The sequence below is a fragment of the Physcomitrium patens genome, chromosome 7 (genome assembly GCF_059467195.1).
Source record: "Physcomitrium patens ecotype Gransden chromosome 7, ASM5946719v1, whole genome shotgun sequence".
Taxonomy (NCBI): domain Eukaryota; kingdom Viridiplantae; phylum Streptophyta; class Bryopsida; order Funariales; family Funariaceae; genus Physcomitrium; species Physcomitrium patens.
In genome coordinates, this window is record NC_143416.1 from 5,403,832 (window position 1) to 5,546,118 (window position 142,287).

Sequence of the window (142,287 nt, forward strand, 5' to 3'; positions counted from 1 at the left end):
TCTTATTGTGGCTGGGCATCCTCGTTCTCTTGAACAAACGTGCCCCTAGTCCTAACAATATGTCGATTTTGCTTCTTGGGGTAGTGTCACGGCCATAATCATGTAAGCTAATAATTACTTATAGAAATACGTAGAAGTAAGTAAAAATAGATAAAAGTAAGTTAATTTTATAGTATTTAATATGAAAGCTTCCTAAAAACTTCCTAGACACTGTCGTATTACGTGCTTTCCTGCTCGAGAACGTGCCGGGTGTCTGGCTGTAGAAGGTAGTATGGAGATTCGCCAATAGTCAAGCAGTCTATCAGTTTTTGACTGCTGGTATATAAACGACTACAAGAATACATTGTAAATCTATACAGATGCCCTTCGACTGCTTGTCGAAGTCCTTTTTGCCCTAGCCGGTAGGTCTCTAGACGTTACAGAGAACCCCGAACAACCCAATCTGCTAATCTCCGATACCGCTTTGTACTTATGATCTTGTATCCACTGACTGTCTTGTTAGATTAACTCAATAAATTTCATTCACTCTGCATACTCAATCCTATAGACACCCTTTTAATTCTTCAATCATAGACGTAACTCGATTTCACAAAACAGTCAAGAGTTATCAAACCCGGTTCATTAAAAAATCCCGATTCACCATTACAACACTGACTTTAGTAACGATTGCCTCAGTCTTCTCAAAACTCTATGAAGAAGAAAAACCCAATTCTCCGTCTTTTCTTCTCCGACCCGAAGCATGAAGCTCCTCTCCAATCCCCTTGATCTTCAAAAACTTCCAATGAAACCGAACTAATAACCTTGAAAAGAGCTTGAAGCTAGCTCTTTGATCCAAAACCCCCCACCCCCCCCCCCCCGATCTGAAAAAAAAAAAAAAAAAAAACCCCTCAAAACTTATTCTCCCCCTAACCTTATCCTCTGAATTTCTTCAATCTTCCGTCTTGGATCCGGAATTGGTTCCCATCGTCAGAGCTTAGATCCAAAATTGGCTCCCGCCGTTAATGCTTTCTCCTCCGTTTTTACCTTTAAGAGATCCATTTACCGAAAACAACCTTCTTTGAAACGGCACAGAGAATAGGACAGCTTGAAACAGAATCGAAACCCCGTATTCGGGTCCACATTGAGTCGCTCGACCAATTCAGGTCTCATATTGGGTAAGATGCCCCTGGTAACCTAGATGTTCCCGTAATTGGATCAAATTGCTCCTTCGCGTCAGAATGGCTAAGGTCCGTAGTAAGACCTGGATGTTCCCGTAATTAGACTGTATTGAGTTGCCCGACCAATGCAGGTCTCATATTGGTTAAGATGCCCGTAGTAACCTGGATGTTCCCGTAATTAGACTGCATTGGGTTGCCGGACCAATGCAGGTCTCATATTGGGTAAGATGCCTATAATAACCTGGATGTTCCCGTAACTAGACTACATTGAGTTGCCCGACCAATGCATGTCTCATATTGAGTAAGATGCCCGTAATAACCTAGATGTTTTCGTAATCAGATGTCATGGACATACATTGGAAGATTCTTCGAATATTCTTTTAGAATATTCTCTAAAGATTCTCTAAAGATTCCTTTAGAAGGTTCTAGAAGATTCTTAGAATATTCCCTAAAGATTCTCTTAGAAGGTTCTAGAATATTCTTAGAAGGTTCTAGAATATTCTGATAGATTCTAGGAAGTTGCTTGAGAAGTTTCCTAATTAGTAGAAGTTGTTGGAGAAGCGTCCTAGTTAGCGGAAGTAGCTCGAGAAGCTTCCTATTCAGTAGTATATATAGGAGTCGAGGCTGAAGGGTTCTTCAGTCTCGACAACACATCTCTTGGAGTTCTAGCTCACCTTTCTGGTGTTGTTCTTGTACTCATCTGTTTAATCTAGTTTTGCCACTTCTTCTTAAACTTCTTCTTAGATTTCAAGTCTCTATTTTGTGTCCGTGACAGTTTGTCGAGACTACATTTTCACTGGTATCAGAGCTAGTTCCTTCTTGTTAGAGAGTGGATTACCCCTCTTCTTGAAGGTGTGCTAGTGTTTTAGAGGTTGCGGATTACCCTCTTCTAAACTGATATCTCTTCTTTCTCAATATTGGAGCCTTATTCTTCTTGGAGAGAGTGGATTACCCCTCATCTTGGAGTCTTAAGGCGTTTTAGAGGTTGCGGAGTACCCTCCTCTGAACCAATATTGTCCTCTTGTCAAAACTCTTTTTTCTTCTTTTTGAAGGTTAGCCGAAGGTTAAGACGTTAAAATGGCTGTAAGTTTGGAATCCAAACTAGACGCCATCATAAATGCTCTTGCCTCGTTGTCACATAGGACAACAGAGATCGAAGGAGTCATGGTAGGACTCCATAACAATGGAGCATCTGGAATAGCGCCATCTAAAGTATATCAGCCTCAAACTTCTGCGCCAGAAGAAGCAGTTCTACCTCCATTTCAACAAGATCGAGTAGTCCTACAACGAAAAGAGCCTCGAGTTAGTCTTCCGGATAAGTTTGATGGAACTCGTTCCAAGTTTCGAGGTTTTGTCAACCAAATCAGGTTGATAACAATTTTACAGCCCGAACGTTATCCGACGGAGGAAGCGCGTGTTGGGCTTGTTGGAACCTTGCTTACAGCACAAGCTCTGTCTTGGTTTACTCCCTTGTTTGAGAAGCGATCGCCAATCCTGACCAACTTTGAAACGTTCTTGGAGGCGTTTGCAGAAGCATTTGGCGAGCATGATAAAGTTCGATGGGCTACAACAAAGATCCGATCGCTACGACAAGGAACACGCTCTGCATCAGTCTATGCCTCGGATTTCAGACAATTGGCAAGTAACATTAATTGGGGTGAAGAGGCGTTGGTGAGTCAGTTTTATTGGGGCTTGAAGGATGATGTGAAGGACTTGCTGTTATCTCTTCCTGATCCTCAAACGCTCAACGAAGCTATTAGCCAAGTTGTAAAGTGTGACAACCGCCTATTCCAGCGTCGCCAAGACCAACGTCCAAGACACCAAATGACTCGTTACGACATGACTATGTCTGCAAATAGCTTAAACTCACATTCGGAGGCAACAGACATGCAAATCGACACTGCGCGTGTCCGATCTCTTACTCCAACAGAGAAGAAACGGCGTATGGAGGAAGGGTTATGTTTGTATTGTGGAGAAGAAGGTCACAAGGTTGGAAATTGCCCAAAGAAGCAAAATTGGCACCCTGTCAAGACTAGAAGTGCGATGATTCCGGAAAACGACGATGCCCAGCCACAGTAGGAACCGTGCGGCTGAACAATCTAATATCACGACAACAATCAGGTTCCTCCTTCTCTGTCCAACCTGCCCGTTGTTTTACAATTCCTTTGTTTTTAGGCCCTCAAAAACAAAAAACTTTAGCTTTATTGGATTCAGGGGCATCTACTTGTTTTTTAGATGAAGAGTTTGCTAAACGCCACAAGATCCGTTTAGTACAGAAGTCCAAACCTGTTCACGTAGAGGTGATAGATGGACGACCCTTATTGTCAGGCAACGTTACCCACGAATCAGAACCTATAGAAGTGGTGTTTAAGGACCATAGTAGTCACGTTATTTTTAATATTATTAGAACCCCATCAAGCCCTGTTATCCTTGGTCTTTCTTGGTTAGAAGATCATAATCCGTCCATTGATTGGAGGCTACGAAGGATAACATTTCCTGAAAAAAATAATAATAAACCTGTTGGTAGAACCTACATGAAGAAATCCATGTTTATTGGAGCGAGAGCGTTCCTAAGATCGTCCAAGGAAGGCGCACCATTTGTCATTTATGCAGCTCCAACTAGCGGCGAGAATATCTCAACATCGAATATACCAGAGCAATATAGGGATTTTGAAGACGTGTTTCAGAAGAAGAACGCCGATATACTGCCGGAACATCGACCATATGATTGCGCCATAGACTTAGAGGAAGGAGCGCAACCACCTTTTGGTCCAATATACAACCTATCGCAGACGGAGTTGGCAGAATTGCGGAAGTACATCGATGAGAATCTAGCCAAGAATTTTATTCGACATTCAAAGTCGCCAGCTGGAGCACCAATCCTATTCGTGAAGAAAAAAGATGGCTCACTGCGGATGTGCGTGGACTACCGAGGACTCAACAAGGTGACCAAGAAAAATCGCTATCCCTTACCTTTGATCTCCGGCCTCTTAGATCAACTTGGACGTGCAAGAATTTTTATAAAGATTGATTTAAGAGGAGCCTACAACCTTGTGCGAATCAAAGAAGGAGATGAATGGAAGACAGCCTTTCGTACAAGGTATGGCCATTTTGAGTACAATGTCATGCCTTTTCGTCTTACCAATGCTCCAGCGGTCTTTCAACATATGATGAACGACATCTTTCGGGAGTACCTCGATGACTTTGTTGTCATCTATCTGGATGATATTTTGATATTTTCCAAGAATGAAGAAGAACATGAGAAGCACGTTTGTTTGGTTCTTGAAAAACTACGCGAACGAGGACTCTACGCCAAGTTGGAGAAGTGTCAATTTCACCAGAATGAGATGGAATTTTTGGGCTTCATTGCGACTACAGAGGGCTTGAAGATGGATCCAAAAAAGGTAGAAGCAATTATATCTTGGGAAGTTCCGAAGACGATTAGAGATGTTCAGTGTTTTCTTGGATTTGCTAACTTCTATCGGATCTTCATCAAGAATTATTCTCAAGTTGCTGCACCACTCACGCGTCTAACAAGCAAAGACAAGCTCGAATGGAGATCACAAGCAGCAAAAGCATTTCAAGATCTCAAGACGGCATTCACTACGGCTCCAATCTTGGTACACCCTGACTTTACAAAGGCTTTCTATTTAGAGACCGATGCTTCAGATTTTGCTTTGGGAGCTGTGCTTTCACAGATGGGCATAGACAAGAAGCTTCACCCAGTTGCGTTCTATTCACGAAAGTTCTCTGCTGCTGAGATCAACTACGAGATCCACGACAAAGAGCTGCTTGCTATAGTGGATGCCTTCCAAGAGTGGCGTCACTTCCTCGAAGGAGCTGCACATCCAGTGACTGTTTATACGGACCATAAGAATTTGGAGTACTTCATGACAGCTCGAATTTTGAATCGTCGTCAAGCTCGATGGAATATGTCTCTATCACGATTTGACTTTATTATCACCTACCGCCCTGGAAAACAACAAGGATTATCTGAGGCATTATCGAGGAGATCGTATCTTGCGCCAAAGGCTGGAGAAGAAGCGTTTGATCAACAATGTACAACATTGTTGAAACCAGAAAAATTCAGGATTTTTGCTACTGTTGCAACTATCGATGACGGCTTCCTCAGCGAGGTACGTACTGCGACCATTGAGGATTCTATAGCTCTTGACATCAAACAACGTGTCGATAATGACAAGTTTAAGGTGGAAGGAGATCTTCTGTATTTTGAGGAGCGGTTGTATATCCCAAAAGGACCAACTCGACTCCGAGTACTTCAATCTCGGCACGACTTTCCAGCTGCGGGACATTTTGGATTCAACAAGACTTTGGAGCTTATTTCACGAGATTTTTGGTGGCCCCAAATGTGGAAGGATGTGAAAGAATTTGTCCTTTCTTGTGATGTTTGTTCAAGATCCAAGATCCCTCGACATCGTCCATATGGACTTCTCCAGCCATTGCCTATTCCGCACCGACCATGGTCTTCAGTTTCTATGGACTTCATTACGGACCTACCGCCATCGAATTCATTTGACAGCATCTTTGTTGTGGTGGATCGATTTACAAAGATGGCGCATTTCGTGCCTTGCAAGAAAACATCGTCAAGTGAAGACACCGCAAGACTCTTTCTTGATAACATATATCGTTATCATGGCCTACCAGATGATATCGTGTCGGATCGAGGTACTCAGTTTGTATCCAAGTTTTGGAGGTCCCTCTTTGAGATATTGAAGGTGGATATTAAGCTCTCTTCGGCTTTTCATCCTCAAACTGATGGTCAAACGGAGCGGGTGAATCAAGTTTTGGAGCAATATTTAGGATGCACCATCAACTATCAACAAGATGATTGGACTGCATATCTACCACTTGCTGAGTTCGCATACAACAACACTCTTCATGCGTCAACTCAACAAACACCATTCTTCTCCAACTACGGATACCACCCCAAGCTCGATTTATTGAGTTCTTCAGTAAATAACAACCCAACAGCTGAAGGATTTGTGAAGCAACTATCGGAGCTTCAAGCGATGTTGAAGCTTCAATTGCAATCTGCCCAAGAGAGTTACAAGGCATCTGCAGATAAATATCGAAATGAGGTGCCTACTTTTAAAGTTGGAAGTAAAGTATGGCTTCTTCGACGGAATATCAAGACCAAGCGGCCATGTGACAAATTGGACTATCGGAGATTAGGACCATTTGTTATCGAGAAGCAGATCAATCCGGTGGCATATCGTCTGGAGTTACCAGCTACTATGAAGGTACATCCAGTCTTTCACGTGTCTTTGTTGGAACCTTATCGAGAGTCAGCTTTTCCCCAAAGAGTACAAAGTCCGCCACCAAGTATCGAAATTGAAAACCATGAGGAATACGAGGTGGAAAAGGTACTAGATTCACGGCGTAATAGAAGAAAATTGGAGTATTTAGTGCATTGGAGTGGATACGACATCAATGAACGAACGTGGGAGCGTGCCGAAAATCTTGCCAATGCGCCAAAAAAGGTACAAGAATTTCATCAACGATATCCTCATAAACCTAAGCCGATTCAACGATAGCTTCTTGCTGAAGCTTGCTCATCAAGTAGCATAAAAAGGGAGGAGGGCACTTCCAAAACCCATAGTTCGATAGTGTAGAACTTTGTTAGCAACTATAGTTTGCTCTCATCATTTTAGCCTTTAGACATGGATAGTCAAGATACTACACTTGTTATGTCATCTCAAGCGACTAGCTCACAAAGACGACCGCGAGATGAAGAACCGCCTACACCACGACGACGTCGGAAGATACCGAGCAACAGATCGCTAGTAATTGTATTTGAGGTCGAGCCTGCCTACGACGGTCAGCCAGAAGGTGTGTTTGGAGGACAGTTTCACAATGAAGACACAGAAGTCCACGCTTGGTCAGAGGTTGAAGGTGTTGGTCACTACCGTTGGCTCCAAGGGCCGATGAATCATTTGCCTCGCGAACAACAATTGGAATTCATAGCGGATGTGATGCGACAGATTTTCATTTTCTTGCGTTGGTATTGACTGATAACAACATTGCTTCTCGGAGACCTCGAAGCTAGAAGAGGAGGTGATGTCATGGACATACATTGGAAGATTCTTCGAATATTCTTCTAGAATATTCTCTAAAGATTCTCTAAAGATTCCTTTAGAAGGTTCTAGAAGATTCTTAGAATATTCCCTAAAGATTCTTTTAGAAGGTTCTAGAATATTCTGATAGATTCTAGGAAGTTGCTCGAGAAGTTTCCTAATTAGTAGAAGTTGTTGGAGAAGCGTCCTAGTTAGCGGAAGTAGCTCGAGAAGCTTCCTATTCAGTAGTATATATAGGAGTCGAGGCTGAAGGGTTCTTCACTCTCGACAACACATCTCTTGGAGTTCTAGCTCACCTTTCTGGTGTTATTCTTGTACTCATCTGTTTAATCTAGTTTTGCCACTTCTTCTTAAACTTCTTCTTAGATTTCAAGTCTCTATTTTGTGTCCGTGACATCAGACTACATTGGGTTGCCCAACCAATGCAGGTCTCACATTAGGTAAGATGCCCGTAGTAACCAGGATGTTCCCGTAATTAGACTGCATTGGATTGCGTGACCAATGCAGGTCTCATATTACATAAGAGGACCCGGATTGGATTCTTGAAATTGGATCCAATTGGCTCTTCGAACCAAGCTCACCCGTCGTGTGAATTGGTCATTTCTCTTCCTGCTGACTCCCGTTATTGGAATCGAATGGAGCATTTCAGTATGCCCCGGCTGACTATAATGGGGTGACTGAACCTGACCACTCAGTATTTACACTGGAGTTGGTCGTTGCTCCCAATATTCGAGGTAACTGAACATTAATAAAAGTCCCTTTTCTTTATATTTTCACAAAATACTCGTGTTACAACACGACATCCACCGCCACTGAACCTATGCATCCTCCGGTATGCACCAATTTACCCAATTGCTGTTTGATTCAAAATATATCCTCTACGTCTTTGTCATGTTCCTCTTCATCACCTTCATTATCCAAATCACTTTCATCTTCTTGCTGCGGAATCTCTATACCTTCATTAAGGTCTTCCATATTCATCTCCGCGTCTCTTCATTTAAATATTTTTACTCGCTTCCCTGCAATTGGTATTTTCAATTTCGTACCATCTAACTCCCGTAATGAGTAAGTCACATTATCATGAACAGTTGTTACTACATATGGTCTAAACCAACGTTTTAAAAATTTTTGCAAAGTACTATGTTGATTATCCAGACTATTATCATAAACAAGTACCCAGTCACCTTCCTCGATTACTTTAGGTCTCAATCGATGTTGCTTATCGAATCGCGCCTTGTTTTGTAACCTTGCTCTTTTTAACCTTTTCAATGCTATCTGGACATCTTCCGATCTTTGCTCCAATTGTCGAATTCTAATAGCCAGAAGTTCTTCTCTTGTCAATCCATCTTCCCATGGTAGCATACTCCAAGTAAGTACCTTTTCTTCAATCGGCATAATTGATTTTTCACCTGTCATAAGTTCTACTAGCATATATCATGTCACCGAACTATGTGTTGTTCGATCAGCCCATAATGCAAATGACAAAAGCCGTGGCCACTCTTTAACTTTCCCATTACAAGCTTTAACTAATGCTTTCACAATTGGTGGGTGACCGCGTTTGCTTTTTACATTCCCTTTCGGATTATAAGCAGTAGTCAGTGATAGTTTAATTCCACATCTTTCAAAGAACTTACGAGCTTCTTGTGCATTTAATTCTCCATGTTCTGCAGTGATTTTTCCTACGCATCCGTAGCGGCAAATGACATCTTCAAGCAAAAATCTACAAATCCCCTCTGTAGATTTTGTCCTCATTGATCTTCCTTCTACTTGATTTGATAAATCTTCATGAGCTAAAATCAAATATCTCATCTGCCATAACCCAACCGGCATACTGACCAAATCAACAACCCATTTAAAATAAATAGCCAGAGAATATGTAGGATGAAGGCCATCTCGATGTCGGATATTAGAATACGATTGACAGATTTCACATGACTCTACAAATGAGAGCACATCTCGATACATATTTTTCCACCAATATCGTTCCTTGAGTTTAGCAAAAGTAGCCCAGATTCCTCTATGCCCTGCCCATAAACTATCATGAAACTCCTTTAATAATTTTAGTCTTTCTTCTTTTTTGCCTATCACTCATTGTGGCATCCCAATTCCTTTCTTCGGTCTCTTCCATAAGAATCCATCTTGAAATAAAAATCCATATGCTTTTTTTCATATTTGTTTGAATTTTTCTGTAGACCAATTCCTCTGCTTAGTCAAGGTATTCAAGTAATGACCAATATCCAATAATTCTCCTTCATAAGATTCTTCAAGAAATAGCTTGTCTTCTCTGTTGAGATTTGATATTGAATAGAATTTCAATCCGACGTCATCAATGTCTTCTACCATTTCGTCCTCCCTCTCGTATCTTGCTCGAGATAGCATGTCTGCTACTAAATTATCCTTCCCAGTAATATGCTTAAATTCTTGATTTAGTGACTTAATATAAGCAATCCATCTCAACATTGCAATATCTGGCGTTGAACAATTAATAATCATTCCAAGCAATGGCAAGCAACCTGTTTCAATTACTACTACTGCCACAATCAAATAATCCTTTTCAGCTTTCATAGTCGAAACGACTCTTCAAAGTTCTCTTTTGACTTGCGAATATGCACGCTGACGAATACTTAAAACTTTAGCCTCAAACCGAACTGCAAATCTATTTCCACTGGAATCATCTTAACCCACAGTCCACCCAATGGCAATTGGACTAGCGTCCACAGTAAGAATCACTGGTCTATTGCACTTATAATCAACCTTCCTCAATATTGGAGGTGACATCAATAATTTCTTCAATCTTTGCATTGCCTGAATATGCCTTTCTTCCCATTTAAATTGGTAACCCTTGCGTAACAGTTCATATAATGGATCCGCTATGTAAGCAAAATGAGGGATCCAGATTCGATAAAATATACATGCACCCAAAAACCTGCGAACCTCTGTTAAAGAATCACAATCCTCTTTCATCCTTCCAATTGCATCAACTTTAGTCGGATCTGGTTTTCTTCCATAAGATCCACATAAATGTCCAACAATTACAACCTCTCGTACTCCAAATACGGACTTCATATCCGATAATGTAAGATGAACTTCTCCAAGCCGAGTTAAAATCTTTTCACAATCTTGTATATGATCAACAACATATTTGTGACACCCCCTCGTATCTAAAGTTTCATCCTTCTCTCCTTCTCTGCACCCTTTTATAGGAACATCATCCAGAAAAGGCATAGTTTTTTCCGAAATAAAATCTCACAATACCTTATTCATCCCATTCATCATATGCGCAACTGAGTTGGTCGCGCCTTGAGGAAGAGTGCACATTCTAACCAATCCAAGTGGTGTCCTCATTGTTGTCATATCTCTACTTCCTTCGTCAAGTTGAAATTGATCATAACCTGAATACAAGTTACCTATTGAATAGATCGCCCTTCCAGCAAACGCCTCAGCAAATTCATCCACAATAGGTCCAATTCCTGCATTTCTGACAGTCACTACATTCACCGGTTGCATATCTTGAATAAACCATAGTGACCCATTCTTCTTAGGTACCGTAAACCATTGACTAGAATACGGCGCAAATGAAGGTTTTAATATTTTCATCTTTATCTTTTCTTTTAATAGTTCAACCAATTTAGGTAAATGTACCCTCGGTACTGGAATCGATCTTAGATTCCAAGGTACATGTGGTACAGTGAAGATAACCATAGGTGTTATAATATTTGGATCCACACACCCAATTTCATGAGATTCGAAGGCAAACGATCTACCTTATTTAGCCAACATCTTTTTGAAGCAAGTAATTTCCTCTGGCAATAAAGAACCATCAGAATCAATCTTCAATTCTTCAAAAGTCACTCTAGTAAACTGGTGTCCAATACTCATTGGATCTCTTAAACTTGCTTCTTTTGATGCTTCTCCCATTTGTTCTTTAGAATCTTCTGGTAATGGTCCGGCAATAGGCTTTACCTTCTTATCTGCCATTTTATATCTCATCTCTACAGTGACTTCTGGTGCTTGAAAAGATTCAAGGATGGTATAAACCTCTCTTGAATGAATCTCAACAATCTTATCATTATCTCCTAACCCAATAGATGTAATCAATTCCAATGAATCTTCCAGTCCATTTTCTTCATAAACACCTAAAATCCTCTCTTCATCTTACAATGTACCTAACTTGCATAATTGTCCTTCAATATCATATAATCTTTTTCTTTCTTTTCTTTTAAAATCATCAACTTTCTTATACATAATATTTCCATTCTCCAATATACCAATAAAACTCGCATCAAAGGCACCTTCATCTCGCGAGAGTACCTCCATCTTTATACCTCCATAATCTCGCTTTACAGTGGTACCTCCCCAAAATCCTTAAATCCTTCAACAATCTTTGGCAATGGTTTCTCCCTCAACCTATCTCGATTCCGTTCATGGTTAGGAGGTACTGTTAGAAATTGTACAGCTTTCCTCCCATCTTCGCTCCGTACCCTTGCATAAGCAGAACCATCGTCAAGTACTTTTGTTTCCATCCGTGTTGCCATAATATAAGGTTGTCCTAAAATCAACGGATAAGACGTTGTATCTTGAACAAAGAAATGTTGCTTCGTCGCAACATCCCCAATCCAAATTTTGACATCTGGACAAGCTCCATATAATTCGCCCCGTGTGTTATTAGCTTCTCGAATTGTCCATCCATGTTCCATATCAATTGGCCATTTTTGCTTCTTATAAAGATCTTTAGACATGAGATTTATTTCAGAACCATGGTCGACTAAAGTAACAATTGGTTCTTCTATATCTCTTACTTTCACCAATACCTCAGTAGTTGCCCTTGCCCAATGCTTTCGAGTGTAATGGCTCAAAGTTTCCATTTCCTTGTCACTAAAATCTTCGAAATGTACTCGTTGATTATACCCATTCTTTTCATTTGTTGGTTGCTTGTAACCAATATCAACCTCTTCTTCATCTCTATATATTCTTGCATCATTAGCATGACTCATTCCAGTTTCGCCCATTAATTACATCTTTAGCTTAATGCTGTCAATGATAACATCATGAAACTCCTTCTTTGCAATTCCCAAGACTTCTTTCAATGTGAATTCCACCTTAGCGTTTAATATACGTTCTTCCAACACCTCTTTCAAATTTGTTGCTGCTTCAATGTCAGAAAGTAGTTTATAAGCAATTGATTTGCCCTTATCTTTTGTCTCCTTTGTTTTTTCTCCCAATGATGCTGAGGTATCTTTTATAGGCAATTCTTGTGAAGCTGCCTCTCGAGCCTTGTCTCCTGGAGTTTGCCTCTTAAAAGAATTTCCTTCTCTAGTATCATCAAAATTTCCTCGTCTCTTTTCTTCCATCAAAGCTTCATGTTGGCTCTTAGCAATATATGCATGAACTGAAAGAGACTCAACAGGATCCTCCCAACCTGTTCTACCTCGTATTGTAGCTGCAGTCGTCAATAACGCTTCTCGAGGTAATTTCCGTTCTTGCATTGTAGAAACGGCAGAAGCCCAAAACTCACTAGTTTCCGTACTTCCACCAATTTTATCATCTACTCTAGCACCATAACTTGCACTTTCTCGTGCTGCTGTTTCATGCTCTTTTAGGTAATCTTGAATCAATGCTCTCATTCCTCCCTTGCCAAAATTGGTTTGAAGAAGATCTTCCCTATTTTTCAATGCTATCTTCCCATCTTTCTAGCAAATAATTCCCTACCGTATCATATTATTAAATTCATTGCAATCTTTTCTAGTGTGTGAAGCATCATCACACCAAATGCATCTTTGTACGTATCCTTGTTTTGAAACATTCTTCGAATTGTTTATAGAAGTATTCTCTTCAAGTCTTGCCAATTTGATTTGAAGATCTCGCATTCCTCATATAATTTCTTCCATCTCCATATCTGCTTTCTTTGATAAGGATGTCGAAGGTTGAACTGTAGGCATTGTTGGTGGTGTTGTACGTACTGGAGCTTTGGGTGCTTGTACTGTTTTCGGAATATTGCTCCTATCCTTCTTCCTTTCTCTTTTTGTAAGCAACCCCACTGCATCTTCAACGTTCTTCTACTTTGTTGTCAATCCTTCATCTTCTTCTTTGTCTTCAAGAAGGAGTTCTAATTTCCCTTGCAATTCTCTATCAGTAGCTTGAAGAAATAGATCAACTTTGTTCGACATCAATGTTAATTTTTCTACCTTCGACAATTGAGGATAGTGCCTCTCATATTCCCTTAGTAGCTCTGTTGCTTGCAAATTCTTATTGGGCCATTCAATCCATTCCAGAAACAGCTTCTTAGTAACCTGATTAGCATCTTCCAAGAAATATTCGTCTTTCAATACATGTGAAAAAACCTCCCATGAATTCCCATAACGATCCGTAATCGATGTAATGTGGTCTCTTATCTTCGGTATTGTGGCAAGTCCAAATAGTGCAACCATTTTCTTCTCAAAAACCCGATTTAATTCCATTTCACGACCATAACATCTTAAATACCTTGAAATATTCCTCCCATCAAATTGATCAATTTTATTGACCACTGCTTGCAATGCTTTGGTTGCCAAAGCTTCCTTTCGATCATTGCTTTGCTGTTGCTACATTGATAATGAGAAGGCTTGAAACATATTAGCAATAGACGGATCCATGTGCATACCTTGTCCTTTAGAAGAATCCTCACCAGAAACTCCTCCCAAAAATCCTTCAAAATTTATATTTTTGTTTTGCATAAAATAAAGATAAAATCAACCAAAATCCAATACCTTCCACCCTAAGCTTTCACGTCCGGTTCACCACTTTTGTCATATTACGTGCTTTTCTGCTCGAGAATGCGCCAAGCGTCTGGCTGTAGAAGGTAGTATGGAGATTCGCCAATAGTCAAGCAGTCTATCAGTTTTTGACTGCTGGAATATAAACGACTGCAAGAATACACCGTAAATCTATACGGATGCCCTTCGACTGCTTGTCGAAGTCCTTTTTGCCCCAGCCGGTAGGTCTCTAGACGTTATAGAGAACCCCGAACAACCCAATCTGCTAATCTCCAATACTGCTTTGTACTTACGATCTTATTTCCATTGACTGTCTTGTTAGATTAACCCAATAAATTTCATTCACTCCGCATACTCAATCCTATAGACACCCTTTTAACTCTTCATCACAGACGTAACTCGATTTCACAAAATAGTCAAGAGTAATCAAACCCACTTCATTAAAAAAATCCCGATTCACCATTACAACACTGACTTCAGCAACGATTGCCTCAGTCTTCCCAAAACTCTATGAAGAAAAAAATCCAATTCTCCATCTTTTCTTCCCCGACCTGAAGCATGAAGCTTCTCTCCAATCCCCTTGATCTTCAAAAACCTCCAAAAAAAACCGAACTAGTAACCTTGAAAAGAGCTTAAAGCTAGCTCTTCGATCCAAAAAACCCCCCTCGATCTGAAAAAAAAAAAAAAAAAAAAAAAAAAAAACCCCAAAACTTATTCTCCCCCTAACCTTATCCTCTAAATTTCTTCAATCTTCCGTCTTGGATCCAGAATTGGTTCCCATCGTCAGAGCTTAGATCCGAAATTGGCTCCCGCCGTGAGAGCTTTCTCCTCCGTTTTTACCTTTAAGAGATCCATTTACCAAAAACAACCTTCCTTGAAACGGCACAGAGAATAGGACAGCATGAATCAGAATCGAAACCCCGTACTCGGGTCCACATTGAGTTGCGTGACCAATTCAGGTCTCATATTGGGTAAGATGCCCGTAGTAACCTGGATGTTCCCGTACTTGGATCAAATTGGTCTTTCGCATCAGACTGGCTGAGGCCCGTAGTAAGACCTAGATTTTCCTGTAATTAGACTGCATTGAGTTGCCCGACCAATTCAGGTCTCATATTGGGTAAGATGCCCGTAATAACCTGGATGTTCCCGTAATTAGACTGTATTGGGTTGCCCGACCAATCCAGGTCTCATATTGGATAAGATGCCTGTAGTAACCTAGATGTTCCTGTAATTAGACTGCATTGGGTTGCCGGACCAATGTAGGTCTCATATTGGGTAAGATGCCCATAGTAACCTGGATGTTCCCAAACTTGGATCAAATTGTCAACTCCTTTTTTGCTTCTAATCTAGTTTCAAGGGTCTTTAGTTTTCTTGTCTTTTGGCAATAGCCATTCCAGTTTCTCTTTCAATATATATACTTGTTTATGTATATTTTGTTACCTCTCTTTGAGTGAAAGCTCACTTATCTAAATTGTTTTTTCATTGAGTTCTTGTCCTTGACAGATTGACAAGAGTACACCTACAATATCAGAGCTTTGTCTAATCTTGATTAAGAGTGGATTACCCCTTTTTTCTTGATAAGATATAAGTGTATTAGAAGTTGCGGATTACCCTCTTTTGAACTAATATTGTCCTTAGTATTTTCTTTGTCCGCAAGTCCTCTCTTCTATTTGTCTTGAGCGATATTAGACATCTTCTCTCTTCTAAGTGTTATCATGGCAGAACTTCTTGAAATGAAGAGTGCAATGGCACAAATGCAAGAGCGATTGAGGGAGTTAATGCTTGCAATGCATCAACTCAATTTACCACCACAAGGAGCAAGAAGATTGGCAGGAAGTGAAGATATAGAAATGGTTGGAGCTGCTTCAACATCTGCACCAAACCATGTCCTTTCTCCTATGGTGGAACGCCCTTCAAATGTTAGAGAACCAAGAATTGCCCTACCCGAGAAGTTTGATGGCACCAGATCCAAGTTTCGAGGATTTATCAATCAAGTGCAACTTGTGATTGAACTTCAACCCCAAAGCTATCCAACTCCAGGATCACAAGTTAGATTCATTAATACGCTTCTTTCAGGTTCGGCACTATCGTTGTTTTCATCTTTTCTTGAACAATGAGATCCACTATTGGATAATCTAGAGGCTTTTTTGGCGAAGTTTTGATCCATGTATGGAGAACATGATGCAATTCGTGTTCCAACCAATAAGATCTGTATTTTATGACATGGCAATCGATCAGTAACGTTATATGCTTCACAATTTTGCTAACTTGCAACTGATATCAAGTGGGATGATGCTGCACTTATTAGCCAATTTCTCTACGGATTACAATATGAGGTAAAAAAATTAATGCTCAACTTATTTGATCCTCAAACATTGAGTCAAGCAATTGACTTTGCTGTGAAGTGTGACAATCGTCTTTTTGAATTTTGATCTGAGAACCGTACAAGTGGACCTCAACGTTACTATAATTCAATGGCAACACCAACACCTGTTCAACACATACATTCGGAAGTAGAGGATATGCAAATTGATGCAGTACGTTTGAAACCTCTTACTGAGCAAGAAAAGACTCGTCGTCGTCAAGAAGGATTATGTTTATATTGTGGAGAACCAAAGCACACTGCTCAACATTATCCAAAGAAACGACGCAATCACAAAATGAGGAGTATGGCTGTGAAAGAAGATAATATGTCGGAAAACGAGTTTGTCCAGCTACAATAGGGACCGTGCGGTTGGAACCTTGCACAACATCTAGTAAAGGTCCTATTCTCTCCTCAGAGCCCTCTCCTTGTTTTACATTAAATATTATTTTAGGACCTAAACATTACAAAGTCTCTGTCTTGTTAGATTCAGGAGCCTCAGCGTGTTTTTTAGATGAAGAATTTACTAAAAGACCTAGCATATCTTTAATAAAGAAAACTAAACCTGTTCATGTAGAAGTCATAGATGGTCGTCCATTGTCTTCTGGAGATATTACTCACGAAATCCTTCCTATAGAAGAAATAATCAATGGTCATAATAGTTTTGTAGTATTTAATATCATTAGATCTCCCTCTAATCCAATCATTTTAGGTTTATCGTGGTTAGAAAAATACAACCCTCAAATAGACTGGATTTCTCGAACTCTTACTTTCTATAAAAGTATAACTAATAGTGTAGTTTAGCAAGTAGAGAGTCATAAGTCCAATTCAATTAAACCCGTATTTATAGGTGCAAAAGCTTTCTTGCATGCTGCTATGCAAGAATCACCATACATTATTTATGCTACACCCGTTTCTACTGGTGAAAAGACTTCAAGTGGCATTCTAAGTCAATATCAAGAATTTCAAGATGTATTTGAAAAAAAGAATGCGGATACACTCCCGGAACATCGTCCCTATGATTGCTCAATTGACCTTCAAGAAGGAGCACAACCGCCATTCGGACCAATCTATAGTTTATCACAAAATGAGTTGGCTGAACTCAAGGAGTATATTGAAGAAAATCTAGCCAAAAATTTCATACGCCATTCTAAATCTCCGGCAGGAGCTCCAATTCTATTTGTGAAGAAAAAGATGGATCATTGTGGATGTGTGTTGACTATCGAGGACTCAACAAGATTACCATCAAAAACATGTATCCACTACCTTTAATATCCGGACTTCTTGATCAGCTGAATCAAACAAAGATCTATACAAAAATAGATCTTCGGGAAGCATACAATCTAGTACGCATTAAAAAAAGAGATGAATGGAAGACTACGTTTCGAACTAGGTATCGATATTTTGAATACAACGTCATGCCTTTTGGACTTACAAATGCACCAGCAGCTTTTCAACATCTAATGAATGATGTTTTTTGAGAGTTTTTGGATGATTTTGTGGTCTGTTATCTAGACGACATCTTGATCTATTCCAAGAATCCAAAACAATATGAACTTCATGTTTGTCGTGTATTACAAAAATTAAGAGATGCAGGACTCTATGCCAAGATAGAAAAGTGTGTATTCCACACTACTCAAGTCAATTTCTTAGGTTACATCATTTCAAATGATGGACTTATGATGGATCCTAAGAAAGTTAAAACTATTATAGACTGGAAGATCCCAAAAACGATAAGAGATGTCCAATATTTTTTGCGATTTGCCAACTACTATTGGATCTTCATCAAAGACTTCTCTCGAGTTGCAGCTCAACTTACATGTTTGACTTGTAAAGATAAACTCCAATGGAATCAAAAAGCGGAAGTTGCTTTTGAATCTTTGAAGACAGCGTTTGTTTCTGCACCAATCTTGTATCGTGTTGATTTTTCCAAAGCATTCTTTATGGAAACAGATGCATCGGACTTTGCTCTGGGTGCGGTTTTATCACAAATGAGAACAGATGATAAACTTCATCCAGTATCCTTTCATTCAAGAAAATTCTCAGCAGCAGAAATCAATTATGAGATCCACAACAAAGAACTTCTTGCAATTGTGGATTCTTTTCAAGAATGGCATCATTATCTAGAAGGCGCTTCTAGTCCAGTCACCGTGTATACGGATCACAAGAACCTCGAATATTTTATGTCAGCACGCGTATTAAATCGTCGCCAAGCTCGTTGGAGCATATCCTTATCAAGATTCAAATTCATCATCACTTATCGGCCAGAAAAATAACAAGGTTTATCCGATGCCTTGTCTAGACGTTCTTATCTTGCACCAAAAGAAGGAGATGCAGCTTTTGAGCAACAAAGAACGGTTTTCTTGAAGCCGGAATAATTTTATCTTCGAGCAATAAAATCAACATTGACTATTGATTTAACTTTCCTTAAGCATGTCCAGTTAAGTATGTCTTCAAACCCTCTTATTCATGATATCAAGAATAATTCTTCTAAATCTCATGATCCATCTAAATTTGAATTCAAGAACAACCTACTCTATTTCGAAGGACGCCTATATGTTCCTAAAGGAGAAGCTCGTTTACGTGTTCTTCAAGCTCGTCACGACTTCCTAGCAGCATGACATTTTGGATATAATAAGACTTTGGAGCTGATATCTAGGGATTTTTGGTGGCTTCTAATGTGGAAGGCAGTTAAAGATTTTGTACAATCATGTGATATTTGCTCAAGATCAAAAACTCCTCGTCATCGACCTTTTGGACTTCTTCAGCCATTACCCATTCCAGAACAACCATAGTCTTCTGTTTCTATGGACTTCATCACATATCTTCCAAGCTCAAGTTCTTATGACTCTATATTCGTGATAGTAGATCGTTTTACCAAGATGGCACATTTTGTACCATGTACAAAATCTATCACAGGTGAAGAAACAACTAAGCTCTTTCTTGACAATATCTATCACTATCATGGATTACCCAAGGATATTATATCATATAGGGGAACTCAATTTGTATCAAGATTTTGGCGGACTCTTTTCAAGATTCTTAAAGTGGATATAAAACTATCTTCGGCATTCCATCCTCAAATTGATGGACAAACAAAGCGTATTAATCAAGTTTTGGAGCAATATTTAAGATATACCATTAATTACTAACAAGATGATTGGACAACTCTTTTATCATTGGCAGAGTTTGCTTACAATAACACGGTATACTCTTCTACAAAACAAACACCTTTCTTTGCTAATTATGGTTATCATCCACGACTTGATACTTTTGACTTTTCAAAAGTTGATAATCCTGCTGCGAAAGATTTGGCAATTCATTTATCAGAGCTACATGCAACGATGAAGGTGAAGTTAAAAGAGGCTCAAGAACAACAAAAGGCCAATGCGGATGTCTATCGAAAGGAACATCCATCATTCGTCTTGGGTGATAAGATATGGTTACTTTGTCATAATATCAAGACCACTCGTCCTTGTTACAAGTTGGACTATCGAAGGTTGGGACCATTTTCTATTTCTGCACAAATCAATCCAGTTGCATATCGTTTAGATCTACCAGAGTCAATGAAAATCAATCCAGTATTCCACGTGTCTCTTCTTGAACCATACAAGACAGTGGACATACCAAGAAGACAACAAGCTCCACCTCATCCAATAGAAGTGGATAATAATGAAGAGTTTGAAGTAGAAGAAATCTTACATTCAAGGCGGCGCCGAAATAAATTAGAATATCTTGTCCATTGGCGTGGATATGGTATTAGTGAATGCACATGGGAGCCAATAAAGAATCTTGCAAATGCAGCAAAGGCGGTGGAGGCTTTTCATCGACGACATCCATCAAAATCAAGATGAAAACCTTCTTTATAAAAGAAACAACATCTAGGCAAGATAACATTCTACTTTCAATTCTTGTTCGTAGCTTCATTGTAGTAGTGGCACTCATGAGATGGAGAACCAACAACCAGTGGATTCAACTCAAGAGCCTTCATTTGCTGACCTGCCAGACGAGACATTACGATTGTCACAACCTTCAAGACAATGCAATCGAGATGAAGATCTTCAAGAACGACATGTTCTTCCTCGAATAGATGGTGAGATACAACACGTTTGGTATCATGATTTGAGAAGGGACTCCCGATGTTTGGTGATTTTGCTAGAGGTAGGAACAACTCCTAATGGTGTTCCAAATATTCTATTCGAAGGAAGTTACGAAGGCCTCAACAATGATCAAATAACTGGGTGGTCTTCCCGCCTTGGTATGGGACACTACCGATAGTTGAGAGGCCTTATCAATCATCTTTGAAGAGAACAGAGATCAGAGTATGTGACAAATACAATTTGTCGCATCATAGATTTCCTCAACATATGATGACCGCTCCTCGTGGAACTCGTCCCTAGAAGGGGGGATAATGTCATGGCCATAATCATGTAAGCTAATAATTACATATAGAAATACATAGAAGTAAGTAAAAGTAGATAAAAGTAAGTTAATTCTATAGTATTTAATATGGAAGCTTCTTAGAAACTTCCTAGACACTGCTTTGACTTCATAGGTGTCTTTAATTGACTTTTTGGATTAGAAACGTGGTCAACAAGTTGGCTATGTGCCACACATGTTGTTAGCTTGAAGATGAAGCTAACTATGTGGCCCACACGTAGAAAAACTTGCCTTATAAGTCAAGGCATGTGCCCTACAAAGTCAACACATATTGGAGGTCCTATAGAACGTTGCCACGTAGCCCCTAGTTAGAGAGTATACATAGAGACAAGAGTGAAGGCTTCTTCACTCTTGTCAACTCCTTTCTTACTTTCAATCTAGTTTCAAGGATCTTTAGTTTTCTTGTCTTTTGGCAATAGCCATTCCAGTTTTTCTTTTAATATATATACTTGTTTATGTATATTTTGTTACCTCTCTTTGAGTGAAGGCTCACTTATCTAAATTATTTTTTCATCGAGTTCTTGTCCTTGACAAGTAGTTTTCAACTTTGTGGCCTTCTTCACCGCAATACAAGTATAGACCTTCCTCCATACGCCACTTTTTTTCTTCAAAAGTAAGGGATTTGACATGTACCGCATCAATTTGCATGTCTTCTACCTCTGAATGTGAATTCACGCTGCTTGTCGATATAGTTAGGACGTGATAAATCGTATGTTATCTTGAACGTTGATCTTGGCGACATTGGAATAGGCGATTATCGCACTTCACATCTTGGCTAATAGCTCCATTGAGCGATCAGGAAGAATTAACACCAAATCTTTCACATTGTCCCTTAAATCCCAATAGAATTGACTCATCAACGCTTCTTCGTCTGAATTGATGTCGTATGCTAATTGCCTGAAGTCCGATGCATAGACTGATGTAGAGCGCATCCCTTGTCATCGTGATCGGATCTTTGTTGTAGCCCATCGAACCTTATCGTGTTCACCAAATACTTTTACAAACGCCTCCAAAAAGGTTTCAAAGTTGTTCAGTATGGACGATCGTTTCTCAAACAAAGGAGCAAACCATGATAAAGCTTGCCCTGTAAGTAAGGTTCCAACAAGCCCAACACGTGACTCCTATGTTGGATAGTGTTCAGGTTGTAAAATTGTTATCAACGTGATTTGGTTGACGAATCCTCGAAACTTGGAACGCGTACCATCGAACTTGTCCGGAAGGCTAACTCGGGACTCTTTATGCTGTAGAACCAACGGTGCTTATCGAACCTGAGGTAAAATTGCTTCTCTAAGTGCAGAAGTTTGAGGTTGGTGTAACCTAGATTGTGCCATCCCAGATGCTCCATCATTATGAAGCCTTGCCATGACTCCTTCAATCTCTGCAGTTCTTTGCGATAACGTAGGGAGGGCATTCATGATAGCATCCAACTTGAACTCCGAACTTTCCGTCATACTAATATCTTGGCCTCTGGCCATTCTAAGAGAAGGACAAAAATGATTCTACAAGAAGACAATATTAGTTTAGAGGAGGGTACTCCGCAACCTCTAAAATGCCTTAAAAGCTTCAAGAAAAGGGATAATCCATTCTCTCTAAGAAGAATAAGACTCTAATATTGTAACAAAAGAAGTATCAGTTTAGAGGAGGGTAATCTGCAACCTCTAAAATGCTAGTACACTTCCAAGTAGAGGGATAATCCACACTCTAACGAGGAAGAAACTAGCTCTGATATCTGAGGTGAGTGCAGTCTCGACAAACTGTCATAGATACAGAAATACAGACTCGAGATCTAATAAGAAGTTCAAGAAGAACTGGTAAGAACTAGATTAATCAGATGAATACAAGAACAACACCAAAGAGGTGAGCTAGAGCTCTAAGAGATATGTTGTCGAGACTGAAGAACTCTTTAGCCTCGATTCCAATATATACTCCTATTTAGGAAGCTTCTCGAGCAACTTCTACCAACTAGAAAGCTTCTAGAAGGTTTCGGAGACTTGCTTCTAGAAGGTTCTAGAAACTTATCTCTAGAAGGTTCTAAGGACTACGTCTCTAACATCTTCTACCAACTAAGAAGCTTCTAGAAGATTCCAGAGACTTGCTTCTAGAAGGTTCTAGAAACTTATCTCTAGAAGGTTCTAAGGACTATGTCCCTAACATCATGATATAGAATTTTTGGAACATAAGAATGCTTGTGAGCACTTAGAGATGTGTCCAAGTATGAATAATAATGTGTTTGTGGACACATCTTTAATTTTAATATAAAAAAATTTAAAAAAATGATGATAATAATAAAGATGGTGTGAATGAAGATGAAGAGATGAAGAAAGAGGCCTCTACAGTTTCCATGACCAATGATGAAGATGTTTAAGATGTTCAAGATAATGATGATCATTAAGAGTACCAACCTTTGAATGAAAAACGACAAGGTTTAAGAAAAAAGAAGCTTGGAAGCAAGCATGGAGTGCAACAAGATGAATCTTCTTCAAATCAAAGGAGATATCTTTTGAGAGATAGAAAACAACTTCGTGAATGATAGAAGAACCACAACTTTTTTCAAGTAAGTGAAGAACATGTCAATATTACACTTCTTATTGATCCATTGAATTTGTGTAATGCAATGAAATAGAAGAAGGCCATAGAAGATGAATACAAATCACTCATGGACAATGGAACATAGAAATTGATTCAACTTCTTCGAAATCAATCTTTGATTGGTTATAAGTATGTGTTTAGAACCAAAAGAGATGCAGTGGATAATGTTGTGAGATATAAGGTAAGATTAGTTGCCAAAGACTACTAACAAGTTGCTAGTATTGATTTCAATGAGACATTTTCTCCTTTGGCCAAATTCACCACTATTAGAACCTTTGTAGAAATGGGGCAATAATGGACTTGAAGATGCTTGAAATGGATGTAAAGACGGCTTTCTTGAATGAAAAGTTAGAATAAGATATTTATATGGATCAAGTTTAAGGATTTTTTGAAGATGGCAATAAACACCTTGTTTATAAGTTGAAGAAATCCTTGTATGAATTAAAACAATCACCAAAGGCTTGATACCAACGTATTGACACATTCTTTTTGAATGAGGGATTTGTAAGAAGTGACGCTGATCATTTTTTGTATGTGATATAAACAAATGAATTCATATTGATTGTCATCCTCAATTTTGATGATTTGATCATATTAAGTAACACCATGAAGAAGATGGATTGATTAAAGGTAAAGTTAGAAGAAGAGTATGAGATGAATGACTTGGGAGAACTCCACTATTGTTTAGGAGTGGAATTTGTAAGAGATTGTGGTAACAAGACCATTACAATAAGCCAAAGTAAGTATATTGAAGAAGTGTTGAAACAATTCAATATAGAAGATTGCAAGCCCATTGGAACATCTTTTGAAACTAATTTGAAGTTGAATAAGCTCACAAATGAAGAATTTACTGAGCTTGAAGATGAAATGAAAAGTATTCCATACAAGGTAGTAGTAGACTCTTTCATGTATATAATGGTTGGCTCAAGGATAGATCTTGCATATGCGGTGAGTGTTGTGAGTCAATACATGTCAAAGATTGAACCAATTCATTAGGCAACCATCAAAAGGATCACCAGATACTTAAAAGGCATTATAAACATCAAATTGTATCTTGGAGGAAATAATGTTGCATTACATGGTTATTGTGATGTACATTGGACTAGAGATGCAAATGATAAAATATCAACAATAGAATATGTGTTCTTTGTTGGAATAAGAGCAATTTCATGGAATTGCAAGAGACAATCAATAATTACAAGGTCCATAGTGGATGCAAAATACATGGGAGCAAGTCATAGTGCAATAGAGGCAATTTGACTAAGACAACTTTTAGAAGACATTAGACTTATGCAAATGGAAGCAACTGCAATAAAGTGAGATAACCAAAGATGTGTTGCTTTTGCAAAGAAACCAAAGTATCACCCAAGAACCAAACACATTGACATTCAACATCACTTCATAAGAGAGAAGATTGAAATAGAAGTGATTGACATGAAATATTGGGCAATAGAAGACATGCTTATTGATTTTCTCACAAAAGCATTAGTGAAGTATAAACATTAGAAGTTAAAAAATGCACTAAGATTAATAGCCTTTGATCAATAGCAAAGTGGAAGTATTAAAGTAAATAAGTATTATCATAGGTATGATAAAGTAAGTAAGTATTATCTTAAGTAAGTTGTTAATAGTCAAAGGGCAGCAAAAAGGTGAAGGGAAGTAATTAAGTTGGCGGCTAAGGTTTAAGTGGCGGCTAGATTAAGAAAGAATCTAGAGTTTAGTTGAATGAAGTAAAAATGGATTTAATATCAAAAGGATGGAAGTTGCCGTGTTGGTTAACAACGACTACCTATAAGTAAAAGGTGTTGGAAGTGGGAGGTATCTCATTCCACACTTCTCTTGTATGCAACCTTGCTGATTTCTACTTACTTGTATCTTGCTTGTTGTATTTTTTCAATAGTTTCTATAAAACTTATCTAAAAGGTATTATAAAATTAACCTATTTTTATCTATTTTGATCTACTTCTACCTAATGATATAATTATTTATTAGAGTATGTATGAATATCCATGATAATATCAAAACAACTATAATCTTTTGTTTCTATAGATTTTATTATAATTCTTTGAATCTCAAATTTTTAAAATTTTATATTTATAATATTAAATTATTCCACTATAATAAAATATTTTATATTATATTTAAAAAATATCAAAAGTGAAGAAATAACTAGTTTACTTCATGTTCATGTCAAATAGAAAGATTTAATTTGTATGTAGGTTTTGAAAAAATATTTTTAAGATAATGAACGTAGACATAAAATTATATTGGTCTTCTATTTTTAATTTAATAAAAATACTAAATAGATAAATCAAGTTATGAAGCAATATTTGGCATGTATAAATAACTACCATTAAGATATTTATATCCTTTTTTTGCCATTCACAAAATTTGCCTATAATATTATAATATATTTTTAATTTAAATTTTACTTTTATATATTAATTATGGTTATATCCATTAATTTAATACTTTTTACTTTATAAAAATTAATAATCTTGCCATAAAATATTTGGCAAATTTTTTAACAAATCTACATACAAAAATAAAGATATAATTTAATAAAGCTTAAGAATAAGAAAAGTTAAACATATATATATATATATATATATATATATATATATATATATATATATATTTCAAGGAAAATCCTTAATTACATATTTGCAACAAAGTATGATTACTTTATTATAATATTAAAAATATTTGCACTTATGATAACTTTGATTATTGTAAAAATAAATAAGTTTTTATTTATGAATAAACTAATCTAATTTTATATTGATTATATCTACCAAAGTTTATAAAGATTCATCCCATATTCCATGTAACTCTTTTTGAGCCATATAAAACAATAGATATATTGAAAGAAGTCAAATATTACTTTATTTTATAAAAATAGATAATATTTAGGAATTTAAGATAAAAAAAAGTCTTAAATTCAAGGAATCATTGATATAGATTGAAATATATTAAATAATACCAAAGATATGATATTAATAAATGTACAAAAGATCTATCTAAAAATCTTATAAATGTAGTAAATAAAGATGATATTTTTTATTAATAATATGTATAAAAATTAAATTGAAAAGTCAAGCAATTACTTTCTATAAAGAAAAAAAAAATCAATAAAGATTACATTCTATCTTCTATCATTGTTTGCACTTTCTTTATATTTGTAATAGTAAAGAGATAGAAAAAAAAACAACCATTAGATTCAACTCAAATACTATCATTTATTGAGTTATTAAGCAAGGCATTGAGATTTTTGTAATCTTTTAGACAACATAATGGAGTTGGAGACCCTCAAGAACATGTTTTTATTAAAATAGATGGTGAAATATAATGCATTTGGTATCATGGTTTTAGAAGAAACTTTCAATATTTGGTGATATTATTAAAAGTAGAAACTATTCTTGATAGTGTTGCAAATTTTTTATTTGAAGGAAGTTAAGACGGTCTCAAAAATAATCAAATAACAAGATAATATTTTAGTACTAATATAAAATATTATCAATGGTTGACAAGACCTATCAACTATCTTTAAAGAGAACAAAATCAAAGTATGTGGCAAATATAATTTGATACATCTTTGATTTTTTCAACATATAATCACAAGCCCTTGTAGAACTTGTTCATACAAAGGGAAGTAATTTCATAGACATAATCCACATTTGTAATTATTTATATAAGATAAGTTATATAAAAATAAATAAAAATATATAAATTATATATTATCTTTAAAAATAAGTTTTATTTGACTTTATATGTCTTTATAGGTGATAGGTAGATTAAACATTTAGCCAACAAATTGACTATGTATTGCACATATTAGCTACTTGTGGTAGAAGTTGGCCATGTGGCGCACATACAAGAAACATGCTTTATAAATTAATCATATGACTTGCAAGTTGAACATGTGTCAAATGTTGCATAAAACATCCCTACATAGCTCATACTTAGATAATTAATATCGATATACCATTAAAGCCTTCATCACTCTTGTCAATGTTTTTTTTATTCTTAATCTTATTTCAAGAATATCTAGTCTTCTTGTCTATGGTAAGAATCATTATAGTTTTAATATTAATCAATATTTGAGTAAATATATGTTTTTCTTCTAAAGATGCAAGAGTGAATTGATTTTTTGATTACTAATAATTTATGTCCTTAGTATTTGTAAAATTCTAACAATTTAATATTATAAAATGGTGACTAAACTAGTTATTAAATAATAAGATTTATTCAAATAACGTCTTCTCAACTCCACTTATTTTCTTCAAGTAATCACTATAAATCATCTTGATATTTTAAGTGTATTTTGATTACTTTGTCAATTTAAAAGTAAAACTCTATCTTGACACCATGGTTTCTTAGTCACTAAAACTTGGAATGCAAGAGTAAAAAATATCCTTTCTATAATATTACTTACAATTTTTGAAAGAACCTTTGCATTCATTTTAGTTTAGTTACAATCTTATTTTATAATTTTTCATTAATACCAAGTATTCTTCACAACAGAAGCTTTTAAAAATACTTTTCTTAGAATTTTTAATTAAAATTAAATTGCAATAGTATACATATATATATATATATATATATATATATTATAGAGGAAATAAAATTATAATTCTTGAAATAGTTCCATGCATAGACAGGGCAATGTTCTGCTCGTCACACTGTGGACAATTAACCATATGACAACTATCATCCATCCATGCACAAATGAACCTTGTTCTAAATGAATATCGCATATGATGTGGTTCCACGCTGTGACGTACGTTCATTCATTCATTCGTCATTTTTTCATCCTTTTCGGCGCTGGCCATGCGGCACCCGAGGAGGGAGCACGGAGAGAGAGGTGGTGGCGATGCTCAGCCAGCAGCGATGCGGTGGTCCTAGGCAAGCATTGTTGCCCATCGACGAAGTACCGCACAAGGAAGCGAACACTGGGTCACGTCGACCCCTTATATTCGATAGAAGTGCACTAATATGGGAATTGAGATCCACTTCGGCGTCGGGTGAGGAGGCGACATCTCTACTCATCCCGCGCATTTGAATAGTATGTAAGCGTTGGTTTTTAACGACCTTGCCCGAGTCTCATCAATCATCACCTGAAACCAAATAGAGCTGAAGTGGCTCAGCTTCCTTCATGAGACGATGCCATAACCTCGACGCTAAACGCGATTCGACGATAAAATGTCTCTCAGGATGAGAATTGCGACTAGGCAATCGATGCTTCTCTCCTGCCTTGTGTTGTCACCGTGCAAAATTCTTTTTTACGGTAAAATTCTCGATTAAAGCAGCTGCTTACATCGTAGCGTTAAAATTCGGTCTAAACTGGGAATCTGCAACCAAGAGCCGGGCGTAGAAGCAGTTGAGCAACGCAACAATCACGAGAGGATCGGATCGGAGGGGTCGGTAGGGTGAGGTTACCAATCCAGGTGTCAAATCCATGTTCCTAAATCTGGATCTCTGGGTCGACGTGCCAGTCCGAGATGAGGTCTCAGTGTGAGGAAACCAAATGAGGTGACAATCCTTCTATTGCGTACGATTTGAAGTATAATGTGAAGTCGAGGGGACACGGTGATTTGTTTTCTTCAAGAGATTGGAGGTAGTCATTTCGATTTGAAGAAAGAATGAAAAAAAGGAAACGAGGTACCCTAGTTTGGATTTTTGTTTCACAAACCAAAACATTACAAGAACATGCAAGTTACACAAAGTTGCTAATAACAATTCATTCACAAAAAAACATGACAAAAGTAATGGTATTTTTTAAATTAATCGTGTGTGTGTGTGTGTGTGTGAACGGATATATATATATATATATATATATATATATATTACATTTTTAATAATAAGCATAACACAGTTTTTGAAGAAAAGATGTTTACATGGATTATATCAATTTAAAACTAGTTTTTTTGCACTCATAACACTGGATATCAATATTACAGTTTCAAAAAGTACGGTGGATAAATTGAAATTCTTTGCAATCATATTGCTATAAATGTTTTAAAGAAGAGATCAATAAGGAATTTTGATGGAAATGATAAATATTCGGCAATGCAAGATACAAAATTTGTCTTTAAATTGAAGAAACATGTAAGGATTTGATCATATAAAGATACATCGACAAACAAAAACTATTAAAAAAATAAAAATAAAAATAAAAATTGGTGTTGCAATCATTAAATATTGAAAACACATGTAATTATTACTTATCAAGATTAATTAACTGACTTGAACACAAATCTACAATGTGCAGAAAAGGTGTGATGCACTAGAACTATACACACTAAGCAGAAAATTTAGAAAAACACTTATTTGAAAAGAGAAGTATAAAAGTAAAAACAAAACTTACATTTTATTTATTTATTTATTTATTTATCCCATAGTCATGTCGAGCACTAAAATTTGCTAAAAGTGCACATCACATATTATTGAATTTTTTTGGGAAAAATAGATTTGATCTAAAATATAAATGATACTATTTTATGATTTAATGTTATTATTGGTAACTATAAAAACATCAAACAATATACAAAACGGAAAGATTAAAATAAAGTGTATAGATCCAAGGACCATTCGTGTTTTGTAAAAGTTCTTTTAAGTGTTCATTGTAAATAGAATAATACACTGATTTGTTTGACACAGTAAAGCTTCCAGAATTTGTTTTTTTAGACCTATCATACGGAGTGGCGGGTTATTCCTTTTAGTTAATTATACTTTCCTTCTCCCATGTCCCATGAAGCTGCCCGAATTTACTGCTGCCCGGTGGGAACAACAAGAGAAGGATTGACCGCGGGCATCTGACGTGGAACGTGAACCTTGGGATCAAACCGACCCAGCAGCAAATTGACCGAGGAGGTCACGCCGTATCAGGAATTGCCACGTGTCATCTACTGTACACGGTTATAGATCCACACACGGCCATGAGACCCCATCCCGAGCGACGAACAACCCTAGAGAGAGTGTGTGTGTTTTTCGCTCATGCTCAGAGTGGTCCGTCATTGCTTTCCCCCCCTCGACCTCCGATCGCACGCTGCCCTTGCCACATTATCACATTCAGGTTTGTCGATCGGTAGTTATTCCATGCGTTTCGTTGGTTGTGCCAGATTCCGTCGGAGCTGTTTCTTTCTCGGTGCATTTCGGTATCGATCTCATTTTGTATGGTTTTGAACTTTGTCGGGGTTGAGAGTTAGATCTGATGTGTGCATTGTGGTGCAATTGGCGTGTCGCAGGTTGTCTGTGATGGATGTTTGAAGGAGTGGTGGTAGGTGAGGGAGGGTGTTGATTTTAAGTGAGTGAGAGGTTGGAAAAAGGGAGGGCGGGGTAGGGCGTGGAAAGAGGTTTTCGAGATGGAGAAGACTTGCACCTTGCTGGTGCATTTCGACAAGGGGACACCGGCACTAGCGAATGAGATCAAAGAGCAGCTGGAAGGTCATGACACGGAGCTGAAAGTAGATGCGATGAAGAAAGCAGTGATGCTTCTTCTGAATGGTGAAACTCTGCCCACACTGTTCATAACTATTGTGAGATACGTGTTGCCCTCGGAGGATCACACTGTGCAAAAGCTTCTGCTTCTGTACTTGGAGATCATAGACAAGACCGATGCTAAAGGGAAAATCCTCCCGGAGATGATCCTCATTTGCCAGAACCTCCGCAACAACTTACAACACCCGAACGAGTACATTCGGGGAGTGACATTGCGTTTTCTTGCGAGATTGAAGGAAGCCGAGCTCATTGAGCCCTTGATCCCGTCCATTTTGACCAATTTGGAGCACCGCCATGCTTTTGTGAGACGAAATGCCATTTTAGCGATGAGCGCGATTTACAGTCTCCCTCAAGGAGACCAACTCCTTGTTGATGCGCCGGAAATGATCGAGAAATTGCTTGCCAGTGAGCAGGATCTGTCTGCACGTCGGAACGCCTTTTTGATGCTGTATACATGCGCGCAGGATAGGGCAGTGAATTATCTCCTGAATCATTTGGAAAATGTGTCTTCGTGGGGCGATATTCTGCAGATGGTAGTTTTGGATCTTGTGAGGAAGGTGTGCCGTTTGAACCCAGATGAGAAAGGAAAATACATGAAGATCGTGATCTTGTTGCTGTCTTCCACATCTGCCGCTGTTTCATATGAGAGTGCAGGCGCTCTGGTGTCTCTATCCTCTGCTCCTACTGCCATAAGAGCGGCTGGAAACTGTTATTGCCAACTCCTGCTGTCACAGAGTGATAACAATGTCAAACTTATTATTCTTGACCGGCTGACTGAGCTCAAGGCTGCTCACAGGGAAATAATGGTGGAGATGGTAATGGACGTTCTTCGTGCTCTTTCAAGCCCTAATCTTGATATTCGGCGAAAGACACTGGATATTGCTCTGGATCTCATCACGCCTCGAAACATTGACGAGGTCGTGATGACTCTCAAAAAAGAGGTCGTTAAGACCCAGACCATGGAACTTGAGAAGTGCGGAGAGTATAGGCAAATGTTGGTGCAAGCTATCCATGCCTGCGCATTGAAGTTCCCAGAGGTTGCAAGCACAGTTGTGCATCTCCTCATGGACTTCCTAGGGGATTCGAACGTTGCTTCCGCACTTGATGTGGTCTTCTTTGTGAGGGAAATCACTGAGACAAATCCAAAGCTCAGAGAGTCTATTATGTCCAGGCTTTCGGACACATTCTATCAGATTAGGTCATCTAGAGTTTGCACTTGTGCGCTGTGGATTATTGGCGAGTACTCTCACTCTCTGCAGGAAATTGAGAGTAGCATTGCTTTAATTAAGCAATCTTTAGGAGACATGCCTTTCTTTTCAGCAGCTGACGAAAATGATGGTAGTGTAGCTGGTGACAACAAATCTTCATCTGGCAACAAGGCACCTCCGCCAATCAACGTATCTAGCGCTTCGTCAAAACGGCCTGCCGTTTTAGCTGACGGAACATATGCAACACAAAGTGCCGTGGTTGACAATGTTCATATCTCAGGAACTTCCGCAACCTCAAATTCAGCTGCAAATCTGAGAGCTATCCTCCTAACTGGGGACTTTTTTCTGGGAGCTGTGGTTTCTGCTACTCTGACCAAACTCGTGATGCGCCTGGAAGAGGTTCAGACTTCCGGAGTTGCCTTGAACAAAATCAAGGCTGAAATTATGCTGATTTTGGTGTCGATGCTAAGACTTGGTGAATCATCTGTCCTGCCCCACCCCATAGACAGGGATTCTTATGATAGAATTTCTCTTTGCATTAGACTTCTTTCAAGCCCGGATGATGTGATCCGAAGCGTATGGTTGAAGTCTTGCCACGACAGTTTCGTAGTTATGCTCAAGGAGAAACAGGATCGTGAAAATGAGGACTTGAAGGCCAAGGCTATGGTGTCATATGCACAGCCAGACGACCTTATTGATTTCTATCATCTCAAAAGCAGAAAGGTAAGAATCATTTGCGTTTGTGCATTGGAAAGCCTTACCGATGTTAGTAGACCTAAAATTTGTTTAAACATGGGCAGTTCTTTACCACCCTATCTACAGCTGTTCAAGTCATGTACTGAACCTCTTTGTATATGGGGTTTAGTTTACTGTGTGGTTTAGTTAGGTTCTGAGGTCCTGGTTTTTGTACCTGAGTTGTCAGGGTATGAGCCAGCTGGAACTCGAAGATGAAGTTCAGACAGATCTCAAGCGCGCAACAGGAGAAATTAGCAAAGACGGCGAAACCGATAGGAACCTGAACAGAGTTTTGCAGCTCACAGGTTTCAGTGACCCAGTGTACGCAGAAGCGTACGTGACTGTTCATCAGTATGATATAGTGTTAGATGTGACGGTTGTAAACCGCACTTCTGAGACGCTACAGAACCTATGCTTGGAGTTGGCAACCATGGGAGATCTGAAGTTAGTGGAACGCCCACAGAATTATGCTTTGGCACCCCAAACCAGCAAGCAAATCAAGGCCAATATCAAGGTGTCTTCAACAGAAACAGGAGTCATCTTCGGGAACATTGTATATGAGACTACTAGTGCGTTGGACCGTAATGTCGTTGTATTGAATGACATACATATCGACATCATGGATTACATCTCACCTGCATCTTGTGCAGATGTCGTCTTCAGAAACATGTGGGCTGAATTTGAATGGGAAAACAAGGTAACCTCACAATCTCTTTTTTACATTTCCCCTTTTTTTTAAATGATTCGATTTCGGGTTTTTATAAATTTTATCTTCAGAACCTGTAGAAGAACTATGTGCTGTAAAAGAATTGAGTTTGATCTTCAGGTAAAGGTAAAGGTTAGATGAGCATGTAACGAGTTTATGCATTATTTAACTTCCGAGTTTTTAAACCTACAGTGTCATCCTAAATTGCTGTCTTTCAGCTTTTCGCAACTTGTCAGAGGCTCTCGTTGGATCGCATGCAGTAGACGTAGCCATACATTGTTGATCATAACGCAACAGCTGAACTACGGTTTGTATGCGTTTGTAGGTTGCTGTTAACACCAATATTCAAGACGTTCAAGAATTTCTGAACCATGTTGTTGCCTCAACTAATATGAAGTGCCTCACTCCTCCGTAAGTCTTTGTTTACACCTGCAAGTAATATCTGGTCTTTTATCTTTTCGCCTTTTTTTCATAATATCATGTTATAATGGAAGATGTATCGGGTGACCTACTTCATTCCGTTAATCTAATTTTTCGCTTTATTGTCGTCATGAGCAGGTCTGCATTGGAGGGAGACTGTGGTTTTCTTGCTGCTAATCTTTATGCTAAGAGTGTTTTTGGAGAGGATGCTTTGGTCAATGTTAGCATTGAGAAACAACCGGATGGTAAGCTGGGCGGTTACATTCGAATCAGAAGTAAGACTCAAGGAATTGCTCTAAGTCTAGGGGACAAGATCACTTTGAAACAGAAAGGCTAAGTTTTGCAGATCCTTGCAGATCCTTGCAGATCTTTCATGGTACTGCAGCTCCTCTCCAACTGAGTTCTTCAAGTATAACAGGCACTGAATCATCTAGTATTTAGGCATTATGCATGTAGTAGTGTACATGCATGAATGTTTCTTCACAGATGGACCTCCATCTATCTCATTCAGAGAGAGCTCAGATTCTTCGAGTTCGACCTCTTTTCCCCCATTCTGCCTTTTTTTATCACCTATTATGCATTCTAGTTCGTGTATTTTCATGTTTTTCAGAAAGAACAGTCACATTGAAGAACAGAGTTTGTATACAATGGCCCACCCATAGTTCAGTGGAAAAGTTGAGTCCAGATTTCAAATCTAGCCTCTTATTTAAGAAGAGCATCGTTTTTTACAGCGATTGAATAAGCTTCAAGACTCAACTGGATAAGGGGAAGTTCACATGCCACTGTTCTGCCTTATGGGTGTTTGCGTCCACAGAATTGTCTCGATAATTCAACTGTGGGTAGAGCCGACAGTTCCAAGTATGGAATCAAATATTCGTTTTATGTTTCTATCTTTTGAATAAAATTTTCATGACATTAAATGATGATCTAGTGGGAATTGAATTCTACAGTATTACTGGTGAACTGAATCAACAGTAATAACGGGAGGGGATGTGAAAACTACGACTTAGACCAAAATGACAGATTTATCGAGAACAGTACCTTGCTGTTCATATATATTAAACATCTTTTTTCTTTTTCATGCGAAGTGGGGAAATAAGTCCTTGGATAGTAAATGGCACTGATATGGGTGTTCAAACATTGCAAAACATAGTTTAACTTTATTCATACTTGTTAAGGAGTGTGTTCAATAAACCTACAGTCACTAATTAAATCTTGTGAAAAATAAGGTAGCTTTGAAAGAGGGCTCATTGTTTGGATGTGAGTTTGTGGTCTTTGGTACAACACAAAATGTTAACTTAGTAGAACTATAAAAAATGTAAAAACATGAACACTAAGGTCATGCATTCAAAACAATAACCCTGATGTATCAATGTTTGTTATTTATGTAATGTCAAACCATTTTATTCTTAAATTGGTGCAATTTCAAAGCAGATTTATTTGATTAATAAAATCATAAATTGATAGAAGGAAAAAAAATATCATTATTTCACTTGCAAAAGTCAAATGAAATCATAATTTTGTAGGGAAGAGAAGCATGTCTTTTTGATTCTTGGCTCTACCAATGAAATTGTTTATGCTTCATAGTATGAAAGCTTTGCCACTTGAAACAAATAATTGTGATGTGTAAGTCTATGTTCAACCACATTAATTGCATTTAAATCTTTTGAATCTCAGAAATTCCACAAAAATATTTATAAACAGGAACTAAGCTAAAAATAAAATATGCTTCTGATTAATATCATTATCAGATACAAGAACAACTATAATAAGAGTGGATTTGTAATTGTGAAGCACTGGAAGTTATTGATGAGGATGAATGTTGTAGAGAAACAAAACATATATGTTACTAAAAAGTTCACCAATTAGTATATGACAACAAAACCTTGTAGAAATAAAGAAGGGGTATGAAATTGTGAAGCGCTTTAGTTGTTGCACAATCATAAAGAATAAAGATCTTGAGTGAGTTCTAATTTTGCAATGGTTATTGGAAATCAAATACTTCTTTGCAACGTGCACAAAACAAGTCAATTACTATTGACAATTTTCATTTTGTTTCTCTACGTGTATTGAATGAAAAAGTACAATTTTTTATAACAAAAAAAGAGCAACCAATGCAACCCAAAAAATGATAGTTTGCAACGTCTTTACAATTTTGTCATTATTGTAAATTTTAAATTTTTACTTTCTTTTACCATTGTAAGTAATTTGAGTTTGCTAACTTCAATAGGCTCAGCTCATTTGACAAAAAAAGAAAAAAGTGAAAAGTCCTTTTTTAAAAAGTTCGTTTTTACAAAACTGTAGCCCAAAGTCCTCGTTCATCCATCATCAATTCTAACACATAAATCAGCTACGGCCCCTGCCGATTCATCCATCAACCAATCACCCCATCATCCATCCACTACCACTCGCCCATCCGTCACCTCACCGTTCATCCTCAAACACGATATCATCCACAGTCACATCACACATCCACACGTTCATCCTCAAACACGATATCATCCACAGTCACATCACACATCCACACGTTCATCCTCAAACACGATATCATCCACAGTCACATCACACATCCACACGTTCATCCTCAAACACGATATCATCCACAGTCACATCACATCCACACGTTCATCCTCAAACACGATATCATCCACAGTCACATCACACATCCACACGTTCATCCTCAAACACGATATCATCCACAGTCACATCACACATCCACACGTTCATCCATAAATCAGATATCATCCACAATCACATCACACATCCACACGTTCATCCATAAATCAGATATCATCCACAATCACATCACACATCCACACGTTCATCCATAAATCAGATATCATCCACAATCACATCACACATCCACATGTTCATCCATAAATCAGATATCATCCATCACGCAGGTTCGGCTAGCAGTTCATTCATCCGCCCGCGGGGGAGGAGGGAGGGCGATGGGACCCAGGTAGCAATGTCGCAGATCAAGATCGCAAAGGGAAGGGGGGGGTGGTTTTTTTTTTTTTTTTTTGATGATCAACTCTCGCAGGTACTGTAGAGACAGGAACTACTACCCCCTTCCCCGTCCCCCAAACCCTAAAGCCCTCGACCAGGGGGAGTTGCGCAATGTGCTGCTTCCCCTCATCGCATTGCAGCAGGCCCTACCTTACGACAGATCATCGATCATCCCCCCTCTCTCGCCCTCTCCCTCCTTCTATTTCTCTCCTCTGGTTTAATTGCGGGGTTCTTTCTCAGTGGCCTCCTTTGGCTTCATCGTCACTTAGGGTTTTTCTCATCTCAACTCTATCATGGCCTTGCCGCTGCCGCTGCGTTGCCTACCTGCATCATGACCTGTGCCTCTTGCCCCTCAATCTCGCAGTGTTGGTTTTTGCTACTTCTCTTGTGAACATTCCCGTGTCTCCACTTTCGAGTGCCTGTTCGGGAATTGCATCCTCTCTCCCACTGGATATCCTTCTTCTTGACGCCAGTGTGCGTTGCGGTCGCTGGGCGCCAGACTATAGGGTCTGGGCGGGGGCCAGGCATGGCAGTGGTCTCGGACACGGCCCCTGTGCCCTCTGCCGCTGCAGCTGCGCAGCCTGCGCCAGGTAACAATGCTTCTGCTGGAGTTGCTAAGAGTGCGTGGTCGCAGGTTGTGCGCGGCGAGGTGGCACCAGCGGCTGCAGCCGATGCGATGCCTAATGGCGGCAGTAGCAGCAGTGGCAGCAGCAGAAGCGAGACAGTTCCTGCTGCGGTAGAGTCTAGCTCTGTGACCGCATCGAAATTTAATTCTGAAATGTTTGGGCGAGGGGTGCAATGCCCGGTAGAGGAGGTGTCTGCATCTGTTGCACCAATCCCCTCTAGCTCGAGAACCATGGAAGAAATCTCATCTTCCAAAATTGAGAAACATTCTAAAGGAGAGCAGAAACAAACAGAGGTTGACACTCTGAAAGGCGAGCCGGGACAAAGTTCGGTTACGGTAGTCGCAAGTGGAGGCAGCAGTGGCGGCGATGTTTTGAAGCCTGCCAAACCAGCTTGGAAGAGCGCTAGTAGTACTCTTGGTAAAAACCCTGCAACAGGACCTGTGATGGGCGCTGTAGCATGGCCGGCTTTGGGTGATGCAAAGCCTTCTAAGGCGGCTCTCTCCGAGCAATCCCTTAAAAATTCCACTGCAGGAGTGCCTTCTGGCAATTCAACCTCTCAACAGGTTTGCACATGGGCATGACTAGCTGACAATCCGTACTTGGTTTATGATACGCAGTCAGTAAATTCTTTAAACGAGTGTCCGAGTTTGGGCGTTTCTCGGCACCGCATTAGTATGGAGTGTTGGACGTGGATGTATCTGCGTTATTCTCTTGATGCAGTGGTAACGTAGGTTGTTTACTTTCCAGACAGTGCAGTGCTCTTCCGTTGTCTTGCAGCGAAGCTCAAAAGTGAGTAGGGTTTTAGGAGGCAACCTATTTTTTTTAGGGAATTTAAGTCTACTGGATGTGTGTTTAATAGAACATGGATATGCCCCTCGGACAGTACACTTAAGTTGTATACTAGTGCCATGATCCTATTATGAAGCAATGGCCTCGGTAGATAATACTTTCGTGGGCTTTCCTTATCTAGATGGGGTTTAGCTAATGTTTGATTTTGTCTGAAATTCCGCCGATTTACCTAGGTTTCTTGTTGAGTTACACTTTGTAGGTGCATCATCTTGCAGGCAGTTTCGGGAGTGCGAAGGGGACCAACTACGACCAATGTCGATCCAGGCACTGCTCAGGGCATGAAGCCAAAGGGTAACCGAAAACCGCATCATGTCGATCATTTTTCACAGAGGACCGGTTCGGGTAAACCGAGCTCCTCTTTAGATGTTGCAGCATCTGAAGAGGCTGGTGTCACGACGAATGTCGAGTCGTCAGCTCTGACGAATGGGAGCGGGGCTGGTGCCAAGAATGTGCATGGAAATGGAGGTGGTAACGAAAAGAACCGAGGTCAGTACTGGAGGGGGCAGGATAATTATGGGTTTGGTGGTGCTGCGCGACCGAGGTCAAGGGACCAGGGTCGGTCCAATAACCATAACTGGAATAACCAGCGAGGATTTCGTATGAACAATGGCCCATCAGTATCTCTACGAGGTGGTTCAAGGAATTATAACAACAGGGGTGCGGTGAACAACAACAATTTGCATGATTTTGGAAACACACCAGGTTTGATAAGTGCTTCACTGAGATTATGTTTCAGGTCTTCACAGACTCCCGACTTCATGTTGTGAAATGACAAGTCAAAGAGTATAGTATGTTGCTGAAAGAATTTGACTTGATACCATGTCGTTGTTTTCTATCGCTCGCGCGCCCAATAGCCTCATGAGTGTAATTTTCGTGGGATTCTTGTGTTTTCCGCACGGTGATTTATTTATTTATTTAATATTTATATATATTGTAATTTTTTTTGAGTTGTTGATTGTTTATTATTATTATTATTATTATTATTGTATTTATCATTCTGAAAATTCCTCAAACTGGGTGTTCGGAATGCCCACTTGTATATCCAGATCGTAGTGTTTTCCCGTTTAATGTGTCTCTCTATAGGAAACCTGTTGGGGCTCTAGTATTGTAGATGAAATAACTCGAGTTTTTATGAATGTACTAGCAGGTAGTTCAAGTGCTGGTCCTGTTTTTTTCCCGACTGGAGCGTCTGGTGGTGCTGGCCAAAGTTCAGCCCCGCCACTTCGTGCTATGTTGGTGAAGCAAATTGAATACTATTTTAGGTGAGCGTGAATGGTGCGTTCTTATCTGGTTCACCTGATACGATATCCGAAGCAAGCTATCGTCTCCTCCGTCTACCGCCAATTTCACTCTCTATCTTGTTTTTTTTTCGTCATTGGTTTTTGGCTTGCATTTTCTTTTTTGACTTGCTAATGTTGATGGTGCAGTATGGACAATCTCTGCAAGGACATTTTTTTGCGTTCGAAAATGGACAGCGATGGTTTCATTCCTATAAATGTTATAGCGAATTTTAATAGGGTAAGCTCTTTGATCCCATAGATTTTTCTCTCGATATGTTTGACTTGCTGGAAGTTTATATTAGTGAACCCGGACATCATTGCGTAAAGTGGGTATGAGGGAAGACGATGGTCCCCTTAGCCTCCTCCTGGCCTCATGCGTCCAGGAGTTTTGTGTACACAACTTAGCTTGTGCTCCCATGCACACTGACAAGGAGTCTTGAGTTCATATTATCCCTGCCTTTGGGTTAGCACTGCTTGTGTCAAAGAGCCATATGGTTTTAGGCATTACTCACTCAATTATGAAAACAAGGCCTTCGTCGTGTTGATACACCACACCTGTATCGATAGTTTTCTTTGACTTCATTGTTATATGTGCATGCTCTTTAGATCAGGGTCTATGGTTATCTGTAGGACAATGATTTTTCTAATCTAATAGATTGTTGAGGAATTTTGAAATTTTCAGGTGCGGCAGCTGACTGAAGATGCATCCCTCATTTTGGATGCACTTCAGAATTCTTCCTTGGTTGAAGTCAAGGTTGGTCTAGACCATCATGCATTCCATCCCGCTCTAAATGATCCACTTATGCCTTGACTTGGCTACGATTGGTTTTTAGGCTCGGCATATTCTAAAAGCCATTTGGATTCTCTTCTGATTAGCTTTACTTTGCACAGGGTGACAAGTTGCGCAAACGCGATGATTGGGCCACTTGGCTCCTTCCTCCTGCTTCATCCCAGTTCACATCAGCTGCTGTCACTACAGTTGATTCCGTTAAAGGAGACGCTTTGAATAGTGAATTCCCGCAACAGGTTTTGCCAAAAACCACCAATAAGAATGCAACTGAAACTAAGACTGGGGATGATAGTTTGGATATTACGGAAAAACCGCCTGGGTCATCGACAGAAAAATCAGAAGGTGTAGCAGCGGGGGAAAAGTCTTCTAAAGGTAGGATGGGTACATCTGATGAAGATTTAGGGTTCGAGAGCTAGATCGCGTGCTTCAGAAATTAGAAGCAAGTGCTAAGATGCCAGTTAGGAATCCTTGCCGGAATTATTTATAATTTCATGAACCTGTGAGGATCTTTTTCCTTTTTTGGTTATATTTTAAGTGTTTCTTTTCTTCCAATAGTTGCTTTACGAGTTCAAATTGTTCTTTGGTATTTTTTTAGTTAATATACAATTTTATGATGCATGATTATGAAGATACCTCGAAGTCATCCACAGCCTTCGAAGGCAGCCCGTTGCCGGCTGAGAGAGTTGGAAGGGTTTGTGGTTTTCCTCCCCCGCCTGTTGGTCTTGCTACCGTTATAGATGTTGGAGCTTCTGTGGAAAACAATGTTGTGCACACCGCTTCAGGAATTGGCCTGGGAGTATCTTCGATTGATCTGAATACAGGAAGTGAAGAAAAGGCTGTTACAAAACAAATGAAGTCGAAAAAACTAGAGTCAAAGGATTCTGATGGGCAGTGCATGGCTAAAACTGATGGACAGATAGCGAACGCTGGTTCGATGTCTGATCCTGAACATGTAGACCACCCTGGAGACTGGTTAACTCACACTGGAAAACGTCGGGCTTCTAGCAACAAGCGACCACCCACATCACGGCTTGCAGGAGGATTATCGGCGGCTTTTACTGCCAAGGAAAATCCCGATGAGGATACATTTCAGCTTGACGAAGAACTTGAGACTTCCGATCGTCCAAATCTGAAGAGCCATCAACCTTCATCAAAAAGGTTTGTTTTGATGTACTTGGTTCGAGTGGTTCAATCGTCTGAAGTGAATTCGATGTTGTGGAGTGATTGCTTCTCGAGTTATATGGAATTTTGTTACGTTTACCATTTGGTAGTGTTTGCACTATCTCTACATTCCGAGTAATGTGTCATTTACAGTTGAAGTACAATATGATGCAGTGTGCATGATGAGGAGGAGGAAGAAGCAGATATCAATGATCGTGATTTGCAGCGACTCATCATTGTGACCCAGGTCCGTGTCATAGTCAGTGACAAACTTTTGACGAGGACATTGTCTTCCCTATTCACATTGTTCTTGTAAATTCATTACACTTGTGCAGACGTAAATTTCATTTGTACTATTTGAATTGAAAGTAAAATTATCGGCATAATTGTGCAGAGTAAAAAGATGGTCGGAAAGGTCGGGGAGAGGAAAGTTCCTGAAGCGCGAGATCAGGGTCCGAAGATCATCCCAGATGACCTTGTCTCCGTAATAAATGATGGTCTTTATTTCTACGAACAGGTAAAATTCTGGATGATGAACCCGTGGAATTCATGTGCTTAATAGATTTATGCCATTTTAGATGAATGACAGTGAATAGGTTTGGAGGTAGTGATGGAGCTGTTTCCTGAGATTGAATTTTGATTTCGGAGGTTCTAAAAGTCCTTTCTAGACTTGTGGCGTTATGGAGTTATATCTGTAGCAACCGTAAGATTCTGTGTATTGGAAGCAGGTTTAGATTTAGTTTACTTTGTGGGGCTACATATGGAAATTATGTCCATCTATTTTCATCTTTCACCTTTCAGCTTTACTCTAGGAAATAATTTGGTTCGCGTGTCTGCTTGATTGTTATTCATGTTGTGTAGGAGCTATTGTCGGGCAAAGCAAAGCCGCGTACAGCTGTTCCGCCCGTTAAAGGCGCAGCAGGTGAATCTAGTAGACCTAGTAGTTTTGGGGAAACTACTGGTCGTTTTCATGGTGGGGGCAGCGTAGGGGTCACTGGCTCAGATGGTCCCTTAAGGCCGCCCAGAGGGCAAATGAGATCTGCTCGTGGTAGCTTCCAGCAACGTCTTTTCCCTAGTTCGCGATCTAGGCTTACAGCTGAGAGTCCTCCTAGTGACTCTGTTGGTTTCTTCTTTGGACTAACTCCTCCTGATAATCACAGGTCAGTTCTAGCATCCAGCTATGCATATTCTCAATTGAAATCATCTCCATCTATCCTTGAGGATTATGTCAGGATGACTAATGTTCTTCTATAGCACACAGCACACACTCCATTCACGTCCATACTATTGGTGTCCTTGTAAAGTAAAAAAATTGAATTGCTTCTTCAACCAATATTTATAATCAAAAGTCTTACTCTCTTAGTTGCGTCAGATACCCTTTCTGATTTTTAGTCAAATGTTTCTTTGTGATAGATGTCATGGTGTATGCATTGATTTTCTCCTTTTTGCTCGAACCCTCAAATTGGTTTTAGGTGCTCAGCCGTTCTCTCGGTACACTCATTCTTTTAGATCTGTACTGGTTTTGTGCTTACCCTTAGAAGGGTGGTAGTCGTGATTTTTTTTTCTAATAATAATATATATAATATTATATTGATTTGTTTTCTCTCCTCTCGAAATCTTGTCCATTTGGATGCAGTATGTCTTTATCATCATCGTACGGTTCAACGCGCATGGGATCATCACCTTACGGTACTTCACCTGGCGGTAGTTTCATGCCGGGCAGTAGCCCACCGGTGGGATCAGTACCCAAGTCATTTCCCCATTTCCAGCATCCAAGTCATGCCCTTCTCGAAGACAATGGCTTCAAGCAGCAAAAGTTCGTCTCTTGCTCCTGACATGAGTCTTTGTGGAGCACTGGCTTTGTGAACTAATATAGGATGAGAATTATTTTACTGACGTGCGTTATTGCTAGTTGGATGGACGTTATTTGGAATGTCTAAGGTGTTAGTTACTTAGTAGACTTAGTTTATTTCTAAATCTTAAATCTTCGAAAATTTAATCAATTGTTGAACGCAGTTTTCGGGTGTTTGTTTTCAACCGAAGAACTGCATTTAATATTTCAGCTCTTCCCTGTTGCATCTGATGTGCAGGTATGCTAAATACTACAAGCGCTGTTTGGTTGAACGGAAACGAGTCGGTATTGGTTGTAGTGAGGTAAGGCCCTTAATTTTGTGCTTGAATGGCAGTTGTTTCGTTCTGCCGTCAATATAGAATCAATTTATATGCGTACGATTCACTCATTTCTTTGAGTGGCTCCAATAATACCAACGTATATTTTTTGTGTTGTAATTCGTTCATTAGGTTACGTTCAGCTTGGTTAGTCTTGGATTTTATACTACATAGGATTTCTGAACTTCAACATAAGTTGATTCATTGTCCATGTGATGAGAACGATATCATCTTGTTTGTGCAGGAAATGAACACTTTATTCAGGTTTTGGTCTTATTTTTTGCGGACGAACTTCAACACATCCATGTATCAGGAGTTTATAAAGCTAGCTGAAGAAGATGCAGCGGCCAAGTATAATTATGGAATGGAATGTCTTTTTAGGTTTTACAGGTACAAGCACATGGCTTGCATTGCTGTTAAGAATATTCAGTGGACATGAGTATGATTCTTGTTTCATATTTCGTTTAATGTTTCTGGAGTCCTTAACTTTTCCTTCCTCCCGACGTACTCGAAGATGACGGATCAACACTGCATTTGAGTTCATCTATATTTGACAATTTTACGTGAATACAAAAACACTTTTCGTCTGATTTTTGGGTGTTTCTCTTTGTGCAGCTACGGCCTGGAACAAAAGTTCAGGCAGGATATGTATGAAGATTTTGAGAGGCTTACGCTAGATACTTATAAGAAAGGCAACCTTTACGGCCTAGAGAAATATTGGTACTTTCTAATGTCCTCTGTGCGATGTGCTATGTATTCTACTGCGTTTTATATGCCCTTTTATTTTCTTATACGTCAGTTTTAAATAGTGATCCTGGATTCGCATGGAGATATATTTTTTTTTGATTCAGATAGCTGAACTAGATGAGCCATTGATTGTCTCAGGGCATTCCATCATTACCGCAAGGATAAAAGCAAGAAGGAAGTCCCTAAACACCCAGAGCTGGAAAGGCTGCTTAGCGAAGAATTCAGTACCATGGCTGATTTTCGCAAAGCTAAGGAAAGGTTAGCTCAGGAGGCTAAAGAAAAGGAAAGTAATTCCGTCGAAGATTCATCTTCAGAGAACGGCCCAATTGCAGCACCTGTTTCATCCTAGCAAATGAGAATAGTAGGTGGATCCGTCTCGTGTCTCCTATGGCCTTAGTCTAGTTCTGACTTGGCTTGCTGTTGATTGTCTGGACCTGTAACTTTTGCAAAGTGATGCACCCGAGGTGTTTTGGGGCTCCATTCCTGAAATCGATCCATCATGCTGCAAACATCAGCGTGTTGGCAACTACAAGTTTGGGCTGTGAAGGGGTTGGAAGCAACCCGATTAGTAGTGGTAGTTATTGATACCATTGTTTAACAGTAGTTGCATTTTGAAGAGGTTAAGTTTTCTTTAGTAACTTTTAAATTTTTGATTAGTAAGGATCGTTAAGGTTTGGTGCTATTTCATTGCTACCTACGAAATCCTTTTGTGGTATATTTTAGATGCTGCCAGCTTCACGTTGAACATCTTCTGGACATCTCTTACCATCCTGCTGTTAAAGCAGTTCAGCAGTTTTTTCTCAACTTTTACTTAAATTCTAATTTTGTTTCTTGTTTTTTCAAAATGTAATTGTGAATATTTCAAATTTAATGATCTTGATATTGCTGTCCAGTTTAGATGAATGTGCACGTTCGGGGTGCAGTTGCAGACGTAATTCAGGTCAACTGCAACTGCACCCCCATGTGTGCTTTGAAGTACGTCTACATTAGCAAATGAAAGGACAACTTGGTTTAAGATTTGTATATCGGCAGTTTATTACGGTCTCGGAACTTCTGGGGTGAAATCGCCTTCACCCTACTGATATTTTCGTAGTCTTCAGGATTTGGACTTCGCTTTCTGAGTTCATATCCTGGTTCAATGGAAAGAAGGTTTCAACCCTTAAATAGTCTAGATAAGTTTACTTAGTGATGGACAGGCGATGCATCTTAACATGCGTATGTGCCAGACGTTTGTGCCAGACATATGGAATCTGCAGACGTGCGGATTCCATATATATACATAGATAGGGAATTGTTTAATTGACCCATGCATTCAGTAAATCAACCCACCCATGCGAAGGATCCAATCATTTTTTCATTGGTTTTCAACCAATATGGATCCAACAATAGAGAATTTTCTGACGATGGTCAGGTTGATTTAGTAAATGCTTGGGTTAATTTAACAATTCCCTATATATATATATATATATACTATATACTGTTGTGCTATGTTCCAAGTTGTGGAAATGAATTACTTTTGCATTTCTTAAGTTCTATCTTTCAATAATTTCTACTTTGTGGATAAGTAGAAGTAAAGAAATTCAAGAAACCATCAAGAGTAGATTGTTATGTATATGTAGGATAGATTGGCAATCCTTGCCTTAAACTCACAAGCAGTAAGGCAAACCTTGCCTTACACTCAATGTAAAGATGAGAGTGGTAATATTTACTTGAGATTTCTAAATTATCAACTTCCTCTAGTATTTCATTGATTTTTCTGAGTAAAAACTAGTTTCATTTTCTAATTTGATACCAAATGTTTTAATTACACATTAAATCTTTAAAATAGACTATGAAGACAGCTGATCACCTTACAAATAATAGTAGTTTCATCCTACAAACCTAAATTTATCATTATTCAAAACTATGCAACAATCTTGAGATTTAATCAAGCCACACAACATCTTTAATTTTTTTGGTTCATATATAAACTTATTACTCATCAAGTTCTTGAACAATACGGGTTGGTCGACGAGGGGGTCCTAAGTTATCTCTTTCATCCTTAACTAACCAATTTGAAGGCAATGTAGGTGCAATATAACTTAATTTTGGAACATACCCACTTGGCACTACAAGCATGGAGTCATGTGCGCAAGAATAGAGTGATTTGCCTCTCACACTTTGTCGATGGCCATTGGCAACATCCACCATGGCCTTCACATGCAATTCATGTGATGTCAATGACAATGGCTTCCTTGAAAGTAGAGGTGGGGACCCCAATACACTCATGTCTTGAAGATGAGAAAGAGGATCTTTGTCACAACATCTTGAATATTCGTCATCATAAGATAATTCTTCACTTGACAATTCCTTTTCATGAGGTTGGGAAAGCTTAGGAAAGGATTCTCCAAGGCCTCTCATTGATTCATGATTTTTGCAAGGTTGGTATTTTGGATTAGCATAGAAATTTGGTGTGTATTCACAATCTGCAAGACTGAGTAAACTGTAACACAAAAAGTTTAATAATAATATATATATATATATATATATATATATAGTTTTAATGTTGAATTGTCATGCTAACAGTAGTTCTATCAGTGATTCTACTTTTATTTATTTTTCTCAAGAAAAAATAATAATAATAACAATTATTATTAAATGCATAGTCTAATTTTAAATCAATTAATTATTTTAACAAAAAAAAAACAACAATTATGTAAAAACAATTGTAATTACGTTGGTACACTTGGTAAAATATTTTGAGTGGATTCAAGAGTTCTCCATTGATCTGCCTCGGGCATGAATATCACAAAGGCCATTTGTAAATGGCCAAAGAAACATATATCCCCCATGCCCGCACGAACATCATATTTGCATTTAGCTAGGTCAGTTTGATTTGATCCAAAAAGATAGCTTTGAACATTTATGGGCATAGTTGAGAGTGAGTGTGTGTGGATTGGATCTGCAATATTGAAAAGTCGGAACACGCATGGAGCACACACATAATACGTTGGATCTGATTTTTGTGCCATCTTGAATTCTTTTTTGCTTCTTGTCTACAAAAACACAAATCCTTTTTAGCCAATGTCAAATTAAATCAATTACATATACCTGGTATCCTGGAATGAAACTTGCACAATGTGCAAATATTCAATACAAAATACTATATATATGTATATATATATATATATATATATGTCTGAAAATATTGTGAACATTTGAAGGTATATGACTTCTGTTTATAATGTTCATAAGACTGTAATTGTTAGAATGTTAAAAATTAAATTTTGATGCACTAAATCAAACTCATGAGTTTTTGAGTATTAATGTACACAAGTAGAAATATAAACATCTACAAAATCAAAAATAAAATCTAGGCAAAATTTAAAGTTATATAGTGTTAATACTTGGCGGGTGACTAGGTAAGGCATGCCATAGCAACAAAGGATCCTAGGTGATTCCCAAATGTCATCATTTCCAAGGTCACCAAATTTTTCATCAAAAGAAAATTTAAGGAACCGAAACTTTTTATGTAATAAGTCATATGAAACAACTCCATTTTCAAATTCGAGACCATTATCACCTGGTTGATAATGTTTTGATTTCACATAGGTGATTCTCTTCCTTTTGCCAATTTAATTGATTCCTCCCCAAATCATTTGTCCATGTATTATTCCTAAACTAGAGACTCCCAAAGGAGATGGCCTAATTTTGCATGTATTTACATCCACTATCATGTTTGATCTAGAATCATATATAGTAACCTATGCCATAAGTAGGAAACCAAAATTAGAACCTTATTAATAGTTAATTCTAATAGAGTGTTGTTGTATTCAATTTAATTGGCTTTACATGTTTGTTTTTTTGTTTTGTTTTGTTTTTTTTGTTTTTTTTGTCATTTATTCAAGAAATAAGTTCTTTGTGATATATCAATTTACATGAATACAAATCAATTCCAACATTGTATATATGTTTATGTGTAGATATGTATGTATGTATGTATGTATATTATACCAAGCTTCCAGTGTATGAACATTGTATCCCTCCTTCCATGAAAGTTCCCGACCGTTCTCCAACCATGTAGAGCTTGTAATAGGATTGGCCAAGCCCAAGAAACTCTTCTACTTGAAGTTTCCCTATTTTGAATTCTTGAGCATACATTAGATTGTCAAGTGGGGGCACAATTTGGAGCATGGCAACCAATGGATTAACCACCACGGTGATGGATTGTGAAGGCCATTTTGTCCGCCAAAACTCTTGGTGAGGCAATGTCAAATACTCTCCTCCATCAAACACAACCAAACCCTTCTCGCCTGCAATGCATGTGAAAACATCTGGAGGGAGGAAGTTGACCATCGCAATTGACAACCACGGCCATGGACATTTCTTAGTTTTAGGTTTTCGATTATACCCACTTATCCAATTTTGAGCCTCATTTACATGTATGACCATGGGGAAGTATTCATTATTCTCTTTGAGGAAACTTGGATTCCATGAGAGGTTTTCCATTGCTTGCTTGTTGTATCTTGCCCATGCATCACAACGTTCTTTGTCTATATCATAGGTTGGAAATATAAGAATGTAAGTTATATTAGAGATAGTTTTACTTTTTTCTTGATAGTTATTGCAACATAATTGCAAATATATAGAAATAAAAGTAGAAGAAGAAATTCTTGATGATTTGATTTTAAGAACTTTATTTAGATGTATGAATTGAGTTGATGATGGCTAACATTTTTTTTTAACAAGACAACAATTTTTTCTTTATAAAAAGAAAAAATCTAAAACAATGTTGAGGTATTTTTCCCCATTCCCCTATGGTTTCACAATTGTAATTACCTGTCAATTTACTAGAAGGTAGATAGTAAGTAATAGAATTTCTGTCACAAGTCCGCCAATCCGGAGGAGGTGCAAGATAATTTGGGTAAATTTTTGGTTTAGGTGGCCAAAGGTTCAATTTTTCAGTGGTGTTGCCACAGTGAATTTCAAACGGGAATGGGGTTCCTAACTCATGGGGGGCCAGGCAGTGGTCAGGAACAAAGCGCAAAACATTGGCTACATAATGTTTCCCCTCTGCCCATTTTAATCCCTTCTCAAAAGGAACAAAATGTTTTCCTTTAGCCAATTCCTCCTGAATAATCAATCCCACACCTCAAACATTTAACGTCATAAAATATTTCCTAAGTCAAAACAACAATAAAACTAAAAACTAAAAACTAAAAAATACAAATACCCACACTATTTTGAAATGACTTTAGCATATGAAATCAACAAAGTTATGCTAAAATAGAAGTCTAACGAATAGGATGGGTCGATCCAAACATCCCCTATTTAGAAATCGGACAGATAATTTGTTTTAAAAGGGGCAGCCACCAGCAAGGGAGGTCGGGGCACGGGCACCTTATCGTGATGTCGCCGGTGACCGGTCGCCGCGAGGGGGTGAAGCCGACTACCGACAAACGTTGACTGCCGGTGAGTCTCGTCCCAGTCCTCCGGAGCCAGCAGGTCCTGGTCGTGCTTGAAATGTCGGTAGCGGTGCGGCGGCAACAGCAGCTCTGGGCGCAGCTCCTGCTCTGTGGTCTCTCGCACTGCCGAGTCGCGCGCCCGTCCCGTTTCGTTGCCTCCTCGCGCACAGGTGGGCCATCGCTTGGGCGTGGCCAAATCGTTCAACGCGCTCTCCGTGTCTTCGATCTCCTGGTTCCAACGGCGCATGTCAGCCACCAACTCTGCGTCTAGTCTCCGCTCGTTCTCGTCGAGGTGGTGGATGAACGTCGCCCGTGGGGATATCCACTCCGTATCCAGGTAGTGCTCGGCGGGGTTGTAGGGGATCGCGGATACCATGCGTGACAGCGAGCGCTCGCGAACACGGGATTCTTTAGGCTGAGGTTCGATTGGAATGGAGGTGTCGGTGGGATGTCGTTTTGGCAGCCACTCCTCCTGCACCTCAAGCTCCGAATTCGTTGTTTGGGAATCGACATTCGCCGAGTGTGCTGGTGTTGCCATGGTTTTTTGTATCGGTGATGAGAACGTCTGTACTCTCCTGAACGTGTCGAACATTGGTAGGATATCAGCCTAACAAGATGGGGATGAAGACAAAAGACACGATGAGCTTAACCTATATTGTTTATGCAGATGCGGTGCTGAGTATGTGTTTATGTGATGTTCGACGCAATCTGGTGTAGGTCAAGTGCTGTATGTTGCTGTAATTTAATGTTGTCTTCGCAGAGGTTAATTTACAGATTTTTCGAATAAAAGTCATTAGTAAATAGAATTTACACGTTTTGCTGGCATCACAAGAAGGTCTCTGAGTGTGTTCAAACTCATCTCTGAATCGAAGGTTAGGTCCTAAATTTTTGGATTTTGTACCCCTCGGTTAGAGTATGATGCGGCTCGGAGCAAGGTTTCCGAACTGAAACTGTTCCTACGTGGAATAATGGTGCTCAATCATCGGGTTCATCTGCCTTATTTGTTGTTGGTGATGGTGCGTGGCACTGCAATAACTTTTTCAAAGTTCTGCACTTGGCCTGACTGGAAGGTCGAACCCAGCCATCACATGATGATATCCTGTCCTCCTCTCCAGCATGGGACTTATCCAATTTTGCAGCAGGTTTGGTGGAATCTATGGTTTGTTTGGAACCAAACAAACGTTCTTCACTTCCTTCTACTGACTTATCCATTGAAACTTCACTTTCTCGACCTTAACTAGGTCGCCGACACTGATAAACCTCCTTGGTTACCGATGTGCCTACCCATGATCCAGTTTGGCCAATCTAACTATTCTGATTTTAAATTATCGCGAAGCTACGCTGTAGATGCAAAATATGGTTAATGTGTTTCCCTTTCCCTCTCACAGGCAGCCTGCTGTACAAATTCACAGCCACCACAGCAGGAAGAGCCTTCCGTATCAGCAGGGCCACACCGGTGCTGAGAAAATCAGGGCACAATAAATCCTTTCATTGAAGTAGAAGCAAGCTTTGGGGCCTGAAAGGACGCATCCTTTCAAGGACCACCCAACTATCACATTTATGAGTGTCCAACTCAGCAAGGACAAGATGATGCAGGTTTTCCAGCAGTTTCCAGTTGTCAGAAGAGCTGAAGGTGAGCAATAATTTGCATTCGCACTTGAGTATGAGAGCGCGGTTCAGTGTGAGCTAAAGAATAAGTTAAAATTGCTATTGACCGAAAATAAAACCATTAATACCTAGGTATGCAGACGGCCCTTAAGTAGATGAGAATTGGTTGTAGGATGAAATTGTAAGGAAGAATTAGTTTTATGGTGATCTTCATGATTAACTTGATATAATTGCGACTTTCCTGATCTGCAAAGATGGTTTTCACGAGCACCCACATATTATTCTTGCTCAACTTGCAGGTCCACAATTTAGCCACCAAAATTAATGAATTAGTTTTTGTGCGTTCAGAAAAGTAGTCTCTGATCAAACGTTATGACCCTCGACGACAATAGTGATATCCACATGGTGACGTACAAGAATTGGACAAGGTCTAATTTTGTGTACAGAATTCCAGAAAACCCTGTGCATGCAAGGTATGACCTGTGACTCATTTTTGCTCAAGAACTCCTTGACTTCAAGGGATTATGAGTTTGGACCCAGATCGGCGAAAGGACGGTATGTATCAATTCGAAGGAAGACTCATTCCAAAGAGTAGAAAACCCAAAAAACAGATTGAGAAAGAAACAAGAAAAAAGACTTTTAGAGACGTCATTTCAATGTAACAAAATGTGAAACATGAGTGAAACCTTGAGCTTCAAACCTGCAACTACAGTGAGTTGCCTCGATCATTTTTCCATCACTAACAGCACTGAAGTGTACATAACAAGAAAGAAAAAGAAAAAAACCTTCTATTGAAGTCAGAGGCTACAATCTCAGCAGGCGTAGGCTCAAAAGTCGAACGTGTTTGACATTACATATGAGGGTTTGTTGTGGGAATTGGGTGAGAATCGAAGTTGACTACAGTTCCCCACAACTGTGGATAGTAACTTTGCTTTTGGTACTCCCGGCTGTAGTGCCCAAGTCATTCAAAGCCTCCAAAACTTCTTTTCCTGAGCACAACCACATGAGTTGCTTAGAGACATTGACATGTAAACCACGTAGCCTAATATTTCTAGCAATGACTGCTCGAAAAACAAATAGCATGTAAAGAATAGGGATACCTTCAACAACTTTTCCAAACACCACATTCTTTCCGTCCAACTCAGAGCAGTCACCCAGCGAGATGAAGAATTGGGTGCCTGACACAAAAAGAGAAATCAACATCATCATCGTTGGGAACTTCAGCGAGAAGAAAAAAATAGGGACTTCAGATTGACATCAAACTGGTCAACGACGACAAACTGCAGAGTGTATGCTATGCTATATTCCAGATGGGGTAGGCCAGGACCGTGCTATGTAGGATAATTTGCAAGTCTTCAACGAGTAAATGTGCTCCATTTACAGGTTGATTACCAATGTGATGCATGAAACTAGACAGTTGCAACAGGTGGCAACGTGGCGATGGGTACCACGACAAAGGTCTACTCGAAGTAAGCATGATAACTACATTTATTAGGGGTAATATATTGTCTTAGACTATAAATCACGCCCTTCCATACCGAATTAAGTTTCTCCCATGTATTGAGATAAGCCGCATTATTATGTTTCTTTTTATACATGAGAAGTACAGGGTCATCACATTCATGAGGTCGCTCGGGTAAAATGAGAATGAACACTAAGGGTATTTCCGCGCAAACGTTTTGAATAGCCTTCTACAACTTCTTGGTTTGAGTAACTTCAATAAGTAATGATTATCGTTTGTATGAGTGGTAAGGCACTTACCATTAGTATGAGGTCCAGTATTGGCCATGGAGAGTACACCCTTGCCTTTGTGCAAAAGCTTGAAATTCTCATCATCGAACTTCTTCCCATAAATTGACTTCCCACAATCACCACCCTAAGAACAAGGTACCAAGACAAAAAAAAATCAGTGCAACCACAGCAAACAGAATCTCTATGGAATGATTCCAGCTCCCATGTTTAGAGAAATGTAGACAAGGCACGATATATTTCCACAGCACAAGCGTGCAACACCGCACAGCAAATTCGAATGGAATAGATAATCATCGGATGCACTGAACATCCCTACAGGCCAAAAACTGCTGCTTCAAGTGACTGGAACCACGCTGATATACTCACAAACAGGCCTAACTGCTTCGGAAGAAGAGATATCTTAGGGAATTTGCAACTTGAGACCACAGAAGAAGTGTATTAAACCTCACCTGGGCTATGAAACCTGGAACAATACGGTGTATGGTAGTTCCCGCGTATGAATTACCATTTTCACCAGTGCACAGTTGTCGAAAATTTTCGGCAGTTTTGGGAACCTCGTCAGCTCGCAACTCGACCACGAGGCGCCCTATGACACTGTCATTGACTGCTAACTCAAGGTAACATTTAGTACCTTTGCTGCCTCCACATCCCATATCTTTATTCTAAATTAAATTCGAATCTATGCTGTACAATCTGCACAGGGAGGCAATGAGCGTATCCAATCAGCCATTATACAGCGTGATCCAGTTGGAATTCTTCCCTTCCTCTATACCACCTAATGAAGTATCCAGCATTCGGTTCAAGTATCCTTGTACTTCATTGAATAACACAAAAGATTCAGCATCTCTAACAATCACCCACCAAGTCTTCTCTTTTGTAGGCTTTATAGCATCATTGAATCTTTTCAAGCCCCACAACATATGAAAACTTTTGTGCAACAGCTTCTAAGGAGGAAAATGGAAGCAAAACACGAGACTAGGAAATTAATTATACACCCAAAGAGAACAATAAGACAATCAACGCATTGAATTTGAGGATAACAGACAACTTTAGGTCTCGTATGCTCATCCAGTATCAACAACCACCTTCACCTAACTTTTCCTAGACCAAAGCCGCAAGAGAACAGCATCCCTTCAAGACTGCCCAAGGCTACTCCGAAATCAACAAAGGTACTAATCCACGTTATCTTGAAAATCCATCTCGAGGACTTAGCTTTCATTTTGAAATGATACTAGAATGGCTACAGCAGCATTGAAGAAAGTGCAAAGATTCCACCATAAGACTATGCGGGGGTTATGTCCAACTCAATGCCACAGACGAACTGTCAAGCATTTGTTTGTTTTCTAAAAGATGAGTGCAGTCACCTATTCCAGAGCTACACGACTATTCTCCAATTAATCATGACGAGCCAACTGAAGGTACTTGGGATCTTAGCAGATGGGTGACGGACTCACCTAGATGCAATGTGATCACAAAGCCTCGCTGCCGCTGCATCAACCACCACAGATACCAGTCAGGGAAATGGAGTCAATGCAGAAGCCTGTACTGACTACGCGAGAGCAGCATTGAGCCACTACTAATTTCAGTATAGCAGCTGACAAATTCTGGCTTCATGTCATAGAGAAGCCCCAAATCTCCTTTAAATTGTGATGCATTCCTTCAAGTAATGACCCACATAAGCTAATCACACTTCACGACCTCAACTTCCTATCCTGCATTCTTCATCTGACCCTCACAACAGATCATAGCCCTGCCGACTAACACATGGACATCATCCGAAGAGGAAAGTGTGTTCAAACGCAACCATACGAGGCCAACCCATGCCTCAGCAACCAAAGTAGCAGCAGGAGTGAGTGCAGTTGCACATTGGGATTAGTTACCGTCCAAATTGACGATAGCTCAAAGTGAACGAGCGGCCTCGAAGCTGAACAACAACCTCGATCCAGGCGCCATGGCCTTGCCCCACCGAATCACTCACTCACTCACTCACTCCACCATTAAATGAAAAAACTGTCTCCCCGAAAAATCACCTCACCCCACCCCACCCAGCTATCTGGGATGCACCACAAGCTGTGTGATCCCACGGCACCCGCAACCTCAGAGAACAAGTGCGTCCAGAGGATCTCTCTCCCTCTTGCAAGTGCGGGAGAATTGTTCTTGGCCACACTGACGCAACCCAAAAATGAACACCACAATGCTATCACTGAGATCTCGTGATACCACAAAATAACTTGCACAACTGAAGCCCCAGGACGCGGCTTCTCCAGATCCAGAATGGGATACAGTCTTAAATTACAGGCTTAAAAAGGCAGATGAGGCGAGGCTCCAGACGGGCCAGGGCACCGAGAGAGAGGCCTGTAGGAGCAGCACAGCAAGCACTAGGCTGTCATCGCCATTACACCCCGGGCGGGACTGGAAGGAAGGCACAGGAGTAGCCCTCGTACAGGAGCGCACTAGTAGTGCAACTCGTGGACGGATGTTGCGTCTCATCTGTCCGCTTTTCGGACGAGATCTTCGTGCACAGCCAGAGGCTTGGTTCTTATTGGTGTTGTTATTGATTATTAGTTCTTAATTTTAACACCACCAAAGGGCTCAATCATTCAGCTCATGCAGCACCCTGCTGATGGGGTCAACAATTGGCTATCACCTGGCCTTCTTTCCTCCTACTGCATGGTTTGTCTTTCCTCACATGCTTGACGGTGTTTTGAACCCAATTTTGTTTCATGTGGTGAATAAAATCTTTCTGAGTACTTAGGAAGGTTTCCTTCCACTATGGGAGGTTCTGGAGATAAGAGTCTCAAGGTAACTGATGCAGTCGTTGATCGTTCTCATCGAATTGAACCATTCGTTGGTTTTTGTGTGTTTTTTTCGTCATTCATCATGTTCTTTGAATTTGAAAACTCATCCAGCAAACTCCGATGTATTTAAAGTACATCTCTGCTGATCAACGTTACTTACATTTGTTACATTAGACTCCGAGAGTGCTTGATGTGACTAACAGTGATTTTCAACATTGATTGCTTCTTCCCTGGAGGTTACCACTCAGGACACGTAACCTTTTTATAATTTGGACCACCTCGCTCGAGGAATTTCACATTAGAATTTGTCTTTTAAACCCTCTCTTATTGAGAATGATTGATCATTGACCAGGTGCGAGGAAGTCATTCAATGTGAACCAAGTTAAAACTCTCACGATTGAAGAGACAAAAACATTTTGCTCATTCTTGCATTCCAAAATGACTTTCGATTTTGATCAAGCTCATGCACCATATTCACAATATCTAAGCTCGATGGACTACAGTCCAGCTGAAGTACATGGTGCATCGATAAGACTGTAGCAGCATCAGGGGGCATTACAACTTTAAATAGTACCCTGAGGGTTCTTGAGCGCAGAAAAGAAACACAAGCTTATGACTTGTCAATATTTAACAGAGTAACTAATTCTCATAATCCCTCAATCACCAAGCTTAAAACATACAAGGGCTGCTGTTTAGATCCCTGCAGAAAAGCCACCAAATCTGAGGAAGACTAATCTCAGAAATACAGCCATATACACTAATTGCTCATACACTAAATATGTACAACGGACCTAGGTTTCTATATCTACAACTTCAGGTAGATTCAGAATGTATCATCTCTCCTCTAAATTGAATAACATGCATGTTTAAGAACTCAATTGGACTCCTGGAGACAGAAGATACACCCAAACTTGACCTGCAAGTGTGCCACAACTCCAATGTGTCATACTGATTCTTGAAACCTCGTTGACAGAGACATCGCCTTGCCTTCTCAAAGTCTTCACAGCTTACAGTGGTAGAGTCACACAAAGTGTGCTGATATTTCATCTGATAAACTACTGCTCAGGATAGCAACTTCCCGTTGCAAGGTGCAACTACTTTCCTTGCCTTGTCCCACGGTAATTGACCATTCGTGAAAGAAGCCACCTGTTGTGACTACGAAGATTCTGGCTCTGAAACACCATGACCCACAATGGATAGGAGGGGCTTGTAAGAAAAATTATTTCGGGAAAGACTCACTGCCCAACTGATTGCATTACAAGACCCGGCACAAAAATATGTTACAGTGAAAGACCTACGTTTATTGAAAACAGTCGACAAAGCATCTTAATAGTTGGATTCCATTTTCGCAAGAAGGATTATGACACACAACTTAGTAACAGGATCCCGTCATATAGCTGTACTAGATGAAAATCCACTTATGGAAGATCGGCTTATTTAACAAGCTTGAAAGTATATGCTGAATTCTAGTAGAGAAAAATCCAGAAACGTTACAACCCACACGGAAACTGGAACATTCTGAAAGACTGGTTACAGGTTTATGAAGAATTATCTACGGTTAATGCAACCAGACTCTTCTAGTACGCATGAAACAGAGGATAATGCAGAGATTGATTTACCTATTGCTGCTTGAGGTCGAAGTAGGCGCTTCATCTCCATCTTCACTCGAATCTTCCACATGTGCAGCTATGGCACAATGGCTGCGCACAATGGGAGTGGTGAGATATATGCTACGGACAAACTGAAGGTCTTCCGAATCAAAACTACCATTTTGAAAAAAACAAACAGTACTATCCATGAACAAGTTTAGGCATAACATTCTTACACGAACAACTAGAAGACTGACGAAAATGATTCTCGGTAATTAGCAGATAATAAACATTCTTTGAGGTTCGAACGTTACACAGGAATTAATTTTTAGGTTAATTTGTTTCATATGAATATCTAACTGCAATAATTTTTCAGAGTAATGACGACGGAGAACAAATATCTCTAAAAGGAACTGCCAGAGGATACTGAAGCCTAAAAGCTACCAAAACTACGTGCAGTGAGAAGACAAAGAAGGTACACCTGCGAACATTAGGAGGAGATCCATTCTTGATTGTGACAATACAGCGTTCTGACTCAACCATGTCACTCATGGAGTTTGGTATTACTGATGCCAGCAGTCCCGCAGCCATGCCATTACTGTCTCCACATAAACGAAAGTAACCGACTTTAGGATACATTTGACATAATTACCCGCTACCATACTGCTGGGAAGCTTGTGTTTATTAAAAGCATTATTCAGGAGATTACAATCGTTCTTACCTTGTTTGGCCCACGTTGCCTAGTGGATCTTCAGTTCTGAACAAATGTATACAGTATTTTAGCTATCAATTTTGCCATATAAGTTCCAATTCAAGCAATCCTACACTCCTCTCTTTCTTTTCCATACCATTGACACTGTTACTAGTTTCAGAAATTCCCCGAAAAAACATAGATCAGAGACTCTGCTCACAATACAATCAGCATTCCAAAGGTCTAAGTACAACTCTGCATATATAAGAGTGTGTGTGTGTGAGTGTGTGTGTGTGAGTGTGTGTGTGTGTGTGTCTATCTATATAAGAGAAACAGGCTATATAGGGGAAGTGACTTCTCATCATATTGAAACCTAGTACATATGAGTAGAGTGCGATGAATTCAAATTACCGAGGTTTCGAATAACTCCCCAACTTAAACACATGAATTGTACCAGAAGCACATGAAGCAGCAAGAAGTTGTGGAACTTGAGAAGGTGGCCCGAAGGACAAGGAGTAAATTGTGACAGGGTAACTTCCACGTCGGAAAGTGTGCACCTGCAAGTGATGGTTTGAACACATACATGTATCCATAAGGTTTCAACAAGCTAATATCAACAACATTATGTCACCACTATGAACGTAAGGAGCAATGACAAGTGTAGCACACTCTCATTAATGTTTACCTTGGAGGCTTGGGGTATGCTATGAACCCTGATTACTGTGCCTTGGTCAGAGGCTGTGGCCAGAAGCAAGCCATCTGAGGAGAAAGACATAGCTGCTAGGGGGGACCGATGTGCTTGAATCTGCCAAAAAGCACAGAACCGGTACATAATCTGATAGAGCTCAACTCTTTAAATAACTAAATAACTGCTGGATGTACACAAACACAAACTAGGAAAAATGTGATCAGGTGAGCATTCCTGCAGGTTGTCAACTAGCATGAAAAACGTTCCCTACAGGAAAAGATATTACTTTAGTATGTCAGCGACAATAAAGACCACGCACACATACTACCTGACAGACGGCATGGAGATCCAACGCGTCAAATACCAATACAGTCCCATTGGATGTGCTTGCCGGTAAAGCCAAGTAGCAGTTTTCATGATTAGGAGACAATGCACACAAGGCTGCATTGTATAAAATTTGCAGGAGTTAAATAAGAGATTAGTAGATGAAGACAACTGTGTCATCCTCAGTGTGAAATGTCAAAATGGACAGCCTCAAAACCTGGGTTTCATAACACAGAAGCCATGCTGAACATGTCTTCTTCTTATGTTTTCAAGGTAAAAATAAACGACCAACAATAACGAATAACAACATGAGGGACTGAATCCTTGTGTCTACTAGACCCTGCTTCAAGGCTCATTGTTAAGTAATTCATATTCTCAAAAGCAGAATTTTTATTTAATAAGACTCATTTGAAACCTACCTCGGGAATTCGAAACTGTGTCAATGGTGTGCAAGATTGTCAACTGACCAAGGTCGTGAATATACGTTTTACGCTCCAGTACTACCACCAATCTGCTCACATCGCATTTGTATTAGGAGAATGAAATGATTAATAAGCGATTTTCAAATCGATTGAGCATGGAATATGTTTCAATATCAATCAGGTTAGACACTCTTAGTAACACGGATATATTCCAGGTTCCCTGTATTCGCTTCAAATTGGGAAATTTTAAATGGATTCGAAAAAATCCATGAGTCTGTATGCGTAGCATGATAGTAGCTCGCAAGAAAATTTCTCCAAGGAGTAATGAAACAGGAAAGATTTGAATTGCGAAGGTTGCAAATATTAAATACCTTTTACGATTCATACGTACACATAGAATGGACGACACAAAGTTGAGCTCCGCAGAAAGTACGTCAGTGATGGTGTTGAAGACGCTCAGTCGCCGAGGAGAAAGCGCCGGCTGAATCAACGAAACAAAACACTGACTTTGTCAAGCAAAAGTAATTGATGCATACACTCTCCAAGACAGCTACATAAAATCTTTTACATAATCTATTAGTGGCTGCTGACCATAACAAAGAAATCAAAGCAGATGCGCACGCGCGCACACACACAAACCTGTTCCCCAGCACCAACAACCGCCACCAAGCTGGTGCTAAACAGCATCTCCACCACATTGATTGCTCCTTCAGCTGCGCACTCAATTCATTGTTTGAATTAAATTTAGTTCAAAGACATGAATAACCTTTACTATCCAAATTCATGACCATGTTCCAATCAACTGGATGAGAAGCTGTTATAAACTAACAAAACCGACACATAAATTCCAACAGAGTCCATTCCGACAGCAGGACAGATACTCACATCGCTTATAGCAGCATTGACAAGTGTCGCAATTAAAAATCTTGAAGCCATCTTGGGTACCAATCGCCAGACAACTAAGCGATCCCTCCACAATACCGACCTCGTGTCAGCAAAAAAACAAACTAATCCATACATTCCGAAGATTATTTAGACAAAACAACGAATGCACTCCAGTTACCCTAAAACTATTCATTTTTTTTCCCACGCGCCACCGAAACCCAACTCAAGAACTCCTCTCGAAAGCACAAAGTCTCACTACAGAATCACAATTCCCGTTCCAATCCTCCTCGGCGCCGAGAAAACGAGCTATCTCTCTACCCCAACCTAGTGGGTTTCAGCAGCTCACCAAGCTACTCGATACCAAATTGAATTAAGCAGTCGAGTAACAAACTAAAACTCCAATTCCAAACACCTTTTCAAACCCACCTCAATCTTTCTCTCTCTCTCTCTCTCTCTCTCTCTCGCGACCTCGAACGCTCAATTGAGGCAGTGGGAAACAACACGAAGAATCCACAACCATCCCCGCTTCTACAAGAGGATTCGGTTTGCACGCACCTGTTGTCTTGATTGAATGCGAGAGAAAGAACCCGGCGATCACTCGCCTGCAGATTACTCATGGCGCCGCACTGCCTCCCTCTCTCTCCCTCTCTCTTGCCTCGATTCTCCTTCCACCACCATAGATCCAATTACTCGACACACTCACTGCCGTTCCGACGTACTCTGGCTCCCAGCATCCCTCGAATTGCTTCGCAACAACTGCACGTCAACTAAAAAGAGGTCCGACCCATGATAGATTGTTAAAAAACGAAGGACCCCAAAAACGATTCCGCAGAAATGATCGAGACCCATCTTCGAATAGCGGCGAGTCAGTTTGTCGCATTCGTCAATCACTGCGCTGACCTCATCAACGTCCGTGTTGCTGCGTTCATTCAAAAGTAAAAGTTGCAATTGGAAGTGGAGGATTCCAATGTAAATTTTACTTGCTGGAATAAATATATATATATATATATATAATAAGATAATGTGCTTAAAATATAAGAGAGGAATATGTTAACACAATCTCTTAAATTTTGCAGAATCTCTTAAATTTTGCTAAAATTATTCTAAGATTTGCCAACTTTAAGCTTGACTAACTTCACTTTAGAATCATAGATTTAATTAACACAATCTCTTAAATTTTGCAGAATCTCTTAAAGAAACACCATTTTTATACAACTATTAGAGCATGTGCATTCCAATTGATTTCAATGGGTATTACCTATAATGTTTTATGTAAATTTCATGGTAATTTTTAATCTTCTACTATTACTAGAGGTGTTCATCATTACGTACATGAATTAGACAACTTAGGTTGTAATTTCTGATTTTTAGATTTTATAGTAAGGTGCCATCAATAGTGTATTAAGTACAAATCATGTATTTATTTTGACCACATTGAAAATATTAACATTTTAACAGAAAATATCCTGATATACTTTTTGTGTTTTGGTGTTTGCTTCTTGTATTGAATTTTTGTAATAACAATTGGGTCTTACTATAAATTTATTGTGATTTCAAGAAAATAATATTGATTTGGAGCAGAGATTTTGTATATTTGGTCTAATGGTAAAACTTTTGTAATTTTAAGAAGAAGGTATTGATGTGGAAGAGATAAAAACAATCATATCTATTCTAAAAACTTAAACGAAACAAGAACTTTTGCAAGCATAGTAATACCTAGCACATTACAAACAATACTAAAAAATGTAGTTAAGTGGCAGAATAATATTTTAAGTCAAGGCTCTGGTGTTGTAAGATTAGCTTGGAAGCATTTATTATATGATATTCCAAAGTGTTTTTTGAGAGGAGTATGAGTTAGTCACCAAAGAATTTTAGATAGAGTTAGGTACAAAGAGACAAAGGAAGGAATATAAAATTACTCAAAAGTAGACTTCTAAGATGAAATCCCAAGTTGAGCTCACAATGTCTTAATGACCCATATTAACCAAATTTTATGTGAAGGGAATTAGATGGTATTTATAAGCTATGACTGCATGGAGGAAATTAACATTTGTATAAAATAACAAAGCAATTAACTTTGGTACCACAAGAACTTACAATGGCATTGTTGATAAAAGAACAATTAAAAGAAGTTACACACAAAAATAAAGAAATTTCAGACGATGAGACTAGGGTCAGATTGAGTCAAGGTTTAGTAATAAAGAAAAACAAAAGAGATCCTTAGAGTAGAAACAATTAGAGATGCAACTTTTTTATTGTTAGTCCAAGGCCAAGAAATATTAGGAGGGGGTCTAAAGACCATGATTATTTTATACAAGTTATTTTAAGATTATAAAAGGTAGCTAAAGTGAAGTTAGTCAAGCTTAAAGTTGGCAAATCTAAGGAATAGAATGAAAAACAAATAGGACATTAAATTAAAACCAATAAAGTTAAAAAATACAAAGAAAAAATGATAAACTTGCCGGTCTTCTTCAAAAGCATTGCAATAAATAATTAAAATTAAAATTAAAAAATACCTTAAAATACTTATTAGAGAAGTAACTTGGGATTAAATAAACAATATGATAATTACATAAAATGATTATAATTAAATGATTATTTAAAATATTTTCAATTTCTAAATCTACAGCTTATTTTAAATAAAACTACTTTTTTAAAACTTTGTGGATTATTTTTTAATAGGAATCATTTATATTAGTTTAGAGAATGATGACTACCATCTATTGTTCTATTACCATGATGTATGAAAAATTTGTAAAAGAAACATAGAATAAAAATATAGAAAAATAAATAAATAATGTGTTTAATAACATGCAAAAAGACAAATAGATGCATTTAATAAGGGCTTGTAATTTGAAATTAAAAAATGTTCCAAGTAGTACTGAAGCTAACTAAATAAAATTTAGTTGGAAAAGATTTTATTTAAGATATATTACATTTTAAGTTGTTGTTATTGTTATTGTGTTTATTTTTTTATTGTTTATTTATTTATTTATTTAAATTAATTATGAGTTTTTTTATCTAGATGTATAAAAATATCAATGATAAAATTAGTAGTATTTCAATTTGTCTAATATATTCACATCTTAAGTAATTTATAAAAGTATTTTAAATACTTTTTAAACTTTAAACATTTTCTTTTCTTTTAAATTCTATTATATATATATATATATATATATATATATAGAATGCTGCTAATACTACCATGGTTATTGCTACTACCACCACAACTTGCCATCCACTCAATACAATTTTAACAATTGAAATATTAATTTCCAAAATTTTATAATAAAATCTTTGAACCAAGAATACTTTATTTAAGGCATTAATTACTTAATTGAAATTTTAATTCATTATTAAATTTTAATTCAATTCAAAATAGTTTTAAAAAATGAATTCATAATATTCAAAAAATATGAAACAATTTATTTAATGTTTAGCATGTGAAATGTCAAGAGCAGTAATTTAAAATATATATATATATATATATGTAAATTTATGGGAATTGATATGTTTTGATCAAGATTTTGATCAATTTTGACCAAGTTTTGGTCCTCTCCAACTTCCAACAATGGGATCAGGAAGTCAAGGAAGAAGTCCAAAATCCACGCCATGACAAGGAAGGAGGGAAGAGCTTGGAATAGGACAAGAAAGAGGGAGAGGGGACTAGGGACCAAAACCCAATCAATTTTGTAAAATCCATGGTCAACATATCAATTCTATAGATATATATATATATATATATATATACATACATTCATACACACTTATCAATCAAAGTACACTTTCCCTAGACTGACGAAGAAAATTCTTGGAAATCTATATTTTGATTCACCTAAACTATTGTTAAATTATAAAGCTGTACCACAGCACTTAAATCAAAGAAGCGATTTAGTCCATGTGTCGTCCGTGTGACAAATACGTGAGAATTAGTCCCCATTCTCAGTCGCTAATATTCTGCCAGGTTCCATACTTGGAACGCACAAACGACTCAAGGAAGGGAAGAAAAAAAATAATAATAATAATAATCCCTTCAGGATCCCGAAAGTAAACGTAAAAATACAAAAATAAATGTACGAGAAATCCATGCTGATGATCAAGAGTAACAGCATGTGCAATGTCAAGGGCAACAAGCTCTAAGAAGTGTCGCAATTACTATCTACAAGATTTGCCACCCGGAACAGAAAAAATAAAAATAAAAATAAAGATGACAGGAGACAGGAGACAATGAGTCCTAGTCCTTTGGTGGGGGTCGAGGAGCAGGTAAATTTACTCCAGATGCCCTAGCAGCATTGAACAGGGACGATGCCAATGCTTGTGCAAGCACTGCAGCATCAGGGACTCCCTGCTGCGACTGTTGCTGGTCACGCTGTTGACCAGGAATTGAAGGAGGCTTAATATCTGCCAAACTGGCAGCGATGGCTGCGGCGTAGTCTGCACTCTCATCAGCATCCTGGTCAGAGAAACTGATGGAACTGGTTCTCTGAGGGGTGCCCAAGCTGGAAGCAAGGGCTGCGGCTAAGTTGGCCGGACATATTTTCGAATCCGGATTCTTTTGTGTCGTACCCGCTGGTGAAGCTTTCGACTTGTCCGCCTGAGTTGAATCCTTGGCCGCTCTGCCACATTGAAAAGAGACCCAATCAGCATTGCCCCACATAGAAACATGCACAATCATACTGCCTTCCCAATCGTACAAAACATGTTCGGCCATAGCCCGAGAGCCCTTGGATTGATATATCTCCAAAACCCTCTATCAAACAAACAAAAACATAAAATAAAAACAAAAAAATGGATAGGCAACTGCACCACCGAGTTGGAAAACAACACTACCGGATATATAACATATCTTCCATGAGGTTAAACATGCAAAGCAGAAGGCGTTTCTTTCTGGGGTAAAAACGCATGGGCAACGCCTGAAACTTTACCAACCATGTGTTTGGAATAATGTTTTCAAAACGTTGAGATCATGCAACGTTTAACGTGCGAAAGAAAACTAATTTGTGGTCACTCCTCACAAATGTGTACTTGGATTACCTCAAATGAGATCGCTCTCAATGTCACTTCACAATCAGAAGCACGGAAACAAATTTTAAAATGAGTACACAAAGTCTATATCACCTGGTAATACGATCCGCCTCCTCTGGGGTGAGCCAAACTCCAACCTTGTCCTCGTTACCCCAACAAGCTGAATTTGGAAGAGACCCCCGAACTACAAAAATACTCCAGCCACTCATTTTCAACGTATCAAGGTAAGCTGCAAGGTAGAAATTAGACAGATATTCCGGGGCAGGGTACAAGCTGTTGAAATTGTACCACCTCTCCCCTACTCTCCGGATGCAAAACCAGTGAGCCTGCAATTCACCAAGACCCAAAATACACCAACCATCAAACCATAGCAGATTACACTAAACCTCCAAAGAAAATGTTAAACTTGATTACAGATATGAGAGTGTAATTGACCGGGTGATTGACTTCTCAATATATGGTACACAATTCAATGTCTTTAAAACCGATTAGGAGACTGTAAAGCCTGGAAGAACCTTCTCATCAACACAAAACACTACCAAACCTAATATTGAGTAGAAGAAAAAGTACAAACACTCTCACTCTCACTCACTCACACACGCACACCCACCCATTCTCTCTCTGTCTCTGTCACTCTCTCTCTCACACACAAGCACACACACCTGGAGATGGCAAATAAATGCACTCTGCTTTTGAGGGTCCGTGCGAGCGTCCGCGGCCTCCGGAGCTTCCAGAGGAACACACTGCAAGTTCCAAATCTGGAGCGCACGATTCAGCACCTGAATGCTAAAGTTCCCGTCGGCGTCCACGTTGGAGGAGCCCTCCGCCTTGTAATTGAGGTAATGGCTCGACCTGGAGCCACTCTCCAGCATCACCTGCTCCTCCTGTTTGTCCAATTCCTGCGCCATGGTGCCCAAGTCCACTTCCGAGAAGTAAGGTCCTTGCAGTACCGCGTTCACGCAATGCACCGCGCACAGTCGCGATTCTTGCACCTCGTGGTACAACAGCGACGGCGTCATCGCCAGAGAATCTCCTCCGCCTCCGCCTCTACTCCCTCCTCCTCCTCCTCCTACTCCTTCGCTTCCCTCCGCCATTTCCAACAAAACCCTCCTCGTGTCGACTATCCTCTCTCTCTGCCTACCACCTCCGAGCACGATCACACCCAAATTCCCAGACGCAATCGCATGCTTCACGAAGCTCAAATTACCGCCAGCGAAGCACCGCACGAGTGCGCTCCTCGGCATCAGAAGACAGGGATCGGTGCTTCATCCATTTGTGATGAATGAATCCATATGATTATGTCATTCATCCAGATATATTTGATGAAAAATATTTGGTGGATTAATGTTCATGTTCGTCGACTGAGGTCCAATTGGCCCTTTTTTTTTTTTTTTTTTTTTTCTTTCTGTCTATTTTTTGTACGTTATGAAGAGGAGCATAGTACAATTTTCTTTTCCCGTTGTTGCGTTCTTAAAAATGGTGTGTAAAAATATGTTGCATTTCAAAGGGAAAAAAACTCGTGTGTAAATATTGTAAATGTTTTGAATCATTGTGTTCTTAGTTTTGGTAATAATTTGTAATAATTTTTGTTGTTGATAATTATAATGTGGGTAGCTGGCTGTTCACTTTTACAACACCTTCCCCTTTAAAATTTATTAAGAACTGAATCGCCTGTGATTAAAATGTGATCCTATATTTATTTGTTATGCAAGGCGGTTTCATCTGTATTTTAGAAGACATAAACTTACACGTGGTAATAATATAAAAGTTTCTATTACTATTTAAATTACATGATAACTTCATCTTTTGAATTGGTATTTCTTAAGTATTCTAAATGTTGGTGTATTGTTAAAAATATTGATCTACTTTGTGAATCCGATTTTTGAATATTTGTATTTAACAAGCGGTTACAACTTCCAAAAATGTAACATACTTTTGAACTGAACAATTATAATACTTTATTGAGCTGACATTTTATATATAATTTTTTTTTTTGAAGTTGTTATATTATTGGATTAGTATTTTTCAGCAGAGGCTATTTACAACTTGACTTATATTAGTTAAAGATATAAGCGAGGAATGTTTTATTTCTAAATCGTTGTATCTTATGTAAGTTAGCCAAGACGAGTAAAAATGCAAATGAAGACAAATAAAGATATAAGTTCAGACAAGTAAAGCTATGAGTTAAGACAAGTTAAAGATATAAGTGATAAATATAATAATACCAAAATGTTAGTTTCTTTTGGTACAATGTGAATATTTCATCCTATTGTTTGTTTTTAATTCTTTGAGAAGTATTTTGTTTAATATTATTAAAGAATATATGTAGGAATAATGTATTTATTAAAATTGAAACAACTATACTATTCATCCACCCGTTCAATCACGCATACTTTCATTCGTTCATTCATCCATCCATTATTAACTTGGAAACCAGCAGAGTGACGACAAAATAAATATTTCCCAAGAATGTCTTAACAAAAACATAAATGAATGAATGAAAACATAACCGAACGGAAAATGCGGAGTCTCATCCAACTTCCCTCCACGCGTCCAACAACGTTGGCTCGCCCCACGCGATGCTTCGAAAGCAAGTTCTCTCATTCCGTGCAAGTTAGGTTTAGGGTTTGAGGAGACCGGGGTCCAGGGTGCTGCTGCTATTCAGTGTCTGTTGCTCCGCATCACGTTCCGTTTTTTCACGACTCATTCGCCGGCCAATTTTAACGCCATCTGTCCCTTACATCAGGTATCTGCCGCTTGTAATCTTTGCTGACCTCCGCTTGTTTTATCTTGTCGCGGTTGTTCTCAGTCGGTTTGTTTTGGCAAGACTGACCATGGAGATCTTTCTTGTGAGTAAGTCGTTCTGGGGTTTGGTGTTGTTGCGAGGAAGGGGTTGTGAGAGTGGATTTCGAAGATAGTTGACGGAGTACTAGCGGAGTGAGTCGTGGAGGAGGGATATTGACCGATGCCTTTTTTCCAACGTTCCTGTCAGAGAGTTGTGTGTGTGTGTGGGGGGGGGGGTGTGTGTGTGTGTGTGTGTATGTTTTCCGGGGATTGGAAGCGTCGTTTGTAATATCAGAGGTTGTGGTGTTTCTTGGTGCAGCTTAGTTTCTCTTTATCAGGGACTTGAGGGAGAAAGAAGCCGTCGTTGCGGACTTTCTTAGAGTGGGTGAATTTGGAATTTGGAGCGTGCCCGTGAAGTGTAGTAGTTTCCGTGTCGCCTTGTGACGATGGTCGGCGCTGCTGTTTCGGCGGCTCCTCGATATGCTCCTGCTGATCCGACACTACCGCCCCCATGGACAGCGTTGGTGGATGGAAACACGGGGTATATCTACTACTGGAACCCTGACACAAATATTACACAGTATGATAGGCCTTTGCCTTTGGTAGGATCCGGGCGCCCTTTACCCTCTGGTCCTCCTCCTTCGTCGGTTATATCTGGAACAAAGTTGGCTGCAATTCCTAGCGGGAAAGATCAACCTAACGGGGGTTCGAGGAGCGATACTTTGGATGGCTTGAATAGCTACCATGCACAGACAGTCAGCCACATGCCAAATCAACCGAAACTGGCTGCAATCCCTGTTCCAAGAGGCTCTCAGGTTAGTAGCCGCACTCTGGGTCGCTTGTCTTTGTTCTTTTCTGGTTCAAGAGTAACATAACTGAATTCGTTGAAGCACGTTGATTAGGGCATAATTGATGTTCCTTTTAACAGAATTGACAAGCGCACGCACCTGTATTCACGTCCTGCGTCCATTTCCCCTCTTCGTACAGTCGGTAGCGGTTTTGCGAACTTGAAGCATGTGCGACTTTTTTCGCTTAGAGACATGGGAAGAAGTGCGAAGGATTCTAGCAAATTTGGTCTATTCCGTCATCTAACGAATGCTTTTTACTTGTGCAGTCATCAGTCAATCCGAGTATGTTCCTTCCTGCCAGTGTCTCAGTGTCGGGATCTGCTCCTCCTGTGGGAATGGGATTATCTGGAGGTCAGAAACATGGTGCGGGCGTTTATGATGATGCCGATCGTGATGGTTATTACAAGCGTCCAAGAGTAGAGGCCTATGCAAATGTCCCCACTTCAGATATCGATTCTTACAGAAAGCTTCACGAAGTGTCTGCCTTGGTTAGTTCCCTGACATAGCCTGCTTTAGCATCTTTGTTCGAAACATGATCCATTATTCAAAGCTTACTATCCATGGAAAAAGAATGATGGGAATGAATAGCTCGGGTTCTATGTTTGCAGGGAGAAAATGTCCCTGCTCCTTTTCTGTCATTTGAAGCAGTTGGACTTCCACCGGACATGCTCAGAGAGGTATTGTCAGCATTCTTGATGTTCTTGATTTTTGTGTCATTAGTCGCATTGGTTAAGTCTCACAAGTTATTTCATTGATTAGGATCGGAAGGTTCTTGCCAATTCTGTGTGGTTCGGTGTCTCGTTAGGACCTTATATGTCAATCATAAGCGTTATGTTTCACATTCTAACGAAATGTGGTTCTTGGTGTTGGGCTCAAGTTTTTTTTTTTTTTTTTTTTTTTTTTAAATTTTTAACTTGATTTTTTCTTCTTTTTTGATGTAGTCGTATTTGATTTGTGTGAATACTGTTGGTGGGTCAAACTCACGGTGGCAATTATACTGGGGGCTGCTGCAGGTGCGATATTTGCTCTGCTTGGAGCTTATGTCGTACACTGCCCGCGTACAGCAGACTGTAGCACACATCCTCGTTGTGAGGCCTGCGTGCATCTAAACTGAAACGAGAGGTGGCTTCGTCACCGCCTCAGATGGCTGTTGTCAGCCGTTGTTTCATCGCTGCGTGCTTGGTGTCCTTGCCACTCGACCTAAGATGATCGAGGGGTGCCCTGCAGTTGGCCTGGTGTTAATGCTAGCAGGCAAACATGCAGCTCCCTCCTTTTCTCGGGATAGTTAGCTACCTACATGCTGTGCTTTTTTCATCTAGTCTATTGGGATAAATTGTGAGTGCTTGAATCCGCATTTGGGTGGTTTTGAAGCATTTTTTTTTCACGTATTTTTTTGTATCACGCATTTGACTTGAACAGATTTAGCACCTGCCACAAGTCATGTGGCTATTCCCTCTTTCTTTTTTTCCTGGCTTCTTATTTTTGCCTCTCTTACAGATACAAGCGGCTGGTTTTAAATCCCCCACGCCAATTCAAGCTCAATCTTGGCCAATAGCCATGCAAAACCGGGATATTGTTGCAATTGCGAAGACCGGATCTGGTAAAACTTTGGGTTATTTGATACCAGCCTTTCTTCATCTCGAACGTCATCGGAATAATTCAAGACTTGGACCAAGTGTTCTCGTGATAGCTCCTACTCGTGAATTAGCTACACAGATTCAAGAGGAATGCGTGAAGTTTGGAAGATCCTCAAGGATTACAAGCACGGTAGGTTTTTGGTTGTTTTTTAAGCTAATTTTTTTGTGCTCGTTTCTGTCGCTTGAAATGTAAGTTGTATCTGTTTGCAGCTATTTGGGACAGTTGTCAGCATTTCTTGGGTTTTACTTCAAATATTGTATCAGATCCTGTTGTAACTCTTAGCTATATTTCGAATAAATCTTGAACCTATATCTTAAGCACGTCTAAGATCCAATGCGTATGCAGTGTGTTTATGGAGGCGCCCCCAAAGGTCCTCAGTTGCGAGACATCGAGCGGGGAGCTGATATCGTAATAGCTACTCCAGGGCGTTTGAATGACTTTTTGGAAGTAAAGAAAATCAGTCTTCGGCAAGTGTCTTATCTCGTATTAGACGAAGCAGATCGTATGCTTGATATGGGGTTTGAGCCTCAAATTCGAAAAATTGTGAACGAGATTCTGTCACGACGGCAGACTCTCATGTATACTGCTACGTGGCCGAAAGAAGTACGCAAGATTGCAGGGGATTTACTTATCAACCCTGTCCAGGTCAACATTGGGAACACAGATGAGCTTTCTGCGAACAAATCTATTACTCAGGTTTGAAACTGACCACCAGGCTTCGAATTGATGATTAGTTGGGTGCTGTGGTTGTTCCGTTTACCTCTGCAGGTATTTAAGCATCTATTGAAGTCCGATGTTTTGCTTTGTCTAACCCTTTAATGATCTGTTGGTGGCAGCATGTGGAAGTGGTTGTGCCCTATGAGAAGCAGCGTCGACTAGAACAAATATTACGTTCACAAGAGCCTGGCTCTAAGATTATCGTATTTTGTTCTACCAAGCGCATGTGTGACATGCTCTCACGCAATTTAGGCCGTGACTTTGGCGCAGCCGCAATCCACGGAGACAAATCGCAAAGTGAACGGGATTTTGTTCTGTCCCAATTTAGGACGGGAAGAACTCCTATCCTTGTTGCGACTGACGTGGCTGCCCGAGGGCTTGACATTAAAGACATCAGGTGTTTACTTCTCCCTTAAATTTTATTGCTCATTATGCTTACCCCATTTGTCCATTATGGTCATTAATCACTCCTGACTTATGATTGCGTGTGGTATTGCTATCAGAGTTGTCGTGAATTATGATTTCCCTACGGGAGTTGAAGACTACGTTCACCGGATTGGACGGACAGGTCGAGCTGGTGCAACCGGGCTTGCATATACATTCTTTTCTGAACAGGATGGGAAATATGCGAAGGAACTTATTAAAGTACTTGAAGGAGCTAACCAGAAGGTGCCTCAAGAACTGAAGGACATAGCGAGTAGGGGTGGAGGGATGTTCAAAAGTCGCACGGGCAATCGTTGGGGTGGTGACTCTGGTAAAGGGGGAAGGGATGGTGGACGAAGCAGCTATGGAGGAGGGCGTGGCGATTTTGGTGGAAGAGGTGGTTTTTATGGTGGTGGCCGGGATGGGGGCAGGTTTGATAGCCGGGATCGCTATGGTGACCGTCTGCCAGACCGTAGTCATGACCGATACGTCGCACCGGGCGGGGCTAGATATGGGGAGAAGGACAAAAGCAAGAATCGCAGCCGCAGCTACAGCCGAAGTCCTAGTCGGTCCAGGGCATACAGTCGCAGCAGAAGCCGCAGCTATGAGCGCTACAGTGACAGCAGAGGAAGAGATCGTAGCAGATCCCCAGCTAGTCGTAGATCGTATTCCCCGGACGGAGGGCGGGGTGGACGACGATAGAATAGCCACGCTATATGTAAATTCCTGAGAAGCTTTAGGCAACTTTTCTTTGTTCCTGTGATTTAGAGATGATACATGTTCTTCACGCTCCCTTGTTTTCCTCGAATGACGAGAGAAAACATTGTAGTTTACTTAGAAATGCTGCCATTCGGTTTATGTGGCAGCAGTAGGAATTCACTGCTTCCCTTGCCATCTTCGGAAGCCATGGCATAAATTTCAGAGCTTCTTTCACTAGTGGCTCGCAGTTTTCCGGACCTCATGCCTTGTCGCCATTAGCATTCATGGACTTGAATCCATTCGGGGTTCCTTCAACAGTCTTCAAAGATATAAGGTGTATGCAAGGAGCATCATCTATTACCTACTTATCATGTGATTTTTGTATTTTGAAGGGTGCTAGTAGCAATGTCTTCGCTACAGCCCAAATCATACTCACCAGGGATTGCAGAAATGTAATTCAGCGATCAGCACTTTAGCTTCGGATTTGCTGCTGCTGTAGGAAACCCGTTAACCTAGCTACAATAATTGGATTCCTTAATTGGCTTGCTAGGATTTTGTCTGTTGCTTGTGTATTCTTAAATACTGAGATTAATAATCGAAATCAAACTTTTATTATTCAGTTTTTACCACGAGAAAATTGCACCAAATCTGCCTTGAAACCTTCGCTTCGATGAGAGTATGTTAGCTCACATTATCTCGTTCCTAGTATTCAGAAGTAAAATTTGTGTCTGTAGCATGATGGAATTGCTGTGAATACGTGGAGAGGATGTGCAAGTCGTACGCATACATCCTCCACTGGAAACTATCTTTCACAGATTTTGGGATCGGTCCACTTCTATTTTGTACAAATTGCAGTCTAATCTTTGGAAATGGGGATTATCGAAAGTACCCACGTGGAAACAAGCTATTTTTGCAGAACACATTTCTCCTTGATATAAAGGTCTAAGAAGATTAAGGAGGTTGTGAGGACAATATGGATCCAAAAAAATGAATTTATCTTTGAACATGCGGTATGGAGTGACCTCCATACCAGAAGTTTAATTTGGAGGGTTTAATAAAATATGGACGTCTTGAACAAAAGCCAATTCTCCTCAATAAGTGGAAAAAATCTTGGATGGTTACAAAATTAATGGACTTTACATTACAAAAGGTAATTAAATGGAACTTTAGAATACATTAATGTGGTCTAATAATACATAAAAGTGTGGATTTGAATAGAGAGCAATTGCAATCCTCATCAAGTAATATTTTTAACTCTGCCTCAGTGGGTATCAAGAATTATGCAGTCTCTTTGTACCTTGTTTCACCATTTCAATAGATTGGGTGTATCTTATTTTTGTGTCAAAAAAAGAAAAACAAAAAAAAAAAAAAAAACGAAGTATTTATTCATAACTTCTTGTAGCCCTATCTACAACCAAGAAATAGAACATATACAATTTTTGGTATGATTAAATAAGATGATTCATATATTTAGAAAATTATTTTCAGTGGTTACAACTTGTTTGGTTACATTTTAACACTGTTCAAATAGTGTAAAATTGGGTGATTTGTTGATTTTAGCATGTGCTTATGTTTCAAAAAAATGTAGAAGAGTTTTAGTTTCTTAACCATGAGATTGTAGTTTTGAAATAATACTATGTAAACTGTATATAATTTATAGAGTTGAGTGCCACATCTTTTCTTTCTAAATAATTTGATACAAAAATACATCGTGATTTTGATTACCAATTCAATTTCAGTATATCAATTTATCCATGGCTACCAAAGAACTTGCATTTCTTTTTATACACTGGCTTTCTTGCGAATTAATAAAACTTATTTAAATGTGACTCATATTAACTATTTTTAAACTTATAAAGATAAATATTATTGAATTTCTATAAACTTTATATCATGTTAGTTCGATATTTGAATTATCCGTTGCATCACTTACTCTATAATGCATCACCAGAGTATGCAAATGAGTTAAACCACATTTTAAATGAATTCAGATCAGTCAACTTTCTTAGCTATGTCAAATGTGACACTGAGCTTTTGCAGTTGAGAAATGTACATTTCTAATATACTTTAAATTCTTCGAAAGTATCACAATCATGTTTGAAAGCATGAAATACATACTTATAACAATCTTAAATATTGGTAGATAACTGTCAAGTTGAAGAGTACCTCATAAATTCAAACGCAAGCAGATAAACATCTTGGATCACATTGCTGTCAATCAACATGCTTTGCAGCTGGCGATGTGTGGAATCGTACGACACTAGGTTTTTCATTCTATTGATGTCCACACAATCCACACAAATGTCTCCAAAAATTACCACCTACAGTTCCTACTATTCAATGCTGTCAAGACTGATGCAGATTGTCCCATCCCAATCAAGGTACCGCAGTGGTGGATTAGGACCATGAATATCCTTCTTGGTGCTTCCACGAGTCACAAGATTGGCGACAAAGCTAGATCACAAACCTTAACTGCATATATCTCAACCCAATGTCAGTATTAAGAATAATGGAAAAAAATAAAATTAAACACACACGTCTTCAAAGTTCTGCAATTTGATTGTATAACTGCTGGCTGCGTCACAGAATGCAGCAACGAACAGAGAAGAACAACACGTAGCAGCCGGCGTTTACAGGAGATGCAGATCAACTCGTTATCCATCTACTGAATGTTTTTCCAACTGCACAAGGAGAGTCTCACGACTATTGATTTCGATTGGTCATAACAAAACCTATCAAAAGCTTCGAACGCATCTTTGGGTGGTGCTGGTTGCGGTATTATGTTCACCACCACCATGTAACCCACCAGGGCGAAAATCAGGACTCGAATTTGGTCATAGTAACGTCCGTTTACATCATGTTAGCTTGTCTCGTAACATACCTACTAGGTGTAGGGGATTTTAAAGCTGCTAGAATCAAAAACCTCATCCCTGATGTCATCCCAGCTGGATTAGAACTGAAGACCAGTCCCTGGGCCAAATTTCACGTGCAGACATGCTCATTTACTACGAATTAGGAGGTTGTGGATTTCAAGAGTCAACACAAGTAACTCGGAGCACAGCTTGGGCAGTGACAGCTGGAAGACTATTTAGACAGTACTGTTCCCAAGGATCTTGCTTTGATGCTGGAACTTCACTTTCTGGCAAATCCGAGTGACTGATATCTGGGGGATTCTTCTGATACACAACATGCAAGTGAAGTAACAATTTACGAGCGGCCTCTCGAGCTTCTGGGAGCCTGTCGTTTAACTGCGCTGCAGCAATCTTTAACAAAGACTCGAGCCCAATCTGCTCGACGTCCTCAACCCCCTGTCGTCATTTATAACGTTCGTCAAAAAAAATGAAAGACATATCCAAGATAACTGATCATTTAGCAAATGACACTTTATAATACAATAGCGAGAAATATTAACATGCGCAGGTAAAATTTTACCAGTCTTGATGCTGAGTTGTAGACACACACAGAGGCTTTAGCCCGTACTTTTGGATTGAAGTGCTTAACGTAGGGCTGTAACTTTGGTAACATGGCTTGAGGAGGAATCCACATCGTCATGACTTCGAGGGTTCTTTCAGCTTCTTCACAAACAAAACGTTTGTCTTGAGACGCCTTCAACAGGAGTTGCAACAGCTGTAGGCACACTATTCCGTGTCAAACTTCCAAGTGAGACTAGAAGCAACGTAACTGGCAATGCACTCATTGACAAATACAAGGCAAGGTTTTTCCTTAAACCAAAAACTACACTGGAAATATGGAGGAGGCATGTGTGATATGGTTGTTAAGGGGAAATTTAAAATGAATGCGGTGCCAAATCCCCACTATACAAATTATGACTGCAAAGTAATATGAGAGTCCTTCAATGACCGTAATATGATAAGATTACACTGCTGAGGAAGAAATCCAAGTCAATAAATCATGACCATCATTTTCATAGACTCTAGAAAGCGGGGGTTGAAAGCATGAAAGTACCAGAGGATCCAAAATATCAAGCAAACTCTCGCGGTAGCCCTTGAAAATATCTGCAGATGCCATTACAGCCGTCTTACAAAGAGCACTCCGTGGATTCTTCAGGGCTTTCGTCACCGACGCAACAACTTCACCTCTACCACCGCAAAACTTCGTGAGAAAACGATTTGCTAACCATGTTTACATGAAAGAAGAAATATCTTCGCATAGTCATAAATAGATTCTGTAAATGTGGCTTAGAAAAGAGGATTACAACGCATACCGCAGGTACAGAACAAGCACACGCATCAATCAATATCCTATCAGAGAAGCTAATCATAAAAATTTCACGAAGAATCTATTAGTTCTAGAAAGATAATTGTGCTTACAAAATAGGCTGCATCAACTCTGGGTGAAAGATAGCCAGTTGCCGAACACTGGTAAGAGCCTCGAAGACCACCATCCATTCTTTTGAATCGAGCCTTTCCAGCAGTGTCTGGAAGATGACGACAAACCATTAGATCATTGCTGGCGTCACAAGAGGTTTCAAAAGGAATGACCAAGCAGGCTACCATACACGAATTTTAAAAGGTGGCGATTCAATTTATAGAGGCCAATTGGCTCAAGACATGTGAGAAAGACAGAGAGCGAATAGAACCATGTTGCGACCAACATCATCCCCGTCCCGGAATGCACAAAGGTGTATACTCAAGGAGATAGATGACGATCGAAGTGGATTCGAAGCTACTACAACAAGCTCTCCAGAGTGTGTCATCCACACACTCGACGATATTCAATAACTACTGATTTTCTGTGGCATCCAAAGCCTGGGAAGGTCCATGTACGGGAGAAGGGAATATAAAACTTACTTGAAGTTGAGTGTCGATATTGCTCAAGTCTTTCAAATCCTCAGATAGAACGTACTCCACATCCGCCACAACAGGTTCTCCCGAAGATTCAGCAGCAGGCACAGAGGTGGACTTCGAGACAGTAGCCATCGCCTCTCCATCGGAAGAATCCGACTTGGCTAACATCATTCAACACTACAGAAATCGACTCAAGCTCCTCTGTCCTGAATGCAACGTCGCAAAAAAAACACGCCCCTGCACTACCTAACCAAAGACAGCAACAAGCTGCAGATCGTCACACATTTCGTCCCCGTCGTTCGCAAAACGAGGACGGAGCTCACTGACTCACTACCACCAACTGCAAGGCAATCACAACTAGCTAAGCCATAGAAACTAATCACAAGCGCTTCCACCGACGCAAGAACAACATCCGGCTCGACTCACATTGCGCAAAACAAGCGCTAAAATACAATTCCCCTTCGTCATGAACCTGTTCAGAGAGGGTTTGCGCACCTGAACTACTTCAGCTGCGATGACGCTCCGATGGCGCCGGGAGAAATGCGAGAAACAACCGCAACCCTACGGCACGCATCCACGAGACAATGCGCCAGAGCATCAGTGCGAAAAGGAAGCGCGTCCGCGAGGCGACAACAGCAAAACGCAAGCAAAAGGATTAAGCCAGCCCTGCAATGCACACCCTAAGGTAAAAGGCAAATAGAGCGAGCGAGGGAGCGAGGGAGCGAGGGCGGGGGCAGAATCGATGGGAGGGGGGGGGGGGGGGGGGGGAGCGGCAAAAGACATAAGCCTAGGCCAGTTACAACGACGAGCATTTTGAATTATTGGTCCAGGTGGACTAGTGTCCCTACCGGGCTTCTCATTGGCCAGACCCCTTGCACAGCCAGGGCGGACTACGTACCCAGCTGGTCCTTGGCATTGGATGAACAGAAACCAATATTCATCCTCTTCGCACCGGAATTTTTTGATAAACCCTAGACTTTTAACATTTTCTTATTGTTCATATTATATATATATATATATATATATATTTTTTTTTTCAAATTCAGTGATTTAAATAAATAATATTCCTATTAAAATACATACTGAAAATGGAAAAAAATATCATGAATGTGTGTCAATCTGTGTGTAATTTTGTGAAAGACCAAGTTAATTGCAAAATTTTAATTTTATGAAATTTTCACCAATTTTATCAAATTCAGATATCCTAAGGACAACTAGGTGGCTAGATTAATTTAACAGTACCACAACTTTGAAGGAACACAATTCCTTTGCATCATCTTGAATTAAAACAAGTGAATAGTCCAAAGTATGTTTGTAGAATGCAATCATGTGTTTGATAATATAGAATTGATAAGTAGTTAAATTTGATTGCATTCATGAATCTTACATTCCTATTTGTAGAAAACACTCAAATACAAAACATGTGGTCTTCTCATTATTTACAAACAACCAATTGTGGAAAAAAAATGCTTTGGAAATTGTGTAGCATATTAGTTTGTAATAGAATCATGCTACAATTGACCCATGATAAATTGTTAGTGTAGTGGGGTACCATGACTTATGAACAATATTGACTAGCTCTTGATGTAGTTGGCAGTTGACTAAACAATGAATAAGGGGGCAAGTATCAAACCAGTCCTGTTTGTGCCAAATGCATGTATTTAGAAACAATGTTGGTAGGATATGCATGCACTTTGAGGTGCCATTTTAGGATATATATATATATATATATATATATTAACACAAATAGCATGGTTGAATTCAGGAAATAAGTGATCTTTGTGACATTGTTTATCAATTAGAAAATTTGTATTAACTCAACCATTAACTTTGAAAATATTTGGCATATATATACATGATTGGTGCTAAGTAGTTTTCACAAAGATTTTGGATGTTTGTTATCACCTGTCACAACATGTAGTAACAAAATAGAACATTTTTTTTTGAAAGGAAATTATAAAAATTTTAGAAAGAAATAAAAATAAAAGAACAACATCAAAGTAAGTGATTGTGTGTCTTCTTAACACCTTTGCATACAGTATAATTAAATAGCATGTGAAAAACTTTGATTCAGTTTATCTAGTAAAAAACCAGAAGAACTCAAATAAAAGAGATGTATGTATGTATGTATGTATGTATGTATAAGTAATTTCCCCACTTTCCATCACAATCTTTCATCATTATTATTATTATTATTATCAAATATTATTATCAATCAATATGTTAATTTTTTTAAAATACATATGTGTCTATATTTAAGTTGTTAATGAAATATCAATTATGAAATAATGAAATATCAATTATGAAATAATGAAATATCAATTATGAAATAATGAAATGCAAAAAAAAAAAAACTAATTGATTTAAATAAGGTTTACTTCAAGGGATTATTATATTAAAAATCACGCCTACTCTAAAAAGGAATAAAAATGTAATATATTAATTTATACCACACAAGATTCTAGAAGACTTATGATAAACAATGAAAATTACATTGATCTTGATTTGCTGAGGGAATGACTTCTATGGGGTTTTCAATACATTTTTATTTATTTATTTGATTTTTCGTCAATTTTTGAAATGGATGCAAAAGCCATTTTTTACTATACATATAATTTTATAAATTATCCACGATTATTTTTAGATATTCTAAAATACTATGTTTCACTCTTAGAATCTTCTTACAAAAAATTAGGTTACATTTCTTACTGGAGTTTTATCATAAGAGGCTTCTTTCAGTAACCTAGATAACAACATTTAAGATTTTAATGTGGAAATGCTAACAAAAGCATAGTTGAAGTCATTATTTGTTTTGGTATTTTTCTTTTTTAGTTCAACAATCTTGTAAACTGCAAATCTTCATGTAATGTTGTATTGCATGTTATAATAATATTCTAATCAACTGAAAAATAATCAAAGATTCCTAATGTGAAAAACTGCAATCCAGATGTTGTAATGTGTTTGAGTTGGAAAAATACTTGTTGCTGTTGTTGGTCTATTTTATTAGTTTTATTATTAATTTCGATTTTGTTGTTAATGTGCTGCTAGTGATTAATTTAAAATAAAATTTAATGAGATGTTTGCAGTGGAGATGTAAGTGAAACTGGCCATACATACTTTTTTATGTAAGTAAAATCATGCCAGTTTCACTTACAGTAAGCATGATTTTACTTTTTTATTTTTAAAATATTGTCATTATATACTAATTGTTTTTCTTTTTGTCTTTTTTTCTTTTTACCAGCAGTAACAACATTATAATATTATCAAAGGTTGCAGTTTGAAATCACAACTTTCTTTGGGATTTAAAATGGTGTTGGATTTAAATATTTATATTAATTTGTGTTTATACTTTATCATAAAGTAAGATTACACTATCACAGAGAGTTATCAGAAACACTGTATGCATTGTTTGTCATAGGAGACCATTTATGAAGGACTTGGTCATAGGTATGTGAAGGATGAAGTGCTCTGCTGAAATATTTAGCTCTTGCACATTAAACCTAAATATATCTTCATGTGTTTAGAACACATCATTTATTATTTTTAGAACAAATAATAAAAATGGAGAAGTATCAATGAGTCTAAATTTTGAATTCAAGTTTGTTTGATGAATGTTTTTGTGAGAATTTGACTAACCAAATTTCAAAAAAATAATTGCATGACACTCACTAAAGAAAGTGCCTACAATAAAAATAAAAAAACGAAATAGGTACAAGGAAACAGAGGTAGGAATTTAATGAGCAAGAAAGACTAGATCCACCCAAATGTGTGCAACATAATGAAGCAACCATCATCACTTTTGCTTTACAAATCAATGTCAATTCTATGGTTAGGCTACTTCTTGAAATCCAATGCTTCATGTTGGGGGCTCTTGTTTGATGACAAACAAAAGGGAAAAAAAAACACTGCCAACAACTTATAAACCATGACTCATGAACTTCATGACCTTTATCAGATTGAATATTTATTTATTTGTTTATTTATTTATTTTTGCTTGGCATATGTGAAAAACACCAAAATCTAGTGTTGCTGATGTGTTTGATATGGTTCAACTACTCTGAATTTGCCCTAAATTTCTATTATTAATATCAAAGAGGCCCACCTTTACCACTGGAGATATGTGGCAAAATTAATGTACACCCAATTTGGGTACATACAATACCATACAAATGTTATAATGCAAAAAAAATAAAAAATGTGACTTGTTGTTAATAATTAAACACATCTTTTGAATTTTCATTATGGAACATGAATTATAAAAAAAGAATCAGATGTGATTGTATAAAGTATTTAGCCATATTAGTTAAATAATTAACATTTTGTATGGGACTAAAAACCAAAAATAAATTCTAAGATCTTAGTTTAGTCTAAATCTAAGAGGAATACAATTTTTTTTAAGAACTTTATTATAGAACATAAAATTACTTGACTATTATTTTTTTAAATTACACATTGTTTTACAAAGTTACACATTATTTAGACAAAGTTCAATTGACTTGTGAGGAGAAACACATTCAAATCTTAGCTATGTAAATTGCATTTACCATGTTTTTGGTTATTTAAATTCATTTATTTATAGTTTAGATATTTGGTATTAATTTTTTATAATAAAATATGTATTTAAAATAAATAGTATGAAAAAAATTATGAAATTTTTACTTCTTAGTAGATATCACCCAACAAGAATTTAATTCGATGAAATTCACATCAAACTTCATTTAATCTATTTGTATATTGGACTTCTTAAGTTGACTTTATTAGGTGCAGTCATGCTTACATTAATTGAATAAAGGATAAGTCACGTCTTAAGCATTTTAAAGAATTTTGTGTAAACTTTTTGTATATAAGAAATAAATTTATCATGAGATTTTTTTCAAATTATATATATGTTTTTATTTTACATTGTGATATTTAATTGTTATTATGTTTTAGATCTATTTGTCTTTTTTGAATTTTAAATTAAAGTTAGAAATTTTCTTGCTTATATATATATATATATATATATACTAAGAATCTGAAGTTGTCATTAGTCTACAACGTCTTGTTAAAGAAATTTCACATAGATATTGAGACATATTTAAATAATATTTTTAATATAGTTAATTAAAAACAAAAATATTATTTAAATATGTCTAAATGAAAATTTGACCCAAGCATTTACTAAATTAACTCACCTATTCTTGCCATCATCAAAAAATTCTCAACTGCCAGATCTGCGTTGGTTGAAAACCAATAAAAAATTGGTTGGAGCTTCAACCAATTATAGTTGACTAACTTCTTATAGAAATTTATTAAGTGTTATATATATATATATATATATATATATATATATTCAATGTGCATGTTTTGTTCCTGTGTACAATCATAGTTTCACAATTGATTTTCTCATTATTAATTTTTTTGCTATTTGTGATTAATATTTAATTAATATAATATTGTATTTTGGTTAATGACTTGAAATAATTCTCATCGATTTGCATGAATTTTTGTTTTTAATCACATATCATGTATGCTTTGATCAATATTGCATTAATAGATATCATTTAAAAAAAATGAGCTTGTTTAAATATAGAAAAATAATAACATGAGCCTACAAAGTAAGTTTTAAAAATTCAATTTCAAATATTTGAAACAAATAATTTGGTACTCAACTTTTACCAATGAATTAATTTGGTTGACAAAGCATTGAATCCTTCACTTTGTGGCATCAAATTGCCAAATATGCATGAAGGATTTATGCAATTTTGATATATACGTATATATACAATCCTGAAAAGAAAGTATGTTGATTGATAATTGCTGCATGGGTTTTTTTAAAAAATTGGACACGTAATAACATTGGCTATTTAGCAAAGCATTTATAAATAAAAATATAGATTTTTAAATTTTTGTGGAAAGAAATATATTGTAACAAATTAAAAGAGATTGTAAACCACAATTTGCTGTTGTATTTGTGTGTTTCTTTTATATATTTAAGGTATCCTTTAAATATCAAATATACATATATATATATATATATATATATGTGTATCACAAAATTATAAAACTTCTAAAACAGTCTTTTACAAACCCCTCAAATCACAAAACACAATTCATGTTTGTAAGAACCATGTAAGTTTTTCTAAATTCTCAAAGATCAATTTCCAAACACAATCTTACTCATTATCATCATCATTATTGTTACTCTTATCCTAATTATTTTTATTCATTACATCCAGTTCTTCTACTTCCTCTCATCCTAAAACAAAAAAAAAATCACAAAACTGAAGCAAGATCAAGGATGGGTCGGTCAAATGAAGAGAAACAAAAACAAAACAAAAGTGGCAAGACACAAAAGGAAGAAGAAGTGGCCGGAATTGAAAAAAAATAAAACAAAAACAACAACAACAACAACATAACGAAGGAACGAAGGACAATAAAAATTCACTATAAATACAAACCCATTGGCTATTATTAAACACCCAAACGCATGATAAGACAAGTAATCAAGCGCCACTGCCATGAGGGCAACGAAGAGGGTCCGTCCAATGGGGCTAGATCTGACGTGGCGTGCCCCCCCTCACGAGCACCAAGTGGGTAACCAATGAGGTCGCGAAACTGTCTTCGGGGTAACAAAAAGTCCCCGTTCCCACCGCCCCCACGCAGGGCCTATTTAAGCATGGGCGAGACGGGACGATAGCGTTTGCTGCTGGAGCTACTTCACCGGCGCAGAAAGTTGCAGAGTCGTCGTCGTCGTCGTCGTCGTGCGGAGACAGAGAGCGAGCGAGCAAGAGAGCGAGAGTGAGAGAGAGTGTGAGAGAAGTTGGGCCGGCTACGGAGGATGCTTCTGGTGCCCCTCGTGTGCGCGCACGTTAACTCGGGCTCGTTGTTGCGCGGTGGATTTTGTTAATATTTGGTGGGAGTGGCGCTGCATTCCAGAGGCAAGCGGAGTTATTAACAGGGGGGGGGGGGTTGGGGGAGATTGATAGATAGATAGGTGGTAGAAGAAGCCCTAACTTAGTTGGTGTTTCGTGGTTATTGTCGGTTACGAGTTCTCGGGTTTGATTTCGGCCTGTAGGGTTACATTTTTGGGGGGCGTGCTAATTGGATAGCGGGAACAGGGGCAGCAGGGTAGGGTTGGGAGTGGGTGGTTTGAGAGAGAGGGAGGGAGACGGGGGGTGAGAAGGTTGTGGGATGTCGTAGTTGGAGGGGGTGGAAGGAAATTGTCGTGATTGGGTTTGTGTTTTGATTGTCCCATATCGGGGTTGGGTTCCGTGTCGTCGTGGTCCGGGATTGTCGGTTGGGGGAGGAAGGATAGAGAGCGGAGCGGAGGTGATTCGTGGCTGTGTGTGTGTTGTGTTTTTTGTGGCGGTGTTGTTTCCCGAATGAGTGAGTGGATGCATGAAGCGAGTGTGAAGATGGAGCTGTCGATGGGACATTTCTGATGTGGAGCAAGTTAGGGTGTGGTTCTTCTTAGAACTTGGGGCGGTTTTCTCAGGAGGATAGCTTTCACGAGCAGCATCGTGGATAGGCGGATTGCAGAGGGGTTCCAATTTGGATGTAGGGTGGCAGGATTGAAAAGGGCTTGTGGAGAACTGTGTTTTTAGCTGAAAATCTGTAGAGGATGTAAGACCAGCCTCAATATAAAGACTCGAGATAGTGGGCTTGTTATCCACATGGATCATGAGGGTTGCAGCAGCGGGGGCACGTCAGCCCCAACGACGTACACTTTTGCATTCAATGACAGCAATTTTTCGGATCGGGTGCTTCGAATCGAGGTGGTGGCCGCATCGGAGAAGAACGATGCAGGTAGTACAAGTGCTAGACAGAAGAAACGGCGACGTGCTGATCGCAATACTGAAGCAGGTTTGGTCTGCGGTCCGCGTAGACTTGAGTAACATTTTAAAATAACTATATTCTTTACGTGTCTTTGTTCATTGGAAGAAAGTTTTCCCTGAATAAGACTTAGATTCTGCGAGAATGATCAAAAGGGTGAAGATTTATGTAGTGATTGAGTTGGGACTGTACCACCCAAAGTTCGAGAACGTCCTTTTATTCGGTTATGATGGAGCAGTGTATTCACACCCTGATTCTATCCCGATTAGAAACCCGTGTTGTTACAAGCACGTCGTTTTTGCGTATCAATCCTGTTACCACTTAAGGTCAAGGCAATTCATTTTTGAATTGTACTGCGGATTTTGTCCCTTGGATGGAATAGTTTTGTCTGCAGCATGTAGTAATTCAGTTCGAAAGATCAATTGTCTTGATATTTTTACCGGAGACGAGTTATGTCGTTGCAAATGACACATCGTGCATTCCATCTCTCGACCCCAAACTAGGCAAAACCTAGCGTATTTTCAACATTCCATTTTCCACAATTGTGCTGACTTTGACACAGCTGACATGTTCTGTAATCGACATGGCTGACGTTGACATAGCTGCCTCGATTATTTCTTAGAGTCTTTCGTTGTTGATAAACCGGAAAGTAGAGCATGGTTGGGTCCCGACAATGGTAGTGCGGGGTCCCTGTTAGCTGCGTTCTCATTCAACTTCTGAAACTTGCGGTCTTTTGAGTGTTTAGCAACTTGTGTTTTGTAGTCTTTCGTGTGCTTTTGAAAGAATTATGAAATTTTGCGTGCTGTTTCATTACTTGTGACTCTGTGGTGTAGCTCGTGACTGACATATTTTCATGACAGTTGTGGAGGGCGTGTCGAAGTTGTTAGGCGGTGCGTCGGAAACTCAATTAGGAGAAGGACAAGAAGAGCAGGTCATGTATGTCGCTGAAGATGTGGCACCCCAAGAAGCTGATGAGGAAGCTGTAGCCATGATCGAAGAGACATATGGAGTTACCAGTATGTTTGGGGCACCTGGAGGTATATTCTCGATCTTGTGCGGAAAACTGAAATAATTTCATGACGTTACTACTACTACTACTATTTTCTCTAACTTTCAAGTCCCCCTTAGAATAGCAGCCTTCTAGGAAACTGAAAAAGCTTATAAAAGATCCTACCTAGAACCACTTATCATTTCTGACGATCATGACATTATCTGGACACGGTAGCTCAAGCAATTTTTCCTCATTGACGTAAAGGGTTTCAAGGATCATTGGATACGAACTCAACAGAGTCAATCCACCTGAATAATGTTAGAAACACAGAATAACGTCCTAGCAGAAAATCCTTTCTATATCATAACTATCCGTGTCTGCAGAAATAAGATTAGTTATCGAACATTTAGCTGAAGTTGGCTGGGTTCGATCTATACTTCGATATAGTCTAATGAGTGGGACTTCAGGTTGTTATCATTGACGAAGAATTTAGATTATAAACTAAGGAAATTTGCTTCTATTTGCGTTTTGAGCGGACCTTGTACGTGTAACGGTCTTTGTCACTGCTGTGATTATTGATTTACTTTATCTTCGACGAGTTGGGACGATGGTCATCTTTTGGTTGAGACGACCGTTTGAACTAGTAGAGTTTGCATGTGGGAAGAAATGAGGAGATGTTGGCCTTTTTAGTGTCAAATTGGACCAGCAGAAAGTCATGATAAATCAAGTTTAGTTCCTGAATAGATTTTGCAGGGGAAGACGGTGGGACATCTTCTGGATCTTGGAACATGGACACAGCTGTTGTTCTTAGGAGCAAGACAGTACACATCAGCTCTGCCATTCTGGCTGCCAAAAGTCCCTACTTTTACAAGGTATTTTCTGATTATTTTTCTCCAGATTCGTGTCGCTCCAGGTCAACTGGTAGTCAGTCTGTAATTTTCTTAAATAATCTTTTAATTCGAATTTTATTTTGTTGCACAACATAGAGTGTTAGATGTAGCATATCTATCTACTGCATCAGATGCACTGTGTGGGGTTCTTATTCTCTAATTATTAACTTAGTTGCTTCTGAGTGAAGCTCTTTTCGAATGGGATGCGAGAGTCTGAACAACGTGATGTTACTCTGCGGATCACTCAAGCAGGTGAGCATGTGCATTGTGTTCTTTAGTCTTCAGTATCCTTTCCATCAGTGCCCTTCCGTACGGTTTTGTCTTTGCAGCAGACAATTGGGAGTAGCTTGATTATATTGTATGCTTCGATATCTAGTCTCGTCCATGGTATGGCTGCTTCGACTTAATGTTAGACGTGGTTATGATTTGCAGAGGAAACACCATTGATGGACCTGCTTCAGTTTATGTACAGTGGAAGGGTTCAGGCTAACACTCCATCCACTGTTTTAGAAGTCCTTATGGCGGCTGATAAATATGAGGTGGCAACATGTATGCGATATTGTAGCCGCTTGCTCAAGAACATGCCCATGACGTCAGAGTCTGCTTTACTCTACCTTGATCTTCCATCCAGTATTCTTCTTGCTGAAGCTGTACAGCCTCTGACAGAAGCAGCCCGTACTTATTTGGCTAATCACTACAAAGACATTACGCGGTGGGGGTCCAAGCTTGTCCTGTTTCTTTAGCCTTTCTGTTTTAGAAATCTTTGTAATCTCATTGGAGTTATTCTCTGAGTTTGTCGTAATTGTATGTTATGGGACAGGGTAGTTAGTTATAAGGTCTATCATGCACATTTTTTCCAGAACAAATCCCAGGTGTTAGGAAGGGCTACATCTTTTTGTGTTTTTATTGTCTTCTTTTTCTTTTTCGATGTTGTTTCTCCCGGATTTTTTTTAGCGACTAAAGTTTTACATTGCAAAAGTTCTTCTATTCCTGCAATTGCTTTGTACTCATTACCATGATTATCACTGTGATGTAAATGATGCTGAGGGACAATAGCAATAAGTAACTGCAGGAAAGGGTCACTACAAGGGCTTTCATAGTATCTTTAAACTTTAGATTTCTTGACTGAGTTTATTTGATTGATTGGATTTTGTGGTTTTTCTTTTACAGATTCATCGATGATGTCATGGGCTTGCCTCTTGCTGGAGTTGAAGCCGTGTTGGCTAGTGATGATCTTCAAGTTGCCAGTGAGGACGCAGTTTATGATTTTGCCGTACGTTGGGCACGCCATCATTATAACAAATTAGAAGATCGCCGAGAAGTTTTAGGTTCCCGGTTGGTTTGGTTGATCAGGTTCCCCATGATGTCAAGCAGGAAACTTCGTAAGGTGTTGACTTGCGCAGACTTTGAACATGAGTTAGCATCCAGGTTGGTCCTCGAAGCACTCTTTTTTAAGGCCGAGCCTTCACACAGGCAGCGTCAGTTGGCCATGGAGGAGACTATGCACAAACGCTATTGTGAACGGGCATACAAGTACAGACCAGTGAAAGTGGTTGATTTTGACACATCATCTCAGTGCCTTGTGTATTTAGACTTGAAGATTGATGAATGCCGTGCCCTTTATCCTCAAGGGCGTGTCTACTCTCAGGCTTTCCATTTAGGTGGTCAAGGTTTTTTCTTGTCCGCCCATTGTAACCTGGATCAGCAGGGCCAGTGCAAGTGCTTTGGACTCTTCCTCGGGATGCAGGTATATGTCGTGCACCCGCAGCGAAGATCTCAAAATTCGTCATTGCTGTTCGTAAAGCCGACCTTAGTGTTCTGTACTTTCCATTCCTTTTTGTCTCCAGTTTTTTACTTCTGGTCTTTTGTGAGACTTACAGAGGATGTCTTTTCTGATTGGCATTTGCATTCGCATTTGCATTTAGAGCTCTGAAATTTTATCTGTCACAATTTTTGACAGGAAAAAGGCTCTGTGAGCTTTGCCGTTGACTATGAGTTCGCAGCAAGAATGAAGCCCACATGGGAGTTCATGCCAAAGTCGAAAGGGAGTTATGTATTTACCGGTGGAAAGGCAGTAGGGTATCGGAACTTATTTGGAATGCAGTGGCAGGACTTCATTGCTGAGGAGTCGCCTTACTTCCGTGATAGTATTGTTCATCTTCGGGCAGAGCTTACCATCAAGAAGCCGCCAAGCTGATGATTCTCGAATGCTTTGGAGGAACTGTACATTTTCAGATGTAAAAAACAAACAACTCAACAAGTTCAAAAGCCTAGATGCTTTCATATTCTGATTGATGACCATCCTGATATGAACCACGCGGATAGGCATCAACCCCCTCTGGTTTTCGCTACACCTAGCTGTTTTGAAAGAGACATTTTGCACGGTTTCATTGGTTATTTTAGCTTTCTAGGAGGTTAGAGTCATGTGTTCTTAGGAGGCGTACTCTTATAAAGAGTTTACATGGAATAATCAAACGATTGTCCTGTCAACGAGTCTTTTGTAGGGCTTTGCTCCTTCTGATATAAATGGTATTGTGCATTCCTGAAATCTTATCCTTCCAATATTATGCTTCCATTTTCTTGAATTTTCCTTCCCAGCAGATCTGGTAGAACAAAGCTTTCAACTTGGGTTTTGCCTAATCTCACAATTTGTAGCAAGAGATGTCTAACCAAGACGCTGAATCTTGCCCAAGGAAAGTCATTACTGGAGAAAGGTTTTCTTTTTACCAATTCTTCAAAGATCGGCTAACTCAAAGTTACCTCGCCTCCAACAGGAGATGGCAATCTTTCTCTGCTCTGTTAAGTCTAAATATTGACTGCAACTATTGACTACATTGTCATTAGTTATTCCAAGATAGAAAATTCGTCTAAAAAATGAGGCTGTGGTCGAGACTCAGGGAGAAACTACTCAGTATTGTATCCAAGAGAGAAACTACTTAGTATTGTACCCAAAAATGATGAATCTACATAACAAATGTTTATACAAAGATTTCAAGTAGGTCCAAATTGTTTTTGGAGCTCACTTACCTTGGTAACTTAATAGTGAAGTAGTAATTCCTCATCTCAACATGGAATAATATAACAACCATAACTTTTTAATAAAAATTGGCATGCATACATTGGTGTAGCATTAGACTTGTGAGTCTTTTAATTCAATAATCATAGATTATTTATTTTTTATGCACTTTCATGTAAAAGTATAAAATTTTGAAAAAATGGACAATATTAAGTTATTATATAGCTTAAAAAAATTATTATCTTTTTACTTCAATATAAATTTATCTATTTGTAGAAAAAAATATTAAAATTTAAGGTTTTTTTTAAATATAGGAATGTATTATTCTTCTTTATAATGATATTATTATAAATCTAAACTTAATTAAATATTATAAACACATTCAAGACATATGAAAGAATATCAAAATAATATAATCTCTAATTCAACAATGACCAATTGAAGTACAAAGCGATCTCATTATCTTTAGAATTAATATTGCTTGCTACTTGCATTTGTTGTAAAATATACAATGTTTTTGTCTACAAGAGCAACAAAGCACTGAAGTGGTCTTAAAAACTTAGAAAATTGTGACTTAAAAAAAAGAGATTGCTCTTTTTTCTTTTTTATTGATATTTTTTTAATTTTAACTTTTTTTTGTTTTAGATACAAAAATAGAATATACCTAATATATCAATAGAATGAAGATGATACAAAAGACACTTTAATTCCATAACATCCAAAAAGATGGGAAAAAAGATACTACATAAAATACTTATTAATACTTCTAAACAATTGTACTTGCATGAATATCTAGACTACATTGTGGTATTCTAAAGTTCTATCTAATTGCCTTGTGTTTTGTGGAGCTTCACAAGCTTATTTCCATCAAAGATTTGTTCTTTCTTTTTAATAGGAAAATCTCATATTAAATATATTTATCTAACTTCTTTCTTAAGAATTTTCAATTGAGTTGTCTATATTCTATAAGGCCTTGTTGTATTAGAGTTTTAGTATGGAATTCACTTTATACTTTTTCAAATAAAAATTTATTTCTTTGAATCCATATGGTCTACAAATAGAGCCTTTTTAGCAAAGACCATATGTTACAAAATCAAGGAAGGATATTCAAGTTAATGTTATAGAATAAAGACAAGTCAACCAAGTTAATGAGAAAGTGACCACAAGACTATAGGCATGGTGCATGTGAATTCCATCATTAATTGCCTTCAATATTTTTTGGTGTAAAATCCATAAGTAATAACAACCATCTAATTGGCAACTAGATCATTAAAATAAGGTAGTAATTCCAAAGATGTTAACTTTTTTTTAGTGGATGTGCCATGATTAGAAGACTTTCTACAATGAAGACAAGTCTAATTTCAAAGAGAAGAATTGAAAGGAAAGATGTCAAATATGCCATGTGTCACCTATGATGACATTAGTTATATAATAGTATGATAGCTACCATTTTTTTTTTTTCACCACAAATAAAACATGAAAGTCCATCTATCATGGATATATTATATAGGAGACCAAATAAGAAGTTGAACAAAAGAGTTTCAATATGAAAGCTAACAAGAACTTGATTAAATCTGATGAATATAAGATCAATAACAAGAAAGATGAGCTAAAGTTATAAAAGATATGTTGTGAAGAGTGAGGATTTCTTTAGCCTCAACTCTAATATATACTAGGTATTAGGAAGCTTCTTGAAAAGTTCATATGTTGCTTGAAGATGAAGCAACTTTAGGAAGCTTCTCAGACAACTTTTTTAATCTTCTTAAGACTTTTTAGAATTTATTAAAATATTTTAAGAAAATTTTAGAATCTTCTAAAATATTCTAAGAATATTTTAAAATCTTCTAAAATTTAATAGAATATCTTAAGAATATTCCTAAAATTTTCTTGTTAGAAATCCAAAATATCACTTTTCCTTCTAATTCTAAGTTCCATGAGGAGCATGAATTTTATATCTACATTCTTTCTTGTATACAATATTTAAGTAACTTCATAGAAAAGTCATTCTAAAATAGATTTAGAATTTTGAAGATAGTGTCAATTAAACTCATGTATTTTTTGCGGCATATTAATTAGGTTTTTTATTAGTTTCCATGTATGTTCATTGATATTGTAGCCATGCCAATGAATAAAATACTCCAACTTGCATCTTCTTTGCTTAGAATTAAGGATCTTTTCTACGTCATATTTCACATGATTATCTAATTCAATGCAAAGCAATGATGCTTGTATTCTTCTTAGAATAGTTGATTCCAAATAATCCTCTAAGAAATAAACATGAAAGATTGGATATATCTTCATAGATGTGGGTAGTTCCAACTAATAAGCCATTGGATTGATTTACTTTTGAATACAAAATGGCCATAGTCTTTGGTAGTCCAACTTATTGCAAGAATGATTAGTCTTTATATTTCGTCAAAGAAGCCATACTTTATCTCCAACTTGAAAAATAAAGGATTATTTTTTAAATTTGTATGAAGTTTCTTTGTAAGAATCTTGAGCTGCTTGTAAATGGAGCTTTAAAGTTATTTGGAGCTATGAAAATTGTTTTGCAAGATCTTCAACTGTTGAATTTTTATTCTTTGATGTACATAACAAATCAAGCTTCAAATAGTAACCATAATTGGAGTAAAATGGTATTTTCTAAGTCAAAGTATGAAGAATATTATTATAAAAAAAATCTACTAAAGATAAATATAAGGTTTAATCAACTTGTTGATGATTGATAGTACATCGTAAATATTGCTCCAAAACTTGATTGACTTGTTCTATTTGACCATTTGTTTGAAGGTAGAAGGAAAAAAAAAGTTTGATATCTACCTTTAATATCTCAAAAAGAGATTTCCAAAACTTTGATATAAATTGAGGTTTTTGATCAAAAATGATGTCATTAGATAGGCCATGATATTAATATATATTATGAAGAAAGACCCTTCTCATTTCTTCTCTAAAAATTATCTTTTTGCATGGGACAAAATGTACCATCTTTATAAGTGGATCCATAACAACATATATAGTATCATACATAACTTATGGCAACAAATTAGTGATGAAATCCATTGATATTAAAGTCCATCATTTCTTTGAAATTGGTAGTGGCTGTAGAAGTTTATAAAGATAATATTAAAAATTCTTGGATCTTGAACAAATGTCACATTAAAGAACAAAATCCTTCACGGTCTTTTACATTTAATGCCACCAAAAATCTCAAGAGATAAGCTCCAATGTTTTATTAAATCCAAAATGTCTTGCACCTAGAAAATCATGACGAATTTAAAGAACATGAAGTTGTATTGGTTCTTTTAGAATATATAAATGATCTTCAAAATACAAAAGATCTTCCACAAATTTGAATTTATTGTTGATAAGGCTGCTTGATATTACAAACTAATGAATTCTTAACTATCATTGTACAAAATTATTCAAAAAAACTTAAATTAACAAGTGTAACCATAGTAATAGCACAAAGACAAAAAAAAATTGGCTTCAAGAGAGTGATATATTACTAATCAAATATTGCTTCTCTAGCATATAGAGTAAGATATGATCTCTTTGATAAAAAATTTGATAGTCCATGCTACTTTTTTAGTCAATATGTAATTACAAAATCAAAATGAAATAATAATATATTCCAATAAGTTGAGCGGCAATTCAAAACCCGAGCTAACATGAAATATTCTAAATTTTTGTAATCCGTATATATAATTATAAGATATATAGGATCTTCTAATAAGTAATACTATTCTTAGAAAGAATCTATAACTATAAAAAATTATTTATTGTAAATTTTATAATTAATCTTGACAACTATAAAATTTTTAGAATAGAATGTAATTGGATGGAGCTTTCCATCCTTTTCCAACTATGATAGTATAGCTTCTAATGCAAAGTCAAAAGCATCAATCTCCAAATAGAAGGCCTTCATGAAATTTGAATGTAATAATATTAGAATTATAATAAAAGTTGCCTCTAAATCTTAAAAAGTCTTTTGTACTTGAGGTATGTATTGCAATTTATCTTTGGATGTCAACCGAGTCAAAAGAGTAGAAACTTGGAAATAATTCTTGATAAATATTCAATAGAAATTAGCAAATTTAAGAAAATATTGTACATCCTATATTATCTTTGAAGTTGCCCACTTTATTACAACTTGAACTTTCTTTGGGTCCATCAACAAGCCTTCATTGGATATAATATATCTAAAAAATTCCACTTTTGGCTAATAGAATATACAATTTTCCGATTTGGCATATAATCTTGCATCCTATATTTTTTATAAGACTAATCTCATATGCTATTCGTGTTCTTCAAGAGTCTTGGAGTAGATTAAGATGTTATCAAAATAACAAATAACAAACTTGTTTAAGAATTCTCAAAAAACATCATTCATTAAATATTGAAATATAGTAGAAGCATTTGTTAATGCAAAAGGTATGACATTGTATTCAAAATATTTGTATTTTGTTTGAAATATTATCTTATATTCATCTCTTTCTTTAATCCATAGCAAATTGTATGCTCTATGCACATCTATTTTAGTATAGATCTTAGCTTGACAAAGTTGCTCCAAAAGCCTTGATATCAATAGTAATGGATAATAATTCTTCACCATTATTTTATTCAGGCTGCAATAATCACACACATTTGCAAAGATCCATCTTTTTTCTTCACAAAAAATATTGGTGCACATGTTAGAGATTTGGAATGTCATATAAAGTTTTTTGCAAGATTTTTGTCAATGTAATCCTTTAATGCCAAAAGCTTATTGTGTAATAGATTATAAATTGGACCAAATGGTGGTTGAGCCCCTTCTTGAAGATCGATGGCTTAATCATATAATCGATGTTCCAATAATATGTCGATATTTTGTTTTTTTGAAGACATCTTGAAATTTCTTATATTGCTCTAGGATACCTACTAACAAACTTACTTCTTCATGAACTGGAATTGCATAAATAACAAATGATATATTTTTTTTAGCCATCTTCACAAAAATCCTTGTTTTTAAAAATAAAAGCTTTATTATTCATGAATTTTTGATAAATTTTGCTCAAAGAGATTCAATAGGAAATTCAATCTTATAAAACCTCTAATGTATAGATAGATCATATCTTTCTAACCACAAAAGTTCTAGAATAATAGAATTAGATAGAGTTCTAATTATATTAAATATTATTTTACTATTATGGCCTTGAAGTGATATTTTTAGTAATATGGTCTCATAAATAATATTGATTGAAGATAAAGATCAGCCATTTATTACTTCTACATATACAAGTTTTGACTTTTGTACTAAAAGAATTTTATGAAGTTTAGAAAATTCCTCATCTAAAAAATAAGCAGATGCTCTTGAATCTGGTAAGGCATTTGTTTGAAGTTTTTATGATCTAAGAGATAAAGATATAATAAAATAATAAGCACATTGGTCAGAAAAAGAGGGATCTTGATGAATTTGAGATATTAGAATGTCTAGCTATATAGTTCGTATTGTGCCTAAGCCTCCTCGTTTTCTTGAATGATCATACTCCTAGTTTTGGTTGTACATTGTTTCTTTAGACAATTCACAGATTTGTGGCCTTCTTCTCTACAATACAAGCATAAGACTTATTCAAATTGATGATTCTCTTCTTCTAATATAAGAGGTTTAAATTATATTGTATCAATTTGCATAACTTTAACTCCCAAATATAAAAGTAATGTATTTATTGACGCATCAAAGTACAAATTTTCAATGCATTATTTTGTCAAAGTTTATAAGCATTGATCTTGATAACATTGAAATAATCAATTATTGTACTTCACAACTTTTTTGATAGCTTCATTGAGTGTTTGAGAATCAAGTAATGATAATAGTAGGTCTTTCACATCATTCCTTAATCTCCAATAGAATTGGCTCATAAGAGCTTGTTCATCCCAATTGATGGTTCAAGCCAATTGCTTAAAATTAGATACATAAATTAATGCAAAGCATGATCTTTAATATAATGAGTGAATCTTTGTTGTCATCCATTGAATCTTATCATGTTCTTTAAATGCCTCTGCAAATGCTTCTAAGAAAGCTTTAAAATTACTCAAGAGTAGAGATCTCTTCTCAAATAAAGGAGCAAACCAAGATAAGATTTATCCTATGATTAAAGTTCCAACTACACCAACTCGTGACTTCTCTATTAGATAGCGCTTAGGTTGTAGAAAAGTTACCAATTGAATTTGGTTAACATATTCTCAAAACTTTGACCATGTGTCATCCAATTTTTTTAGAAGACTAATATGAAGCTCCTTATATTGTTGAATAGATCAATTTTCTTATTGAAATACATGTGTTACTTCCTCTTTGCATATAGAAGCTTGAGAAAGTAATTGCATCACATACTAACCAACTACAAGTCTTGCATCACCATGAAATCTTACAAAAAAATCCTCAATTTCAGCAATTCTACAAACTAAAGCATTCAGTGTGTTCATAATAACATCTAACTTCAACTAGAGATATTCAACCATACTAACATCTTCACCTCCAGCTACCTTGAAAGAAAAAAAAAAAGAATTTCTAAACAATAACAATTTAAAGGAGGATACTCCTCAACTTCTAGAGCGCTTAGATGCCTTGAAGTAGAGGGATAATCCACTCTCTATCAAGAACGATGAAGCTCTAGTATTGATAAGAGGGTAGTCTCTATAAACTATCTTGGATACAATATATAAGAAACCAAACAAGAAGTTAAATGGAAGAGTTTCAATAAGAAAGCTAACAAGAACTTGATTAAATGTAGAATACAAGATCAATACCAAGAAAGGTGAGCTAGAGCTCTAAAAGATATATTGTTAAGATTTAGGATGTCTTCAATCTTAATTTCAATATATACTAAGTATTTGAAAGCTTCTTGAGAAGTTTCCATATTACTTGAAGATGAAGCAATCCTAAGAAGCTTTTTAAACAACTTCTTTTATTATCCTAGAACTTTCTAAAATCTACTAGAATATTTTAAGAACCTTCTAGAACCTTCTAAAATATTCTAAAAATCTTTCTAAAATCTAATAAAATATTTATAGAATATTCATAGAATCTTCTTGTTGGATGTCTATAATATCATCTAATATAATTGCCAACTTAGAGAAAACAAATTCATGAATAGGAAGATGACATGGAACACAAATTTTGGAGTACTCTTGGCACTCTTGTTCATTCTTGCCTTCTAACATCAAAATACTACTTGACAACACATCCTTCATACAAAAAATTGTGAGATTTATCTTGGTATCGAGTATTGTAAGTATCTCATATTGCAAATATACATAATCTCTTACAAAGAATCTTTATAATTGAGGTTGATAAGCTCCACTACAAGTGTGAGCATATTGTAAGGTGTTACAATATTGAGCATTTGACAAATTCTCTATAGCCATGAGCATGGTTCTATTAAAAACCTTTGCTTAAACATACAAACATAGTTGCCAACTTTGAAGAATTTTGTGGTATAACAAGTTCAATCTATTTGTTGAAATGCTCCACTATCACCAACATATATTTAGCTTCATGTGGAGTAATATCAAGTAACTTAGCAAAATCCAAAGACCAAACAATAACCCAAATTCATAATCAATGTGATAAGATGCCAAAACCTTCTTAATAACTTCTTTTGATTCCATTTGTAGAAGAAAGGTGGCATAACTTTTGAAAAATCTTGGTAGAAAGAATTCACTTAAATTATACAAAATCAAGTACAAGTACTCACTTCAACTAGAGATATTGTAAGATTTGAGAACCTCCCTTTCTTTATTAAGGTCCATTGAGAGATTGGCACATGTATTAATTGTGGCACCTCTCAAATATCTTAGCATTATTTGCCTCTTGTCTCTTTTGACACATTAGGTGTAGGAAGGCATGGCACCTAAAACAATATTGTCTACCCTTTGCTAATCCTAACATACACAACAAAAATGATGATGAATGAAAAAGAGAAAAGAAAAAAGAAAAAACTAATTAGTACTCACTCCATGTAAAGATTACTCACTAGATTGTGCAACACATCCTAGGCTACATTGACAATGAACCAAGGTCAAGCACTTGCAAATCCTGAAGTACTGGCTTTTGCAGTGGACCATTGCAACACTTCCAGTCTGCAACAAAGGCATTTGGTGGTAAAAAATGAATACTTTCACAAACAAAACACAAATTTCTGACATCCCATTTCTAACAAAATTGTGAACAGCAAAGTTAACCCATAAAGACTCCTCTTTTGATGCCTTTGAATAGTTATTAATTCAAAAAAGACTCTACAAATCACTCACTATTACCATATTGGTGTCATTATTTTTCAAAAAAAAACACTGATATTATTAGTTCAACTAGGAAGGCCAACCACCCCTGCACTTATTGCAACCAAGCAGGACATTAATACTGGTAAGAATGAGCACGACCCAGAAGCAAAGGTTTCAGCATTACAGAATCCTTGACCGATACTGAAGATAACTCGAGCTGCAGTGCTCATCACTGTGTCTTAATCTTTACAACATTGCTCTTCACTTGAAGTTTTCATGGCTTGAAATTGCCTAAACCTGGGCGTTGTGGTTCAATCAGCCTATTCAAGGCAGCTGTGCATTAACAGGGTGAAACTGGTTTGACAGAATACATTTAGGTACCAACTTACCACACAAAGTATCAAACCAGCAACACATTTATTTTGTATTCTCTTCTTTGTGTAATGTCACCATTGTATAATAGCGTCAACTTATTATGAAACTCATAAAAACCATCTCAGAACAATTGTCGAATTATAGGGAAGCCACGTGTACACCTTTTTTTTCTTTTTCTGTTTTGAACTTTGCATCCTTGCACTCAATGTGATAAACAATAGAGGCTTAGAAAAAGATGACAAATTGACAAAAGCCCAAATTATCCCCAACTAACCCATCTCATTACGGATCTAGTTTTTGCTCGAATGTATCTTATTGCCATCTGAGAATAATATGCTCAGTCAAAAAGAAAATTCTAAGACCCATTCAATTCGGTCTGGGGTGTAACACGTGCTGGTCCATCAGATCTGGTATCATGATGGTCTATCCCAGCTCGTTTCGGATGTTTTCACATTGCCGTAATACACTTCACAAGACTCCGCATCCCAGAAAGCCTGACACCAATGAAAGAATGACAACATCATTAGAAACGAGGTCACCAATACCTCTCACTAATGATTTTGTACGAGGAATTATAAATCCCAAACAATATGTTACACGTCAAAGGGATGCAACTGAGAATACTGCACTCCGATACAGCTGAACAGTTTGTATCCACTTAGAAACAAAGAACTAAAGGATGGTTTGGGTTTGATACGTCTAGCTCAACTTTTTATTAGTAGAGATATAGTTATCAACAATAAGATAGCTAAAAAAAATGCACAGAACAGAGAAAATGAAATCAACGAACAACAAGTACGAAAGACACCAAGTACCTGCCAACCAGCAGGTAAACCCTTTGTGAGCTCTTTCAGATCCGGCCTCTTTGGTGGCGTAGTGTTAACAGCCACTTTGTCCGCATCAAGACTGGACTCATCTGATACGTTCGTCGGTTCCTTTTGAGACTCTTCCGATTTTGCAGATTTTCCCTTTTTTGTTGCCAGTTTACTTGCCTCCTTGGCCTTTTTTACCCTCTCCCTCCTGAAATATAGGACAACAAAAGACCTTCAGAAACTTACATTTTTTTTATTAGCATCTTTCGATGCATAAATTGTTTGACGCATGTACATACAAGATCAACATACTGATATCTAGAGAACTCGAATTTGGATTAGCTTCACCAGGTGTCTTCCTAAGAAACTCACAATGTGCCAAGATCAACGCTAATAATGTCAAAGCTCGCTACCACAGAGAGAATTAACCACAAAACTATATAACCAAGAGGTATTTGGTAACCATACTGATTCCTAAAACACGTCAGCAGAATGTTGTGAAATACCAGTCTAAAGTCCCAAGCGGTTGAAAATTAGCGTTCTCTAAAGCACCACCACTGGCCAGAGTCTGATGCCTCCATTCCTCTATTTCTTTTTGCCGCTTTCTTTCCAAAGCTTCAACATCAAACATATCTTTATCTTCATCTGCTTCGTCACTAGAGTGTAGCTCCTCCTGTGCTGCTAACCACTGGTACGTCACATCACAGGCTCAGAACATTCTTAAGAACAACTACGTCAGATACTTGTTTACAAACCAAAGGCTAGTACACACAGTGCTTACAACAGTCTGTAACACTCACAGTAAGAAGACACATAACATACAAATACCAGACACAAGCGTAGGTATGATTTGCACCTTATTAACTAAGGTAGAAACCTTCTTGTTAGACATCAATGATGCTCCAACTGCCGCACTGTGAGACCGTTTCTTGACACGGCCTAGCATAAAACCATCAACACAAAGATAAGCTCAACAGTTACCAAACCAAAATTTCGTAAAACAGCACTCCAAAACAAGCTACTAATACAGAGGGATACTTCAGAAAGCAAAAAAGCGAGAAGTGAAAAGAAAATAAAAGAAAAAGAAAACCCTCCATGCTAATGGTGATGTACAAGTCAATGTCTTTCTAACCTCACCTTTAGTACTTTTCTTTGTGGAGGTGTCAGCTGGCAATATGCTCACCCCTGAAGAAGGTACAGCATTGCCATTAATATGGGCAGTGCCAGTATCCAACTCGATAGCACCAAACTTCCCACCGTCTGAAGGTCTATCCGTACTCGGAGTTTCTTGGCTCGACAGGTTTGTCCCTACTGAATAATAAGCACTTGAGGAATTCACGGGTACAGCAGAACTTAGATAAGCAAGATGACTAGACGCTGAAAATGTGTCGACAGCACTCTGACCTGATGCGGAAGAATGAGGAGGCTCATCCTCATCTGGAGGGGGAGGAGCTTCGTGATCTGGCAAAGGTGGGGGAACCCATTCATCTTCTGGAGGAGGTGGAGGAACCCATGATTCAGCTTGAGGCAAAGGAACGGAGGACTGCATAACAGGGAACACGGGAGCTACACTAGGAAAGATTGGGACAACAGGAAATAGAGGGGCATCGTTCATGGGAGGAAGTGATTGAGCAGGAGGAATGTATGCAGCTTCAGGAGGCAAGGATCCCATATGTCCATAGGAGACAACTTGAGATAATGGTGGAGTAGGGATGTACATCACTGTCTGTCCTACGGAAGACTCATACGGCACGGATAACGCCATAGCGTTAGTAACATTGTTATCCACAGATCCGGCGGCGACAGAAGTACCAAAGTTATGATCATCTTCAGCTTCCATATCCACATCCATGTCGACATCCATATCTGTATCAGAGTTCACAGACGCCGTTAGCATCTGCTTGCACCACTAAACCGAAACCTCAACAGTGCATACTGGACACTTTCGTATCGAATGCCAGATAAACTATATACTGTCGAAATGGCAAGACTATCCAATTTCCCGAAACTTCTATCCATTGCATATTAGTCCTGATAGATCAAAGAGCAAGCCTATCACGAAACCACAGAAACAGGTACCTTCATCTTCGCTTCTTAATTGAATCGTAGGTTTAAAATCTCTTTCAGACTTTGGCAATGATAACTGAGAACTCCCAGGTGCTTCAGGCTCGTGTTCTGTACTTCCAACTCCATGCATGTAACCATCTCCTCTAGATTGGGGCTTTCCGTCCTCAATACTAATAAAGTTCTGTTGCTCTGTCTCCAATGATGGCGCAGCTTGCTCAATAGGTAAAATTGCTTCTAACCTTGCAATTTGAGAATCCATGTACTCCCAATACTGTTTTTCCACGGAATCATGCTTGGCTACGGCTTTGCAGTCACACAATCTTACTTCTGATTCAACGGCTAGCCGCAGCCTTGATGATAGACGACGCAGAGCTTCGCTGCAATTTACAAACAGATCTTCATTCGTTTCACAATGTCCATGTAAAGTAGACTACATAACCAAAATGGAAAAAATAACATACATAGGTAAACCATGCGTAGGCATCTTCGCAGTCAAACGAATTCAATGTGCCCAGTATCAGCATCAGAACTCCTTACCCTGCTAATATTTTGAACCCTTGCACCAAAATTTCACCCCGCTCTATTAAGCGCTGGTGATCGTACCTCCTTGACTGCTCCATTACATTTTTTAAATCCAGATTTTGCAAATCGGTGGTCTCTACTTCATCGGCAGTAGTGGGGCGATCTCCGGTATGTCCAGATACGGTTGATCCAACTGCAGGGTTCATGTCTTCAGCACCCACAACATTTTCAACCATGTTCAGACTCATGCTCTCTTTGAACTTAGAGGCATCACCTGCATCATGCTCCACAGTAGCTGCACTTGCAGAAAAGTCTGGATCACGCTGTAAATCTGCGGAAAACTTTATAACACTCTCCGATGAGCAGTATACTCTTTCAACACTCTCTCTCGTCTCTGATAAACTGCCAGATTCTATTCCGCCGTTGTGGTCAGAACTTGCATCTTGCTTTTCCGAATGATCGAAAGACGCTTCCTTTCGTCCAGTACCCTCCAACTGGCCACTTTCAATTTCTGCTACGCATTGTTCCTCCATAAGTTCAATATTCTTCGCGTCTTGCACTGCAGCATCATCTGACTCGGAAACATCTTCCTGCACCGAGAACTCATGGGCAGGTTCACTGCTTGATTGAGGATCTTGGACTGAACATTTTTTCTCAATTTCGACTCTGTTTTGAAGACCCTTCGCTTTCCGCGCTTCGAATTCTGCATAAGTTGCCGGCTTTTCCCATGTGGTTACACCTGTAAACTTGTTCCAGTAATAATACTCGGAACTCTCTTTATGCAAAACTGCTTCCCATTCGCATATTAACTCATTCTCTTCAGTGTCCACGTCTGCAAAAGCTCCCAGGCCGACACATATAAGTTGAGATGCACTGGCATGTACATTTAAGAGCAGAATAAGATAAGATAAACAAATAACTCTAAATTGCTTAGAATCTCTGCAAACAAACCGTGAGAAGTTGCAGACAAACCTCAAATCCACCTTTTTCGTGTTGAGCAGGAGTTCTCATGCAAAGTAAACAAACAAATGTCATCTTATGTAAATCACCACTCCCTTGAAAGATGCTTGTACCTTGTGGAGGTTTTGCCTCTTCAGTTCCTTCTGGCTCCATTTTATTTTCGTGATCAGAACTCTCATCCTTCAAAATACCACTTGTTTCGAGGTCTGCAAGAAAGCTGGCCACCTTCAAACAAAAAACAAAAATGTCAATTTTGGGTCTTAGCATTAAGAAGGATTGAAATCATACGACCGCGGCTGCACCAGTTACGCTAACAAACTAAGGACAAAAATGCTCCCATCGACTCGGTGCCACTGAAGTGGTGCCTTCAGTTACAATTTACTCACAACAGATTCAACACGGTTTAAAACTTAACTTGAAAATAGAACTAACGACATGCTGGGTATTAACATAAGTAATCAAAGGGTTATAATCCAAGAGATCTAGTAACAGGTGAAAAGTTTTCACAGAAGGTTTAACAACTACACATTCGAAAACAGTTCTACTTTTGGAATATAAGAGCGGTTGACAGGTAAACCTATTCAGTCCATACAAGAGATAAAGAGCAAGAATACATGAACATTATAGATACACTAATGCAAGAGAGAATATATCGACCTGTGGGGAACTCCTAGACATAAAATGGTAATAACAGAGGAAAACATGTCCACTTCATGTATGTCTAGGAATATATCGACCTGTGGGGAATTCCTAGACAAAGCATGCTTGTGAGCAATATAGCTAGTATGCAACCAGCAGAAAACAAAATAATGAATTAGAGTCTTGTACCTTCTGATCCACTTGGCCAACAACAGCGACAGCTGAAGCACCTCCACTAAAACCATCTGCAAGCATTTGTTCTTCTCCTTCTGCTTCATCATCACTATATTGACCCAAAAGTAAGAGAGGGTTAACCTGCACAGAGCCTGCACATTTCATAGGAGGATAAAAAAGAAAGTAAGTAAGCAGAGACATACAAGCAGGCAAAGCTGTTGTTCCCAAGTCTCTCGCGCTTCTTGCTTGGGGACCTCAACTCATATGCCTCACCATCAATCAACCAACCAACCTTAGATCTTAAGTAGGCGCTAACGAGAGCGCCTCTAAAGAGTCTCGTACCCTTTGGTAGCATAGCACGACAATAGAGTTCATAGAGAGGAAAAGGGGAGAGGATTTGACAAACCAAACAAGCTAGAAACATACGAACCGAGTGCTGCCGATCTGCAAATCTCCACCCGCGCAGTCCAGCTGGCACCATCACAAATGACAAAGCAGAAGGAGAGGCCTTAACAAGATCTGATTCAACATCATCATCCTTCCACTGCGAGCGAGGACGGCCCTTTCACTCCCAACACAAGCACTAGGAGCGGGTCCAGCTAGAGTAGGCCCCATTTTCACTCTCAAGTAGTTTTTTTTCTTTTCTTTTCCGGACCATATTTTGGTTTGAACATAGGGCTTTAGAATTTTGATTCGAGAAAAGAATCATGCCCTGGCATTGAGACAACACTGTCGAATGGTTGCAGGACCACCATAAGTGTGGGGATCCTTGCTAGCCCGGTGAACCCACCTGGTAAGGAATGCGGAGACTGTCTTTCATCGCTTTCAACACCAGTCTTTTCACCTCCTTCCTCCACCGTGCAACTAACATCACTCATGCTGCTCTTCCCTGCATGCAACGTGGCAAAACCTTAAACTCCAATCCCAGACAAACAAATAGTAGCTGTGAGTTTTTAAGAGAGAAGGAAAAGCAAGTGGCGGACGACGCGCGATAGAGAATAAACTAACACGATAGAATTTGCAACGACTACAAACCCACGCGAAACATACTAAACTAATCCTCTCAAACCGAGTCTCTTCCGACATGAAAAGAAGGCAGCACTGCTCGAGTTCCTAGTCAGCATGCAAGGGCAAAAATTCAAACCAGCTTCATCCCAAAAACCCAATATCAGAGAAAATGAAGGACTCCAACGGCAAACGAAAAGCCTGCCGGAAGATCCACAACCGACTCCCTCGCCTCTCAGCAGTGCGAAGCTAAACTAAAAATAACGACAATCCGCAAAAAATTCTCCCACGAAAGAAGTTATTAGAACGAGGAACCAACCTTCAAAACCAGCGGCCAAAGGGACCTTGTCTTCGTCATTGCGGAGGTCTAATTTGACTCTCCTGCCACCACCGCCGAGCACGGCATGGCGTCGGTCCCGTCGCTTGCCCATTCGACTGGAAAGCCAGAGGATGAGATGACAGCAGCAAGGCAAAAGACGAAAGACAGCAACGCGGGCATTGAAGAGGAAACCCTAAATCTTCGTAGAGCACAACAGACACAAACGGGAGTGCACGAGAAAAATTGGCTAAGAATAAAACAGCTCCTTCCCTCCCTCACTCTGCGTATGAGCCCCGCTCAAGACCCGCCCCCCCCCCCTCCTCTCTATGTCTTAGCCTCTTTTCCCACGGGCACCAGACTTGTGACCCCATAACCACGCCCGCACCCCTCCGCCACCCCAGAGGTCTCTCCAACTCCGGTCCTTACTATAAATGGCCGTGAAGGTTCTACCCCTTTCGCCGTGCTAGATAGATTCATGGACGCATAAACCTTACACTACCTTTTACTTTTTCTGACTTACACCTTTATTTTATTCTATTTTAGTTCAGTTGTTATTTTAGTGTGGTTGTTACTTTTTGAATATTTCTTCAGGTGCATGGAAAACATTTAATCTCAAAAATGTGAGTGTTGTTGAAATATTGATGAGTTACTTCTGGGATCTTCTTTATTAAGAAGTAGAATATTGTATTGACGTGTTTTTGTGCATTTTTTGATACACAGGGATGAAAATAAAAAAACAAAATAAAGATTATTGTGAGCCTGTATTCAAAAAATAATGACTGAGAGACTACATGTTTAAAAGAAACTTTAAAATGTAAAACTTTTATGCATGTACAAAATATTATGAGACACATACTTTATTATCTAGTGATTTTATTTTGAGTTTTTATTCTTGATTTTCAAGTAACTTGACGTCACTTAAAGTATAAAACTAACTAGCATGAATTGACACTAATGCAATTATTAAATTGAAGTACAATTCTTTGTGTTGTTAATACGAAATAATGTAATTCGACATACTATACATTTAGAACAATACTATGCAACATACATATGGCATTATGTATAAATTAATAAACGCACAATATTATCATACGTATAATGTTAGAAAATTGAGCCATACGGAGATTACAAACTGGAAAACTATTATGAATAAATCAATAATGACTGCACAAAGATGTAATCTTAAATTAAGTACATAATGTAAAGTTAAATTTAGATTTTTTTTGTGGGAATAAATATAAGTTTCACTTAATGTGTAATGGTAGTATATGAAAAAGAAACAGTTTTTCTATAAAATAAAGTGATTAATTTTGCGAATATAGTCATGGAAGAGCAGAAACACTTTCACAATGAACTATTATAATCCATGACTTCGTCAGCACAACACGGTGTAATTAAATCCCTTATCCATAGTAAATTACAAATAACACCACATATTAGCTCGTCCAAATAATAACTCAACCCCCAGATAAATGTACAAGACTCATCTGTTCAATCTACTTACACCCTGCTGCAGGGAAACATGACACCAAAACCTTGAGCTAAGTGATGTTGCCCTGACTTCTGCTTGTTATGCTGCAAACTGGAGTCGAAACCAGATGAGGCTGAAGTCGGAGCCTCTGCTGTTGCCTCATTTTTAGATCCACCTTTTTAAACTGAGGGTGAAGGTAAAAGACACAGCACAGACGAAGCTCAATAATTGAAATTGGACTAAGTTTAAGACATGATAAAGAGCAACGATATTGTTATGCTGAAGGGGGGGGGGGGGCTAATAGTACCAGCGGCGGGTATTTCACACCAGTGCACTACTGTATCACTCGGAGAAACCGATGTCCAGGCATTCCCTCTGCTGTTGCCGAACCTAATATAAATCCGATCAAACCCTGTTCGCTACCAACATAAACCCACCCATCCCCAACGCATTGCACGCCAAAGGTCTCCTACAATGACAAAGGAAAATAGCAATATTTCATTATCCAAACAATCCTGACCACAATATTTGTCAATCAAAATCGTCGTCAGCAAGCTGCAAGTCGTCAAATACCCAGAATCTCCAAATCGCTGATATGAAGTCAATTCAAGTCAACTCCAGTAGCCAAGAACTGGCCTACATCGATGCCCAAAGAGTTGTTTCTCTCCAGACTCAAGTCAGGTCGTGGCAGCCCATTGTCCACTGCACAAGACCCTGGAATGGAGTGTCCATGCACTGGATACCGCAGACCGTGTGCGGGAGTTCTACTTGAATCCATCCCGAAGTTGAATGCGTCTACCCGATTTTGAGAATCTCCACCTGATGTGTCTTTGTTTAGAAGGGCCATGACGGCACCTCCATGGACGCGGCCTTCAGGTATAGCAGACATCAACCTCCCTTCGTGAACACGACTCTCCGAAAGAGATGGCATAAGACCACCTCCGTGAACTCTCCCCTCGGGCAATGACAACAAACCTATGTTGAACATCCCTTCATCAGAATCTGAGAGTTGCGGTCGGGGTGGCCGCCCATTTTTGGACTTGTTAAAAGATCCGTGCATATCCTTTTGCATTGATAAAGGCACCAAAACCTGAAATTTATTAAAATAAAATATTAGTAACAGTCTGCAACACAAGGACGACTACAGCATAACAGAATGACGATACATATGAAGTTATAACATAAAAATAAAATAAAATAAGTAAAAAGATAAAACACGCAAAATTTTACTATGGACACGAATGAAGAGCAGGAACATTAACAAACTTCTCGTCGCCCAAAAGGGTAGATCACTACCTGAGGAGGAATGAAAGGTTGGTGAAAAGGCAGTGACGAAGGGGTTGGCTGCAGGGGAGAAGTATCCGTAGCTACGGGGTTCAAATCAAGTCCAGCGGTAGATTCTGCAAGACTTCCGACGCCGGTAGTTGTAGATGCGTTAAAATTGCTCCTGTTACCACCTAGAGACGCGCTTAAGAAACCACCACGATAAGGACCATGCACGGTGCCTGAGGTATCGCTGACCATTGACGGATTTGTGTTGTCGACACTTGTAGAGAACCCTTGTGACATAGAACTCCTGGAAAGTGCTGAACCCCTTTGAGCCCAAATTCCAATCGGTGCTCGACCAGTATGTGAAGGTGCATCCGAGCCTGGCAAAAACCTCAACATAGTCAACAACAATAGTCCTTTCGAAATATGACATACAATAAGCGTTAACAAACGTGAATATAAAATGATTCACATGTAAAGCAACAGTACCTGTTACAGCTGGACTCTCTGTCGCTCCGCTCCTCATTTCACCAGACATACTTCTGAGAGGTGCGCTACCACCAGTTGCTGTTGTCTCCGCAGTCGTGCTTGTAGTAGCCATCCCACTTGGGCGACTCTGCCCTGCACCAGTTACCAAGCCTCGAAATAGACCAGGGGCCAATCCAGGGGTAACTGTACTTCCGACTGCACTCCCACCATGTACTTGTCGATCTGTAACTAAAGCACTATGGGCGGCACAAAGGCCTGTCTTGCCTCGTGCAAATTTATCACAAGGAGCTCCCGAAACTGGTTCTTTGTTTTTATCTCTCACGAGTTCACCAAAGTTGAAACCCTCTGTTCCCCATTGGCACCGTTTTCCACCTCCGTGAGCCTTACAAAAATCTGTGCTACCTTGAGCACTCTTGCCGCATCCTTCCACCTTGCACCGTTTCCCACCTCCATGTCGAACACAGAAATCTGTCCGACCCCGCGCGCTTTTTCCACAACCTTCTACAGCACAGCGTTTCCCACCCCCATGAGCCACACAGAAGAGGGTTCCTCCGTGCACACTTTTCGTGCAGATTCCACCACCATCAAAGGCACAACGTTTCCCACCTCCATGGCCTTTACAGAGTGGAGTACTTCCCTCAGCACCCTTGTTACAGTCCTGTATGATGCAGCGTTTTCCACCGCCATGAGCTTTGCAAAACATAGTGCTGCCTTGGGCTCCTTTGGTGCAACCGGCGAATTGACACCTGAAAGAGGAGAAAAATGTATCAATCCTTCTGGAAAATATATGCAGTAACCACTACATTAACGTGTTTCTTACTGAAACCAAAAAGGAACTTCTCTGACAATCATCTTTCTATGCATTTCAGGACGATTAAGATCAAGGTCATGAGAAACACCAGCAATTCCATTCCAAATCAATCCACAACTGACCACTTAACCTTTCACCTGTCGGTAGACTGATGGTAGAGGACGGCACTACAGCCTAAGGAAGATAATAAGGAAAGTAAAACTCTAGGATATTTCAAAGACAAACCACTGCCAAAGCGCTGCTAAATAACCATTAAGAACTTGGTGATATCTACAGGTCCTGTCCGCTTGTTGAATCACAGAGTTGTAACTACTTTTCACGAATCAACCCTAGTTTCAACAATATGCCAATATCCAAGGAAACAATTTCACTCACCTGCGTCCACCACCATGTGAAATACATAATCCAGAATACCCTTCGGCACTTTTAGTGCACCCCTCAATCTGGCAGCGCTTCCCACCACCATGACGAATACACAGGCCTGAACGACCCCGGGCGGCCTTACCACACCCTTGAAAGCTACAACGACGACCACCTCCGTGCCCTATACAGTAATCAGTTTTCCCTTCGGCGCTTTTTGTACACCCTAAACTTTGACATCTTCTGCCTCCTCCATGCGCCTTGCAATACACTGTACGTCCTTCTGCACCCTTGTTGCACCCATGCTTTTGGCACCTGCACTTGAGGGAATCAGAGTGAAATTTAGTTTAATTTGCAATATGCAAATAAGATGATATCCCGCGTATCTACCACCTCATTGAATCATGATTAGAAGCAAATATAATAAATTCTTCCAAGAATGAACCAGAAATTGTAAATCTACACACATCGAGGACAATACATCGAGGATTGAAATTTTGGAAACGACATAACAATATAACTATGGGTCATCCAGCAACTTCGTAATTATTAGAAATAACAAGTATTCAAAGAAAAGAAAAAGAAAAAGAAAGAAAAAAAAAAAAAAAACGACGTTGTAATGAATGGTCTATACAACAACAACATAGAAAAATAAAAGCAGTTGACTATTAAGTATAGATACTGACCTCCGCCCGCCCCCATGCGCTATGCACAGGCCCGAAGCACCTCTCGGACCTTTGCCGCACCCTCGAAATTTACACACTTTTGGGGCTCGATCAGACCCAGAAGCACCACTAGTAGAAGTCGTCCCATCGCTAGCAGATGAACGCAAGGTCATCAAAAGATCATGCTCGACAATTTCTTCTTCCATGCGCCCTTTTCCGCGAGCATCACCACGGTGTCGGTCAGACGCCACTGTAGGATAGATTTGGCTGCCCATCAGAAGAGAAGGCATGTAGCCACCACAAGTAAGGCGAGCTGTGCTGGACCCTTCATCGACAACTGGAAAATGAGTCCCATTACTAGAATGAGACTTTGCCCCTTGATCAAGTCCTAGAAGAAGCCCATCACTTCCAAACTTCCGACCAGTTATCGTGTCAACATAACCGGTGCACGAAGGAGCTAATCCCAGGTGTGACCCAGCATGCTTTTCAGAGTGGCTATTGTATTGTTGACCGTCTCCAGGCCAACCTGAACCCCCAGGTGCAGGAGCTCCCGATTGTAGATTTCCCATGGTGTTCAAGCGGAGGAGGACACCGGGTTCAGTTCCATTCAGCCCTTGGCCCTGGCTTCTTGCCATGAGCATCTCCGCAGCGGCGCTTCCACTATGAACTGTCTCATCCCCACCCAAACTCCCACAAAGTTGTGCACTTCCTGAACGATTGCCCGAGTAATTCCTGGTGTCTGATTGGCCTAATCCGAGGACCACATCAGAGTCCTCATCCATGCTACTAGCACCATCAACTTGGCCTAGGCCCAGCACAATCGTAGATTCCCCACCATCATAGGCGGGAGCACACGGTACTCCAGGAGGTTCTGGCCTCTTTCTCTTCAGACTCTTGCTTGAATTTTGATTTCCACTTATGTATCCATTAGAAACCGCCACTTCACCCGTGGACATGCCATTAAGCAGATGGTCGGTGGGGTATCGATCCGGTAAATAACTTTTCAACCTGAGAATTGTTTCATGGCTCTGGCGCTCTCCAACACCATTGCTAGGTGACAAATCCCCAATCGATAGAGTAGTCATTGGAGAACCAGCCATGAGAGGAGCTGTGGTATGTCGTCTCACCAGCACTGGTCTAGCTAAGGGTAGTGTATAATGTGCTCAGAGACAAACTAGCAAGCAGAGGGCGTTCCCAGAGCTCTGCCAGAGGACTCAAACAAGATTAGAACATGTCCCAAGCACAAAATTATATACTTTCATTCAATTGTTATATCAATTGACATCATCCTAGCATCAAGTACGACAATCTAAATATTAAACCATTCAAAAACCATTAACAATCGAGACGCTATGCAACATATCTTAAGTCAAATCCCCTTCATAAGCTTTTGGAAGACTTCGCCAACATGAAAAAGCATGTCTTCACACACAACTTCGATCCACAGGAGAAAATCATGAGCCATAAACGACCACTATCCCATGTAGATCGACACCACACAACCGACATACTTATTTCTAAGGTATTACCTGAAAACATCAGTAGACTCTAGTCAAGTTACCGACAAACAGAAAGCTACAAACCAGGGAATACCTCAAACTTGAAGGCAGATAGCAATCACATTAGTTAAAAATTTGTTCAAAAGAAGGATTAAATTTGATAGATCAGGGAACTACATTCATAAAAAGTGAGTAAATAGCTACACACTACTTCTCGTGGACTATTTAATCACATCAACAACAGGTCCACCAGACAAATCTTTTAGAAGCCAGGACAGAGATTCACAGACAAGACACAAACTATCATGTACACAGGAGTTTCGGACACCTACTTCGAAGGACGAATGCCGCTCACAACCATGAGGCCAAGAGCATCCGCAATGAGCTCTAATTGAGAACACCCGCTTCCATTTCAAACAAAACAGAAGTCGTATCACAGCGTAACTAGCCTTGATTTCACCGCAGAAAGAAGCCAGCTACGGCTCTTCCATCTCAAATCTCCGTTCCTTAGGAAAAAATAGCCCCGCACCCGCCACGGTTCCAGCCGAATATGCTTCACTTCATGCCGCGTAAGCTGCATACTCGGTCACCTCCCAAATCAAACAGCCCTCACCACAGCCTCCATGTACACCTCCAACTCGAAGATTCCACCCCCACTCATCCCTTGACCATCCTCGACCCCACCAAGAACAAAGAGAAGGCAAATAACCAACCACCTAACACCCTCCAACCGAAACTAAGATCTCGCCGAATTCACAACTTCCACTTCAAACCGACTCGGATTCCCCAGCTCCGACACTTCACAAAACCTTCACCGCACAAAAATTCGCCAGATCAACACATCACTCCGAGATCCCTAGGAGAGAATCTTCAGCGCGTGGTGAGCACGTGTTCACCATCTCCTCCCTCTTTCGCTTTTCCTCCCTCTCCGTCTCTGTCCTTTCAACTCTTCCTCCCCCCCCCCCACACCGCAAGCGCACAAAAACCCGACGCCGTACGCGCTCACCTATCAAACTATCCCATTCCGTGCTAATTTACCGACTTCGTAAGCAAACGATTCACACCGAACAGACGCCGCAGAAAGCAGCAAACCCCGTGGAGGTGAGCAAAGGACGGAAGGCAGAGAGAAGAGAGAAGAGGGTAAAGGAAGAAGCGGAAGGAGTAAGGAGAGGGAAGAGATGGAGATGGGGAAGGGAAGGGTTTCGTGGGAATGGGGGGCCCCGCATTCCTGGTTTCTGGCAGCAAAGCCCGGACGAAGATGCGGCCTGCCGCCAGCCATGTTGGGAGGGGCCCGTATACGACAAAACCCCCCGCGGTGGTGGGCTCCTCCCCTCTTCCTTTCCTTCCGGCCTTCCTTTGCCTTCCCTTCCCATTCTTTATCTGTCCCCCTTCTTTCTCCCCTTGCTCCTTCGACACCCCCTTTAGCCAACCTCCCCGCCACCAGTCTCCGTCCCTGCCCTAACTTTGCCCCCACTTCCTCTGCCTTTCCCCCCGCTCGGTCCCACACTGCGTCCTCGTCGCTCATCCATCCATCGTATCGTATTCTCTTGCCCGTCCATCCATTCGAATGTATACCTGCCATCCGCGTAGTCGTATCTCGAATTTCATCATCCTGCCGTTCATTCATCGGTATATTCTTTTGTTCATCCTATGCATTGCACAAATCCATCCATCGTATAGTATTTTGGTTCCAAAACATCAACACCACGTGTAATCACACTAAAAAAAATATTACTAGAAACTGAATTCATTACTATTATTATTGTTTTAAAAAGGTCTATTACTACATAGTTTTGATTCTCTTTAACTTAATAAATAAGTAAATTATCCTATTATTTGGTGTGAATTCTATTTTTTTCCCCTAATGGTTACATTAAAATTAACGTTCATGCATTATCCTCTTTAAATTGAAATTAAAGTAGTTTACAAGCATTGTTTTTCAGTGTGTGGATTTTTAAGATAAAAAGATCCAAAATTTCCTTATGAATGGTTATAAACAACACATCGTTCAAGAGTTTATTATTATTATTATTATTATTTATTTTTATTATTTATTTGTTTATCTGTATTTTTGAATGAACACATTAGAATCACGCCTCTAAAAAATGGTTTCTTATGATGGATCTAGGTGTAATGACAAGTTTGCTTTTGTAAAATTGTTTATTTATCAATGTAGCATGAGTTTAATATTAAAGCAAACATCACACAAAAAGTAGGAATACAAAGCCAAGATGACAAAATGAACCAAAAGTAATGTTTATATTTCAAGCTTAATTAGTAACAATGCAAACTTTACTCATTTCTGCAAACAAAAATGTATCATGAACGATGTTGATTGCTGACACCAATAATTCAACGCTCTTCATATTTGAAGGCCCGAATTTATTCTCATGCAAATAAATATATAAAGTGTAAATTACATAAAAACAATGAATATTTTTGAATAATTTTCTAATTCAATCATTTCTTTACTCAATATCATAGAGTAAAGAAATGATTGAATTAGAACATTTTTGTGAAAATGGGTACATATTTCTTGAGTAACAAATTACATTTGATCAAAATTAAGACACAAATAATCTCTTTTTAAATATATGTTTCAATTTTTGGACAGAATTCAAGTTTTATATGATAAGTTTATAAAATATAACTCAGTATTAATTTTAAATATATAAAATTTAAATCAACTATTAAAATAATTCCAATACAATAAAAAAGAAAAACCGTGATAATATGTTTGCTTTTAATATAAAAAATGATTGATGCATGAAGTAGAAGAAATATATATATATATATATATATATATATATTTAGAAAATAGGATCAATTTTTTTGGATAATATCACCTCATTATTTCATTATATATGAGATTATTAAAAAAATAATTATTTCGACCTAGAAGCATAAATCTACAGTACGAATGTTATAAACATAAACTATGCATGCTTCCATAAAACACATTTAGTAACAAGAAGGGTGCAACAACTCTTTTAATGACTCAATATATAAAAAAAGCCTATATATATATATATATATATATATATATTACAACTATGTAATATTTTTCCACACTATATTTTTAATAACTATCTATATATTATGAAATACTCTACCAATTTTTCTATTAACCAAGATCTACTGATTTGGAAAATGTGTCTTGTTACATTGCATAATTGCTTTGCAGGCTACAATATGTTTATACTGATATCAACTTATCGAATTTACATGTTTTCAATAAAAAAATGTAACCTGAATTGTGCTTATTGATAAAATGCATAACACTTTAGAATATGTTTATACTAATATCAACTTAAGGAATTTACATGTTTTCAATAAAAAAAAATGCAACGTGAATTGTGCATATTGATAAAATGCATAACTTTTTACAATGACTAGTTTAGTATGTCAATATTCCGTGGTGTATCTGAATAATGTACCAGAATTAAAATAATTCAATTAGTTAAATTATTTCTTTGGATTCACAGTACTTTCTGACTTTAAGGTTTTTCCAAAAACTGTAATTTGAGTCTTGTCAAGAAAAAGAAGAACAACAAGATATATATATATATATATATATATATATATATTTGTTGAAGTTTAATTTTTTTATTAGAAACAAGATTATATTAGTGTTTAAAATGTTTAACTTAAACATGCAATGTAGGATATTTTCAAATAAAAATTGCACTTTTATAGGAATAAAATATTAAGTTTTACATGAATATCCAGTATATGATCTATGAATATTTGTTTTGTTTGAAAATAGTTGGGATCTTTTTCAATATATATATATATATATATATATCATAACATTGTCTGTCTGTGATGGCAAAGTTAATCTCTCTCTCTCTCTCTCTCTCTCTCTCTATATATATATATATATATATATATATATAATAGATTATAATATAATGGGTCATCCTAGATACTAAAACAGTTCCTACAAATAGAAAACAAAAAAAAAACAAAATAACAATAATCAAACAACCATCTCTACCATAATATTAGAACAAAATAACATGTTTGTTTCCCTTGCACTGTATATTGAACAGAAGATCACTTTGATAGATACAAAATTACCAACCTCAATGTGACAATGGTTGTTGATTTTAAATAAATAAAAAAAGAAAAAAACAGAAGTACACATGCCATACTATAACACATAATATGTGGATTGAATGAATTTGAACTTGTTGTTGTAAGTTTCATTCGAAGATACTTCTTTCTTCAATTTATCAATTAACATGCTTACACACACTATTTTTTTTAATGAAGGAATTCTATTGATATTACATGATGCTTCTGATTTGACCAAATAAATGCCTGACTAAAGCCAAATTTACCTTGTTTGACTTTTTTGTACATTAACTATGAGTTTGTTCTTATATTAAAAAGTTATATATATTTTTTGAATATTTATGAACAAAAAAAAAAAAAAAAAAAAATGCATTTGAGAATCCAAAGCAGCTTTTACTTACCTATGCAACATGATTCCTTTTGCACATGATATCACATGATCTTTTTTTGACTTTGTGTTAGTTTGTAATATGGATGATGTGACTTATTTTACAATAGTAAGCCTGTTCTAATTTTTCATTTAAAAAATCACGTATTAGTATTTTGACATCTTAATTTAATTATGCATATAAAAAATTCAAGATATATCTAGTAAAGAAATGTTAAATGATCTTATTACATACATATGCTCAGATGTGTGTAATAAAAATGTGTGTGTGAACCTTTTGTTATTATTTTACTAATGACATAATGCACTAATTTGTACAAGTAAAGTCCACCATATGTTTTTATCATTATATTGAGTTATAATATATCAAATTGATATTTTATTCAAACATGTTATTTTAAATAAAAGATTATATAAATGAGCTTCACCATTACAAATAGATAATATTCTATTACAACTATCCATGTAAAAATATTATATATAGATATTTTTTGTCAAATCCAACCTTATATATTTTTAATGTTTGTCAGTGAGCCTTATTGATTGTGATTGCATATATAATGTATTAAAAAAAAGAACTTTGAAGTCACAACACATAGCATCAACAAAGTTGCATACAAAGAGAGAGTGGAGTAAGTTGTTTCTTACTTTCAACATCCATTACTTACAAGTGGTAGTTGCCATCTTAAAAGATAACTTCTACTCTTTGATTTTTATATTCATGGTCTTAGGATCTTTTGGCACCTAACTTATCATGAGGGTATTCTATAGTTATTGGATCCTTTAGTATCTTAATAACCATGATGTTATCTTATGATAAATACTAATTATTCTTATCTAATCTTTAAATATTCTCTAGTTAATACTTTATCATCTTGACTTTGACTCTTGGTTCTTGATCTTATCCTATATCTATAAGATGTCCTTTTCATATATCACAAGTTAATCATTTGATTATTAGCAACTTACCTAAGATAATATTGTTTATAAGTTAATTTATTCTATTTTTACTTTTATTTATTTATTTTAATACTTTTTCTTTGCTATTGGTTAAAGGCTTTCAATCCTAATGCCTTTGTCAACATATGATGTCTATCCTTTATTAGTACCTTTATCAATAAATTAGCAAGCATATCTTTTGTTGCACAATACTTCATATCAATTACTTTTGTTACAATCTTATGTCATATAAAGTCAATATGCTTGATCCTTAAATGTCAAAGTGTTTTGTCCTTAAATGATGTTTTGGGTTCTTTGCAAATACAAGACATCCTTTATTATTACACTCTATTGGAATTACTTCCATTTGAATTACTTTAATATCTTCCAAAAGTTATCTTATCCATATTACCTCTATTGTACTATGACTTACTGCTATGTATTCCACTTCTATTATTAATCTTGTAATTTTTGGTTGTTTCTTCTAATTCCATGAAATAACTCCTACTCCAATATAGAACATATATCCCATTATTGAGCTTCTATCATTTGTATCTCTAGCCCAATCTAATTAATAATAGCCATACAAAGTAATGTTATTATTTATAAGACACAATTTGAAGTGCAAAGTATTTTTTAAGTACCTCATAATCTTTTTAATGGTTGCCCGATGGATTAATTCAGTCGTTGATATGTATTAGCTTACAACATATACCACATTTAGAAGATTCACTCTTATACCAATTATTGCATATATAAGTGAGTCTATTGCTATTTTGTATGTAAGACATTATATTTGACCTTCAATTTCAGTAAAGTCTTCATTTGTAATGAAACAAGACTAGACTATTTCAAAAATCCAAGATCCTTCCGATCCACAACAACATAAGGCTTCATCATAAAATAGAACAAAACAAAGCAGAATAAAATTGAATGGAATTAAACAGAATAGGACATGAAAGACAAAACTGAGCAAACAAAAACAGAATAAAACAGATATGAACAGAAAGATGTAGAACCAAACTTTACTAAGAAAAAGGATCCAAAGCCATACCTGACTAGATGCCCTAAAAGGCCCTAACTAATCCTATTTATATCTTATCTTACCACCATGGACTTTTTAGAATGTTCTTAGGTCGTAGGTTCCACCTAAATAATTGTCTTAAAGTCCTTTTTAGAAGATTCTATGGTAGACTCCACTTAAATAACTGCCTTAATTCCTTTCTAAAATGTTCTATGATGGATCTTACGTGGTTTACTAACCCAATCCCAATTCTAGAAACTTCCATGGTTCTAATTATCTATATTATCTTATCTATATCTTGTTACAATTAATCCCCCTACACTAATGTAGAACGTCGTCATTTTTCTCTGAGTGGTATCTTCAAATTTTTTCTTGGCAATGGATGAGGTTTTATGTAGCTTTGCATGTTGCATCATGAATAGAATAATCTTTCCAAAGAACTTTGTACTGAAGTTGTGGAAGTCAACTACCACAACAAATGTAGTAATGCTCTAAAATACTATCCACTTCATATTCTTATTGGTCATCAACTACAACTAGTAGTGGTAGTAGTTGGTATTGATCTGAAAAACACTTTGGCTTAGTATGAAATTTCTTTAATTGTAAAATATGGAAGATTGGATGGACTCAAATATGTGGTAGAAGCTCGAGGCAGTACACGACATCAGATATTGCTATAGAAATACAAAAAGATCTAAGTCATTGAGATACTAGTTTATGGATTTGAGTTGATGTAGTAAGTGGCAAGTTAGCATTGGAGAGTAACACTTGATCATCCTCTTGGAAGGTCTTGTGTTCTTAATGATTATCTACATACTGCTTTTGTTGATTCAATGTAATAAAGAGGCAGTATCATGTCTCTTATAAGGTCGTTATAAGTCATTATATAAATTCCTCCATTATCAGGTTGTTGGTGTCGATGGAACGATGGAGAGCTGCTGGTGTAATTAGATGTTGACCGATATTAAGAAAAAATGGTGAATGACTGATACTTGCTTGAATACTATCATTATAAGCAAACTCTAAAGGCATTAAGTATTTGTCTTAATCATTATGATGAACCGCCATAAATACCCACAACATATCTTCCAAGGTCTAATTTACATGCTCTGTTTGTCCAACAGTTTAAGGATGGAAGGTTGTAGACATAGCAAGTCGTGTATTTAATAGCTTGAACAAGGCTTGCCAAAACTTCTCCTGAAGGATGCATCTGGATCTAAAATAATGACACGAGGTAATCTATAACAATGAAGCACGATATCAAAAAAGACTTATGCAAGTATTGGGGCATCTATATCTAAATATACTGTGACTAAGTGAAGTTGCTTTGAGAGTTGATCTACAAAGATAGCAATTGTGGTATGATTATGAGGCGTTTGTAGCAAAGATGTAATGAGATCCATAGTCACTTGCTCTCAATATGTCGTGGATAGTGAAATTGGATGCAATAATCTAAGAGATGCTGTGTTGCATGCTTTGTTATGTTGATATGACTCGCAAGAGCATAGAAAGGCTCAAACATCACAATCCAAACCTATCCAAAATCATGTCATTGAGATCCATTTTAGGATCTTTTTTTATCTTAGATGTCTAGATATTGGGATGTCATGTCCGTCTTAAATTATGCATGTCCAAAGTTTAGCATTATTAGGTACATAAATTTGCTTCTTGAAATAGAGCTAGTCTTTGCTAAGAGTGTAATCTTGATATTGTATATCGCTCACTTTCAATCAATCTTTAACCATCTTGAAATAAGCATTTTGTTGCATAGCTTCTTTCTATTTTACTTCTTTTATTAGATCTAAAATGATACTACTAATGGTAGCGACTTTTCTTTTGTCTTCCAATTTATCCTTGAAATTTGGTTTTTGTATTAAACTGTCTGACATAGTATATTATCACCCTTGTTTATATTGAAGTTAGATATCAAAAATCTGCAATTATTCTTCTCAACAATAATGCCACAATTTCATATTTTTCAAATGTAAATCATATAATAAAGATTGATGGTTAGTGTGAACAACTACTAGCTTCCTCAATAGATAGTGTCGCCACACCTTTGTAGCATCTACAATCACTAATTGCTTCCAATCATGTGCAGAGTAATTGCGCTCTACCCTTTTGAGCTTGCGTGATTCATATGCCAGTGGTTGAAGACCCATATCAAAGTCTTGTTGAAAGATCGTTTCAATAGCAAAGTCGAAAGCATCAATGTCAAGCATACAAGGAAGATTAGGATCATATAGTTGCAATATTGGAGCAGTAATGAGTACTTCCTTCAACTTATCAAAGGCATTTTGTTGCTTCAGTTTTCATTCAAATGGATCACCCTTCTCTAATAGGTTTGATAATAAGACAACAATGTGAGCAAATAGTCGAACAAAACGGCAATAGTATTTAGCAATGCTTAAAAATGAACAAACTTTAGAAGCATCTTTGGGGGTTGGCCAATCTTCCATTGCTTTTATCTTATCTTGCTCCATATGCATGCCTTTGGAGGACACTACATGCCTCAAAAACATGACTTTCAACTTCCAAAATTCACATTTTAATTGCTTGCAATAAAAGCGACTATCTCGCAACCAACGTAGCATCTCTTCTAGATGTTGCTCATATTCTTCATAGATTTTATTATATATGAGGATATTATCAATAAAAATAATTACATGCTTGTCCAAAAGGTCTCAAAATAATCTATTCATATGACCTATGAAAGAAGCTAGAGCATTGGTAAGGCCAAAAGATAAAATCAGCTATTCAAAATGTCCATAGCGTGTAAAAAATGGTGTCTTTTCTACATCTTTTTTTGCAATAGGTGTTTGCTAATAGCTGCTCTGAAGATCCAATTTATTAAAGATGGTCACACTTCAAAGTTGGTCAAGAAGATCATCCATGTATGGAAGGAATATGTATTTGTAATAGTCTGCTTATTGAAACCTCGATAGTCAATGCAAAGGTAAAGTCCACAATCTTTCTTAGATGCAAAGAATATAGATGCTCTCTATGGTGATGTGCTTTTTCAAATGAGATATTTTTCAAAATTTTTGTCTAATATCTTCCATAGATCTTTAAGTTCTTTTCGTACTACGGAATAAATTTGTTGACTTGTTGATTTGGCTCTAAGCAATAGTTATTTTTGAAAGTAGGTACTTCAATGAAAAAGCATGCCACTAGGTAGGTTGGTTGGAAAAACATCATGATATTCTCATATGAGTTGTCCCGTCCATTCTATTCTTTTGGCTATCTTTCTTATCGTTGACACAAGATTTAGAACCACCATATATATATTGATTGTTCATGCTATAGCTGCTTCTTCATAAAGGTTGTTTCTATAAGTAAGTCTTTGATTGCAGATTATTTTTCTTCTTCAGTTGATGTAGAGGTGCAAAGAGTCACCTTGCGCCTGTCAAAGACATATACATGTAAGCCAGTAATTATCTATATAAATAAGTAGAAGTAAGTAGAAATAGATAAAAGTAAGTTAATTCTATAATATCTTTTACAAAAGCTTCCTAAAAGCTTCATATATGATGCTTTGACTTTATAGGTGTCTATAATTGACTTTTTGGATTAAAAAATTAGTCAACAAGTTGGCCATGTACCATACATGTTATTAACTTGAAGACCAAGCTAATTATGTGGCCCACATGTAGAAAAACTTGCCTTGTAAGTCAAGGCATGTATCCTATAAAGTCAACACATATTAGAGGTCCTATTGAATATTGCCACATAGTTCCTAGTTAGATAATATATATAGAGAGAAGAGTGAAGTCCTCTTCATTCTTGTCAATTCCTTTTTTTCTTCTAATCTAGTTTCAAGAGTCTCAAGTTTCTTTGTTTTTTGGCAATAAGCCATTCTAGTTTTTTTTTAAATATATTTACTTCTTTATTTCTATTTTTTCACTCTTTTTTTGATACAAATTTTATTGGTTTATGCATCATCTTTTAATTCATGTCCTTGACAACATCTTCCATCTTTAAAGAAATTATCCTTGATATTCAATCAACTTACTTATTTTCCATCTTCATCCATGACATATCAAGGATAACATCATACCTAAGCTTTATTGTCTTGAATCTCTCTCTTAAGATGTAGATGTCCGTCAATCTTAATGTTTCTTCTTTACATATTTCACTAAATATGTTCTCTCGATCATTTTTGATTTCTTTGGTTTTAATTCTAAACCGATTGATAATTTGAGTTAAGATGTAATTTTCTATAGAGTATCAAGGACATGAATGTCAAAGAAAAGAAATCCTCAACACACTCTTGTGTCACTAAAAGGAACTACAAAGTCATTTAAAGATGATATAATATTGAATTAGAATGGCTATTACCAAAAACAAGAAGACTAGAAAGTCTTAAAACAAGACTAAAGACTAGAAATGCGTTGACAAGAGTGAAAAAGGCTTTACTCTTGCCTCCATATATACTCTCTAATTAAGAGTTATGTGGCGATATTCTATAGGACCTCCAACATGTGTTGACTTTGCTAGCCACATGTCTTAACTTACAAAGTAAATTATCTATATATGCACCATATAGTTAGCTTGTTCTACGAGCTACTACATGAAGTTAATTTGTTCCACAAGCTACCAACATGTGGTTAACTTATTGACTAAGTTTCCAACCTATAAACACATCTAAAGTCAAAACAACATCTATAAAGCTTTTAAGAAGCTTTTCTAAAAGACTTTATGAAATTAATCTATATTTACCTACTTCTATCTAATCATATAAGTAACTATTGAGGTAAATATATATGTCAGTGACATAGAGCCACAATCTACAAGCACTCAACATGGTTGTCCTCTTAGTAGTCCCATTAGATGCATCAGTTGACTCTTTTTATAGTTGTTTGAGGCTATGTCATTTAACTCTAGGAGATAATAGCTATCCCTATTATTGGCCTCTGATGCCTTTATTAAGGAGCCCCATTTTCTTGCTCTGACTTATTATCAACTTAGTAAATTTTGAGATTGTGAACTCAATACTTGTACTTTAACATTCTAGACAACCTCTAATTTCATGGCCTAGCTCTAAATAATAGAAATACAATCCTTTTTACACCAATATTTATCGTCTTTGTAGTCTCAATGATCCTTGTAAGGCATCAATCTCAATTGGTGTTAGTTGGTATACTATAATATTAAATAGCGGGCATACGACTTTGTGCTATAAGTTGTGCTCTACAATTTTTGAAATCTATAGCATCAACCCTCTCTGTGATCCAAATTGCCTCTTCAAATATTTGTAGATCCTTTAGCTCCACCTCTTCATAGATGCCAAGTTTCAAACCTCGTAGGAATTGATCCATCATCTCCGCCTCCAAAAAATTGACAATTTGGAGATATAAGGACTTGAATTGAACGACATAATCTTGTACTCATCTAACTAGTATAAGATTTACCAAATAATCATGTATTATCTTTTTTGCATTGATGGGCCAAAATTGATTCCTAAACTTGGTTTTAAATTCCTCTTAGTCACAAAATCTAGCTTGAACTCTATAACTTTGAACTTGATGTCGCCACGAAATAGCTCTTGCATCTCTCAAATAACTGGCTGCATATATAATTCCTCTAGTGATATTTGCCCCAGTTAGTTGGAGGTATTGTTGCATATTGAAGAGCCATTGATATACATCTTCTTGTCTTGAAGTTCCAGAGTATGTACTAGGCTTACTCAATTTCAACCTAGTAGATATCGGCTCTCTTCTCCTCAAGGCTTTTATTTGCCCTTGCAATGTAGTAATCTGGTCTAAGAGGTATTATATTTGAACTTCAATCTAGGATTACTCCGCCATATCTCCCATACTATAATTTTTTAATTAGACTCTACTATTATAATATCTTTTCACTTCCTGATTGACTTTTTAAGAATAGCTTGTGGTATCCTCAACACAATTCCTGATGTAACTACAATAATTGATCTTGAACTAAATGGAGACTATTAACATGCTACCAAAGATAAATAGTCTAACACTCACTATGATATCAATGAAACATAATTAGACTATATCAAAAATCCAAGATCCTTTCAATCTACAATAACTTAAGGCCTCATCACAAAATAGATAAAAATAGAGCAGAACAAAGTTGAATAAAATTAAACAGAATAGGACATGAAAGAAAAAATTGAGCAAACAAAAACAGAATAGAATAAATATGAATAAAAAAATAAAAAACCAAGCTTTACTAAGAGAAAGGATCCAAAGCCATACCTAATTAGATGTCCCAGAAGATCCTAGCTATTTCTATTTATAGCTTATTCTACCACTATGGATTTTCTAGAATATTCCTAGGTAGTGGATTCTATTTAGATAATTATCTTAAATTCTTTTTTTAGAAGATTTTATGATAGACTCTATCTAAATAACTGCCCTAAATCCTTTTTAGAATGTTTTATAATGGATCCTACCTAATTCACTAACCTAACTCTAATTCTAGAAACTTCTATGGTTCTAATTATCTATATTATCTTATCTATATCCTATTATATGTAAGCTTTATCAACTTCAAATTAGCTTCCAAAGATGTTCTAATAGACTTACACTCTTCTATGTTAAATTGTTTCAACACATCTTCAATATACTTGCTTTGTTTTATTGTAATGGTCTTCTTAGAATGATTTTTCATAAACTCCATTCATAAACAATAGTGAAGCTCTTCCAAATTATTCATCTCATATTTATTTATTTTTAACTTTGTCTTCAACCAATCCATCAACTTTAAGATATAAGTTAAGATAATCAAATTATCAACATAGATGATGACAATCAATATGAATTCATTTGGTTGCATTACATATAACAATTGATTAGCCTCATCCTTTATAAACCCTTCATTTACAAAAAAATCTATCAATACATTAGTATCATGCTCTAAATAATTGCTTGAGCCCTTACAAAGACTTTTTCAACTTAGAAACAAGATATTTTTTGCCTTCTTCAATAAATCCTTGAAATTGATTCATGCAAATATCTTCTTTCAAATTTTCATTCAAGAAAGTTGTCTTTACATTCATTTGATGCATCTCTAAGTCCATTGTTGCCTCAATTGCTATAATGGTTTTAATGGTGGTGAATTTTTCTAAAAGAAAAAATATCTCATTAAAATCAACACCAATAATTTGTAACTATCATTTGGCAAAAAACCTAATCTTGTATCTCATAACATTGCATATTTCATCTTTTTTTGGTTCTAAACACCCACTTACAATCAATTGAAGATCAATTTATTAGAAGTTGAGTCAATTTTTATGTTCCATTATCCATGAGTGATTTATATATTTTTTTTATAGCATTTTCTTAATTCATAGCATTTGTAGACTTCATTGTATTACATAAATTTAATGGATCAATAAAAAATATAATATTAATATGTTCTTCAATTATTTGAAAAAAGATGTAGTTTTTCTACCATGCACCAAGTTGTTTTCTATCTCTTGAAGGATATCTCCTTTTATTTAATGAAGATTCACCTTCATTCACTCCAAGGTCTCTTGCAAGCTTCTTCTTTCTTAAAACTTATTTCTTTATATTCAAAAGTTGGTACTTATTATTATCATTATTATCATCATCTTCAATATTTTTATTATCTTTATTATTAGTTCTAATAATTATATATACACTATGGTCTATCTTTTTTAGCTCTTCACTTTCTTTTTTATCATCTTTTTCTTCTTTTTTTGTTAGAATTGAAGATATGTCTATAAATATACCATTATTTCTACTTAAATATATTTCCATGTGCTTATAAGAATTCTTATGCTAAAAAAATTCTATATCATGATTCTTCATGATCTTCTTAGTTTTTTTACACATTAGTCTATATGCCTTGGTATCTTTACAATATCCAACAAACATAAATTTTGTACCTTTTGCATCAAGTTTGAATCTCATACAATTGATATTTTTGCATAAAAAATATATTTAAAAAAATTCATATATAATATACAAGATTTCTTGCCACTCTAAGCTTCTTATAGAATCATTGATGTGAGTGCACTTATAAGGCACCTATTCCTTGTAAGTACCATATTTACTACAACTTTTGTTCAATACTCATATCTAAGGTTTTATACATGAAGCATAGTCCTTGCCATCTCTACAATGGTATAATTTGCTCTATTAGCAGCTTCATTTTATTATAGACTATAAAAAATAGAATTTTATTTTATAATACCTTGAATCGTTAAAAAGTCGTCAAAATACTTTGACATATATTTACTTCTATTGTTTATGTACAATAATTTGATCTTACTCTGACATTTCTTCTCTAGAAGTGCCTTAAACTCTTTAAACTTTAAAAAATACTCACTCTTAGCTTTAAGGATGTAAATCCATACTTTTCTTGACAAATTATTAATAAATGTGATAAAATACTTTGTTTCTCTAATTGATGGCATCTTCATTGGTCTGCAAATATCAAAATACAAATTTTTTAATAATTTGCTAGTACATATAGCAACTCTACTTGAAAATGAAGTTTTTTGTTGTTTGCCTTGAATACAACCTTTACAAGTAAGTTTCATAGCATTGTGACTAAATTGACCAAGATTTAAATTACTTACTATAGATTGCAGCTCCTTCATACTTTTGGCAATCAAATAACTAAGTCATTGATGCCAAATTTTAAATTTGTCTCAATCTTGTAAAAAATTAGCAAATATTATTACTTTAGCTCTATTTACCTTCTTATAATTGATGAAGTAGATATTACTATCTCTAAGGCCTTTGGCAACATGTTGTCCATTTAATGTCTTTATAAAACATCCATTCAAGTCAAATTGAACATTATAACTATGTGTCACGGCCATAATCATGTAAGCTAATAATTACATATAGAAATAGGTAGAAGTAAGTAAAAGTAGATAAAAGTAAGTTAATTGTATAATATTTAATACAAAAGCTTCCTAGAAACTTCCTAGACGCTGCTTTGACTTCATAGGTGTCTTTAATTGACTTTTTGGATTAGAAACGTGGTCAACAAGTTGGCCATGTGCCACACATGTTGTTAGCTTGAAGATCAAGCTAACTATGTGGCCCACACGTAGAAAAACTTGCCTTGTAAGTCAAGGCATGTGTCCTACAAAGTCAACACATATTGGAGGTCCTATAGAACGTCGCCACGTAGCCCCTAGTTAGATAGTATATATAGAGACAAGAGTGAAGGCTTCTTCACTCTTGTCAACTCCTTTCTTGCTTCTAGTCCAGGTTCAAGAGTCTTTAGTTTCTTGTCTTGTGGCAATAGCCATTCCAGTTTCCTTTTAATATACCTACTTGTTTATATTTTGACTTATTATATCGAGATAGCCTTTTGGTGTATATTTTTCCTCATCGAGTCTTTGTCCTTGACAGATTGACAAGAGTACACTTACAATATCAGAGCTTTGTTTTTTCTTGAGTAAGAGTGGATTACCCCTTTCTCTTGACAAGACATAAGCGTATTAGAAATTTGCGGATTACCCACTTCTAAACTGATATTGTTCTTAGTATCTTCTTTGTTATCAAGTCTTTCTTTTCTTTTGTCTTGAGCAATATCAAACAAATTTTTCTTCTTAGTGTCATTATGGCAGAGCTTGTTGAAATGAAGAGTGCAATGGCACAAATGCAAGAGCAAATGAGGGAGTTAATGCTTGCGATGCATCAACTCAATTCACCAACACAGGAAAGAACAAGAATAGCAGAAAGTGGAGATATAGAGATGATCGGAGCTGCTTCAACATCTACAACAATTCACGTTCCTTCTCCAATTGTACAACATCCTATAAGCACTAGAGAACCAAGAATTGCCTTACCTGAGAAATTTGATGGTACGAGATCAAAGTTTCGAGGGTTCATCAATCAAGTACAATTGGCAATTGAACTTCAACCGCAAAGCTATTCAACTCCAGGATCACAAGTCAGGTTTATTGGCACTCTACTTTCTGGTTCTGCATTATCGTGGTTTTCGTCTTTTCTTGAACAACGAAATCCAATATTGGACAATTTGGAAGCTTTTTTGGCGGAGTTTCGATCTATGTATGGTGAACATGATGCAACTCGTGTTGCAACAAATAAGATCCGAATTCTGCGACAAGGAAATCGCTCAGTAACAGTATATGCTTCACAATTTCGAATACTTGCCATTGACATCAAGTGGGATGATGTTGCACTCATCAGTCAATTTTTTTATGGATTGCAATACGAAGTAAAGAAATTGATGCTCAACTTACCTGATCCTCAAACTTTGAGTCAAGCAATCGATTTTGCGGTAAAATGTGATAATCGACTTTTTGAATTTCGATCTGAGAATCATTCACGGGAACTTCAACGTTATTACTCAATGGCAACATCAACATCTTTGCCAAACGTACATTCGGAAGTAGAAGACATGCAAATTGATGCGGTACGTTTTAAACCTCTAACTGAGCAAGAAAAGATTCGTCGTCGTCAAGAAGGATTATGTTTATATTGCGGAGAACCTAAGCACACTGCTCAACATTGTCCAAAGAAACGACGCAACTATAAAATGAGGGGTACGACGGTCAAAGAAGACAACATGTCGGAAAACGGATCCATCCAGCTACAATAGGGACCGTGCAGCTGGAACCTTGTACAATTCTTAATGAAGGTCCTATCCTCTCCTCAGAACCCTCTCCTTGTTTTATAATAGACTTATATTTAGGACCTAAGAATTACAAAGCCTCTGCTTTATTAGATTCGGGAGCCTCAGCATGTTTTTTAGATGAACAATTTGTTAAAAGTCGTAAAATACCCTATGTACAGAAACCTAAACCAGTACATGTAGAAGTCATAGATGGTCGTCCCTTGTCTTCTGGAGATGTCACTCATGAAACTCATCCTATAAAAGTAACAATAGACGGTCATGATAGCTACATAGCTTTTAACATAATTAAATCCCCGTCCAATCCAGTTATTTTAGGTTTATCCTGGCTAGAAAAATATAACCCTCGAATAGATTGGAATTCGCATAAACTTGACTTTTCCAAAAGCGTTATTAATAGTTCTACGAACCAAGTAAAAAATTATAAGTCTAGTACAGTAAAACCCGTACTGATAGGTGCAAAAGCATTTATACACGCAGCAAAAGAAGGATCAACTTTTGCTATTTATGCTGCACCTATTTCTAAAAACGTAAAGACTTCAAGTGGCATTCCAAGTCAATATCAGGAGTATCAAGACGTTTTTGAGAAAAAGAATGCAGATATTCTTCCTGAGCATCGTCCATATGATTGTTCAATCGACCTCAAGGAAGGAACTCAGCCACCATTTGGACCAATTTACAGTTTATCGCAAGATGAGATGGCTGAACTCAAGACATATATTGACGAGAATTTAGCGAAGAATTTCATACGCCATTCAAAATCTCCAGCAGGAGCTCCAATTCTATTCGTAAAGAAAAAAGATGGATCTTTACGAATGTGTGTTGATTATCGAGGACTCAACAAGATCACAATCAAGAACAGGTATCCATTACCTTTCATATCAGGACTCCTTGACTAGTTGAATCAAGCTAAGATCTATACAAAAATAGATCTAAGAGGAGCATATAATCTAGTACGGATCAAAGAAGGAGATGAATGGAAGACTGCGTTTCGAACCAGGTATGGACATTTCGAATATAATGTCATGCCCTTTGGACTCACGAATGCACCAGCTGCTTTTCAACATCTCATGAATGATGTATTTCGTGAATTCTTAGACAATTTTGTCGTCTGCTATCTAGACGATATCCTGATCTATTCCAAGAACGTCGAAGAACATGAAATACATGTTCGTCAAGTATTACAAAAACTTAGAGATGCAGGATTGTACGCCAAGATGGAAAAGTGTGTATTTCACACTACTCAAGTTGACTTTTTACGATACATCATTTCAAATGATGGTCTCATGATGGATTCTAAGAAAGTCCAAACAATCGTGGATTGGAAGATTCCAAGGACAGTAAGAGATGTTCAATGTTTCTTGGGATTTGCCAATTACTATCGGATCTTCACCAAAGATTTCTCACGAGTTGCAGCTCCACTTATACGCTTGACTAGTAAAGATAAATTTCAATGGAATCAAGAAGCGGAAGCAGCATTTGAAGCCTTGAAGACATCGTTTGTCTCTGCACCAGTCTTATATCGTGTTGACTTTTCCAAGGCATTTTTTATGGAAACAGATGCATCAGATTTTGCCTTGGGTGCAGTTTTATCACAAATGGGAACAGATGACAAACTCCATCCGATAGCTTTTCATTCAAGAAAATTCTCAGCAGCCGAGATCAATTATGAGATCCACGATAAAGAACTTCTTGCGATCGTAGATTCCTTTCAAGAATGGCGTCATTATCTAGAAGGCGCTTCTAGTCCAGTCACTGTGTATACAGATCACAAGAACCTCGAGTATTTCATGTCAGCACGTGTGTTGAATCGTCGTCAAGCTCGTTGGAGTATGTCTTTGTCAAAATTCGAGTTCATTATCACTTATCGGCCAGGAAAACAACAAGGTTTATCCGATGCCCTATCTAGACGTTCTTATTTTGCACCAAAAGAAGGAGATGCAGCTTTTGAGCAACAAAGAACGGTCCTCTTGAAACCGGAGCAATTTCATCTCCGAGCAATGAAATCAACATTGACTGTTGATTCAACTTTTCTCAAGCAAATCCAGTCCAGTATGTCCTCAGACCCTCTTGTTTATGATATCGAGAATAATTCTTCCAAGTCTCATGATCCTTCTAAGTTTGAGTTCAAGAATAATCTATTATATTTTGAAGGACGCCTATATGTTCCAGAAGGAGAAGCACGTTTACGTGTTCTTCAAGCACGTCATGACTTTCCAGCAGCAGGGCACTTTGGATATAATAAGACTTTGGAACTCATATCAAGAGATTTTTGGTGGCCACAAATGTGGAAGTCAGTCAAAGACTTTGTACAATCATGTGATATTTGTTCAAGATCAAAAATTCCTCGTCATCGACCTTACGGACTTCTTCAGCCATTACCTATACCAGAACAACCATGGTCTTCTGTTTCTATGGATTTCATCACAGATCTTCCAAGCTCAAGATCTTATGATTCTATATTTGTGATAGTAGATCGTTTCACCAAGATGGCACATTTTGTGCCATGTACAAAATCTATCACAGGTGAAGAAACAGCTAAGCTTTTCATTGATAATATCTATCGCTATCATGGATTACCTAAAGATATCATATCGGATAGGGGAACTCAATTTGTGTCAAGATTTTGGAGGACCCTTTTCAAGATTTTAAAAGTGGACATAAAACTATCTTCGGCTTTTCATCCACAAACTGATGGACAAACAGAGCGCGTAAACCAAGTCTTGGAGCAATATTTAAGGTGTACTATCAACTACCAACAAGATGATTGGACAACCCTTCTGCCATTGGCAGCGTTTGCTTATAATAATACGGTACATTCTTCTACGCAACAAACACCTTTCTTTGCCAATTATGGCTATCATCCACGACTTGATACTTTTGATTTTTCAAAAGTTGATAATCCTGCAGCAGAAGATATGGCAAATCGGTTGTCAGAGTTACATGCAATAATGAAGACACAATTGAAGGAAGCTCAAGAACGACAAAAGATAAACGCAGATCTATATCGTAAGGAGCAACCACAGATCAACGTCGGTGATAAGGTATGGCTACTTCGTCGCAATATCAAGACTACTCGACCTTGTGACAAGTTGGACTATCGTAGGCTTGGCCCCTTTTCTGTTTCTGAACAGATCAACCCAGTTGCATATCGGTTACATCTACCAGAGTCAATGAAGATCCATCCTGTATTCCACGTATCTCTTCTTGAACCATATAAGACAGTGGATATACAAGGAAGAAGACAAATGCCACCGCCTCCTATAGAAGTAGATAATAATGAAGAATTTGAGGTGGAAGAGATATTAGACTCAAGGCGGCGCCGAAATAAGCTGGAATATCTTGTTCATTGGCGCGGATATGATATTAGTGAACGCACATGGGAGCCATCCAGGAATCTAGCAAATGCATCAACTAAAGTCAAAGTTTTTCATCAACGACATCCATCAAAACCAAGATAAAAATCTCTCTTATAAAAGAGACAAGATTGAGGCAAGATAACATTCAATTTCCTATCCTTGTTTGTAACTTCTTTGCATTTGTGACGCTAATTAGATGGAGAGCCAACAACCAGCAGATTCAACTCAAGAACCTTCGTTTGCTGACCTGCCGGACGAGACATTACGATTGTCACAACCTTCAAGAGGACGCAATCGAGATGAAGATCTTCAAGAACGACATGTTCTTCCTCGAACAGATGGTGAGATACAACGCGTTTGGTATCACGATTTGGGAAGGGACTCCCGATGTTTGGTGATTTTGCTAGAGGTAGGAACAACTCCTGATGGTGTTCCGAATATTCTATTCGAAGGAAGTTATGAAGGCCTCAATAATGATCAAATAACTGGGTGGTCTTCTCGCCCTGGTATGGGACACTATCGATGGTTGAGAGGCCCTATCAATCATCTTCGAAGAGAACAGAGATCAGAGTATGTGGCGAATACAATTCGTCGCATCATAGATTTCCTCAACATATGATGACCGCTCCTCGTGGAACTCGTCTCTAGAAGGGGAGGTAATGTCACGGCCATAATCATGTAAGCTAATAATTACATATAGAAATAGGTAGAAGTAAGTAAAAGTAGATAAAAGTAAGTTAATTGTATAATATTTAATATAAAAGCTTCCTAGAAACTTCCTAGACGCTGCTTTGACTTCATAGGTGTCTTTAATTGACTTTTTGGATTAGAAACGTAGTCAACAAGTTGGCCATGTACCACACATGTTGTTAGCTTGAAGATCAAGCTAACTATGTGGCCCACACGTAGAAAAACTTGCCTTGTAAGTCAAGGCATGTGTCTTACAAAGTCAACACATATTGGAGGTCCTATAGAACGTCGCCACGTAGCCCCTAGTTAGATAGTATATATAGAGACAAGAGTGAAGGCTTCTTCACTCTTGCCAACTCCTTTCTTGCTTCTAGTCCAGGTTCAAGAGTCTTTAGTTTCTTGTCTTGTGGCAATAGCCATTCCAGTTTCCTTTTAATATACCTACTTGTTTATATTTTGACTTATTATATCGAGATAGCCTTTTGGTGTATATTTTTCCTCATCGAGTCTTTGTCCTTGACACTATGTCATATAAGTTTATTCATTGAAAAGAGATTCTTCTTCATCTTTAATACATATAAGACTTCTTTCAATCTGATCTTCTTGATTTGTTCCTTTACAACAATTTCCACAACAATAGAGTTAATTCCAATGGCTTGTATCATTCCATTGTCTTCCAATCATACTTTTGATGCTGAAATTACTTCATAAGTATCAAATGAATACTTATATGGTATCATATGCTTAATAGTATGTGAATCTATAATCTACTTGGACATGGCAGCTATAGAGGATCTTTCATTTGCCATGAAAGCATAATCATTTCTATCAAAATTATCATAAATATTATTTATATTTTTTCTTTCTCCTTTCTTAATCTTATAGTAATTTTTTATAAAGAGATATTTTTTTTATAAATATAATAATTTCTTATATTAATTTTAGAATTAATATGTTATTGAAAATAACTAACTTTTTTTTGTTTTAAAAATAGAGCCAAATCTTTAATTTGAAGCTCATTTTCTTTTCTTTTGATCACTTCATGGACAAGTCTTGACATAACATAATTTATAGTAAGTTCTTTTATATTGATAGATTCCAATCCTAGTGAGGTAGTTGTAATACTTAGAAAGGTTCATAAACAATATCAATATAATTTTTCTATCACCAACTAGTATATCAAGAATTTTAAGTTAATTTACAAGTACTTTAACTTATTCACATAAGCCATGATGTCATTTCCTTCTTCCATCTTTATCATTAACAACTTCTTTCTTATCTATAGAATGTTGGCTAGGTTTTTACTTTTATAGATGTTACAAAAAGTCTTCTATGCTTTCAAAAATCCACTGCAAGCAATTATATATAAAAATTTAGCATCATCAAGATTTATTACAATCAATCCAAATGCCTTTCTTTTACAATGTTTATACTTCTTCTTCACCTTATCATCAGCATTGTCGCTTGGAAGCTCTTCTCTTTCATCAACAATGTTCTAAAGGTCTAATGAAGCCAACAAAAGCTCAATTGTTTCTTCTTATGGTAGAAATTGTGACCTCTAAACTTCTCAGTCACTCTCAAGCCCTCATTTTCACTTGCTTCTATCTCTAAGGAAGTAGAATATCAAAAAAAATCAATAAAAGAGAAGATAAAGCTTTCAAAATCAACAAAAAGATGTTGCTGCCTTAAAAATCCAAAATACCTTGTTTGTGAGTGAATTAGTGATTTTACTCTTTAATCACTTTTAAATTCACTCATCCGACTTTTTACAAGTCTTATACTCTATGTAAATCTCTTATATAATTTTTGCCATTCTTTAATTACTTCTAATATTAAAAAGTACTTCTAATCTCACAAAACACCTCTTATTACTATAAAAGTATCTTTTAAGAATTAAAGCACATGAAAGCATAATGTTACTATACCAATGATATAATTCAATAAAAAAAAAATACAAAATCAGAGTCTTAAAACATCGTTTTAAGATATCTAACAACCTCTAAGTCTATAAATATATTTGACAACAAGTAAAAACAAAATTACATCAATAATTAGATGTAAAAATATGATTAGATGATATTAAATTCTAATATTAGTAATAATTAAGAGATTTATTTTTTATAATAAGAAAGACTTCAAAGAACTTCAAAACTCATAAATAAAGATGAGTGGACCTATAACCTATTGAAAAAAAAGAACTTTGAAGTTACAATACATAACATCTATAAGATTGCATATAAAGAGAGTATGGAGTAAGATGTATCTTACTTCCAACATCCATTACTTGTAGGTAGTGGTTATTGCCTTGAAAGACAACTTCCACTCTTTGACTTTTATACACATGGTCCTAAGATCCTTTGGCATTTAACTTCTTACAAGGATATCTTATAGTCATTGAATCCTTTAACATCTTAATTAACCATGAAGTTATTCTATGCCATATACTAATTTTTTAGTTGATATTTTATCTTCTTGACTTTGACTCTTCGTCTTTGATCTTGTCCTATAGCTATAAGTTGTCATTTTCATTCATCAAGAGTTAATCTTTTGATCATTAATAACTTACATAAGATAGTATCATATACAATGTAACTTATTCCACTTTCACTTTTATTTACTTATTTTAATATGATACAAAATAGAAACTATTTTTGCCAAAATATAAAAGAAAGATCTGACTTATTAAAAATTAAGGTGATTCTTGATATAAAAGAAACACGTCTAACTTGCTTGCTTATTCATATTTTTATTTTAATGATTTTTAAACTCAAATATCTAAAAAATAGTCTTGTTCCATTGTACATATCATTTTTTGAATCAAGATTATAAAAAATTATCACAAGTATGCCAACCTTGAGCCAAAGCTTATAAAAAGATATATTATTTATTTCAAGTATATTCAAGTATTCTATTACAAAAACCTATTTATCAACTTATTCAACCATAGAGTTGGTACATAGGAAAATGCAACTTTTGTATATTAAAAGATCCAATATAATACAAATGATTTGAACCTCTTCATCATTGTATAGTCCTAATATAACTTCTTTGCTTAATTTTTTTTTTGTTGAATGATATTCCTTCATGCATCTTAAAATAGAAATCATTTGTATTAATAAAATTGATTATATTATTTTAAATAAAAACCATGCTTATTAGATATTACACATGTTCTTCTTCAAAAGTTTATAACTTACTGTTATTCAATGTAAGAAGCTAATTTGCAAAGAAACAATCACCAAATTTGGCATGAAATTCATTTGTTGCTGTGGCTTGTATATTTTACTAGAAGAAAAGAATAATATCATGTCACCAAAAGTATGGCTCATTTATTGACAATGATACTATTTATGTTCTAGTTCTTTTTGGAATCACCAGAAGCACTTACCAAAAGTTACTAAACATAATTATAATAATACTACCAAATGGTTCATCTTGATTAGTTATATTATAGACTATTCTATTGACAATATCAAATATGAGCTTGTCATTATTGGTACCTTATTTCAAATAATTAACATTATCTAATGCACCAATTAGGCTAATTTTACCTACTTGTAAATATTATAAGTAAAAGTTGATTCCAATTCAATAGGGATCTTAAATCTTAAATCTTAAATGTACCATCTAATCTTTTAATAGTAATAGAAAAGAAATACTTGAAGATACTACTGTAAGCATAATATTGCTATTAATTCAAATATGCTTCAATAAAAGATTATCAAAAAATATCTTTTTAGTACTATTAAGGCAATCAATGCAAAATATTGTTAGTTTTGCCCTAATATAAGCATCAATTATTTTATGATATACAACTTATTTTTTTTAGTTAAAAGTGTACTTTTATTTTAACATATATATGTATCTAAATAATATTATCTTTAAGATATTTTTTAATCAAACAATGACTATATAGAATATCAAAATTTATTATAGGCTTTAGAATAATAAATTCTACAAGATTTTTACTAAATTTTTATAACTCTTCATCCATAAAAGTAAGTACAAAGCTTTTAACTTTCTTGTGGACTATTCTTATCCTTGATTTTACAAAAGATATGCAAAATCATTTAAAAGACTTTACTTTTCTTCGTCCAAATCATTATTATGCCAAAAAAAATGTAATACATCAAAATAACTACAAAAAGATTTTGCAATTGGTTGCATATCTTCATGCTCAGTGCTTTCTAAAGATATTGCTTCGATTTCTTATTTATGCCATAAAATCAAGAGCTATATATGCAGCCTAATATATATTATAACCATAAAAAATTATTATTTAGAGATCTTTAAATAAAATTTTCTTCCATACTATTGTAAAAATTATTTCAAGAAATTATTATTTACCAACTAATGGACTTACAAAATATAGCCATTAAATTATTAGACCTCATTTTTGTAATTTCTATGTCTATTTATAATATCCTAAGTATATTTTCTTAAAAAATGTATATAAGAAACTTCTTTAGCTTAAGGCATTACCATGTTTGCTTCAAAATATTTTGTTAGCATCATTTTTTGCAACTAGTCTAAATTCAAAAATTGACTAAGATCCTTATTCATGTTGAATTTTATAACATGCTAATTTGACACATGTACTTGTAAATACATGACAAATAGAGATCTATCATGTATTATAAAGCTAAAAAGATGCCATACCACTTTAAATATTGAAATATATTTTTGTTAATAAATCTCTTGATTTTATTATTCTTTGAGATAACAGTCACTTAATAACAATCTTTATAAATATACTTAAAAAATATTTTATTATTTAAATTAATTAGTATAATTCAATATTAATAAAAATATTGAATTTGGTGGCCAATTATAGAGTACAAGAGAAAATCCATTGGTTTTCCATTATACAATCATTTTTTACAACATGGATTCTTCATTCATCTTAGTGTCAATAAATTAGATATCTACCTTCATTGCATCATGTTTTTGTTTTGAATGCTTAAAAATATTATTTTTGCATCTTCTATTGATCATGTATGAGGCATTTTATTTTTCATGTTTGATTAAAGCATCATATACCTTGGTATAAACTTAAATACTTTTGGATACAAAAAAAAGTATGGCAGTTTAGTTGACATCAAAAAATCAAAATCTTCTCACATTCTCAACTTGTAATCACTCAATATGATCAAAATATGTGCATATTAGCTAGAACTTAGCTAGAACTTTATCAAATGTCTTGTTATATACATCTTTCAAAAGAATTTTTAATTTTAATTGAAATACCAAATTTACAAGATCATGTCAATCTTTGACAGTCTATCTTTTTAAAAGTTTTGCTTCAATTTTGGACCACTTTGATTTCACTTGAATGTGAAAAATAAATATTATTTTTTAAATATATACACCACAACCATTGCATTTTGAAATAGTTGTATCATTTATTGTGACTATCTTATAAATAAAGAAGGTAAAATGAACTTCCAATTAATATGTATTGCATTTGTATCACTGCCAATTATAAGATCTTTGAGTCTATATTACAAATTGGATTGCAAAACCTTTTGGTTTTTACAAAATAACTTAACTTCATTTTTTTTGATACATGTATAAACACAAACCATGTATTTTTAAAGAAGCATATTAATTTACAAGATCTACATTTTATTTGCAGACATCTATAATATTTAAACATAGAATTGAATTTTTATTTCACACTCTAAGCCATTTCTACCAACAAATATATTTTTGTCAACATTCACAAATATATAAGTCTCTATTTAAATCTATTCAATGATATATTTGGATTTTATTTTATTTTTTCTTCATGGAAATAAAAATACATATTGAAGCAATGAATATCATGGATACAAGGCACTTCTACATTTTAAGCCACCTCTATTTTTTGACTATAGCACAATATTTCTTTCATGCATGCTTTTGTTATTTCCATCACGAACCACAATCCTTCCAATTTCATCTATCATTGGTATGTTATAATGTCAAGCATTTTGTTGCCAAAGTGCTAATAATTGGATTCAAAGATTTTCAATAATAATTTGACTTATACTCACAACAAGATGCACACATGGATTATAAATATGCAATATGTTTTGTGGTACTTATATAAAATCTTGTTGTAAGCTTACAAAATGCGTTATTTTGTTTGTAAGATCTATTCTTAAATCAAAAACATAGAATTGGACAAACTTGAAAATATTTCTATTAAAAGAAAGTAAGTTGTCAATTTAGTGGTATAGTTCTCTTTAGAAGTTATACATGTATTTGCTTTTAGATAAGACAACCATCAATTTTTGCTTTGACAAATATAAATGCTAATGTATTATTATACTTGCAAATATTATCCTGGAATGCCCTTGATTTATAATTGACACCTTCTAAAGCCTTTGTGCAACCTTTTTAGAATTCACATGAAAAAATAGAGATTTATCTCCAAAGATATAGACATATCATAACATAATAAACATGATTATGTTAAATTTATTAAAATTTTGATAAAATCAAAATTTTATATAAATTTCTATTAAAATATTATTTATGATTTGTTGTTATAATTTTAAGAAATAGTGTGTATGTGTGTGTGTGTGTGTATGTGTGTGTGTTTTTTTTTTAAAATAAATAAAATGTAGATGCAATATTGTCATTCATCAAAGGAAAAAATTGTTATGTGGAATAGTAAAATCAAATGAACAACTTTAAATATTTATTTTAAATGTAGAAATTTCATCTTCAAAATCCGATCTTAGATACGTTGATATTCCGGATACTATTAGGAAGTATTCACATCAGTTCATTTCTCTTTCGTAAATTATTTGCTTATCAACTGTGATGATCCCTTTCTGATCCCCTTTTTAACGACCACCGATCTTGATTCTGAGTTAGATAATGCTCTTGTCAGCAATGAATTTGTTACAGTGAACAATTAAAAATCATCAATCCCTCCATGCAAGTTGTAATTTAGACTAACAAAAACAAGGTTATGGGATGATTTATGCCTCCGGATTCCACACGTATGTGTGAACTTGTACACATGTGTGTGAGTTTGTGTGTGTGTGTGGTTGGCCGTGTTTGTACGTCGAACATATTGCATCCCAAGTCTCATTCCTTTGGAAGATGCTGAGGAAACCAAGAGGATCACATTTGCGATTCAGTTAATGGGGCCGATCGAAGCTTGTGTGCTGTAATGCACCAGTGATAAGGGTCATGCGAGTAGCATGCATCATCAACAATCATCTTGGTGACTTGCGAACCATTCATTCTTGATTTATTTACATTGCGAGGATTTGCATTAACATGGTCCATCATATTAACAGCCGAGTTAATATTCAGTCCGTTCACAGGGATGTCGATGATGGAGGTCTCAGATTGGGCCCCTGGGAAAACGTTTTTGAGGACAAATCTAGACAATATAAGGACATAACGAGGTGTTTTTAACTGTCGCTGGACCAGGTTGACCAATCTGGAGTTTTTTCCCATCATGTGCTTCTTCACTGCGAATGCTGGTCGCTTAGTCTTCAACTGGTGTGCTGGTTTTGATTTATCCTGGCGGATCTCTATTTTTTTTCCCTACAAAGTTGGATTCGGTGCTGTCCTACATGGCGGGGACGAGCGTACCAATCCCGGGAATCCAGCACCATTCTGAGCCGCGATGCATTCCAACGGTGGAGACAGAATCATTCCAGTTTCAGCTCTTTGTACGCGAAGACTCGTAAATTAGCTGATCTGCGCGTATTCCTATTGATCGTTCCCTGTGCCAAACACTTATTTTAGTCAAGCTGTTGCACGAAGCCATGCAGGAGCTGCCAGCTATATATGGCCCCTGCACCGAGCATGACGCCAGCGATTTTGCAACTTTTCCACATCTGAGAGCCGTGAGCGGTAGCCGGAATATCGGCTGCCCAGATCCAGTGTTGCTGTGTCCTTCCTGTTAAGCCTATTTCCGCACTTCCTCGATCTCATGTAGTTTCGTTTGCGTATATCATCTCGCCACTGTCTTGAATCGATTCCACACCGCTGAAAAACGACTTTCGTCCGCACTGCCAAATATGGCAACTCCCTCAACTAGGAACTAGACATTGCGAGACCCTATGCTGCTGCAGAGACTCTTTATTTCCTCGGATTCAAAGCTCAACCCAAGTGCTGGTTTTGTAATGGCTATTCCTTGCTCTCTCACACTCTGACATGATCCCTCGGGATCTGTCTGCTGAGGAAGGAATCACATGATGTGGAGCCCCCTCTGCAGTAGATCACCAATCCAAGGTGGGTCTGATCTACAGCTCCGTAGATCTGAGTAGTAGTAGCAACTCCATGTGTGCCGAAGCTTGTGCGATGATCTGGAATTTTTAATGGTGGTGTCGGTGTTCTTATCGATGGATCATTGTGTTGCAATGTTTTTTTCTTGCATGTGTTTCAATCTCTTAATCGAACTCTGATTGCTACATGAAATGATTTCTTTTCAACGAGATTGTAAATTTCAAACTATTATGATGAATAAACAACATAACAAGTTCTTTGAGGCATCTACTAGATTAGGTTGATGTTAAAGGATGGGGTTTCTATTATAAGACGGGAATAGAAAGTTATAACTTGTAGCATTGTAAGGGGATGTATTTTATATTTATTGTGGTTTATTTTGGAAATCACAGATATTTTTGTAGAAAAATTTAAAGGTTTTGGATAAGTTTGTTTAAAGAATATTAGGAAATTTGAAAAATATTTCGTAAACATATGTAAATAAAGTAAGAATAACTAAATAAATTAAAGGAGTTAAATTGATAACAACATTAATGAAGTTGAGATAAGAATGACATATTTACAATTAGAGTGTAAATAGTGTTCTTAAAAAATATTGTATTTGAAGAGAATCTACTTCAATGCTTAATAAAAATAATCCAAGTTATATGTGATGATGTTTTATAACTTAACATTGCACATCAATTCTATAGTAATTTATCAAAGATTAATGTTATATAATATTTTTAGCTACAAAGACTAATATATTACTTTAGGCATAATATTTAAGACATATTTATTAAATACATATGTTATTAATTATAAATATAAAATAT

The 142,287-nt window shown here is 37.2% G+C and overlaps 11 protein-coding genes and 2 long non-coding RNA genes across 28 annotated transcripts; 5 read left to right on the plus strand and 8 right to left on the minus strand.

Moving 5' to 3' along the window:
- The first annotated feature begins 30,365 nt into the window (after positions 1-30,365).
- On the plus strand, positions 30,366-34,888 carry LOC112284654 (coatomer subunit beta-1). The gene is made up of 5 exons (XM_024524660.2): positions 30,366-30,470; positions 30,643-32,826; positions 33,026-33,535; positions 33,870-33,955; positions 34,103-34,888. Exons 2-5 carry the CDS (start codon positions 30,760-30,762, stop codon positions 34,299-34,301), a joined length of 2,862 nt encoding a protein of 953 aa, XP_024380428.1. The 5' UTR covers positions 30,366-30,470; positions 30,643-30,759; the 3' UTR covers positions 34,302-34,888.
- Positions 34,889-37,037: 2,149 nt separating this feature from the next.
- LOC112285217 (la-related protein 1A) lies at positions 37,038-45,440 on the plus strand. Of its 2 annotated transcripts, none has more exons than XM_024525884.3 (15): positions 37,038-38,162; positions 38,664-39,150; positions 39,596-39,710; positions 39,876-39,966; positions 40,411-40,482; positions 40,620-40,890; positions 41,148-41,676; positions 41,854-41,926; positions 42,074-42,196; positions 42,541-42,839; positions 43,316-43,495; positions 43,770-43,833; positions 44,093-44,238; positions 44,464-44,568; positions 44,734-45,440. In XM_024525884.3, exons 1-15 carry the CDS (start codon positions 37,500-37,502, stop codon positions 44,942-44,944), a joined length of 3,429 nt encoding a protein of 1,142 aa, XP_024381652.1. In that variant the 5' UTR covers positions 37,038-37,499; the 3' UTR covers positions 44,945-45,440. The 2 variants fall into 2 exon arrangements, with proteins under 2 accessions (XP_024381652.1, XP_073391192.1); XM_073535091.2 differs by having other exon boundaries at positions 37,041-38,162; positions 38,648-39,150.
- LOC112285218 (uncharacterized) lies at positions 39,874-51,527 on the minus strand. 5 transcript variants are annotated; one of them, XM_073535092.2, is made up of 8 exons: positions 50,851-51,527; positions 49,975-50,614; positions 49,414-49,705; positions 48,589-49,127; positions 48,158-48,338; positions 47,982-48,024; positions 47,311-47,630; positions 39,874-47,077 (listed from the first exon to the last, which is right to left on the minus strand). In XM_073535092.2, the coding sequence occupies exons 2-5, from the start codon at positions 50,575-50,577 to the stop codon at positions 48,210-48,212; spliced, it is 1,563 nt and encodes a 520-aa protein (XP_073391193.1). In that variant the 5' UTR covers positions 50,578-50,614; positions 50,851-51,527; the 3' UTR covers positions 39,874-47,077; positions 47,311-47,630; positions 47,982-48,024; positions 48,158-48,209. The 5 variants fall into 5 exon arrangements, with proteins under 5 accessions (XP_073391193.1, XP_024381656.1, XP_073391195.1 ...); XM_024525888.3 differs by lacking the exon at positions 47,982-48,024 and having other exon boundaries at positions 50,941-51,527; XM_073535094.2 differs by lacking the exon at positions 47,982-48,024 and having other exon boundaries at positions 49,975-50,620; positions 50,899-51,527.
- Positions 51,528-51,533: 6 nt separating this feature from the next.
- On the plus strand, positions 51,534-52,443 carry LOC141045576 (uncharacterized). Its single transcript, XR_012217794.2, has 2 exons — positions 51,534-51,672; positions 51,996-52,443. It is a non-coding gene; the product is annotated as an uncharacterized LOC141045576 (long non-coding RNA).
- Positions 52,260-55,823, minus strand: LOC112285221 (peptidyl-prolyl cis-trans isomerase A1). The gene is made up of 6 exons (XM_024525890.3): positions 55,280-55,823; positions 54,854-54,887; positions 53,849-54,092; positions 53,409-53,523; positions 52,748-52,825; positions 52,260-52,636 (listed from the first exon to the last, which is right to left on the minus strand). The coding sequence occupies exons 3-6, from the start codon at positions 54,050-54,052 to the stop codon at positions 52,545-52,547; spliced, it is 489 nt and encodes a 162-aa protein (XP_024381658.1). The 5' UTR covers positions 54,053-54,092; positions 54,854-54,887; positions 55,280-55,823; the 3' UTR covers positions 52,260-52,544.
- A 933-nt stretch (positions 55,824-56,756) lies between these two features.
- LOC112284232 (autophagy-related protein 18b) lies at positions 56,757-61,627 on the minus strand. Of its 2 annotated transcripts, XM_024523863.3 has the most exons (12): positions 61,352-61,627; positions 60,797-60,870; positions 60,551-60,624; positions 60,283-60,392; positions 59,909-60,000; positions 59,494-59,606; positions 59,163-59,282; positions 58,889-59,034; positions 58,508-58,543; positions 58,268-58,384; positions 57,817-57,897; positions 56,757-57,369 (listed from the first exon to the last, which is right to left on the minus strand). In XM_024523863.3, the coding sequence occupies exons 1-12, from the start codon at positions 61,411-61,413 to the stop codon at positions 57,219-57,221; spliced, it is 1,176 nt and encodes a 391-aa protein (XP_024379631.1). In that variant the 5' UTR covers positions 61,414-61,627; the 3' UTR covers positions 56,757-57,218. The 2 variants fall into 2 exon arrangements, with proteins under 2 accessions (XP_024379631.1, XP_024379633.1); XM_024523865.3 differs by lacking the exon at positions 60,797-60,870.
- Positions 61,628-64,796: 3,169 nt separating this feature from the next.
- LOC112284294 (ataxin-3 homolog) lies at positions 64,797-67,047 on the minus strand. Its single transcript, XM_024523985.3, has 3 exons — positions 66,484-67,047; positions 65,915-66,147; positions 64,797-65,412 (listed from the first exon to the last, which is right to left on the minus strand). The coding sequence occupies exons 1-3, from the start codon at positions 66,913-66,915 to the stop codon at positions 65,031-65,033; spliced, it is 1,047 nt and encodes a 348-aa protein (XP_024379753.3). The 5' UTR covers positions 66,916-67,047; the 3' UTR covers positions 64,797-65,030.
- Positions 67,048-68,434: 1,387 nt separating this feature from the next.
- Positions 68,435-73,294, plus strand: LOC112284917 (ATP-dependent RNA helicase-like protein DB10). The gene is made up of 8 exons (XM_024525294.3): positions 68,435-68,567; positions 68,925-69,420; positions 69,720-69,941; positions 70,062-70,130; positions 70,951-71,220; positions 71,437-71,787; positions 71,928-72,205; positions 72,312-73,294. Exons 2-8 carry the CDS (start codon positions 69,052-69,054, stop codon positions 72,931-72,933), a joined length of 2,181 nt encoding a protein of 726 aa, XP_024381062.1. The 5' UTR covers positions 68,435-68,567; positions 68,925-69,051; the 3' UTR covers positions 72,934-73,294.
- Positions 73,295-75,468: 2,174 nt separating this feature from the next.
- On the minus strand, positions 75,469-78,389 carry LOC112284242 (uncharacterized). 2 transcript variants are annotated; one of them, XM_024523890.3, is made up of 6 exons: positions 78,234-78,389; positions 77,742-77,980; positions 77,262-77,368; positions 76,897-77,029; positions 76,363-76,557; positions 75,469-76,238 (listed from the first exon to the last, which is right to left on the minus strand). In XM_024523890.3, exons 2-6 carry the CDS (start codon positions 77,907-77,909, stop codon positions 75,960-75,962), a joined length of 882 nt encoding a protein of 293 aa, XP_024379658.1. In that variant the 5' UTR covers positions 77,910-77,980; positions 78,234-78,389; the 3' UTR covers positions 75,469-75,959. The 2 variants fall into 2 exon arrangements, with proteins under 2 accessions (XP_024379658.1, XP_024379657.1); XM_024523889.3 differs by having other exon boundaries at positions 77,742-77,984.
- Positions 78,390-82,572: 4,183 nt separating this feature from the next.
- Positions 82,573-84,206, minus strand: LOC149988528 (uncharacterized). Of its 2 annotated transcripts, none has more exons than XR_016504131.1 (2): positions 83,397-84,206; positions 82,573-82,951 (listed from the first exon to the last, which is right to left on the minus strand). It is a non-coding gene; the product is annotated as an uncharacterized LOC149988528 (long non-coding RNA). The 2 variants fall into 2 exon arrangements; XR_016504130.1 differs by having other exon boundaries at positions 83,391-84,206.
- A 269-nt stretch (positions 84,207-84,475) lies between these two features.
- On the plus strand, positions 84,476-89,982 carry LOC112284850 (BTB/POZ domain-containing protein POB1). Of its 3 annotated transcripts, none has more exons than XM_024525161.3 (7): positions 84,476-85,583; positions 86,414-86,590; positions 87,289-87,416; positions 87,623-87,686; positions 87,867-88,146; positions 88,605-89,181; positions 89,395-89,982. In XM_024525161.3, exons 1-7 carry the CDS (start codon positions 85,394-85,396, stop codon positions 89,629-89,631), a joined length of 1,653 nt encoding a protein of 550 aa, XP_024380929.1. In that variant the 5' UTR covers positions 84,476-85,393; the 3' UTR covers positions 89,632-89,982. The 3 variants fall into 3 exon arrangements, with proteins under 3 accessions (XP_024380929.1, XP_024380931.1, XP_024380930.1); XM_024525163.3 differs by having other exon boundaries at positions 84,817-85,526; XM_024525162.3 differs by having other exon boundaries at positions 85,249-85,583; positions 87,298-87,416.
- A 9,200-nt stretch (positions 89,983-99,182) lies between these two features.
- Positions 99,183-105,888, minus strand: LOC112284746 (uncharacterized). 6 transcript variants are annotated; one of them, XM_024524910.3, is made up of 12 exons: positions 105,583-105,888; positions 105,049-105,147; positions 104,689-104,729; positions 104,274-104,410; positions 103,559-103,670; positions 102,501-103,317; positions 101,976-102,340; positions 101,034-101,762; positions 100,753-100,835; positions 100,403-100,584; positions 99,900-100,104; positions 99,183-99,578 (listed from the first exon to the last, which is right to left on the minus strand). In XM_024524910.3, exons 4-12 carry the CDS (start codon positions 104,337-104,339, stop codon positions 99,498-99,500), a joined length of 2,640 nt encoding a protein of 879 aa, XP_024380678.1. In that variant the 5' UTR covers positions 104,340-104,410; positions 104,689-104,729; positions 105,049-105,147; positions 105,583-105,888; the 3' UTR covers positions 99,183-99,497. The 6 variants fall into 6 exon arrangements, 5 of the variants coding, with proteins under 5 accessions (XP_024380678.1, XP_090107937.1, XP_090107938.1 ...); XM_090251811.1 differs by lacking the exon at positions 104,689-104,729 and having other exon boundaries at positions 101,034-101,081; positions 101,301-101,762; positions 105,583-105,867; XM_090251812.1 differs by having other exon boundaries at positions 104,665-104,729; positions 105,583-105,822.
- Positions 105,889-106,976: 1,088 nt separating this feature from the next.
- Positions 106,977-113,264, minus strand: LOC112284640 (uncharacterized). Its single transcript, XM_024524639.3, has 6 exons — positions 112,482-113,264; positions 110,672-111,852; positions 110,001-110,300; positions 108,815-109,560; positions 108,353-108,705; positions 106,977-108,146 (listed from the first exon to the last, which is right to left on the minus strand). Exons 2-6 carry the CDS (start codon positions 111,748-111,750, stop codon positions 107,658-107,660), a joined length of 2,967 nt encoding a protein of 988 aa, XP_024380407.1. The 5' UTR covers positions 111,751-111,852; positions 112,482-113,264; the 3' UTR covers positions 106,977-107,657.
- Between the last annotated feature and the right edge of the window lie 29,023 nt (positions 113,265-142,287).

What these genes read in the sequence shown, in the direction of transcription:
- LOC112284640 (XM_024524639.3), bottom strand. Translation starts at nt 111,750, where the DNA reads ATGGCTGGTTCTCCAATGACTACTCTATCGATTGGGGATTTGTCACCT. An exon ending in GCGCATGGGGGCGGGCGGAG is followed by an intron (nt 110,301 to 110,671) that starts GTCAGTATCTAT and finishes CCTCAAGTGCAG; the next exon opens with GTGCCAAAAGCATGGGTGCA. An exon ending in TCACATGGTGGTGGACGCAG is followed by an intron (nt 109,561 to 110,000) that starts GTGAGTGAAATT and finishes CTCCTCTTTCAG; the next exon opens with GTGTCAATTCGCCGGTTGCA.
- LOC112284294 (XM_024523985.3), bottom strand. Translation starts at nt 66,915, where the DNA reads ATGGCGGAGGGAAGCGAAGGAGTAGGAGGAGGAGGAGGAGGGAGTAGA. An exon ending in CATTTATTTGCCATCTCCAG is followed by an intron (nt 66,148 to 66,483) that starts GTGTGTGTGCTT and finishes GGTGAATTGCAG; the next exon opens with GCTCACTGGTTTTGCATCCG. An exon ending in GAGGCGGATCGTATTACCAG is followed by an intron (nt 65,413 to 65,914) that starts GTGATATAGACT and finishes TCAATGTGGCAG; the next exon opens with AGCGGCCAAGGATTCAACTC.
- LOC112285217 (XM_024525884.3), top strand. Translation starts at nt 37,500, where the DNA reads ATGGCAGTGGTCTCGGACACGGCCCCTGTGCCCTCTGCCGCTGCAGCT. An exon ending in CAAATTGAATACTATTTTAG is followed by an intron (nt 39,711 to 39,875) that starts GTGAGCGTGAAT and finishes TTGATGGTGCAG; the next exon opens with TATGGACAATCTCTGCAAGG. An exon ending in TCGGTATTGGTTGTAGTGAG is followed by an intron (nt 43,834 to 44,092) that starts GTAAGGCCCTTA and finishes TTGTTTGTGCAG; the next exon opens with GAAATGAACACTTTATTCAG.
- LOC112284232 (XM_024523863.3), bottom strand. Translation starts at nt 61,413, where the DNA reads ATGAGTAATCTGCAGGCGAGTGATCGCCGGGTTCTTTCTCTCGCATTC. An exon ending in GCATTCAATCAAGACAACAG is followed by an intron (nt 60,871 to 61,351) that starts GTGCGTGCAAAC and finishes GGGATCGCTTAG; the next exon opens with TTGTCTGGCGATTGGTACCC. An exon ending in ATCTCCATGCCGTCTGTCAG is followed by an intron (nt 59,283 to 59,493) that starts GTAGTATGTGTG and finishes GCTTTTTGGCAG; the next exon opens with ATTCAAGCACATCGGTCCCC.
- LOC112284746 (XM_024524906.3), bottom strand. Translation starts at nt 105,694, where the DNA reads ATGGGCAAGCGACGGGACCGACGCCATGCCGTGCTCGGCGGTGGTGGC. An exon ending in TTTCTACCTTAGTTAATAAG is followed by an intron (nt 100,585 to 100,752) that starts GTGCAAATCATA and finishes GTGACGTACCAG; the next exon opens with TGGTTAGCAGCACAGGAGGA. An exon ending in CCGCTTGGGACTTTAGACTG is followed by an intron (nt 100,105 to 100,402) that starts GTATTTCACAAC and finishes CCTATATTTCAG; the next exon opens with GAGGGAGAGGGTAAAAAAGG.
- LOC112284917 (XM_024525294.3), top strand. Translation starts at nt 69,052, where the DNA reads ATGGTCGGCGCTGCTGTTTCGGCGGCTCCTCGATATGCTCCTGCTGAT. An exon ending in CTGTTCCAAGAGGCTCTCAG is followed by an intron (nt 69,421 to 69,719) that starts GTTAGTAGCCGC and finishes TTACTTGTGCAG; the next exon opens with TCATCAGTCAATCCGAGTAT. An exon ending in CGAACAAATCTATTACTCAG is followed by an intron (nt 71,788 to 71,927) that starts GTTTGAAACTGA and finishes TGTTGGTGGCAG; the next exon opens with CATGTGGAAGTGGTTGTGCC.
- LOC112284654 (XM_024524660.2), top strand. Translation starts at nt 30,760, where the DNA reads ATGGAGAAGACTTGCACCTTGCTGGTGCATTTCGACAAGGGGACACCG. An exon ending in AATTTGAATGGGAAAACAAG is followed by an intron (nt 33,536 to 33,869) that starts GTAACCTCACAA and finishes ATGCGTTTGTAG; the next exon opens with GTTGCTGTTAACACCAATAT. An exon ending in ATGAAGTGCCTCACTCCTCC is followed by an intron (nt 33,956 to 34,102) that starts GTAAGTCTTTGT and finishes CGTCATGAGCAG; the next exon opens with GTCTGCATTGGAGGGAGACT.
- LOC112284850 (XM_024525161.3), top strand. Translation starts at nt 85,394, where the DNA reads ATGGATCATGAGGGTTGCAGCAGCGGGGGCACGTCAGCCCCAACGACG. An exon ending in TGATCGCAATACTGAAGCAG is followed by an intron (nt 85,584 to 86,413) that starts GTTTGGTCTGCG and finishes TTTTCATGACAG; the next exon opens with TTGTGGAGGGCGTGTCGAAG. An exon ending in GACTCTTCCTCGGGATGCAG is followed by an intron (nt 89,182 to 89,394) that starts GTATATGTCGTG and finishes AATTTTTGACAG; the next exon opens with GAAAAAGGCTCTGTGAGCTT.
- LOC112285218 (XM_024525888.3), bottom strand. Translation starts at nt 50,577, where the DNA reads ATGGCAACACCAGCACACTCGGCGAATGTCGATTCCCAAACAACGAAT. An exon ending in ACCGGCGACATCACGATAAG is followed by an intron (nt 49,706 to 49,974) that starts GTGCCCGTGCCC and finishes TTGATTATTCAG; the next exon opens with GAGGAATTGGCTAAAGGAAA. An exon ending in GTTCATACACTGGAAGCTTG is followed by an intron (nt 48,339 to 48,588) that starts GTATAATATACA and finishes CTTATGGCATAG; the next exon opens with GTTACTATATATGATTCTAG.
- LOC112285221 (XM_024525890.3), bottom strand. Translation starts at nt 54,052, where the DNA reads ATGGGATGTGGAGGCAGCAAAGGTACTAAATGTTACCTTGAGTTAGCA. An exon ending in TACTGGACCTCATACTAATG is followed by an intron (nt 52,826 to 53,408) that starts GTAAGTGCCTTA and finishes TTTTTGTGTCAG; the next exon opens with GCACCCAATTCTTCATCTCG. An exon ending in GTTTGGAAAAGTTGTTGAAG is followed by an intron (nt 52,637 to 52,747) that starts GTATCCCTATTC and finishes GGTTGTGCTCAG; the next exon opens with GAAAAGAAGTTTTGGAGGCT.
- LOC112284242 (XM_024523890.3), bottom strand. Translation starts at nt 77,909, where the DNA reads ATGATGTTAGCCAAGTCGGATTCTTCCGATGGAGAGGCGATGGCTACT. An exon ending in ATATCGACACTCAACTTCAA is followed by an intron (nt 77,369 to 77,741) that starts GTAAGTTTTATA and finishes GTCATCTTCCAG; the next exon opens with ACACTGCTGGAAAGGCTCGA. An exon ending in ACAACTCAGCATCAAGACTG is followed by an intron (nt 76,239 to 76,362) that starts GTAAAATTTTAC and finishes AAATGACGACAG; the next exon opens with GGGGTTGAGGACGTCGAGCA.